The sequence below is a fragment of the Ranitomeya imitator genome, chromosome 9 (assembly GCF_032444005.1).
Source record: "Ranitomeya imitator isolate aRanImi1 chromosome 9, aRanImi1.pri, whole genome shotgun sequence".
Lineage (NCBI taxonomy): Eukaryota > Metazoa > Chordata > Amphibia > Anura > Dendrobatidae > Ranitomeya > Ranitomeya imitator.
Window position 1 is genome coordinate 131,783,226 of NC_091290.1, and position 106,886 is coordinate 131,890,111.

The 106,886-nt window shown below is 47.1% G+C and overlaps 3 protein-coding genes across 4 annotated transcripts; 1 reads left to right on the forward strand and 2 right to left on the reverse strand.

Annotated features, from left to right (window-relative positions):
• The first annotated feature begins 912 nt into the window (after positions 1-912).
• On the forward strand, positions 913-6,711 carry LOC138648931 (probable serine/threonine-protein kinase kinX). The gene is made up of 2 exons (XM_069738916.1): positions 913-1,201; positions 4,532-6,711. The coding sequence occupies exon 2, from the start codon at positions 4,543-4,545 to the stop codon at positions 6,253-6,255; it is 1,713 nt and encodes a 570-aa protein (XP_069595017.1). The 5' UTR covers positions 913-1,201; positions 4,532-4,542; the 3' UTR covers positions 6,256-6,711.
• Positions 6,712-9,237: 2,526 nt separating this feature from the next.
• TERB1 (telomere repeat binding bouquet formation protein 1) lies at positions 9,238-46,826 on the reverse strand. 2 transcript variants are annotated; one of them, XM_069740230.1, is made up of 21 exons: positions 46,777-46,826; positions 42,436-42,484; positions 39,309-39,422; positions 37,519-37,647; positions 37,317-37,448; positions 37,055-37,115; positions 36,853-36,965; positions 36,607-36,729; positions 36,105-36,257; positions 33,819-33,950; positions 26,517-26,642; positions 25,953-26,107; positions 24,778-24,930; positions 22,136-22,449; positions 19,443-19,492; positions 19,121-19,210; positions 17,808-17,975; positions 16,090-16,152; positions 14,916-14,990; positions 11,477-11,559; positions 9,238-9,723 (listed from the first exon to the last, which is right to left on the reverse strand). In XM_069740230.1, exons 2-21 carry the CDS (start codon positions 42,479-42,481, stop codon positions 9,682-9,684), a joined length of 2,322 nt encoding a protein of 773 aa, XP_069596331.1. In that variant the 5' UTR covers positions 42,482-42,484; positions 46,777-46,826; the 3' UTR covers positions 9,238-9,681. The 2 variants fall into 2 exon arrangements, with proteins under 2 accessions (XP_069596331.1, XP_069596330.1); XM_069740229.1 differs by lacking the exons at positions 42,436-42,484; positions 46,777-46,826 and having other exon boundaries at positions 9,267-9,520; positions 39,309-39,420.
• Positions 46,827-47,398: 572 nt separating this feature from the next.
• Positions 47,399-89,295, reverse strand: NAE1 (NEDD8 activating enzyme E1 subunit 1). Its single transcript, XM_069738917.1, has 20 exons — positions 89,201-89,295; positions 88,415-88,518; positions 88,103-88,163; positions 87,769-87,799; positions 87,429-87,500; positions 87,170-87,249; positions 86,988-87,097; positions 86,219-86,328; positions 85,940-86,002; positions 85,805-85,868; positions 85,644-85,735; positions 78,973-79,032; positions 78,598-78,731; positions 55,312-55,387; positions 55,139-55,178; positions 54,736-54,822; positions 50,926-51,018; positions 50,026-50,140; positions 48,060-48,109; positions 47,399-47,617 (listed from the first exon to the last, which is right to left on the reverse strand). The coding sequence occupies exons 1-20, from the start codon at positions 89,248-89,250 to the stop codon at positions 47,508-47,510; spliced, it is 1,602 nt and encodes a 533-aa protein (XP_069595018.1). The 5' UTR covers positions 89,251-89,295; the 3' UTR covers positions 47,399-47,507.
• Between the last annotated feature and the right edge of the window lie 17,591 nt (positions 89,296-106,886).

Below are 106,886 nucleotides of genomic sequence, written 5' to 3' on the forward strand. Positions count from 1 at the left end.
TTGCCATACAACCACATTTTTTTTTCTGCAGATTTAGCAGGGCTTGGAATGCTGAGTTTTCTATAACCCAACCCACATCACTGATTGGCTGCTTTCTGTGTACATTTTGCATAGGTTGAAAGCTGCCAATCACTGCTTGGGGTGTGCTTGGACCAGGAGGCACGAGACACCTAGTCCTGTAGTGATAATCTCCTGCTGATAAAACCCTGATTGTATTGCAACCACAAAACACAGCCTAGATGTCAGTAAGGATGAGTTTCCACAATTTTTCATGCAGTTTCAGAATCCAAAGCCATATGGAAGACACGTAGAAAAAAAAAAAAAACAGTTGGGGGGGGGGGGGATTCATGAAGAAACACATTTCATATGGCAGAATTTATCTAAATCCTGCTGGAAAAGATGCACCAAATGTATCAAGCAACTACAAAACGCACAAAAAAATAGCTTTTTTAAAATCCATTCCTGGCTTTGGTCGTGTTCACACAATGCATTCCCTGTTTTTTTTTGGTTGAGATTTTGCAAAAATGTTACCATATTTTTTATTTTTAACAAATATAAAGCATTGTGTGAACTTAAACTTTGGCGACAAAAACTGCACCAAATATCTCAACGTGGAAACATATCATAAGGATAGGCGGATTTTTATCCCACGTCTGGGAAAAAAAAATTAAAAATTGGGTGTAATTTTTTTTGTAAATTGTTCAGGTGTGCGTGATTTTATTTTGTTTAAAGGCGTAACATGTTAAAAAAAAACAACAAAAAAACGCACACCTGAAAAAAAAAAAAAGAAAACCGTGCGGACTTTGATGTGCACTCCCGAAAAAAAAAAAAAATCTGCAATGTGTCTGCATGCGGTACGTTACCTGCAGTCCTACGTAAAGGACCAGGTAACGCTTTTATAATAAGAGTGGCGCCAGATGACACTTTGGGCACTGCTACATCTGCTGATATTTTTCCCTATTCCCAGGAGTGGTGACACATACTGAAGGGCAGTGGAGTCTTTCTGCATTTGAGGTCTTCCATACAGCAGATGTAGGGAGGGGAGCGAGTGTAAAAGGCGAGGAGAGGAGGGGGATGGTGAATACCAGATTGTACCTCTGAGAGGGGAGCATCTGTCACTCTCCATCTTGCTCTCAGTCCTAGCCCAACCACTCCTGGTTCTGCTGCATCTATCGCTCCCAGGCTTGGGTACATCTACCAGGTATGTAATACCGCTTGGGATGCCAATGTGACCGGTCCTGGGCACCGTGCAGCTGGTGGTGGGCTAGGTGGCTAGCTGGCTAGCATGATGTGTGCATATAGGAGATGTGCAGATAGTGCTGCAAGCCAGATCCTTTGTTCTGTAAGACCCTACTGCAAAGCTGACTGCAGCAATCCCCCCCGCTCGTAGGGAGCGATGGCCAAACTCCCATGTAATCCATATTGGATTTTATTTTTTAATAATTTTTCCCCATATACAAAAACTAGATTAATATCCCTATAACCTGTCATCGTAATTCTCCTGCCAACTTGGCTTCCCACCTCCGCAATCCCCTCCCTCCGCCGTCCATGTGCTTCTAGTTCCGCCAGAGTGTCAGCTCTGCAACCAAGATATTGTAGGGTAAGGGTTAAAAATTCCCGGATATAATTGCCCGTCGCCGTCTATTTTTCCGAATTTCCTTTTTTTTTTCTTTCGTGTCGTAAATCGCACGGCAGATGGGTTGTGTGATAATCTCGACGATCCTACAATTATCTCGCCGCCCCATCTCTAATAATTGTAATTAAATCAATTTGCATCTGTTACATCCGATTTTTTTTTTTCTTCTTTTTTTTTTTCCATCTGCTGGTAACAATGGATCTCCACCCTGCGATGAAAGGGTTAAACAATGCGTATCCGTATCCAATGGGAATATATCCCAATTTCTATTGTTCCGGGCTTTTAACCCGTGATCTGCCGGAAGAGCCCTTTTAATTGTGACCGTGTAATTCTTCTGGGCTGGATCCAGTGTGGCACACGCTTGGTTAATATCCTGTCAAATGCTGGACCTTTTATCAGCTGGGTTAGGAGAGGCACTTCCCAAAATGATTTGCAGCCTGCAGTAGGAGCAGCATTGTTCCTTGTGTGACCTGGACAAGGTATGGATGATGGGGGCTCTAGTTCTAATCCTTGCAGTTGTGCCAGATGATAGAGATATTATACCAGATCGGCTCTGGGGGGAGGTGGGGGTCTTCCCTTGTACAGATATTTTGGCAGCATAATGGTGCATAGCTCTTGCACCCTTATATCTGGAAATGGGGGATAGTGATACCGGATGACTGTAGTTACATGAGTTGCATGCACCTTTTAACATTTTTAATGCATTTTTTTTTTATATATATATATATATATATATATATATATATATATATATATATATATATATATATATAATAATTTTCTTAAATGTGCACAAAATACATGTGAGTTTAGCATTCTGGTCACCATGATGTTACCAAATTTGGACAATTATGCCATTGTACGTGCAGACTTCTCCTTGCATGTGGGTTAGCGATAGTAGAGAATATTAGGGCAGTATTTTTTTTTGCATGTTCCAATTGGTGATTACATGTGTTGGAAGCAATGGTCATTCATTTCCATGGGTGCACGCTCTGCACCAGAGCCGTGTAGATGACCTGATACTACCAAGGTGCATGCACTTGGATAAAATATTAGTTTTTCTTTTTTTTCTTAATTTTGGTATTTTACACTATTTTTTTTTATTTTTAGTGTTTTGATTTTTTTGTGTGGAGATCTTAGGTTTCTATGCGCTTGTCAAGCGCTGCTCAGTGGCTGCAGATCACCTCCATCTGTCTTGTAAAGAATGAAGCGAGACGTGTGGTTGATCACTATGGTCAATTACGCAGACCAGATGGAAACCATGCAGGGCGGTGGACTGAGGACGAGGTTGTCGTTGTACAGTGCATTGTTCTTCCCACAATAGGGGTCTGTGATCTTCGTATGGTTTTCCTTGAACATTTTGACTAGGCTGATGATGCGCAGGTTGAGAAATACATCCTTCTGATTTGTTACTTTTGTAAAAGTTGTTGCTGTTAGGGCTACGGTCCGTGCCCATTGCGGTCCCTTTGTATATGGACCAGTGGATGTAGTCCTCCTGAAAACTCCTCCTACCTTGCTGAATATAATGAGGTTAATGGGTCCCCACCTTGATGACCATTGCCCCTTTCACCTTTTAGTTGGTCCTGGTTATTTTTCTTTTTATAATACTCTTCAGTTGAGCTGTAATACTCAATCCCACCAATAGTTAAAGGTGGCACTGTTTTTTTTTTTTTTTTTTTTTTTCAGTAGCAGTAGAGGAGACTTTGATTCCCATTGTATGTTGCTTGGATTTTTTTTTTTTTTTTTTTGGGAGCGAGTAGTGTCTGACCTCCAGGATATCACAGACTCCTCCACAGGCCTCTGTACAAATTAGGCTATCTCGACTGGCTATGGGTCTCCTGTCTCAAACACAACAGCCTCATGGGCTGTATGTGGCTGAGTTTGGGTCAGGAGATCTTGGACCATGAAACTGTGCCATGTGAATGCTGCCTAAAGGTGAAAAGCTGCAACCAGCCCCATTCACTTCAATGGAGCTGTGTGTGGACTGACGAGCCGGTATGAAGGAGGCGCAGCATTGATTTGGCAGTAGGGCCCTTTTTATTCTTTGGTGATTCAAGATTGGCCAAAAAATTAGCTACGCGGTGTCCAGTTTTGTCATCAAGCCAGATAAAGGCAATGTTTAATTCTACACCAGCAATCGTGGGTTCCTTTGCCATTTACTAGTCCCCATGCACCAAGCTGTAATGTCTTGATGTCTTATGGATGGGGGGTACTAGTAAGCAGCAGGGGAGCTCCAGATGCTGGGCAGAGTATTTCCGGCACAGAAGTGAACACTACTGCTTTTTTGCTCATATGTAGCTGTGATACCAGATGGCCAAACCCCATTTATGCTATATCCCTTGAAAAATGTTGGAGATTGTAGTAAAATATTAGGTGGTTGCTTTAAAAAATTGGTACGTTGGGAGAGTAATGGTGGTCACCAACTTTTCCCACTGTATACAAATGGTTTAATCAGTGCTATACAACAAGATGTCTTTGTCTGCTGACAAATGTCAGAGGAAGACGGGTCCGCCAATCTGCCAGGCAATTAAGGAAAATTTCAAGAAGCACAGTCCCAGTTCAGCTTCTTTGCTCGGCACAGAGGAGAAAATCTGGCCATCTGTCAAAGTTTATGGTTCATTAAGGAAAGTAACGAGTGGGTGTGTGGGTTACTGTAATGGGTGACTTCATTTATGGTACTTGCACTCCCGTCCTCTGTAGCACCTTGAGAGATGCATTTGGCTATTGACCACTTGCGGGTTTCAAGCCAAGGCTGCATCAGCTGCCAGTTCTTGTTTTTTTTTGTTTTTTGTTTTTTTTTCCCGAGCAATGAATATTTAATGTTGGGAAGAGGTTAAGAATATTAGGATACAAAGATGGTAATGTTCTGATGATCTTCCTTGCTTGTCTTTGCAGTAATAACAACGATGGGGGCAAAGTTGAGTAAGAAGAAGAAGGGATATTGTCTTGGTGCTGGCAAAGATGGAGAGTCCACAGAAACAACAGAGGTTGAGCAAAAAGATACAGAGACGCAGTTGGGACAAAAAGATGCAGCAGAACCAAATGGAGAAAAAAAACCTATCGACCAAACTCTGAACAATGGTGCAAGTGAGGAACAGAAAGTTCCAGTGGAAAAAAACAGCACGGAGGCTCAATCTGGTAAAACTACCAAAGACGATACAAATAAAGACCAAAAGTCTGAAGGTAAACCTAATGCTGAACAAAAAAAGGTAGAAGAACCTAAACCAGAACAAGACAAACCTGAAAATGCTAAGAGTTCAAGTACATCTCAGCAAATGGCTCCGCAAAGTGGTAAAGAAGAGAAAAGTCAACCTGTAGAAAAACCACAAACTGATCACGACAAGGTAAATGAGTCGGCTGCTAAAGAAGAACCTCTGGAAGCCAAGGCAGTAACGACACATGAAGGTTCAGAGCCAAAAAAGGAAAACGAATCTGTGACCGAACCCTCAGCTCCTCCACCAGAACACAACGAAGAGTTGGCCAAGTCAGTACCTGATCCAGAGACTAAAGTGAAGGTAGAGAAGATGGAGAAAGAACAAACTCCAGTGCTGACAAAAGATCAAGTTTCAGAGCAAGAAACAAAAGAACAGAAACCAGTCCTGGAGTCTGTGAAGGGGGCAGAAATGCCCCCTGAGATAGTTGAGTCATTAGTCTCAGAAACTGTTTTGGTAGATCCTGTTTTGCAGGAACCAGTAGCGGAAGTGGTAGATCCAGAGCCTGTGCTAAAGGCAATAGAACCAGAGCCAACTGGACCTGCCCTTCCAGAAACTGTACCAGCTGTTGAGTTGGTGGAGCCCGAACCAGTAACTGAGCCTGTGATGTCAAAGACTTCTGAAGAGCCTGTAGCTCTCGTCCCAGTGATCAAGATTGTAGAACCTATGGCAAATCCTGAACTGGTGCCTTGTTCTGAGCCTGAAAAATTAAGTGAATCTAGGCAAGAAACAGAATCTTTACCTGAACCACTGCCATCAAATGAAGTGCCTGACTCTACTGTTAAAGTAGAAGAAAATGTAGAGAATCATGAAACTTTGGATCTGGTTAAAGAATCTATAGAAACCCAGGCACTTACTACTGAATGTGTTCCAGCAGAGCCACCATCTGTAGAGAAGGTCCCTCATCAAGATGTGACTGTTGCTGACAAAGACCTCTCTGAGCAAGCTGTAGAAGAAATTCATGAAGGTAAAGTCCAGGACATGATCACCACTGAGCCGGAAGTAGGAGATGAGAAAATCCAACATGAAGTTAAGGAAGAAGAAAAAGAAAGCATCTCTGATAAAGAACCAACAGAGCAAGGAAGCCAAGAGAAGAGCAAAGATTGTAAAGTTCCCGAAGAGGTTGTCTTGAACACATCAAAGGATGATAGAGACCATGAAGGTACCATAGTCCATGAGGGAACTCCAGATAAAAATGCTGAAGCCAATGCTGAAAACCATAAAATGCCTGCTGAAGAATTATCAAAAGAACCCTCTGCGCCACTCATCGTTGAGAAGCATGGAGTCAGTAATGGCTTGCCTCTGAAGGAAGAAGTGAAGATGCACCTTGAGAATGGATGTGACAAAGACCTCCATGAGCTTAATGGTCAAGGTGAAGGCCATGAGATTGCAGTATGCAATGAATAAAACGCATGAGGCTTTTTGTTTTGTTTTTTTTCTTATTGCCGGTTCCAAGGTGAAATGATCCACATTCTATTGAACTGTCTACATCGTCTGTGACCAAATCCTCCATGAAAAATTTTAAGCGTTTGAAGGCAAAAAAAATAAATAAAATAAACGCCCCCTCCTCATCCCCTTGACCAAATCTTTTACTAGTGACTCTTGCCATAAACAATTCTGCCAAATTTATTATAGCTTAACTTATTGATCGAATCTCCTGAAGATAACAAAAATTAAATTTAGGAGTGATATTTATATAATGTTTTTTTTTTTCTATTCGATGTTCCGAAAGGCCAAATGTAATACAAAAGTGACCAATGCCCAATGGAAAAATTCTCGTGAGCTAAACCAGATGTTCAAAAAAAAAATGTCTTAACGCATGAACTTTCACAATGTTTTCCACAAATAAAATGTCATATTTAAGTTTACGCTGTCCGACCATTTACTACGTGTATGTGTGGGGTGGCGACACAAGGTTTCAACTGAACAAGCATTTGGGCACTTGCTAAAAAAAAAAAAAAAAAATCAAGTATATTGAATTCCAACATATTTGGCCCATTTCTCTTGTCTTGACACTTGGATCCTTTGTGTCTTTTGGTTCAGTCATTTCAGATTTGAGTCTGGCTCCCTACGATTAGCGATGAGAAGTCTGGAAAGGGGTCTGTGATGACTTTCTCTTGCGTGCCTAGTTCTGAGAATATCCAGAAACCATGTCTCCAAGGCTGTGACAACTGCTATTCTTATAGCTGTAGACTTTAAGAGGGAAACTTGTGCCATGAGATGTTATAAAATGGCTTAATTATGTTTTAAAAATAAAAAATTTATATATAAATTTTTTTTTTTTTTCCACACTGGCCACTGCCTAATATTAAACATCCACCTCTCGTTGGGCACACTAACATGAGCAGCAATAGTCCGACTTGCACCATATTGAATTTTTATTGGCACATTTAATGAGTGTGTACGGTGGTCTTATGAATACGGATTGACAACACCCCTCCGACCTACTTAATCTTGGAAGGACGAGTCACGTCAAGCCATTGTACTGTAAGGGCAATTTCATGCTTCTAAAAGACTGACCAAAGACCTCTGAGGGAAGAGACCCCCGGAGAGAACAAAAGAATGAACGGAAGCTTAACTCCATAGGTAGTTCAATGGATGGACTTAAGCCTCCGTAGGAAGTGGCCTAAAACCTACTAATGGGGATGTTTATCCAGAAAAGCCTAAATATTTATTCAATGCATGTAACGGAACAAGAAGACAAATAAGGTTAAGTTCCTGTTTTTAATAAATGACTTCTGAAGTTACACATTAACTTTAAAGGGAATCGTCCAGTAGGATCACCTCTCCTGAGCCATCTATATGGGCATATAGGTCGTAAGAAGATTGAGAAAATGATACTTTGATATCTGCGATCCAATGTCTTATTCCAGAGAAATACATCTTTTTCTTAATATGTAAATGAGTTGTTAAGATCTATGGGCCGGACATGGATCTCCTGAATAATCTGCCTCCAGAGCTTATTATAAATGCATTACCAGTGTGAAACATGTAATATCTGACAGTCTGCTGTCCTGATCTACATGTATCACAATGGTAACGCCTCCTTACTATTTAAAATAATCTCTGCAGGCAGATTCTCGGGAAGATCTATGTCCGGCCCAGAGATCTTAACTATTAAAACATCGATTTCTCTGCCATAAGACATCGGATTGCAGATATCAAGGTATCATTTTATTCAGCTTCCTATGACCTGCATGCCTGTACACAACTTAGGAGGGTTGATCCTACTGACAGAAGCCTATTAAAGTTTACACAGCACTGTTTTGTGCACTCGGGGCATAAACTGCATGCTTGGGTGTGACATCTAATAACATCAGACTGTAGATCCCTATACTGTTGCTCATTACTGTAATGGACACTAATCTGGGGGTCTGAAGGGGGGTGGGGGAATAAAAACACAAATGGGATCCTTATGATGATCAGATTTAAAACCTCCTCCATACATAAGGGATCTTTAATCAATCCCACTTTTTTTTTTTTTTTTTAAAGGGACTGTCAGCACAAAATGACTGTTCAAACCAAGCACAGGCGCTCAGTGCACCCTTGGTGTGGCCAAGCAGGTCAGTGCAGTGCACGGAATTGTTTGCCATGTATTTCCACCTCCTCCTCTTTATTGATTGACAGCTTTGACTTAAAAAGAGACGGTGAAAGCGAAGCAAAAAAAAAAGTATGAAGGTGCATTGAACGGATCAGCTGCGCAAAGGGTGAGGCAAGTGCCTGGGCTTGGTTTGAACAGTCATTTTTGTGCTAAAACTCTTTCTAAGAGTTATTTGTGATATTTCTCCTCCCCAAAAGTTATTTATATAGCTCTGGAGAATACGCAGAACTTTGATGGGCTGCTAGACTCCAACTACTAACATTACAAATCCTCAGATGAGTTGATGCGAATTTGATTTGTAGGACCTGGGTCCCTCGGCCAGGCCAGTAATGTGTGGTGCCTGGATGGGAACCCTGAGAAGCGCCTAATACCTGTCGGCATCATCATGCAGTGGCTACAGAACACCGACATGGTGGATGGACCAGGTCCTGCAAATTGAGTCATACCAGATCTGAGCTAATGGTGGTTTTAGCAGATCATACATGCTCTCCTACAGCTGCAACGCTTGGCCTCCATACTGGTGACAGCATGGTGAGATCAGCACAAGACCTTCCAGCGCTTTTGTTCTGCGGCGTCATTGCTTTTTCCAGTAAGTGACTTCACTGATAAAATATAGCTGGTGACTGGCCTTTAACCTGCGAGTAATGATTTATATGAAATCCGTTAATGGTCTATTACTCAGTGCACTCCTCAGCGTCTAGACCATATCGCTGCCACTATATAAATTATTAAGCTAAAATGTAAAAAAAAAAAAAAGTAAAGTAAAAAAAAAAACTTCTGCCAGATTTCATTATAAAGTTTTTATTAAAAAGACCATAATTGCACCTCTCTGTGGGGTGGCTGCTCTGATCCGCTGTCGTGTATGGACGCTCCCTATGGTATAAGTTGGCGCTTTCCTTGTAACTGTTTGTATTTTTTCGCCAAATCCACGTTTGTTCGGCCTTTCTGAAAAGGATACAACCACAAAATTGCGTTCCAGTGGTGGCCAAGCTTTTGCACGCCGTCCAGAAGATTTGCGATTTCTCTTTGGGTGAAATCTTTGCGTGTTTTCTTCGGAGGACTCTTGGGGGTCTGCATGGCCGAATAAGAATTATACGTACATATCTACTGCAAGCGTCTGGGAAACTACAACTCCCAGCTGGAGAGGCATAGATTGCAGACAACTGAGAGAAGACAGACATGAGTGATAATAAGCAGGAGACTTGGATCTGGAGCAGGAGCAGCGTTGGGGTTCATCTGCTGAATTGATCTGGATGCTCTGTATATATCACAGGCTGAAATATTTAGGTTTCGTTCAATGTAAATATCAGTAAAACCGGCACAGACTAAGATAATCACATCATGTGGTTTGGGAAAGAAGTCACTTTGGGACAATGCTTGTAAATCCTAAAGATGTCCGACGTCTAATTCGTTCCTTTTAGGCCACATTCACACATCCGTTTTATGATCACCAGTCTAGAGCTGACCCATGGAACTTTAACACACCCGTTTCTATTAATGGATCTGTGTGTCAGATGCATTAAATGTAGACAGGGTTCTGTTTCACCCGTTTTTTTAGCGGATCAGACTCATTCAAGTTTGTGGGGATCTGTTGATGATGGCAGACAACAATTCTTCATCAGTTTTTCATCAATTGTTTAAGGTTAATGTAAAAAACAAAACGGATGTGTGACTGTACTAATGACCTGGTTCTTTCAAATGTTCCATCTGAAGCTCTGAAAAATAGAATTCGGATGGAACCCCCTGAAGAAGCCGGATGAAGCAGCAATGGCGAAACCATTCTCTGAGTGTTATTGTCTACCTAAAACTGACCAGGGGCCAGACATGGCACAAAGTGACTGTCTGCCTCATTATAGTGAGTGGCTTCATCATAGGTCCTTTTCAGTGTCTCAGAACTGAAAATGTGTGGTGTGAACAGAGCCTAGGTGGTTGTTCTCAAGCTGAAGACAGTTTTCCGCTGGTGGTGCATGCCAGGGTGTGTGTGGAGAGCCACAGTTTGAAGACCATTGTTCTAGAGCAGGGGTCAGTGACCTGTGGCACTCCGGCTGTTGTAGGACTATATAAGTCCCAGTAGGCCATCAGTTTCAGGTTTCTGAACTCCCTTGGGAGCTGTAGTTTCACAACAGCTGGAGTGATGCAGGTTGCTGTTATGCAGGATCAGGTTTCTAACATGGTGGGGGAAACTTTTGGGATGTAATCTTCATGTTTTTGCCTCTCTGACACGTACCTGTCTGCTGCTGGTCTGGGCCTATAGTGATAGATGGCAGCCTTTTGTAAAAGAAACTGAGCTGGGGTGCAGCCATGCGGCTGTAAAAAATGGGACCAAAACCAGACTGTAATGCTCGGACTGGTCCCGACAGCTGCATAGAAATACTGTTACGCTGGCTTGGGTCAAGAGTGTCGGTGCCAGTCCAAGCATTGTGGTCCAATCTTGGCCCATTCATATGGCTGTCTGACTTGCGCCCCTACACTCATATTTTTTTCTTTTCTTTTGTGTAGTAGACTATGAAGTGGGGAAAAAAGGGTGTGATAACACACCCCGTCCGAGCGAATGCAGTCATGATACCCTTTATTACATGGGGAGGTCCATGGGCAGGTATAGGTAACATGGTGCCGCTCAGTGCACCTAATCGGTCGACCATATAACAAGTCGTGCAGAGCTCGTTTTTGGCCAACAAACCATTATGGGGGACAAAGTGATGACTAATACAATTGTTCTGTATCATGTTATCGGCAGCACATCCCCTATTTATACATAAGGATGTGCTGCCGATAGCGGAGATTTTCTTGCCTCTATAAATTATCTAATCTGAGCATGTTTCATAGCAACCGATTATTAGCTTATGTAAATGCTCCTTTTTCTTACATATAACAGATTGCATGTGTTTAGGTCCAGTTCTCCACTTTTGTTTTTCCTCCAGTAACAGCGCCCCCGTTGTCCACGGGTTGTGTCTGGTACTGCAGCTCATCCCTAGGGCATTGTGTGAACTGTGACAGCCTTAAGGTGCCATATAACACGTACTGTACCTGAACTTCCAACACTTCAGGCTTGTTGTGGGTTTTCTCTCGTCTTTTAGGATTCCCGTCTCTGTCGTCTCTTGATTCTAAACCTGATTTTATAAAGGAAAGAATAAATCCAGTTAAATCGACCCCCGGCTCTGACCTGGTGCTTAGCCAGTGAATATTGATTGAATAGAGTCGAGTGTTGGCAGCGTCGCCGTAAACTGTTAAATTATTTGTGACGCTTATCTGAGGCTGCAAAAGTAACTTTAGTGATTTACAAGCGGAGGAGTACGAGGCTGATGGTGCTGCGTCATCTAGGGAATATACAGCCACTGCGGTATTATTATTTCTACCCCTGATATCATCAGTGTATGCAGGCTGCGTTACTCATCAATGCACAGCAGCAATTCTCCACCCTACTCTCAAGATCGCATCTCACCACCTGTGCACTTGACCCGATCCCCTTCCCACTTCATCGCAAACCTCACCAGTCTTCATCCCAACCCTAACCCATCTCTTCAAACTATCACTAACAACTGGTGTTTTCCCCTCAAGCTTTAAACATGCCTCCATCACACCTATCCTCAAAAAGCCCCCTCTTGACCCATCTTCTGTATCTAGCTATCGCCCTATATCACTTCTCCCCTATGCCTCAAAACTACTGGAACAACACGTTTACCTTGAACTGTCCTCCCATCTCTCTTCCTGCCTCCTCTTCGACCGCTTACAATCTGGCTTCTGGTCACACTATTCCACTGAAACTGCCCTAACTAAGGTCACCAATGACCTATTAACCGCCAAGAGCAAGCGACACTACTCCGCCCTCCTCCTCGACCTGTCGGCTGCCTTTGACACAGTGGACCATTCCCTATTATTACAGACCCTCTCATCCCTTGGCATCACAGACTTGGCCCTATCCTGGATCTCATCATACCTAACAGACCGGACATTCAGCATCTCCCACTCACACACCACCTCCTCACCTCGCCCTCTATCTGTCGGAGTCCCACAAGGTTGAGTCCTTGGGCCCCTGCTCTTCTCCATTTACACCTTTGGCCTGGGACAGCTCATAGAATCTCATGGCTTTCAGTATCATCTCTATGCTGATGACACACAGATCTACATCTCTGGACCAGATATCACCTCCCTACTAACCAGAATCCCTCAATGTCTGTCCGCTATTTCATCCTTCTTCTCCGCTAGATTTCTAAAACTTAACGTGGACAAAACAGAATTCATCTTCTTTCCCCCATCTCACGCGACCGCCCCAACGAACCTATCCATTACAGTAAATGGCTGCCCACTCTCCCCAGTCCCACAAGCTCGCTGCTTGGGGTCATCCTTGACACTGATCTCTCCTTCAAACCACATATCCAAGCCCTTTTCACTTTCTGCCGCCTTCAACTCAAAAATATTTCATGGATCGGTACATTCCTAAACCAAGAATCTGCAAAAACCATAGTCCATGCCCTCATCATCTCCCGCCTCGACTACTGCAACCTCCTGCTCTGTGGCCTCCCTTCTATACACTCTCGCACCCCTCCAATCTATTCTAAACTCTGCTGCCCGACTAATCCACCTGTCCCTCCACTATTCCCCGGCCTCTCCCCTCTGTCAATCCCTTCACTGGCTCCCCACTACCCAGAGACTCCAGTACAAAACCCTAACCATGACATACAAAGCCATCCACAACCTCTCTCCTCCATACATCTGTGACCTCGTCTCTCGGTACTTTTTTGCATGCAACCTCCGATCCTCACAAGATCTTCTTCTCTACTCCCCTCTTATCTCCTCTTCCCACAATTGCATACAAGATTTCTCTCGTGTATCACCCCTACTCTGGAACTCTCTACCACAACATATCAGACTCTCACCTACCATCGAAACATTCAAAAAACCTGAAGACCTACCTCTTCCGACAAGCCTACAACCTGCAGCTACCACCGATCGACCAAACCGCTGCACGACCAGCTCTATCCTTACCTACTGTATCCTCACCCATCCCTTGTAGATTGTGAGGCCTCGCGGGCAGGGTCCTCTCTCCTCCTGTACCAGTCGTGACTTGTATTGTTCAAGATTATTGTACTTGTTTTTATTATGTATACCCCTCCTCACATGTAAAGCGCCATGGAATAAATGGCGCTATAATAATTAATAATAATTCTCAGACGTGACCTAAAACCTCTGCGACAGAAAATGCAACACATTTGGAAACTTTCGTGACTCTGTGACGCAATAGCTGAGTCATGAGATGCGATGTGAAACTGCGATTTCGGGGTCGCACAACACGTCATCGTCTAACTATATGGTCTGTGACTGCAAGTACAAGGGCTCTAAAAATGTGTATAGAGCAGCAATCCGCTATTTGTCTGCTCCTTCCCCTTGACAAAACAGAAAGGACCTCCCCAGTAGCTTTATGATTAATACTTGTCAATTTCCCAGTGCCCGTCCAAGAATAATATTTTCCTGAAAGGGGTTGTCCGGTCTTAGGCTACAAGTCTGCCGTTACATAGAATTAATGCAAACTTGTAGTCTAAAGCTGGACAACCCCCTTTAAACCCATGCCTCCTTTTTCTTTTTTTTAGGACCCATCCCTGCCATGCCCCTCCACACCTCTATCAAGCCCTTTAGGAGTGTTGCCAAAAGCCTCCAAAACCTGCATTCCAGGAGGTTTTGGGAGACCGGCAGCACCTACAAGATTTGCCAACTCCTCTAGTAATCCAGAAGGTCTCCTAGAGCTTCCTGGAGAGCTGGGTTTTATGTGCCCAGACTAATATTGAGGTTTCTTTGTTTCGCTTTGTTGCACAGCCATGTAATTGGATTTTAAACAGTACCAGTGGTCCTCAGATGGCCCATATAGGCCACTAAAGTTAATCTGTCAATTAGATCAACCGCATATCTGGCCACGCAGGTCTTTGATATGTAAATCACTTTAACACCTTTTAAATCTTCTATCTGTTGCTGCATTTTTGATTTGAGAATTTAGTGTTTTTTTTTTTTTTAAATATGCAAATTAGGTGTTAAGTGCTCTAGGTGTGGCAGAGCACTTCCCGAGCCTAATGCCTTCTGAGGCCTTTTCCCTGCCCAACACCAATCTCTTTAGCTTGATTACTAGCTCACTGTCTGTGTTACATCAGGGGACGGGCAAGAATATCAGACAGTGAGCTAATCAAGCTAAAGAGGCTGGTGCTGGGAGGGAAACCACTTCATGAGGCATAGGATTGGTAAGTGCTCTGTCACTCCCAGAGCACTAATGTCCTCATTTGCAACCCTACTCAAGAATGCAGCAACAGATAGAAGATATATAGGTGTCAGTGGCCATACATGCGGTTTGGGGGGCACATCTTTAAACTGATGACCCTGTGAGTGTCCACTGAGATGGAGAGAAGGGATCCAGTATACCCTGCTCCAGGACCATCATAGATTTCTATTGTTTTTTTTATAGAATATCTGTTGTCCTCACCTTGCAGAAGACATGGCGTCTTTGCACACTGGCTGCTTTTTTGCTTTGCCTTTCTTATAGGAGTCAGCAAGATACCTGTAATACACCATTTACACAAATATTAGCACACAGATATTAAAGGTATCAGGTTTGGATATAACCTATTTGGGAATCTATGAAATAATACAGGTGGGATCAGAATGATCATCAAAATAGTCTCCCTCGATGGAGGACCCGGCATATCCATGCATTATAAGGACAGACTATCGAGTTCAATAGTAACTGTGTAATGCTTCTTTCTTCCTTTGGAGGCGCTGCAGGAAAACTGAACACTTGGTGACAAGTTTACCCTTAAATCACGGCTGCTGGCTTTAGGCTGGGGCTACACGCCGACAGGTGCGATATTATGACCACAATAGCCGGAGACCCCTGAACTACTGCATCTACATGTTTTATATATTGATTGTGGAAATGTTATCCTCAGGCTCAATCTGACGGACATCGCTGCTCCAGAGGGGGAGTGGTCTTGCCCCCTGGACCCCCAAGAACAAGGATCTGGGACCCGAAGAACTCTGCTTTGCAGCTCTGTCCTGAAGGTGCGCATGCTCGACCTCCGCACCTTCCATTACCTATGGGACTTCTGGAGAAAGTTGCTGTTTCCAGCAGAGGCCGAGCATGCACACATCCGCTCCATTCAGGACGGGGTACTTGTCGGAACCCCCCCCCCATTTTAGACCTGATGAGGCAGGTGTACTGACTATGAAAATCAATGTCTGCCTGTTCCCCTTTAGTATTTAAGTGAGGATTTTATGAGTCAGGCGAGAGCTAGAACTGGACTCATTGTATTGCTTATTTTAATATCAGAACCACGGACAGCTTGTATCAAACGCTGGATGTGCGATTTCAGCCAGGTATGTTTACTTTGAAACGTTGCGACCTACTTTGAAAAGCCGGTCTGGGACTATGTGTACCTGTTGAGTTTCAGGCAAAACATTCCTGGCTGCAATCGCAGTTCAGGCAATATGAATCTAGTGACCGATTCCCTTGAAAAAAAAAAAGGGATTATAGGGCCATTCTGATGTGAGCTTTCAGAGTCAGTACACCAGCCTCATCTGGTCTAAGATCTATTTATTCATTTTTTTGTGTTGTGAAATCTGGAGACGGATCCGCGTTAATAAGTTATATATATACTTACGGGTGGATCCTGCTATATTCGGGTCGGTCGCTCCTTCTCTTCTTAGCGGTGTCAGCAGTATATCTGTGAATACATACATTTATCAATATATTTTTAAGTTTATATTATATATATTTTTTCTAACACCATTAATTAGTGACAGTTAACTTGCAAAATGAATTGCTTAATCCATCAGCAGGAGGACGTCTGAAGACGACCTTATTACACGCTGCAATGTAATAAATATTAAAGGGGTGATCCCGTCTTATAAGGTTATGACATCGTATCGCACCGATCCTGAGATTGAAGCTCGGCTGTATACGGCTGTCACCGGCTGAGATTTCCCTGCACGGTGGCACTTTTTTTCCACCTGGGCAGGAAACTACAACCTGACCCCATTCACTTCAATGGATTTCTGCTGCAATTTTCCAGGAAAGTGAATGCAGTGCCCTACCACTTTTAGACTAAAGTGATTAAAATTTTGGGGGTACTTTTTTTCTTACTTAAATGCATCCATTTAGGAACTAAAAATCATTTTGGCAATCAGGTTTCATTGCAAAAAAAATTGCCCTATTTGTTTTTTTAGGCACATTAAATTTTGAAGTGATCTGTGATCAATAATCAGATAAAAAAAGTTACAAACTCCCAGTCTTGCAGCCAAATCGAGCTCACTGACAGTTTCTCAGTTAACTCATTCTGCAGTAAGGAATCGACGGTGCAGTGCGGAGGTTATAGAAGGCGAACGGAGATACATTTTCAATGAAGTTCAAATGCAAGAATACAGGTGAAGGATTGATTCCGATGAATGATCATCCGATGAATGATCAGTAGGATTTTATTTGGGGTTTACAATGCTTCTGTATCATATGTCATGCGCTATTTTAGTGGCATGGTGTGACATAATAGATTGAAGGCTGACCCTTATGAAAATAAGGATTGTAAAAGTAAAAGGGATATTCCCAGCTTTATTGATGGCTATTGTCAGATAGTACTTGTAAAGACAAGCACTTTCCCAATTTACTGCTTATTAAAATTTGCAGCCGTTTTCGAGATATTAACACTTCTATTTGGTATACAGCTCGTTGCCTAGGAGACCGACCACCGCCGATGCGTAGCGTGTAAGTGCTGCCCTGAAGCTGTCCGGTATCAGGATGCAACAGCGAGCTCCAGCGATCCTGTCAAGCTTCAAAACCTCTGCTTACAAGCTGAATAGAAAAGAGATTGTACTGCAATGTTCTGCTATCTGGCAGCGGTGGTCGGTCTCCAAGGCAACGAACTGCAAGCAAAAGATAAGTGTTAATATCTTGATAACGGTTGCAAATTTTAATAAGCAATTAATTGCAAAATTGTTCATATTTACATGGACTATCCGACAAAATCCATATATAAATATAGGAATAACCCTAGAGAGCAAGAGATCCTGATTCCATGGAGGTGTCACTTACTAGGCTATGTGTTGTAGTTTCAACACAATCATTGTTTTATTAGAAGGATATTATCACTGATGTGCAGCCCAGTCAGGCTAATCTGTGTAACTCCGCCACCAGCACTGATTGGCAGCAATGTTGTCAATCAGTGGTGTGGGCGGGGTTATAGACAGCTTAGCATTTGAGTATTACTAGCAGGGAAAACAGGGATTCAATCAAAGCTACAGCAAGCAGCTCAGTAAGTGATACATTGCTGGAATCAGGGTCTCTTGCCCTATATTATGCTACTTTCTGATTGTACATTGTCATTACTTTTCTGTGCTGCGTTGGATCCGGCGCCATACAATAATTTTCTGTATTCCGTTCTATAACTTTCCTCCGCCTGTAGAATAACTCTGTGCCGATCGCACAGATTTGGACATCCCGACAACATCTTGGAGCAATTCCTGCTATTCATGACCGACCCGGTCAGGAGACAGCCTGGAAAACAGATGGGAGACGAATATGTATGTATGTTGCCCGTCTATATCAATGGGCGATCTATTACTCATGTCTACAAACCCCACCCACGATTGTGCTGTTTTTTTTTGTTTTTTTTGCTGTTAATAAAAAGATTTATTGTTTGAATTAATTTGTAATAAAGAATAAAAAAAAAGTTTAACATTTTTTTTAATTAATTTATTATCCCGCCATTTATATATTCTTGTCTGTAAGTGTCAGCAAATACGGGATGCGATGGATGTAGGAGATTCGGGGCAGCCTCGACCCCATGTCCTAAGCCAGGGCACCATGTATGCTCTTTGGCATATGCAGTTCACGGCTGGGGAGGGAACTGGGTGCCATGTTTGTGAAGCCCAATGCTATGAATTGTGCTCCGTTTACAGGTCCTGGCTGCCAGGGGTTAATCAGGTGAGTGAGCACGTAAAGGGGTATCCTATCCCAATATGTAGTAGGTGTAATAATAATATTAGGAAATATATCCAATTAGAAATGTAGCATAGTTCTTCCGATTAGCTATGTCACTTACCCCATGTGCAGGGCAGGACAGTAGCTTATTATTAATTCTCTTTTTTTTTGCCCACAGATTTCCTTTAAGTTGCCTCTTTGATGATTAATTAGCAGGTAGGTTATTTAAAGGGAACCTGTCAAGTTGCACGTGCAGTTTGATCTCTATAGAGAAGGAGAAGCTGAGCAGATAGTATGTAGGTTTGTTGGAAAAGATTCAGTAATACTTTTATTCAATGACCTCCCTGGTTTCTGTATGAATATGAGTCCAGTGGGCGGTCCTACTAGTGATTGACAGCTACTTTTATTCAATGACCTCCCTGGTTTCTGTATGAATATGAGTCCAGTGGGCGGTCCTACTAGTGATTGACAGCTATCCATGCATGCATTTATACCTGGATAGCTGTAGAGGACCGCCCACTGGACTCTTTGTTCATTTAATTGAATAAAATACAAGTTTTACTAAAACTTCTTTTACAAAATGCATATTAATCCGATCAGCTCCTCCTGATGTATAAGATTCTGCGTATCAGATGCCATTTTCAACACGTCAGGTTCCCTTTAAACCTGCTCCTCACATTCGCCTATTGCCTGACTTCTATTCTCATAGCTGACTTTACCTGAACATTGCAGCTCATTCGATCGGTGTCGAGTTTTCAGAACCCTGCTTATCTCCTCATCGATAATGTCAGCCCATACCATCATGGGGTCTAATAAAAATGGAAAAGAATAATATTATTACCCTTTGATTAATCCTTTCAAATAAAAGGACTAAAAACGGATAAAATATGGGTCCGATTTTCGCAAACCAGAAAAAAATGGAGTGTGAATCCAGCCATGGGTAATAACCATTATGATTGTCACAATACCTGGGCGAGAAAACCATACATAGAGGCGCACATTTGGCTTGTAGAACTGTAAGCCCCTCATTCCTTACTTTACCTAGATCCTTTTCTTGTCTTCCTGGAGCTGAAGGTTTACAAGACTTTTCCCTGTAAGAAACATGACACTATCAAGTCAGAGTATTTTTTTTAAGAAGATGCTGAAGAAAGACCCAATGACATTTAAAGAGTTATTTCCATTGATAATCCATAATGTAGGGGGATATCTTACTGATCAGTGTAGGTCCGATCTCTGGGACCCCCATTGATCGCAAGAATACCTTAACGTAGCAGAGGTTAGTCTTGCGCATCACCGCTCCAATCATTTTCTAAGGAACTGTTGGGGATAGCTAAGTACAGCTTTTTCCTACAGTCCGATGAGAGTGAACGGAGCGGTGGTGCGCACGGCCCGACCCCGTTGGTTGGACCTCCGCCGATCAGCAGATTATTGATAAAAATGACTAAGGGGTAACAAAGTTTTTCTTCTGATAGTTTGAAATTACGTCAGACATAAGGGCAAAACTTATTTAAACTGTTCTAGATAAAAGGGGTTCTATGAGATCACACAATACGGTTGCATTCTTCCACATCAGTGGCGCGAGTAAGGAAGAAAGCATCCATGTTTTTCTAAACCCTTTAAAGACCTGCATCTTTTTGGATATTGGGGTCCTATTGCTTACTGCTGCATGTGTCTCTCTCTTTAGTTCTATGGGAATTCCAAAAATTGCCTACATGGTAGCCAAATTTCGGAGCTGCTATAGAAGTAAATAGAGAGAGCTGTGCATGGACACCTACCTCCCCTGTGAAAGTTGCCCACGTTCTCAAGATAGATGCAGACCCCAACGACGTGACCAGCATCTATTATATATTTAGGTACAAGGAAAAACCCTTTAAGATGGCTATCTAATTGTTTAAAGGACAGCATGTAAGTAATACGGTGAATAGATGGTGCTATCAATTATTTGGAGGGTCTTGTGTAGTACAACCCCTGGCAAAAATTATGGAATCACCGGCCTTGGAGGATGTTCATTCAGTTGTTTAATTTTGTAGAAAAAAAGCAGATCACAGACATGGCACAAAACTACAGTCATTTCAAATGGCAACTTTCTGGCTTTAAGAAACACTAAAAGAAATCAAGAACAAAAAATGTGGTTGTCAGTAATGGTTACTTTTTTATCCAAGCATAGGGGAAAAATTATGGACTCACTCAATTACGTGGGAAAAAATTATGGAATTACCCTGTAAATTTCAATTCCCAAAACTGACACCTGCATAAAATTAGATCTGCTCGTTATTCTGCATCTAAAAAGGAGTGATCACACCTCGGAGAGCTGTCGCACCAAGTGGACACATGAATCATGGCTCCAACACGAGAGATGTCAATTGAAACAAAGGAGAGGATTATCAAACTCTTACAAGAGGGTAAATCATCACGCAATGTTGCAAAAGATGTTGGTTGTTCACAGTCAGCTGTGTCTAAAATCTGGACCAAATACAAACGATATGGAAATGTTGTTAAAGGCAAACATACTGGTAGACCAAGGAAGACATCAAAGCGTCAAGACCGGAAACTTAAAGCAATATGTCTCCAAAACAGGAAATGCACAACAAAACAAATGAGGAACGAATGGGAGGAAACTGGAGTCAACGTCTGTGACCGAACTGTAAGAAACCGCCTAAAGGAAATGGGATTTACATACAGGAAAGCTAAAGAAAGCCATCATTAACACCGAAAGAGAAAAAGGTTACAATGGGCTAAGGAAAAGCAATCGTGGACTGTGGATGACTGGATGAAAGTCATTTAGTGATGAATCGTGAATCTGCATTGGGCAAGGTGATGATGCTGGAACTTTTGTTTGGTGCCGTTCCAATGAGATTTATAAAGATGACTGCCTGACGAGAACATGCAAATTTCCACAGTCATTGATGATATGGGGCTGCATGTCAGGTAAAGGCACCGGGGAGATGGCTGTCATTACATCTTCAATAAATGCACAAGTTTATGTTGATATTTTGGACACTTTTCTTATCCCATCAATTGAAAGAATGTTTGGGGATGATGAAATCATTTTTCAAGATGATAATGCATCCTGCCATAGAGCAAAAACTGTGAAAACATTCCTTGAAAATAGACACATAAGGTCAATGTCATGGCCTGCAAATAGTCCGGATCTCAATCCAATTGACAATCTTTGGTGGAAGTTGAAGAAAATGCTCCATGACGAGGCTCCAACCTGCAAAGCTGATCAGCAACAGCAATCAGAGAACATTGGAGCCAGATTGATGGAGACTCCTGTGTGACACTCATTAAGTCCAGACCTCAGAGACTGCAAGCTGTTAGAAAAGCCAGAGGTGGTGCAACATAATACTAGTGATGTGCTGGAGGTTTTTTTGTTTTTCATGATTCCATAATTTTTTTCCCACATAATTGAGTGATTCCATAATTTTTTCCCTCTCCTTGTTCTAAAAAAGTAACCATTACTGACTACAACATTTTTTGTTCTTGATTTCTTTTAGTGTTTCTTAAAGCCAGAAAGTTGCAATTTGAAATGACTGTAGTTTTGTACCATGTCTGTGATCTGCTTTTTTTTCTACAAAATTAAACAACTGAATGAACATCCTCCAAGGCTGGTGATTCCATAATTTTTGCCAGGGGTTGTATAATAGGTACTTAGTCGGGACAGAAGACAGCAAAGAAAGTAAGCAATGTGAGTCGACTCTTGATGATCGTCGGTAGCCCAATGTGCAACATACCTTAAACTTGTGACTGTAAATGCTTGAGGACTACTCTGCTCATCTTCCACTGACGGATCCCTGTGTGGCGGGGGGTGATCATTATGTAAGTTCTCCATGGCAGGTTCTGGTAGCGTTTGAGTGACTGCGTCCCTGGAGGTGACGTTATTTCTGGAAGAATATGGCCTTCTGCTCTGATCTCTGCTGGGTACATCTGCACAGGTCTCTTGAGCTACAGAGCTGTCACTGCGAGTTTTACCAAGCCGACCTGATGTTGATGTTGCGGATTTCTGTTGTTTAGTCTTGTCTAAAATTATCTGCTGTCTTACATTTTCCTGGATTAAAAAAAAAATTAAATGAATAAAAACTTGAGATAAATGAGCAGAATATAACAAACCGGACTAAAAAATTGCTCGACATTAGAAACTGGGGGAGCCGAGCAGATGCCAGGAGCTGATGCTCCACCGGAGACGTGGGCTGTAAAAGGGGTATTCCCATCAAGAACAGTTATGGCATAGGATACCCCATAAATGTATACTACATCTATTGCGATATCGAGGCCCTGACGCACGCTACGTTCATTAGAGAGGTAGAACTCTGACCGCCTCTCCATTGAAATAATCCTAACAATTGAGATAAATGCGAGTCCACCAACATGTTCCACCAACATAGAAGAGGATTCTTTACTGTTAGGGCAGTGAGAATCTGGAATTGCTTGCCTGAGGAGGTGGTGATGGCGAACTCAGTCGAGGGGTTCAAGAGAGGCCTGGATGTCTTCCTGGAGCAGAACAATATTGTATCATACAATTATTAGGTTCTGTAGAAGGACGTAGATCTGGGTATTTATTATAATGGAATATAGGCTGAACTGGATGGACAAATGTCTTTTTTCGGCCTTACTAACTATGTTACTATGTTACTATGTTATGAGTCCTGTTGGTGATATTCGCGTCTACTATACATTTTTGCTATACCCTATGGATATGTCATACATGTATGAGATGAGAATACCCCTTTAAATTTGACTTGCGCTACATATACCCATATTATAAAACAGAACTGACAAGTGCCAAGGCTGGCACTAAAAGGTGTAGCATATGGCAGAGTCAATGGATGCAAGTGAGAGGTCTCACTGCAATGCCCATGAGCCCTCCTAAATCTAGCGCTGGTCCCGAGCACCTTAAAAAAAATAGGAAATTGCCCAAGTAGCCATTACCCAGTACAATATCATATCTTTACCACTTCATTGGGGGACACAGGAAACCATGATTTTTTTGCTGTGTCCCCCAATGAAGGCTCCGAGAAAGAGATTTTAGGGTGAATACCCAAAATCACCATTTTTGAATTTTCTCACAGAAAAAAAATGACGTTCTGACTGTAAACCGTGATGTCCGAACCAGTGATAGCTTCATGTATGTGTGACACCCCAGGGTCCTGGTTGTCACAGTGGCATTGCTTTCCTCACGGGGATAGTGATGTCACGCTTGGAAGCGAGGTAAGATCTCTTTAATCAGGTAACAACAAAGCACACAACATGTTCACACTCCAGGCCAGAAGGGGGAGCCCTGATCCAGTTTATGGATGGCTTCCCTATATATAAATTATGGTTTGGAGGGAAAGTGAGTTAGTTCCTGTCAGAGAGACAGAGAAGAAGGTAGCAGAGGGGCCATGCAGCCATGAGAAAGTGCTGCAGCTCCTGGATAGTGATATTCAGAAGGAAAGGACATCATTTTGTGAGTGTGCAGGAGAGAGAAGCACAGGCGAGTAACAATAGGGGAGGACAGCTGCGACTGGGCTACCTCCCTGGCAGAGCGCAGATACCAGTAGCCGGAAGACCGAGGTTGTGTCAGACTCTAGGAGACAGAGCAGAAACCTGCAGGACAGCAGATTACACATCACCTGTCTGCCATAACACCTAGGAGACACAGTGGCGCATAGAGCCCGGGTCGTGATAGAGACCCTATAAAACGACTCGAGCCACCTGTCATACGGGTTTGTGTCCCACTTCTATTAAGGACAGAGAGAACTGTGAGGACCTTTTCAGAAGCCATAGACAGTAAGGGACTACACCACCCCCGCGCTAGTAGGAAGGCTTTCATCTCCATCTGGTAAAGGGTAATCTGAACTTGCTTCCAAGCTGGCCGGACCCTGCCTGCCCTGTGATCTGGTGCCCTGGACTGCGGTTGCCTGAAGAATACAGTAAACAAAGTAAAGAGACTGCAAACCTGTGTCCTCCGTTATTTACCTCATCTATACACCGGGAGCCCTGGGGACCTATTTCACCTGTGGGAAGTTATACCATCTCAGCTGCCTTAACATCACCTCAGTGAACCCCTTTAAGCAGCGTCGGTCCCCACTGACCGAATACCACAGGTGGCGTCACAAACACAAACTTTATTCAAAATCCCTTTAAAGACATTCCCTTTAATATGGGCGCCCAGGGCCATGGACTGGGTCGCCACCACCATGACATCCCCCTGTGTACCGAGTACCTCATGGCCCTGGCAGGCGACTCATATGCCCGTGGGGCTGTTGTGTTTGGGTCAGAGGACCCGGTGCCAGTCTTGACCTCATGGTCCTTACTTGAACAGCAAAGCGATATGCAATAGGTGAATTACTGTAGATAGTTGTTTTTGGGAAGTGATGTTATTTTGGTAATGTACCTCTCCATGGAATCCAGTTGCTCTGGATCGGTCATCTCTGTATTTTGGGGGATTAACTAAATTTGGAAACCGGGGCATGGATGCAACAATTGATTTCCCATGAGCAGAAGCAGCGTTCTCCTCTCTCTCCGGTCCCTGAATATTTTCTGTATCCTGGAAAAAAACACGGAATGATATATTATAAGTACAATATCTGTGCAACATTGACATATGCTTATGTTATATCAGTATAGAAATAGGAATATGTGACTGTACTAAGCTCAATAACCCCAAAATACAGTGGTACAGGAGGTGCATGCAGGGTCCTTGTGAGATGACTCCATTAAAAAGCTCCTTGTGTGACCACCCCCTACTGTATACACAACAGACAATGTGTATGTTCCCAGGACTCAGGAGCCATCTCAGTATGAATTTGCTTAAAAAAGTTATTCCCTAAAAAAAAAAAAAAATCTTCCCATACCCATAGGCTGGTCGCTGGAGGTCTTACAGCTGGGACCCCCAGTGATCCCAGGATCGGGGCTTTGGAACCCTTAAAACGGACTCTTTTTGAATGGAGCAGAAGTGTGAGTGCTCAGGTTCATTTTATTCATTATCTACGGGACTCCAGGAAAAAGCTGAGAATAGTCCCATAGACAAACAAGCAGAGGTCGATATGCATCTCTGCTCCATTCAGGGTTCGAAAGCCCCAATCTTGGGATTGTTGGGGGACTAGAACTCAGCCCACTCAGTGATAAGCAAGTTATCTCCTATGTCATAGAGAGGGGATAACTTGATTATTTGAGAATAATCCTTTAAAGGTTGCGGCCACCTTTATACAGATTTTTCTATCATTCATTTGCTTCATAAAAGCAACTTTCTAATTAGCCTTTATTAATAATTTGCTACCATTTTGCTGCTAAAAAGTTACAAAACTTATACAAATTCGTCAGAACGCCTGCATCTGATCCAAGTGACTCTCCCTGCTCTCACATTTTCTTTTCAAAGTGTTAGAGATGGCATAAAGCAGGAGGTAGTAGACAGATCTCCATGATGTGGAGAGGGGGAAATCCATCTATAGACTCATGGAGGGCAGAGAAAATAGGGTATATAGAAGATGAAGATAAAATAAGTGCAGGACAGAAACTGACAGATGAGCTAACGAAGGAAGCAACACTCAGAGCTCGTATAAATCCTACCTCATCGTACTCTTGCTGAAGTTTTTGTATTTTGTGAAATATTTCTTCGGCCTTTCCCCAGTATTCATGCAAACATCTCTCCCTTTGGTTGGTGCGACTGGACGCAGAGCCAGGATCTCCTCTTGGGATGCGTTCATTGACAGACAGGGTTTCTGCTGTGTATGATGGAAAACATTTGTAAGTAGTTGAAAAGTAAAAATAAAAATGCAAAGAAACCTAAAAAATAGCACAGTAATAATATTAGCACAATACAGTAACGGGAAGATGATATCAGACTACAGGATGCAAATGTCTTATCTAAACTGTGCCCAAAAGACTAGAGCGGGGGGCATCGATCAGAAGAATGATCATGCTGTTGGAATTCAACATGCCTGATCCTTTTGTTCTTAGCCACCAAAAGGTATCTAGCAGCGGCTTATTCCCCTCTCCACAGTCAGAACACGCTCGCACTTGGCCGACGGTTCATGTGTCAGGAGGAATAGCGTGGCGGCCTGTATATGAGCAACTTATTCCACACGGGTGGTATACACACAGCCTCACATCCCCCCATCTTTGTAATCTTACTAATGGCTCTGCAGTTCTGAAGGACGAAGGTGGCTGCTTTGTGTAATTCGTCATCCTGCGACTCGGCCAGCACCTGGATCATGAGGGGAAGTCCGTGGCTTTTCAGCAGTTCGTATTGATTTGCCTCTGTGGGATGAGACATTTATTAGAAACACTTCACATAACCGTTCTGCGCCGCTGCGTAAATGTTATCCTGCCGGGACCGCCGACGTACAGAGCGCAGCACGCGGATCAATAAAAGGATAAAACCGTATGAAACTCCCGTTATTTCCCACTGAGTTCCTACAATGCTCTGTCATTTGTATATATCCACCATGTACGTGACCAGTATTAGTAGTATCACCAATGGAAAGTAGAGCTGGTGCAAATTGATTTCTCTATCGCCTCTCATTGGGGGACACAGGAACCATGGGTGTATGCTGCTACCACTAGGAGGCTGACACTATGCACAAAAAAGTTCTCTCCTCCTCTGCAGTGTACACCCCACTGACTGGCACTAGGATAATCAGTTTAGCTTAGTGTCAGTAGGAGGTGGACACGAGTCTTTCATTAGACCCTTATCTACCTCAATGTGCGTCGTTTTCTTTTAGGTTCTCCAGAGGGATACAGGGTGAACAGTCACACCTGTAGTCCCACAATACGGACTATGAGTACGGCGTGTACTGCCACCCCGTATCCTCATAGATCCCACAGCAGGACCATGATCCTAGCAGACAAGCGTGCTTAGAAGTCCGGTCCTAGCTCCGTCCCCCACCCACTCGCCCACCAGAGCCTGTCGGTTGGAGGTGACGAGGACGTCCACCAGCTCCAAGGACGTCTGACACCTTTCTCGGTTAAGGATAGTAACGGACGGCATGGGAGTTTTTGAGGTGAGTATTTCCCCACCCGTCCCAGATAGGAAATCAAAGGAGAGGGATCCCCCCCGGGCCTTTTTATTTTACTAAGGGCTAGCTACCTTGACCTGTTTGTCACTCTTAGGGCTCCTTTCCACTTGCAAGATAAATGTCCGTGTCTCACATGTGAAAACCAAGCTCTGGCGCCGGCACTCCAGAGCGGAGCGTGCGGCTGCATAGCAACACATGGAGCCGCACGCTCCGCTCCCAAGTGCCAGAGCTTGGTTTTCACATGCGAGACACGGACGTTCATCTCGCAAGTGGAAAGGAGCCCTTATCGGCGGGTCCCACAGGGCAGGGATCGTCACTGCACTGCAGCGGCCTTGCTGGCGGGGGGGCCGCAATGTCGTACTGGTCCAGCGCGGCGACCTTTTCAGCAGCGGCGCTGCCTTTTATCCCAGCGGCTGGCGGCTGCTCTGTCTCCTGCTCCGGCGCGACGGCCTCTACAGGCAGCCCCGCTGCTTCCCTTCTCCAGCGGGCATGTTCCTCTGTTTTCCGGTGCGGCGGCCTTGACAGGCCGCTTCCTTTCCCGCCGGCCGCACTGTTCGTTTCTTCAGCTTTTCATCGGGTGAGCTTTTCTCCCGCCCGACAATCTCTCTCTCCGCCCACCGGCGCCATCTTGGTGTCCCTGGGCGCACGGCCAACTCCGCCCTCTCCACTATCCAGAGGGTGCATTCCGCTGCTTGGCACCACACATCGCCACTCCGCCTCTTCCAGAGCGCGCATTCTGGTGTCCTTCTCAGCGGTCGCCATCTGCGGTTACTTCTCGGATTGCGGCAGGAGCTCACATTACCTTCCTGCCTAAAGGGCTACTTCCCTCCGGAGGTCCACCCGCAAGCCGGACAGCTTCCTCCTGGAATCCGTTTTCAGGTGTGAGTAGCTCTGCACTGCAGACTGACAGTCCCCTCTGCCCCCCTGTCCCCTAACCCTCTGACATTTTCTTCAGGGACCTTTCAAAATGTCTACCTCTAAGGGAGGCCGCTCTCGTCCTCCTACTTCTTCCTCTAATTCTTCTGCCTTAGTCAAATACTTTGCATGTTCATCTTGTAACTGCAAACTTTCCTCAGGTCAGTCCTCTCCACTCTGTCAGGCCTGCAGCAACCCGATTGTTCCCACCGCCCAGGATCCCCCGACTGCTCCGCTTGAGAGTGATACCCCCACCCTGGGCTGGGCTTCCTCTCTGTCACAATCGGTAGCGGATCTAACACGGGTGTCTCAAACTCTGGTGTCCGTGCTGGATCATTTACCCCTGCAGACCCCCGCAGTGGCCAGCGGGTCACAGGAGCCTCCGTCCGAGCCCTCCATTATAAGCCGCAATAGGTCCAAACAGGAACGCCGGTCTGAGTCCTTTTCTCGCTCCATCTCGCCATACGGTCCTTCTCTGCGGTCAGCTTCCCCCCAGTCCTCCTCCCCTGAGTCAGGCGAGGCGTTCTCTGATGCGCCTTCGGAGGATATTTCGGAGCTGGATTATAACCAAATCGTTAGCTTTTGAGGGATATGGTTCAGAACCTCATTGGAGCGATAAATCAGGCCTGTGGCATCAAGGATTCCTCTATGGAACCCGCAGATCAGGCGGTTTTGTTTAGACGGTCTAAACCAGGGGTCCCCAACTCCAGTCCTCAAGGCCCACCAACAGGTTATGTTTTCAGGATTTCCTTTGCATTGCACAGGTGATGCAATTATTACCTGGGCAAGACTAAGGAAATCCTGAAAACATGACATGTTGGTGGGCCTTGAGGACTGGAGTTGGGGACCCCTGGTCTAAACAACCTTCCAAGTTTTTCGCTCCTCATCCTGAATTCGAGGAGATCATGACCAGAAAAAGAGAGTATCCGACCAGACGTTTTCAGAGGGGAAAGCGCCTTGGCGTTTTATATCCTTTTTCTCCAGAACTTACCGCCAATTGGACTGTTTCTCCCTCGGTGGATTCTCTAGTCTCCAGGCTGTCCACCAACACGGTCCTTCCACTGTCCGGCGGAGCATCTCTAAAGGATTCTAATGATAGAGTCATAGAATCCTTTGCGAAGTAAGCCTTTGAAGCGGCTGCAGTAACTCTATGCCCGGCCTTTGCTTCCACTTGGGTTTCAAAATCCATATCCAAATGGGCCAAACAACTCCGTCGGGGCATTCTGGACGGGGCTCCACCCGGACAGCTGACGGAGCTTGCCAAACAGATTTCCCATGTGGATGAATACCTTTTCTCCGCCTCCCTAGACACCGCATCTTGTGCGGCTCAGGCATCCAGCAATGCTGTTGCCATCCGCCGGACCATTTGGCTCAAGGCCTGGCAGGCGGATTTGTCTTCTAAAAAGTCCCTTACCAGCCTGCCTTTTCAGGGTTCATGTCTCTTTGGTTCTAAGCTGGACCAAATAATTAAGGACACCACTGGGGGCACAAGTTCTCTTCTTCCCCAGTCTAAACCTCGTCGCCCTCCTCCTAGACGGCAATTTCGGTCATTTCGGCCTTTTCGTCGTTTCGCGGCGTCAAACTCCTTTTCCCTGCAGCAGCAGAGGCCACAGGCACGTCAAGAGAAGAAGATGGTATCCTTTAGACCCACTCCTTCCTGGTGTTCCCGCTACTCCCAGGGTAGATCTTCCAGGTCCAGGTCTGGAAGATCCACCTCGACTTGACTTGCGGCAAGACTCCAGCCCACTTCCCAGGCTGGGCGGCCGTCTCCTCTTCTTCAGGGACGTCTGGATCTCCTCAGTAGAGGACTTATGGGTCAGGGAAGTTGTATCCTCGGGATACAAAATAAAGTTTGTTTCATGACCCCAGGATCGTTTCTTCTAATCCCGACCTTCCAAGAGACCCCGCTCTAGTTCTGGGTTTCTTCGCAGCCATCGCTTCTCTCCTCAAAGCCAGGGTAATCGCTCCCGTCCCAGAAAAAGAATGGTTCACAGGTTTCTATTCAAATCTTTTTGTGGTGCCGAAAAAAGATGGCAAGGTTCATCCCATTCTGGATCTCAAATTGCTGAACAAGAGAGTTCGTATGAGACATTTCAGAATGGAATCCCTTCGTTCAGTAATTGCCTCCATGGAGGCCCAGGAATGTCTGTGGTTCCATAGATATTCAGGACGCCTACCTCCACATCCTAACATCACCGATTCCTGGGCTTTGCGGTGCTCCAGGACCGTTTTCAGTTCGTAGCCCTGCCGTTCGGTTTCGCAACCGCTCCCAGGGTTTTCACGAAGATCATGGCGGCGCTGATAGCCATCTTGAGGGTCAGGGGACTGGTACTTTTTCCGTACCTTGACGACATCCTCATCAAGGCTCCGTCCTTTTCTCAGGCTCACAAGAGCATGTCCATCGTCCTCGACACTCTAGCCCGTTTCGGGTGGCTTGTCAACAGGAAGAAATCCTGTCTTGTTCCTTCCCAGCGCCTCATCTTTCTGGGCATGCTCTTCGACACTCGTCAGACCAAAGTCTTCCTTCCCGAAGACAAGAGATCCATCCTTCGTCGGGACGTGCGCTTACTCCAGGGTCCTCGGTTTCCCTCCTTCCGATCGGCCATGAAGGTTCTGGGGAGTATAGTAGCAACATTGGAAGCGATTCCCTTCGCCCAATTTCACTCACGACCTCTTCAGCAGGCCATCCTGTCACAGTGGGACAGTGGGACTGTCTTCTCTCTGGATCGTCCAATCTGACTCTCTCCCCGGGTCAAACGGTCACTCAACTGTGGCTGACGTCACCTCTCATCTCCCAGGGCAGGTCCTTCCTTCCAGTTCACTGGCAGGTGGTGACGACGGATGCCAACCTACTCGGCTGGGGTGCGGTGTTTCGCCACCTGACTGTTCAGGGCCGTTGGTTGGCGCAGGAGTCTTCTCTGCCGATCAACGTTCTCGAGATTCGGGCCATCTTTCTCTCCCCTCATCACTGGGAAAGAATTCTCAGGGGTCTACCTGGCCGAGGTATCCAAAATCCTCCTCTTCGCAGAGGCAATGGTTCCGGTGATATCCGCGGTTCATATCCCCGGCGTGGACAATTGGGCCGCCGACTTTCTCAGCCGCGAGGGTCTCGCGACAGGGGAATGGTCCTTGCATCAGGAGGTCTTCCATCAGATTTGTCTTCGATGGGGGACTCCGGACGTGGACCTCCAGGTGTCCCGAATGAACAGGAAGGTTCCTCGGTTCGTCTCCAGGTCTCGCGACCCTCTTGCAGTGGGCGTTGACGCTCTGGCGCTTCCTTGGTCGCAGTTCGAGCTCCCGTATCTGTTTCCACCCCTTCCTTTGCTTCCCAAGCTGTTGAAAAAGATCAAGGCAGAAGGGGTGCCGGTCATTCTGATCGCCCCGGATTGGCCCAGGAGATCTTGGTTTGCGGAGATCGTCAATCTTCTCGCGGACGCCCCCTGGGACCTTCCAGACAGACCCAATCTGCTGTCTCAGGGTCCGATCTGCCACCCGAATTCTCGATAGCTCAGTTTAACGGCGTGGCTGTTGAGACCGCAGTTCTAAGAGCGTCCGGCCTTTCGGACTGGGTGATTCACACTATGATCCAGGCTAGGAAGCCTTCGTCTTCCAGAATCTACTATCGTACCTGGAAGGCTTTCTTCCGTTAGTGCGAGTCCAACCGCGTTTCACCTATTTCCTTTTCCCTACCTTCCATTTTGGCCTTCCTTCAGGCAGGACTGGATTCGGGCCTTGGTCTTAGTTCCCTAAAGGGCCAGGTTTCTGCGCTCTTTATCCTTTTTCAGAAGATGTTATCTTCTCGGCCACAGGTTAAGACCTTTCTTCAAGGAGTAGCCCACGCTGTCCCTCCGTACAGGGCCCCTGTGGATTCATGGGTTTTAAATCTTGTGCTGGACTTTCTGAGGGGTTCCCACTTTGAGCGTCTCAGGGAGACTTCCCTGTCGGTTCCATCTTGGAAGGTGGCCTATCTTGTGGCCATCACTTCTATCCGCTGCGTTTCTGAGTTGGCGGTCCTTTCTTACCTACCTCCGTTCTTGGTTATGCACCAGGACAAGGTGGTCCTCAGGCCTCCACATTCCTTTCTTCCTAAGGTGGTTTCCACCTCAACGAGGACATTATTTTACCTTCCTTTTGTCCAGCTCCGACTCATCCTCTGGAGCGATCGTTGAACAAGCTGGACCTCGTCAGGGCAGTGAGGAACTACCTGGCTAGAACGGCCGCTTTCCGGAAGACGGATTCTCTTTTCGTCATTCCTGATGGCACACGTAGAGGCCAACCAGCTTCTAAGGCGACTATTGCTCGCTGGATCAGAATGGCAATTCTGGAGGCTTACCGGGTCAAGAACAGAGTGCCCCCTCCTGGGATAAAGGCTCACTCTACCCGGGCAGTCGGCGCTTCCTGGGCGGTACACCATAGGGCTTCCGCCCTACAGCTTTGCAAAGCGGCAACCTGGTCTTCCATCCATACGTTCGCCAAATTTTACAAGGTCCATACCTACGCTTCAGTGGACGCCAGCCTAGGAAGAAGGATCTGACCTGATGGAAGTCTGTTTTTCTCACCCCAGGGACTGCTTTGGGACGTCTCATAGTTCCTGTATCCCCCAATGAGAGGCCATAGAGAAAACAGGATTTTTTCTCGGAGCCTTCATTGGGGGACACAGCACCCTCCCATATTATAGAATTTCAACCTTGTTTTGTCTCCTACTGCTTTCTCACTAACTGAAGTGCATAATGCCAGTCGGTGGGGTGTACACTGCAGAGGAGGAGCTAACTTTTTTTGTGCGTAGTGTCAGCCTCCTAGTGGCAGCAGCATACACCCATGGTTCCTGTGTCCCCCAATGAAGGCTCCAAGAAACAGATTTTACGGTAAGCAACCAAAAATCCTGTTTTTTATCGGCTGCATGGGTGATCTATGGCCTCTTAAGGGTATGTGCACACGCTGCAGAATTTGCTGCGGATCCGCAGTGGATTGGCCGCTGCAGATTCGCAGCAGATTTCCATGCGTTAACGGTATCATGTAAACCTATGGAAAACAAAATCCGCAGTGCACATGCTGCGGAAAAAAACACGCAGAAACGCTGCGTTGTTTATTCCACAGCATGTCAATTCTTTGTGCGGCTTCCGCAGCGGTTTACACCTGCTCCATAATAGGAATCCGCAGGTGTAAAACCGCAGGTGAAATCCGCACAAAAACTGCGGTAAATCCGCAGGTAAAACACTTTACTTGAGGATTTACCAAAATTAGTCCGGAAAAATCTGCAGAGTAATCCGCAGCGTGTGCACATAGCCTTATGGCGGTACCCGTATCTCTTAGTTTGATTAGTCGGCCTGGCGCAATGTCATTGTTGCAATGTAATGCATCTGATGTCAAGCCAGGCCGGCTAAACAAAATAAGAGCCGCGGATGCAATCAGGTAAGAGACAATTCTCAGGTCTCACGTCCAGCGATCACAGATCCTACGGATCGATTCGCACCACCAGTGATGGAAACTATTAACCACAAACCGCAAGCTTCTGTGAGGTGTCCGACGGTGAGGACAATGCTGAACTTGTCTTCTGCTTCCAGATTTCCACAGGATAAAAGGTTCATCAGACTTGATATTATATTGTGCTTTTCCAGGCGGCAGACAGATTTAGCTGGAAAAAAAGTAAATGATAGTACCAATGTTACTATACTAGTAATTGTTGGTCCCAATGCAAAATTTCCATCTATTGCCATGTTAGGTCTTGTTCACACCTGCATCCTTTCCGGAATAACCCATTATAAATCACTGAGTTCCATTGCGCGCCAATGGTATTAGACATGATATGAAATTTTTTTTTGTTTAATGACGTAGCAGAAAATCTGAATTGAGAATGCAGATGTAAACTCAGACGTATGCTGGTTTCACACATCCAGGTAGCACGGCCTGAGTAAAGTGTGGCTGCAGGACTCCTGACCAGAAATAGACAGCCTCATACAGGTCCTTCTCAAAAAATTAGCATATAGTGTTAAATTTCATTATTTACCATAATGTAATGATTACAATTAAACTTTCATATATTATAGATTCATTATCCACCAACTGAAATTTGTCAGGTCTTTTATTGTTTTAATACTGATGATTTTGGCATACAACTCCTGATAACCCAAAAAACCTGTCTCAATAAATTAGCATATGAAGAAAAGGTTCTCTAAACGACTTATTACCCTAATCTTCTGAATCAACTAATTAACTCTAAACACATGCAAAAGATACCTGAGGCTTTTATAAACTCCCTGCCTGGTTCATTACTCAAAACCCCCATCATGGGTAAGACTAGCGACCTGACAGATGTCAAGAAGGCCATCATTGACACCCTCAAGCAAGAGGGTAAGACCCAGAAAGAAATTTCTCAACAAATAGGCTGTTCCCAGAGTGCTGTATCAAGGCACCTCAATGGTAAGTCTGTTGGAAGGAAACAATGTGGCAGAAAACGCTGTACAACGAGAAGAGGAGACCGGACCCTGAGGAAGATTGTGGAGAAGGACCGATTCCAGACCTTGGGGAACCTGAGGAAGCAGTGGACTGAGTCTGGTGTGGAAACATCCAGAGCCACCGTGCACAGGCGTGTGCAGGAAATGGGCTACAGGTGCCGCATTCCCCAGGTAAAGCCACTTTTGAACCATAAACAGCGGCAGAGGCGCCTGACCTGGGCTACAGAGAAGCAGCACTGGACTGTTGCTAAGTGGTCCCAAGCACTTTTTTCTGATGAAAGCAAATTTTGCATGTCATTCGGAAATCAAGGTGCCAGAGTCTGGAGGAAGACTGGGGAGAAGGAAATGCCAAAATGCCTGAAGTCCAGTGTCAAGTACCCACAGTCAGTGATGGTGTGGGGTGCCATGTCAGCTGCTGGTGTTGGTCCACTGTGTTTCATCAAGGGCAGGGTCAATGTAGCTAGCTATCAGGAGATTTTGGAGCACTTCATGCATCCATCGGCTGAAATGCTTTATGGAGATGAAGATTTCATTTTTCAGCACGACCTGGCACCTGCTCACAGTGCCAAAACCACTGGTAAATGGTTTACTGACCATGGTATTACTGTGCTCAATTGGCCTGCCAACTCTCCTGACCTGAACCCCATAGAGAATCTGTGGGATATTGTGAAGAGAAAGTTGAGAGACGCAAGACCCAACACTCTGGATGAGCTTAAGGCCGCTATTGAAGCATCCTGGGCCTCCATAACATCTCAGCAGTGTCACAGGCTGATTGCCTCCATGCCACGCCGCATTGAAGCAGTCATTTCTGCCAAAGGATTCCCGACCAAGTATTGAGTGCATAACTGAACATTATTATTTGATGTTTTTTTTTGTTTGTTATTAAAAAACACTTTTATTTGATTGGATGGGTGAAATATGCTAATTTATTGAGACAGGTTTTTGGGTTATCAGGAGTTGTATGCCAAAATCATCAGTATTAAAACAATAAAAGACCTGACAAATTTCAGTTGGTGGATAATGAATCTATAATATATGAAAGTTTAATTGTAATCATTACATTATGGTAAATAATGAAATTTAACACTATATGCTAATTTTTTGAGAAGGACCTGTATATACCTATGGGGAGGCTGAGTTGGGGTCAGGAGACCTGCGGCCGGTTCAGACATCATACTGGGTGATGAATGATGTATGTGACCTGGCAAATGACCAACCAAGGGAATGGTAGACAGAATACCGTACACATGGTGCTAGGACACGTCCACGCTGGGGGATTATGTGGCTTGGTGGCACAAATGCGGTTCTCAAATGTGCAGCTTTTTTCCACTTACAGTTTTCTGTGATGCATGCATCCAAAGTCTTCGTGACCACTATAGCAAGCCTGAAATCCAAACTTCTTTCTTGCAAACCATTCACTAGGTGGGAGAGAACATCGGCCAATATATCCAGCCCTCCAATAGAAGCAAAATAATCCTGGGCAAATCCTAAAAAAAACAATGATTTTGGATATAAAATGCAACCTTATTGTCACTTCTACATCTTGTAGTTATACTGATATTATATATAAAGTCTATTTGGGCTTAGTTCATTCACCAATCTCCCCCAACCATGTACAGTATGTATGGACTTTGTGCACTGGGAACAGTCATGGGGGACAGAAAACGGCCTTCCCCAAACTGTTTCAACAAAGCTGGAAGCTACAATTGTCCACAATGTCTTCTGCTGAAACTAAGGGCCCAATGCCGACCCCTGATAACAATCCCATAGCATTATGCTCCTCGAGTAGACACAATGCGGTCAGGCGGGTAACATGTCAAGTCGCCATGAACTTACTACTATTGGCGACGGTGAGTCCAATCATGGAACAGATAGGACGCACCGTCTCCTGTTGGAGAGACCCCTGAAGCCGTTCGATCGCCTGTGGAAATGCTGAACTGCCAAGTTTCTGGTTCTCTTCTGAAAGAGAAACACAAAACATATATGTCATAGATTGAGATGCAAAACATGGCAGCATTCGCCCTTCACGGCTGAATAAACCTTATTCACTCACCTGTCAGGAATTGAATATAAACATCTTACCATTCTGTGGGTTATTAACGCAGACGCACAGTGCGCTGCAGACAGATGACCACAGCTGATATTGGGGATCTGTGTTTCCACTGGCCTGGACCGCATTACATCTCAATATTTTGCTGCAAAATATTGGAGAAAAAATTACATATGAAAAGATTTCTCTGTGCGGATTTCATCAGATGTAATAAAAATCATTTATGTATTTTACCTAAATAATATTAGAAGTGTTTCCATACATCCAGATTCTCTAGCAAGACTCTGTCCAGTCTCTATAAAAAAGAGTAAATTGATAAAACACAATAAATAATATTAGAAGTGTTTCCATACATCCAGATTTTCTAGCAAGACTCTGTCCAGTCTCTTTAAAAAAAAGAGTAAATAGATAAAACACAATAAATAATATTTAAAGTGTTTCCATACATCCAGATTCTCTACGCAAGTGTTCACGGACAGCGGAAGTGAGGACTTACTGTTATTCGAAACCAAGACAAGGAACAAGAACACACTCATCCGTTTTAGGTTTACGGAAGACGCTTCATCCGATAAGATCGTGTGCACGTCTTCAAAGATTGCGGCGGTGCACAAGGTTTGCTGACAATACACTGGAATAGAAAACAGGAAGATGTAAGAAGAAATATATGGCAATATTTTACTAGAAATTGACATATTTACCGTTACTTTCTGCCAAAATTGCTAGTGTATATAAGGAGGCTTCTTTTAATAGGGAGTGAGCGCTGGATTTGGCTAAATTATTGAGGAAAATTAAGCCCCCGATATCTCTGAAGTAGTGGCAAGCGTCACCTGTAGAAAAAGAAAACCCAACATTTAGGCTGGTGCTATACACATAAGATAAGGATTGCGCTAAGACTTGTCGCAGAATATGGCTAGCGGATGGGGACACTTTGCAAGTCACAAAAAGTCCGAATTTATTTTTGATATTTTGCAACTTGCTTGTCGCAAGACTAACCCACTAACGTTTTGGAATCATATGCAAAAACACATTACAGAGGAATCCTTTTAGGCACAGCCTGTGATAAACCCTGGTCTTCCTATCTGCGAATTAATGTATGTAATTCTTATTAATATGTATGTCGTAGAGAAAAATTAGAATCCATGCAGACATCTCCAGGGAGGGGATATGTCCCCCTCACATTGACTATATGGGGAAGAGAGAAAACTAATTATAATACGGAGACAGATCTAACACCTCCATCTCCATTGAAGTAGCGCCCACCTGCAGTGGCCAGGTAATCATAAAAGGAGTTTTTCTCTGGGAAAATACATGGAGGCTAAGATTCATTTACACATGGGCACAAACTTCCTCTGATCAAAGTGACCAGGTAATTAAAACAGTAAGATCTGCTCTGGGAGCCAGATATCAAAATGGAGATTTGTTTACACAGAGACATAAGCTTCTTCTCTTCAAAGAATCTTCTCAGACTTTTCGTCTCCAGTGTCCAGATATGAATATTGGGGTTTAAATTGATCCAGTATTTTTGGGAGATAGATTTTTGGTGTTGTAGCGAAGGAACAAACAGACTGCATTCACTCACATCACTCTAAGGCCAGCTGAACTCCTCCAACTTACGAACGGTCTAATGGATGATGCTATACATGACGTTTGATCTCTATATAAATGTAAAATCACAATAAGACATGTGACGTCAATATCTACCGCCTGGGACCTCCAGAGGCGAAGATATCCTGTAAGTTGGGGATCTCATAAAATTCTGAAGGGCCAGGCACATCCCATAAACAGCCCCTACATGACTTATCAAGGGGAGGTATGTGGGCGTAACTTTTATCTAATAAAGTGCAGAAGTTGGTCTTGGTCCTTTGTCAGTCTTTGGAGGGTACAACTTGCTGTGGGGTCTGTAGAGTTTCCTAATGAGCACCTCCCTCCACTAAACTGTGAGCCATTTCGGTGACACAGGTTTCGTACTCTTTCTTCGTTATTGCTTTTTATTTTATGTAATTGTATATACCGTATTATTTTGCTCCCATTTTGTATATTTTTTATAAACACTGCCTATCATTCTGGATTAAATACATAATTTAATAGCTCTGTTCCTCTTGTTCTGTAAACTGCACGCCTGAAGCCATACGCTACCTATAATGGGTGTCCAATCAGCCCATAGAAACAATTGGTAGTGGCAACTAGCAGGGTGCCTTTTTTTGTTATTGTGGAGCTGGAGAAACTGTACCAGGTATATATATGACTTGGAATTGGAGGTGTATTTACCATATGCTCACTGAGTTTCCCAATAACTGGTTTAGTAGGGTAAGTAGCCATGATCTCGTCCATCATTCCCTTGACAACTGGTGGCAGCGGTGGGATCTGTGTGATCCCTCCGGTGTCATCTGTGACAAAGTGGTAACAGTGGTGGGATCTGTGTGACCCCCCCAGCTGTTATCCTTGACAGTGTATATATATGTATATATGCCGTATATATGCTACTTACTGTTGTCCTGGCAAATAGATCGCACAGCCGCCAAAGTCTCCTTTTGAGAGTCAGGATTGTCCATTTGAAACTTCAGACATTCTAGTAAGAGGTTGAGATCAGTCTTCATTTCTGCTAAAAATGGAAATAATGGTAGTAATTTATCAATATGACAGGAAAAAAAGAGGCGATACTTACCAATATGTGGTTATATCATCAATGTGCTGCAGGATGCAGACAAGCCACAGCTGTATATAGCGGAGGTAGCACAGGTGTAAAATACCGATGAACGAGCACTCACACATCTATCCTCCGTGAGCCGACATGGTGCACTACATGCAACGATGCAGTCAGTCGGACGTATAACACGGACGACGATCGCATCGCAATGCACGGACTGGCTGGCAGCTCTTGTGACTCGAGCCTGACAGCTGCATAGAAAAACATGCTATCACGGTGGGGTCAGGAGAGCCAGTCCGGCCAGTTCTAGCACTGCGATGCGATGGTCCTGCATATTATACAGTCATCTGACTCTGCCCTAACTGTGTGACTGCTGCCTTATCTCTGTGCACTTATAATACTAAATAATCACCCCCTCCATCATGGATGATAGGTGTGAAAAAAAGATAAAAGGAAAACATATAGAAAGGCTGAGAATGTTCCTGGAGATACAGCAGGAAGCAGAGTTCACAACAAGCACAAAAGCGGTGGTTGAACTAACTGGACGTGACAGAAATTGGAAGCTGTCACTGGCTCTATGATGTCTACAGTGATTCATGGCGGTGGCTTGGTAATGACTATTGTGAAGAATGGCGGTTGCTAACTGATCTGTACAGTGAAGAATGGCGATTGCTTGGTTATCTGTACAGTGAAGCATGGCGGTGACTAACTTATCCGTACAGTGTATCATGGCGGTGGTTTGGTGATCCATACATTGAAGCGTGGCGGTGGCTTGGAGATCTATACAGTGAGGCATAGTGGTGGCTTTGTAATTTGTACAGTAAAGCATGGTGGTGGCTAACTTATCCGTACAGTGAAACATGGCGGTGACTAACTTATCCGTACAGTGTATAATGGCAGTGGTTTGGTGATCCGTACAGTGACGCATGGTGGTGGCTAACTTATCCGTACAGTGAAGCATGGCGGATGCTCGGCGATCTGTACAGTGAAGCACGATGGTGGCTTGATTTGTACAGTGTAGCATGGTGATGGCTCGGTGATGTGTACAATGAAGTATGGCGGCTTGGTGATCTGTACAGTCAAGCATGGTGGTGGATAACTGATCCGTACAGTAAAGCATGGCGGAAGTTCGGTGATCTGTACAGTGAAGCACAGCGGAGGCTTGGTGATCCATACAGTGAAACACAGTAGCAGCTTGATGATCTTTACAGGGAAGCAAGGTGGTGGCTCAGAGATCTGTACAGTGAAGTATGGCAGTGGTTATCTGATCTGTACAGTGAATTATGGTGGTGGTTTGGTGATTTGTACAGTGAAGTATTTCGATGGCTCGGTTATCTGTATAGTGAAGCATGGCAGTGGCTAACTGATACATAGAGTGAGGCATGGGGGTGGCTCGGTGATCTGTTCAGTGAAGAATGCTGGTGGCTGTGATCTGTACAGTGAAGTATGGTGGTGGCTTGGTGATACTTACTGTGAAGCATAGCAATAGCTCAATGATCCCTACAGTGAAGCACGTTGATGGCTCAGTGATCTGTTCAGTGAAGCATGGCAGTGGCTAACTAATCAGTACAGTGAAGCATGGCTGTGGCCAGGTGATCAGTTCAGTGAAGCATGGTGGCGGCAGCCTTTTTCCTCAAGTGGCTTCACTGGAGGTTTTGCAGTGGTTTTTGCAACAATGTCCTTTTTATTTATTTTAAGCTTTGAGTAGCGAGTGACTTCCTGGCAAAAAAAGGACAACACCGTCAAGTCAATACCGCGACAAAGTGGGGCCAGACGACACCGGTGTCAGGTTTCATGGACTCCTACACCGGTTAGAAGCACTTCACCATCTTATTCAACAGTGCAGGGTTTTTCCTTGCTGGCAGTGAAAGGGTAATCTGTTCAGTTGAAGCTTTCCTACATGGATTGTCTCAGCTGTTCAGTGTTGACCACTCCCCTCTGCAATATATACTCACCTCTGGCACTTAGGTATTGCCAGTTAGTTCCCACTGCCTGGTTCTGGAGTTGTAGTTCGTGGTTGGAGTTTTGTCTGTCTGCACATCCTCTCCGGTTTGGTTTCTCCTTCCTTTAACTCCCCTGTGTCCCACTCTGTTTGGTGAGTGTATTTTTGTATGATTGTTATTTTCATTTATCCCTGTCCATCTTCCCTTGTTTGTCTGGTTAGTGTTATCCTATACACTTCTGCTTCCCACCTCCCTGGGTGGGAGAGGGGACAGATAAGGGTTGATATAGGAGCATAGGAAAGGACAGGGACAGACTAGTAAGACCCTAGCTCTAAGGAGCTGGTTAGCGCCCACAATTCCAAGGCACAAATGACAAAGCATATGAACAGCAATATCCGTTTTACATTGCTGTACATTATGTTAATTTTTGCAGCGGATCTGCGGCATATTTTCAGGCAGATTCCCTTCGGAATCCACCTGAAAAAGACGCGGTATGCACATATTCTTAGATGGATTTAATCTAGTATCAGGAATTTCTAGATAACTGCATGTCTTCTATGTGGAGCTGTTGCTTGAGCATGCCTCACGGTCCAGCAAGGCTAGATTACAGAAGAAGCACTGGAAGATTCTTGAGAGGTCATCATAGCTGCCTGACTTGAACCCCGTAGGATGAATTTGAAGGAGGAGGTTGCAGAACACAAACCTAACAATATTACAGACATGGATGACTGGGCTGAAATTCTTCATGAAAAACTATCAGAAGCTGCTATCTTGCTATGTATCCCATTTACAGCAGGTCATAACAGCCAGAGGGGTTGGACATGAAGGCGTGAATAGTTCTGACTGTGATAATCATTAAAAGTGAAATTTTGTGCTGAATTTGGAGAAACCTCTTGTTATATTAGTAGTGTTCAGATATATTGGTATATTGCAAACAGCAGAAAGGTTGCAACTTTTACTAATAAATTGAATGTGAACTACAACGTGCATAAAACATGCAGTGTGAACAGAGGCAACCATCTTACCAAAGGACGTCGCTTTCCTTCCCTGCAAGATTTCCGTAGCCTCCATGTCCTACAGTAATAAGGAGACAGCATTATATAGCACACAGCTTACTAATGGAAACCGATGGGGAATGGCTGCAGTAACTTGGTGAGCATGGTATATGAGGGAGAGTACGGTATATAGGAGGGTAAGGACAGTATCTAGGGGGTGAGGATGGTACATAGAGTAAAGCTGGTATATAGGAGGGTAAGGACAGTATATAGGGGCGAGGATGGTATATACTGCAGGAGGGTGTGGATGGTATATTGGAGGATGAGGACTAATTATATTTAAATACACATATATACACACATGATGATGATATATATATATATATATATATATATATACACACACATACATACACACACAGGAAAGTAAGACTCATATTTAGGCTGGGATATATGTATGAGAGGGTGAACCCGATATATGGGAAGGTGAGGATGGTATATATGTTTATAAGAGGGGGAGGCCGGGATACACGTATACAGAAGGGGGAGGCCTGGATACAAGTATACAGGAGGGGGAGGCCGGGATACACGTATACAGGAGGGGGAGGCCGGATACAAGTATACAGGAGGGGGAGGCCGGGATACACGTATACAAGAGGGGGAGGCCCGGATACAAGTATACAGGAGGGGGAGGCCGGGATACACGTATACAGGAGGGGGAGGCCGGGATACACGCATACAGGAGAGGGAGGCCGATATATGGGAAGGTGATTATGGTATATATGTTTATAAGAGGGTGAGGCCGATATAAACATATATACCATCCTCACCTTCCCATATATCGGCCTCACCCTCTTATAAACATATATACCATAATCACCTTCCCATATATCGGCCTCCCTCTCCTGTATGCGTGTATCCCGGCCTCCCTCTCCTGTATGCGTGTATCCCGGCCTTCACCTCCTGTATACGTGTATCCCGGCCTCCCCCTCTTATAAACATATATACCATCCCATATATCGGCCTTCCACTCCTGTATACGTGTATCCGGGCCTCCCCCTCTTGTATACGTGTATCCCGGCCTCCCCCTCCTGTATACTTGTATCCGGCCTCCCCCTCCTGTATACGTGTATCCCGGCCTCCCCCTCCTGTATACTTGTATCCAGGCCTCCCCCTTCTGTATACGTGTATCCCGGCCTCCCCCTCTTATAAACATATATACCATCCTCACCTTCCCATATAAGAGGGGGAGGCCGGGATACGCGTATACAGGAGGGGGAGGCCGAGATACGCGTATACAGTAGAGGCCGAGATACACGCATACAGGAGGGGGAGGCCGATATATGGGAAGGTGATTATGGTATATATGTTTATAAGAGGGTGAGGCCGGATACACGTATACAGGAGGGGGAGGCCGATATATGGGAAGGTGAGGATGGTATATATGTTTATAAGAGTGGGAGGCCGGGATACGCGTATACAGGAGGGGGAGGCCGAGATACGCATATACAGTAGAGGCCGAGATACACGCATACAGGAGGGGGAGGTCGATATATGGGAAGGTGAGGATGGTATGTTTATAAGAGGGGGAGGCCGGGATACACGAATACAGGAGGGGGAGGCCGGATACAAGTATACAGGAGGGTGAGGCCGGGATACACGAATACAGGAGGGGGAGGCCGGAATACACGAATACAGGAGGGGGAGGCCGGGATACACGAATACAGGAGGGGGAGGCCGGGATACACGAATACAGGAGGGGGAGGCCGGATACAAGTATACAGGAGGGTGAGGCCGGGATACACGAATACAGGAGGGGGAGGCCGGATACAAGTATACAGGAGGGGGAGGCCGGGATACACGTATACAGGAGGGGGAGGCCGGATACAAGTATACAGGAGGGGGAGGCCGGGATACACGAATACAGGAGGGGGAGGCCGGGATACACGAATACAGGAGGGGGAGGCCGGATACACGAATACAGGAGGGGGAGGCCGGGATACACGTATACAGGAGGGGGAGGCCGGGATACACGTATACAGGAGGGTGAGGCCGGATACACGTATACAGGAGGGGGAGGCCGGATACACGAATACAGGAGGGGGAGGCCGGGATACACGTATACAGGAGGGGGAGGCCGGGATACACGTATACAGGAGGGGGAGGCCGGGATACACGTATACAGGAGGGGGAGGCCGGGATACACGTATACAAGAGGGGGAGGCCGGGATACACGTATACAGGAGGGGGAGGCCGGGATACACGTATACAGGAGGGGGAGGCCGGGATACACGTATACAGGAGGGTGAGGCTGGATACACGTATACAGGAGGGGGAGGCCGGGATACACGTATACAGGAGGGGGAGGCCAGATACACGTATACAGGAGGGTGAGGCCGGATACACGTATACAGGAGGGGGAGGCCGGGATACACGTATACAGGAGGGTGAGGCCGGATACACGTATACAGGAGGGTGAGGCCGGATACACGTATACAGGAGGGGGAGGCCAGATACACGTATACAGGAGGGGGAGGCCGGGATACACGTATACAAGAGGGGGAGGCCGGGATACACGTATACAGGAGGGGGAGGCCGGATACACGTATACAGGAGGGAGAGGCCGGATACACGTATACAGGAGGGGGAGGCCGGATACACGTATACAGGAGAGTGAGGCCGGGATACACGTATACAGGAGGGGGAGGCCGGGATACACGTATACAGGAGGGAGAGGCTGGATAAACGTATACAGGAGGGGGAGGCCGGATACACGTATACAGGAGGGTGAGGCCGGGATACACGTATACAGGAGGGTGAGGCCGGATACACGTATACAGGAGGGAGAGGCCGGATACACGTATACAGGAGGGAGAGGCCGGATACACGTATACAGGAGGGGGAGGCCGGATACACGTATACAGGAGAGTGAGGCCAGGATACACGTATACAGGAGGGGGAGGCCGGGATACACGTATACAGGAGGGGGAGGCCGGATACACGTATACAGGAGGGTGAGGCCGGGATACACGTATACAGGAGGGAGAGGCCGGATACACGTATACAGGAGGGAGAGGCCGGATACACGTATACAGGAGGGGGAGGCCGGATACACGTATACAGGAGAGTGAGGCCGGGATACACGTATACAGGAGGGGGAGGCCGGGATACACGTATACAGGAGGGAGAGGCCGGATAAACGTATACAGGAGGGGGAGGCCGGATACACGTATACAGGAGGGAGAGGCCGGATACACGTATACAGGAGGGAGAGGCCGGATACACGTATACAGGAGGGGGAGGCCGGATACACGTATACAGGAGAGTGAGGCCGGGATACACGTATACAGGAGGGGGAGGCCGGGATACACGTATACAGGAGGGAGAGGCCGGATAAACGTATACAGGAGGGGGAGGCCGGATACACGTATACAGGAGGGGGAGGCCGGATACACGTATACAGGAGGGTGAGGCCGGGATACACGTATACAGGAGGGTGAGGCCGGATACACGTATACAGGAGGGTGAGGCCGGATACACGTATACAGGAGGGGGAGGCCGGATACACGTATACAGGAGGGGGAGGCCGGATACAAGTATACAGGAGGGTGAGGCCGGGATACACGTATACAGGAGGGTGAGGCCGGATACACGTATACAGGAGGGTGAGGCCGGATACACGTATACAGGAGGGTGAGGCCGGATACACGTATACAGGAGGGGGAGGCCGGATACACGTATACAGGAGGGGGAGGCCGGATACACGTATACAGGAGGGGGAGGCCGGATACACGTATACAGGAGGGGGAGGCCGGATACACGTATACAGGAGGGGGAGGCCGGATACACGTATACAGGAGGGGGAGGCCGGATACACGTATACAGGAGGGGGAGGCCGGATACACGTATACAGGAGGGTGAGGCCGGATACACGTATACAGGAGGGGGAGGCTGGATACAAGTATACAGGAGGGGGAGGCCGGATACACGTATACAGGAGGGTGAGGCCGGATACACGTATACAGGAGGGTGAGGCCGGATACACGTATACAGGAGGGTGAGGCCGGATACACGTATACAGGAGGGGGAGGCCGGATACACGTATACAGGAGGGGGAGGCCGGATACAAGTATACAGGAGGGGGAGGCCGGATACACGTATACAGGAGGGTGAGGCCGGATACACGTATACAGGAGGGTGAGGCCGGATACACGTATACAGGAGGGGGAGGCCGGATACACGTATACAGGAGGGTGAGGCCGGATACACGTATACAGGAGGGTGAGGCCGGATACACGTATACAGGAGGGCGAGGCCGGATACACGTATACAGGAGGGCGAGGCCAGACACTTGTATACACAGACTCTTACAGCTCAGCCTCCGCTCTGCAGGGACACCAGCACTGTACACAGCTGTGTGTGAGGCGGGATTACGGCTGTAACTGGTTTCCCGGCAACTATCAGTGAGCTCCTCAGTCAGGAGATGGAGCACCCCAACTACAGACTCTAGGATTGGCTGAAAGCAAGTGGTGCTGCCTAAGCAACCAATCAGCATCCAGCTCTCATCTCCTACTGTAGGGATAGAAAGCGGCAATCCGATTGGCTACTTAGCTTTTGTTTCCTCCTCAGTCTTCCACATCTCTGCTTGCTGCCATTTCCTTCCCCTAAGATGTCCGCCCAGCTCCACACTGCTGTCTGTCAGCCCCTACACAGGGAATGGACACCTGCTGTGTGACTGTCGCTCCACTCACAGCTCAGGACACGGCGGACCACCTCCCCCCAAATCCTACATCTTTGCCGTGTGAATAATGGATCCATCATATAATAGACACTGAAGACCCCAATGACTCAACACGGGGTCCACCAAGATGTCCGCCTCCTTCCTGATGACATCCGGGCGCCCCCACGACGCCCAGGTGAGCAGCCCCCCATCACCTCTCCGGGGGGCACTTCTGCTGAGCCCCCACAGTGCCATAGTAATGAGTCACACTGGTTTATGTGGAGGTTTTATTGTCCCTTCATTATGACAAACTAAGAACAAAAAAAAATATATATATTACACTGCAAATGTACAGACATGAGCGGACGCAACAGTAACGGATCTACAGCTGGAAGGTGGCCGACGTCTGTAACATGGCGTTGTATAGAAACGTGTTATTAAATATCACAAACTGCTTCGTTATGATTTTGATGGCTTCCTGAGCGGCTGCGCCTGAAATAAAAAGCAGCAAAAAAAATAATTAAAAAAAAAAAAAAGTATATAAATATAAAAGATACTTCGCACATTACAAAAGTAAAAATAATATTTTAATAGGATTCTCCTATTCGGAGGCTGGAATAGTAGGTGCAGTGATTTAAAAAGGGGGTAATCCCATTGATGTGCCTTGCTCATCCTCCCCAGGTCTAGTGCTTAGTCCATTTCCAACATCATATCATTGTCGAGGTGATGTTGGCGTTGTAGATAATAACAGACACTGGCGGCAGCAGTGAAGACTCAATGCTGGACCTGGGGACGGTGTGTGAGGAACATTTTTTTTTTCTCTTTTAAAGCAAACAGCACCAGTGAGAGAAGGGTTTAAACCCCGTTAATTCTTGGCTTTATTTAGAAATATCTGTATAGGCCCGAACAACCCTATGTACAAATGTTGCATTACCGCCCAAGAAGGAAGCGATGGTGTGCGGCTCAGCGGCTCCGTACCGACAGCTGGAAAAGACAGAAAATGGAGACGGTTAATACTGTGCTACCGTCAGTCATCGCCTCCTGACCTACTTCTTGCAGGACACTTGTCTAGACCAATCTCATCACCCTCCGAGCACAAAAGGACCCTTGTGTCTGTCTGACCAGAGGGACCGGATCTTTAGCTAAATTTATCCCGCTCGCTCATGTAGTCCGCTTTCCAGTCACTCTTAAAGAGAAAGCACAATAGTAAAACAAAAAACAAAAAAAAAAACCACAAACACCAGACACGGTCAAAAGGGTCAAACATCTGAAGGGCGTGCCCACATCACACACGCCATGACTTTCCAGGCACATCCCCGAACCCAACAATTAGGAAAAGTGTGAACAGGAGAGGGAGGGGTGGGGAAGGGGGGGTTTCTAGTGCAACAACTACAAAAAAAAAAAAGCGACTACCATTCCTGCGCCTTCAGGTTTCAGCCTATGAGCAATTTTGCTTAAAAATCAACAGGAACCCAAGTTACAGATAGTGCCACCTCCTGGTCTCTGTCTCTCTTACTTTTCCTATAAATTATGAAGGTACACAACAGCATTGACTACTTATCTCTCACTAATGATATATGTAAAAAAAAAAAGCAAGGACTCCCTTTCACTCAATGCAAATTATGTAGATATATACAGATAGTACTGGCTCCCTGTCTCTCACTGTTCATAAAATAGGCACAGATAGAACTTTCTTCTTGCGTCACTTTGTTAATGAGGTCGGTACACATAGTATTACCACCCTCCTTTTCTATAAACACAGATAGTACTGCCTTCCTGTTTCCCCTCTGTAAATTAAGCAAGCCCGGTAAGTACTACCTTCCTGTCTCTATGTTTAAATTATGTAAGCACAGACAGTACTGTCTTACTGTCTCTCCTTGCAAATGATTGTACAGATAATATTGCCTCACTACATATAAAGTACACACAGATAGTACTGCCTCCCTGTCACCTTCTGTAAATTAGAGCAAGCAAATATAGTACTACCTTCCTGTCTCTCTTAGTAAATTATGTAGGCAAACATAGTACTGCCTCATTGTTTATAAAGTACACACAGACAGTACTGCCTTCCTCTCTCTCCTAGCAAATGGTTGTAGAGACTGATAATATTGCCTTTCTCTATATAATAGCACACACAGAGAGTACTGCCTCCTTCTGTAAATTAAGTAAGCAGATAGTACTACCTTCCTGTCTCTCCAGAAAATTATGCAGGCAAAGACAGTACAGCCCCATTATTTATAAAGTACATACAGATAAAGGCGGCGGCAGTACTAAAACAAGTATGCAGGCATGGTACTGCCTTCTGGTCTCTCCTTGTAAATGATGCAGGCAGATTGTACTTTATAGACAGGCCGAAAATACTAACAGAGTACTGCCTCACTGTCTTTCTCTGTAAATAAAGTACGCACATATAGCACTACCTCAACCTGTAAATGAGGTAGGCACAGACAGTACTGCCCTCCTGACTCTCCTTGTAAATGGTTGTAGAGACAGATAATATTGCCTCACTGTATGCACAGATAGTACTGCCCTGTCTCCTTCTGTAAATCAAGTATGCACAGACAGTACTGCCTTCCTGTCTCTCCTTGTAAATGGTTGTAGAGACAGATATTACCTCACTGTACGCACAGATAGTACTGCCTTCCCCGTCTCCTACTGTAATGCCTTACCTGTATCCTTCTGTAAATCAAGTATGCACAGACAGTACTGCCTTCCTGTCTCTCCATGTAAATGGTTGTAGAGACAGATAATATTGCCTCACTGTATGCACAGACAGTACTGCCTTCCCTGTCTCCGTCTGTAAATGAAGTATGCACAGATGGTACTGCCTTCCTGTCTCTAATCCCGTGTACTTCCCGATAGAGGAAAATAAAGCAGGATTACACATATAAATGACTTACAATTCCTGGATGTATTCGTCCTTCACGCTCAGTGATAACCCGTATTCCTGGAGAAATCCGTTCAGGCAGGTTTTCAGTTTCCCAAAATCCCCTTCTACCTGGTAATTATAAACCCCTACAAGTGCAGAAAAGATGGATTACAAACTATTGCATAGAAGACAGACAGATGCTAGAATACACGGCGTGAGCAAGAGACAGCGTCCACTGACCGCAGAGAATCCCTACGGTCGAAAGAGCAAAGTGGCATAGAATCTAGGAAAGTGCTATGCTAAGTCCAAGCGATTGTTCTTGCTCACTCTTCTCAGGAATTTTGAAAGCCAAAAGTTTTAATTGGTCTGTTAACGCCACTATGTTGGGTACAACGGCTTGTGTCCCCATTGCAAGGTCTTGGACCTTTTGGGCCCTTTAACGCTCCACGGCAGCCCCTGCACCAAGGATAGTTACGAGCCCCTGTGCATAACCTTTACTACCGTTTATTGGGGGAGTGGTGAAACAAAACCAGAAATTCTACGATTGATTTTTTTTCCTGGGGGGGGGGTTACATTTGGTCACTACATTAGGTATTGTCGAATAGTCCTTGTAAATACAAGAAATTTTGTAATTTACTGCTTATTAAAATTCTCAGCCGTTCTTGAGATATTCAGTTGTTTACTGCTCGTTGCCTTGGAGACCAACCAAGACAGAACGTGCGCAGTGGTGGTCAGTCTCCTAGGCAACGAGCTGTAAACACAAGAAAAATGTTAATATCTCAAGAACGGCTGCACATTTTAAGAAGCAGTAAATTACAAAAGTGCTTGTTTTTATGAGCTCTATCCAACAAAACCCATCTATGAAGAACGGTAGTAACCCTTTAAGTCCTAATAAGGGACATGGGTATTATTCCTCTATATGGGCTATTACCTGGATATCGGCCATGCTGTTTATGGAACCTGTCCACCGCCCTCAGCATCAAATAGAAGACTATTTCATTATCCGGATTCTCCATAAAGGAAACTGGAAGAAAAACAGCAGATGACAAGGAACCTAAATCCCCAAATCCCAATTATGTAAGGTGGCTGCACACAGCGAGGATCAGGGATCAAACCTGGATAATCTCCCTAATCATTAAGTAATAAGATAATAGAGATCATTATCAACCTGGGAAACCCTAATGAGGTTGTACAAGATTAGAAAGCGCATGGCTGCTGTCTAATAGAAAACAGCGCCACGTTGGTCTACAGGTTGTGCCTGGTATTGCGGATCAGCTTTCTTGTTCAGCACGACAAAGAAACTGCACGCAAGTGTTCTGGAAGAAAGTAGACACGCATTTTTCCAAATCCTGTAAAATTCTTTAAAGAGAAATTTCCAACACAGTAAATTTTAATTTTTGTGCTTTTTTTCCTCTTTTTTTTTCCAAAAACTATAACTTTTTCATTCAAAATAGCAGTACGGGAGATTATTATTTCAATTTTTGTGAGACAATACATAGTTTGGAAATAACAGCGTTCACTTTAATATATAATCTAAAGAAAAATGGAAAAAAATATATAAATGGGGTGTAATGGTGAAAAAACAAAAACAAGTTGGCTATATATAGATATACACTGTATTTTTTTGGACTATAAGACGCACCAGACTATAAGGGTATGTGTCCACGTTCAGGATTGCATCAGGATTTGGTCAGGATTTTTCATCAGTATTTGTAAGCCAAAACCAGGAGTGGAACAATTAGAGGAAAAGTATAATATAAACATATGCTCCACTTTTGCATTTATCACCCACTCCTGGTTTTGGCTTACAAATACTGATGAAAAATACTGACCAAATCCTGATGCAATCCTGAACGTGGACACATACCCTAAGATGCACCCAGGTTTTAGAGGTGGAAAATAGGGGAGAAAAATATTTGAAGGAAAAAAGATATGGTAAAGTTTAATAACATTATATGTGGTGTTATTATATATAATAGTATGTTATTATGTTGGAAGCTGTGGTTAGAAGATGGAGCTGCGGGACCAGTGTGGTGTCTGTAAAGTACTATATGAAGACGCTGGAGGGTTGAGTATAAGAATGGGGGCACAGGGCTTCTATTTAAAGCACCATTCCAGCACTGAAAAATGACACTGGAGTGCAGCTTTAAGATCCCTTGGAAGAACTATAACTCCCAGCATGTCCTGCAGATCCTATGGCATGCTGGGAGTTCTAGATCACTACAGGAGTGGCAGAGTGCTTTATTGTGTGTTGTAAAGACTAACCTTTTAATTGTGCCAGCCAGCCACTGTGGGGAGGTGAAAAGCTGGAGCATCCCATGACTGCACACACCGAGCCCTCCCTGCCTTTCCACAGCTCAGATCATAAGAGTAAGCATGCAGATTCTAGTGGGGAGTCTGATGGACCTGCGATGACATCAGAAGAGGGAGGACTCTGTGCTGCCATGTGACGCTCCAACCCGCCCACTTCATGACATCACACAGGTCCTTATGCCCAGCACTCAGCATCCAGCACAGCCCAGGCAGGTATGCAGTGATCTTGTCCCCTCTGGCCCCTGCTGCTGCCCCTCCTCAAATGGACACAGATCTTCCCAGCTGCTGCAGGAATCCAGCGCTGGGAAAACCATGTGTGTTTCAGTGAAGGAGTATTCATGTGCTGCTCCCTGCTCAGCTGACAGGTGGGCGGGGAAGCGGCTGATGAATATTCACTGCACTTTAATCATCGGAACCATGTGGTTTCCCCAGCACTGGATTCTGGGCAGCTGGGACATATTTCTGCCTCCTGCAAGTGGGATCACAGTGCGAGCCCAATCGCTGCTGCCCCCTCCCCACATGCTACATTCCGACCATAAGACGCACCCACACCTTCCTCCCAAATTTGGAGGAAAATAAGTGCGTCTTATGGTCGGAAAAATACGGTGTATATAAATATATATCTCTACTATATAATTGTCTAAGGGTCACGTCTATCTGTCACGGATATTCATTGGTAGTAGCCCCTGTCTGTCATGGAAATCCAAGACGCTGATTGGTCACAGCAAAACAGCCACGACCAATCAGCGACGGTCACAGTCCGGGAGAAAATGGCCGCTCCTTACTCCTCGCAGTCAGTGCCCGGCGCCCGCATACTCCCCTCCAGTCACCGCTAACACAGGGTTAATGCCGGCGGTAATGGACCGCGTTATGCCGTGGGTAACGCACTCCGTTACCGCCGCTATTAACCTTGTGTGTCCCCAACCTTTTACTATTGATGCTGCCTATGCCGCATCAATAGTAAAAAAAATGTAATGTTAAAGATAAAAAAAAAAAAACAAAAAACTAAAAACCTGCTATACTCACCCTCCGTTATCCACTGAACCGCTCGCGCCTGCCGCCATCTTCCGTTCCCAGTTATGCATTGCAAAATTACCCATAAGACTTAGCGGTCTTGCGAGACCGCCAAGTCATCTGGGTAATTTCGTAATGCATCCTGGGAACGGAAGATGGCGGCAGGCACGCGTATCGTCGGAGCTTCAGTGGATCCCACAGGTGAATATATAACTATTTTTTTTTTAAATAATTTTTTTAACAGGGATATGGTGCCCACACTGCTGTATACTATGTGGGCTGTGTTAGATACCGCGTGGCTGCTATATACTACATGGGCAGTGTGATATACTCCGTGGGCTGTGTTCTATACTCTGTGGGCTGTGCTATATATTATGTGGCCACTGTTATATACTGCGTGGGCAGTGTTATATACTACGTGGCTGCTATATACTGCGTGGGCTGTGCTACATATTACGTGGCCACTGTTATATACTGCGTGGGCAGTGTTATACACTAGGTGGCTGCTATATACTGCGTGGGCTGTGTTATATATTACGTGGCCAGTGTTATATACTGCGTGGCCTGTATTATATACTGCGTGGCTGCTATATACTGTGTGGGCTGTGTTATATACTGCATGGCCAGTGTTATATACTGCGTGGCCTGTGTTATATACTGCGTGGCCTGTGTTATATACTGCGTGGCCTGTGTTATATACTGCGTGGCCTGTGTTATATACTGCGTGGCCTGTGTTATATACTGCGTGGGCTGTTATATAGTACGTGGCTGTGTTATATACTGTGTGGCCACTGTTATATATTACGTGGCCTGTATTAACGCATCGGGTATTCTACAATATATTTGTACATAGCAGCCACATAGTATATAGCACAGGCCACGTAGTATTTGTCTGCTATATACTACATGGCTCCTATATACTACGTGGCCTGTGCTATATACTATGTGGCCGTTATATACATACATACATATTCTAGAATACCCGATGCGTTAGAATCGGGCCACCATCTAGTAGATATATATTTATGATACATACATCAAAAATAGATCAACACGCTGTATTTTAAAGTGGGAGGGGGGGGGGATTACGACAGACCATTCTAGCCTTTTGCTTATAATTTTATGAATTAGGATGTTTACGCAGTGACACCAACAATTTTGTATCATTATTTTTTTTCTTTATTTTTGGACTGTGATTTTTTTTTATAATTTCTTAATAGTTTTAAAAACTTTTTTTGTTGTGTTACTTTTCATTTAAGAGACTCCAACCTGTTTGATCAATTGTTGCTAAATACTGCGTTAACAGCTGTAGAAAATATAGTTAAAAAAAAACCAAAACAAAAACAAACAAACAAACCATCTCCTACAAAACCCACTACAAAAAGACGGTGGCATTGACCTTTTATCTTCTTACCAATGTCATCCTTTTTAGCCGTGTCCATCCCGTATTCTTCAGCTAAAGATCTGCACTGGACAAATCGAAGAAAGGCGCAATTCCTGCCTGAAATTTAAGGAAGATGCTTATATAAAACATGCAGAAGATTTATTGCTATATATATATATATATATATATATATATATATATATATATATATATATATATATATATATATATATATATATGTATATATATATATATATATATTTCCACCACTTTACAAAGCTATGGGGGCGACAAAACCAAAATGTGCGCCCAGAAATGGTAATCTGTAAGTATGAAGGTCTGCAGTGCCATCTGCTGGTCACTGTGTGTATTACATCACAGAGAAGGAAGATTGATCAGTCCTAAAAAAAAAAGAAAAGAGAAAACTACTTACAGAAATGGCGGATATCTTTTTCAGATATGCTTTCTGGGGGCTGGAATAGAAAAGAGATAATATAACAATATAAGGTTTTTATTCTAACAAATTTGGGATTAAAAATTCAAAGACGACAAACCCCCCCCCCCCCCCCCCCCCCGAAAAACACACACAAAAAAACACAGACTTACTCTGCCAATAGACTGCAGGAGTTTAGAAACGTAGTTTTCCACTGTTGAAGCATCATTTTTGGCTTTCTCTCGATACCTATGAAGAAAAGACGAGGGTTGACAAATGTCAGTAAAGCTGATCCCACCCATCAGATGTCGGCCAATCTTGCCTTACACATGAACGCTCACCCCAGGCATGCCCCTCTGGAGGCAGCTTATCTCCCTGGGGAACAGAAGGGAATTGAAAAATAACTTACCAAATTTCCCCCCCAAAACATTATCTATTTGGGGGGCTTATCGATAGCTTTAAGCTTCACCCCCAATTATATTCATCTTAAAGGGGTTCCCCCCCCCATCTTCATAGATGGATATTGTTGGATAGAGCTTGTGAATACAAGCACTTTCGCAATTTACTGCATATTAAAATTTGCAGCCGTTCTTGAGATATTAGCACTTTTCTTGTGTTTACATCTCGTTGCCTAGGAGGCCGACCACCGCTGCTGTCTAGCGTGGAAGCACTTTGTAGATGCTTGGCTGTGATTAAGAGTTAACAGCGCTCTCCAGCGATCCTGGCCATCTATAAAAGGAGTGTTTATAAGATCAAAAGAAAAAGCGCTTGTAAGCACTGCACACGTTCAGCTGCCTGGCAGTGGTGGTCGGTCTCTAAAGCAACGCGCTATAAACAAAAGTGTTAATATCTCAAGAACGGCTGAAAATTTTAATAAACAGTAAATTGAAAAATTGCTTGTATCTACAAGCACTATCCAACAATACCAATTTATTAAAATGGCGGAAAAAAGGGAACAATAGCTTTATCTATATATTTGAGTGTATGTATCAAGCCACACTCACTCCAGAGCGACAGCGGGGTTATCGAAAGATGGAGAAATATCACGTGAAGAGAAATAACGCAACACTTCAGAGAAATGTGATCGCGCTTTCGACAGCGAATGTGCTTAACCCCTTCACCCCAAAGCCTGTTTTCACCTAAGTGACAGGGCCAATTTTTACAATTCTGACCACTGTCACTTTATGAGGTCATAACTCTGAAACGCTTCCCGGATCCCGGTGATTCTGACACTGTTTTCTCGTGACATATTGTACTTCATGATAGTGGTAAAACTTCTTCGATATGACTTGCATTTATTTGTGAAAAAAACAAAAATTTGTCGGAAATTATGAAAATTTAGCAATTTTCAAACTCTTAGTTTATATGCCCTTAAATTAGAGAGTTTTATCACATAATATAGTTAATAAACAACATTTCCCACATGTCTGCTTTACATCAGCACAATTTTGGAAACATAACTTTTTTTTGTTAGGACGTTATAAGGGTTAAAAGTTGACCAGCGATTTCTCATTTTTTGCAACAAAATTTGCAAAACCATTTTTTTACGGACCACCTCACACTTGAAGTGACTTTGAGGGGTCTATATGACAGAAAATGCCCAAAAGTGACACCATTCTAAAAACTGCACCCCTCAAGGTACTCAAAACCACATTCAAAAAGTTTATTAACCCTTCAGGTGCTTCACAGGAATTTTTTGAATGTTTAAAAAAATTGAACATTTAACTTTTTTTTCACAAAATTTTTACTTCAGGTCCTATTTGTTTCATTTTACCAAGGGTAACAGGAGAAATTGGACCACAAAAGTCGTTGTACAATTTGTCCTGAGTACGCCGATACCCCATATGTGGGGGTAAACCACTGTTTGGGCACATGGCAGAGCTCGGAAGGGAAGGAGCGCCATTTGACTTTTCAATGCAAGATTTGCTGGAATTGAGATCGGAGCCCATGTCACGATTGGAGAGCCCCTGATGTGCCTAAACAGTGGAAACCCCCACAAGTGACACCATTTTGGAAAGTAGACCCCCTAAGGAACTAATCTAGATGTGTGGTGAGCACTTTGAACCTCCAAGTGCTTCACAGAAGTTTATAATGTAGAGCCGTAAAAAAAAATTTATATTAATTTTCACAAAAAATGATCTTTTTGCCCCAAATTTTTTATTTTCCCAAGGGTAAAAGGATAAATTGGACCCCAAAAGTTGTTGTGCAATTTGTCCTGAGTACGTCGATACTTCATATATGGGGATAAACCACTGTTTGAGCGCATGGCAGAGCTCGGAAGGGAAGGAGTGCCATTTGACTTTTCAATGCAAAATTGGCTGGAATTGAGATCGGACGCCATGTCGCATTTGAAGAGCCCCTTACGTGCCTTAACAGTGGAAACCCCCCACAAGCGACCCCATTTTGGAAAGAAGACCCCCCTAAGGAACTTATCTAGATGTGTGGTGAGCACTTTTAACCCCCAATTGTTTCACTAAAGTTTAGAATGTAGCATTGTGAAAATTAAAAAATCATTTTTTCTTTCCACAAAATGATGTTTTAGCCCGCAATTTTTTTTTCCCCAAGGGTAACAGGACAAATTGGACCCCAAAAGTTGTTGTCCAACTTGTCCTGAGAACGCTGATACCCCATATGTTGGGGGGAACCACTGTTTGGGCACACAGGAGAACTCGGAAGGGAAGGAGCCCTGTTTTACTTTTTCAAAGCAGAATTGGCTGGAATTGAGATCGGACGCCATGTCGTGTTTGGAGAGCCCCTGATGTGCCTAAATAGTGGAAACCCCCCAATTATAACTGAAACCCTAATCCAAACACACCCCTAACCCCAACCCTAACCCTAACCCTAATGGGAAAATGGAAATAAATACATTTTTTTACATTTTATTATTTTTCCCTAACTAAGGGGGTGATGAAGGGGGGTTTGATTTACTTTTATAGCGTTTTTTAGCGGATTTTTATGATTGGCAGCTGTCACACTAAAAGACGCTTTTTATTGCAAAAAATAGTTTTTGCATCACCACATTTTGAGAGCTATAATTTATCCATATTTTGGCCCACAGAGTCATATGAGGTCTTGTTTTTTGCAGGACGAGTTGATGTTTTTATTGGTAACATTTTCGGGCAGATGACATTCTTTGATCGCTTTTTATTCCGATTTTTGGGAGGCGGAATAAACAAAAACCAGCTATTCATGAATTTCTTTTAGGGGGGGCGTTTATACCGTTCCACGTGTGGTAAAATGGATAAAGCAGTTTTATTCTTCGGGTCAGTACGATTACAGCGATACCTCATTTATGTAATTTTTTTTTAGGTTTTGGCGCTTTTACACAATAAAAACTATTTTATATAAAAAAATAATTGTTTTTGCATCGCATTATTCTGAGAGCTATAACTTTTTTATTTTTCTGCTGATGATGCTGTATGGTAGCTTTTTTTTTGCGGGACAAGATGACGTTTTCAGCGGTACCATGGTTATTTATATCTGTCATTTTGATCGCGTGTTATTCCACTTTTTGTTCGCCTGTATGATAATAAAGCAATGTTTTTTGCCTTGTTTTTTTTTTTTTTTTTTTGCGGTGTTCACTGAAGGGGTTAACTAGTGGGATAGTTTTATAGAGCGGGTCGTTACGGACGCGGCGATACCAAATATGTGTACATTTATTGTTTTTTTTTTTTTTTTACATAAATAAATGGATTTATTGGGAAATGTTTTTTTTTTTATTTGGGGATTTTTTTTAATTTTTTTTACACATTCTATTTTTTTTTTTTTTAACTTTCTAACATTGTCCCAGGGTGGGACATCTCTGTATTAGATCAGATCGTTGATCTGACACTGTGCATAGCACACTGTCAGATCAACGATCTGACAGGCAGTTTAGCTGGCTCTCCAGCGCCTGCTCTCAGCAGGCGCCGGCTAGCCAGGTCACTTCATGACCCGGAAGGAGTCCGGCGGCCATCTTGGATCCGGGGACTCCTTCCGGGTCACTGGAGCAACGCGATCTCATTGCGTTGCTCCGGTGGGAGAGCGCAGGGAGCCCCCGTCCCTGCGCGATCCCCCTCTATGCCGCTGTCACTACTGACAGCGGCATCAGAGGGGTTAAATGCCCGCGATCGGCGATAGCGCCGATCGTGGGCATTGCTGCGGGGTGTCAGCTGTCATATACAGCTGACCCCCGCACCCAATCACTGCGGCGCTCAGCGCGAGACCGCGGTGATCGGTGCGCCGTACTAGTACTGCTGCTGGCACTAATGCAGTGCCGGCAGCGCAGTACTAGTACGGCGCATGTCACGAAGGGGTTAATGGTGACATTTATACATTCAACTAGATGGTGGCCCGATTCTAACGCATCGGGTATTCTAGAATATGTATGTAGTTTATTTATGAAGTTTTCAGAATAATGCAATTTATACACAGGATTCGGACTGCGACTGTCGCTGATTGTTCGCGGCCAGGCGTGACCAATCAGTGAAGCCAGGGCCTGCTCCAGGTTTTTGAGGGCCCCGGGCGAAAGAGTCTCAGTGGGCTCCCCTCTTTAACACATACCACAATTCATGATGCACAGATACAGCAGAGAAATATAGCACAGCCAAGCAGCGTATAACACAGCCCACGTAGTATATAGCACAGCCACGTAGTATATTGCACAGTCACGTAGTATATTGCCCAGCCACGTAGCATATTGCCCAGCGCCACGTAGTATATTGCCCAGCCACATAGTATATAGCAGAGATGCAGTTTATAACACAGCCCACGTAGTATGTAGCAATGTGAGCACCATATCTCAGATAAAAATAGAATTAAAATAAAAAAATAGTTATATACTCACCTTCCGTCGGCCCCCTGGATCCAGCCGAGACGTTTACCGATGCTCCTCGCGACGCTCCAGTCTCAAGAGTGCATTGCGGTCTCGCGAGACCACTACGTCATCATCTCGTGAGACCGCAATGCATGGACCGGTCACCGGAGCGTCGCGAGGAGCGGGAAAGGTCTGGGCTGGATCCGGAAGGTGAGAATATAATGATTTTTTATTTGTTTTTAATTATTTTTAACATTAGATGCCGCGACAATGTCGCCGATTGGCTGGGCGCGACCAATCAGCGAAGCGTAATTTAACTCCCGCGGCAATGTCGCTTATCGGTTGGGACCACCCGGCGTGACCAATCAGCGAAGTGGTGGGACCGGAGCATCGCAAGCTGCAGGAAAAGCTGCTGCGGAGGCAATGAAAGGTGAGAACATCACGATTTTTTTTTAAATTATTATTATTGTTAACATTATATCTTTTTACTATTGATTCTGCATAGGCAGCATCAAAAGTAAAAAGCTCGTCACACAGGGTTAATAGCAGCGTTAACAGACTGCGTTACACCGCGTTATGCCGCTGTGTAACGCAGTCGGTTTAACGGACTGCTACAACGCTATGTGGGCGGCGGGCGCTGACTGGGGGCGGGGGGTAGTATAGAGGGGGCACTGACTGCAGGGGAGTAGGGAGCAGCCGGACTCTGCCCGTCACTCCCAAGAGTGCATTGCGGTCTCGCGAGATGTTGACATGCGGTCTCACGAGACCGCTACGTCATCATCTTGCGAGACCGCAATGCATGGATCGGTCACCGGGGCGTCGCGAGGAGCGGGAAAGGCCTGGGCTGGATCCGGACGGTGAGTATATAATGATTTTTTTATTATTTTTAACATTAGATCTTTTTACTATTGATGCTGCATAGGCAATCATCGACTTGGGATTTCTATTACAGACAGACAGAAAGACGGAAGTGACCCTTAGACAATCATATAGTAGGTAGATGGTGACCCGATTCTAAGGCTATATTCACACTTTGCGGGTTTTACCGCGGAACCGCCGCGATTTTGATGCTGCGGGTCCGCAGCAGTTTCCATAGCGTTTACAGTAACATGTAAACCCTATGGAAACCGCAAACCGCTGTGCACATGCTGCGGGAAAAACCGCGCGGGAACGCAGCGGTTTACAACCCGCAGCATGTCACTTCTTTGTGCAGAATCGCTGCGATTCTGCACCCATAGGAATACATTGAACCGCTTACTTCCCGCATGGGGCTGTGCCCACGTTGCGGGAAGTAAGCGGATAATGTGCGGTTCCTACCCGGGGTGGAGGAGAGGAGACTCTCCTCCAGGCCCTGGGAACCATATTTGGGGTTAAAAAATAAAAAATCTGGTTATACTCACCCTCTGATGTCCGGATCTCCTGGGCGCTGCACGGGGCCGTCCGGTCAGAGTTGCTGTGCGACCAGGACCTGCGGTGACGTCGCGGTCACATGACCGTGACGTCACGAAGGGTCCTTCTCGCACAGCATCTTTGGAACCGGACCGCCGGGTGCAGCGCCCAGGAGATCCGGACATCAGAGGGTGAGTATAACCAATTTTTATTATTTTTAACATTACTATTGATGCTGCATATTGCTGCATATGCAGCATCAATAGTATAGGAGGAAACCCGCAGCGGAAACCGCGGAACAAACCGCGATAAATCTGCAGGGAGAACCGCAGTTGCTTTGCCCTGCAGATTTATCAAATCCGCTGCAGGAGAACCCGCAGGGACCCGACGCAAGGTGTGAACATAGCCTTAGGCTATGTGCACACATAGAATGGTCCTCTGCGGATTTTTACGCAGGAAAAAAGTGGTGTTTTTGCCCCGCGGTTTTTGTGCGGATTCCACTGCGGTTTTACACCTGCGGTTTTCTATTATGGAGCAGGTGTAAAACCGCTGCGGACTCCGCACAAAGAATTGACATGCTGCGGAATGTAAACCGCTGCGTTTCTGCGCGTTTTTTTCCGCAAGCAGGGGCGCAGCGTTTTCGGTTTCCCATAGGTTTACATTGTACTGTAAACTCATGGGAAACTGCTGCGGACCCGCAGCAAATTCCGCAACGTGTGCACATAGCCTAACGCATCGGGTATTCTAGAATATGTATGACAGAACTTGTTCAGTAAATGTAGCATATAACAGCCCACTTAGCATATAGAACAGCCCATGTAGCATATAGCACAGCCACGTAGCATATAACAGCCCACGTAGTATATCGCACAGCCCACGTAGTATATCGCACAGCCCACGTAGTATATAGCACAGCCCACGTAGTATATAGCACAGCCCACGTAGTATATAGCACAGCCCACGTAGTATATAGCACAGCCCACGTAGTATATAGCACAGCCCACGTAGTATATAGCACAGCCCACGTAGTATAACAGTCACGTAGTATATAGCACAGCCCACGTAGCATATAGCACAACGACAGCATATAGCCCAGCCACGTAGCATATAACAGCCCACGTAGCATATAAAACAGCCCACGTAGCATATAGCTCACCATGTAGTATATAGCACAGCCACGTAGTGTATATACATAGCACAGCCACGTAGTGTATATACATAGCACAGCCACGTAGTGTATATACATAGCACAGCCACGTAGTGTATATACATAGCACAGCCACGTAGTGTATATACATAGCACAGCCACGTAGTGTATATACATAGCACAGCCACGTAGTGTATATACATAGCACAGCCACGTAGTGTATATACATAGCACAGCCACGTAGTGTATATACATAGCACAGCCACGTAGTGTATATACATAGCACAGCCACGTAGTGTATATACATAGCACAGCCACGTAGTGTATATACATAGCACAGCCACGTAGTGTATATACATAGCACAGCCACGTAGTGTATATACATAGCACAGCCACGTAGTGTATATACATAGCACAGCCACGTAGTGTATATACATAGCACAGCCACGTAGTGTATATACATAGCACAGCCACGTAGTATGTATATAGCACAGCCACGTAGTATATATATATATATAGCACAGCCACGTAGTTATATATATATATATAGCACAGCCACGTAGTATATATATATATATATATATATATAGCACAGCCACGTAGTATATATATATATATATATATATAGCACAGCCACGTAGTATATATATATATATATATATATATATATATAGCACAGCCACGTAGTATATATATATATATATATATATATATATATAGCACAGCCACGTAGTATATATATATATATATAGCACAGCCACGTAGTATATATATAGCACAGCCACGTAGTATATATATAGCACAGCCACGTAGTATATATATATATATATATATATATATATATATATATATATATATATAGCACAGCCACGTAGTATATATATATATATATATAGCACAGCCACGTAGTATATATATAGCACAGCCACGTAGTATATATATAGCACAGCCACGTAGTATATATATATATATATATATATATATATATATATATATATATATATATATATATATATATAGCACAGCCACGTAGTATATATATATATATATATATAGCACAGCCACGTAGTATGTATATAGCACAGCCACGTAGTATATATATAGCACAGCCACGTAGTATATATATATATAGCACAGCCACGTAGTATGTATATAGCACAGCCACGTAGTGTAAAGCAGCCACGTAGAATATAGCACAGCCCACGCAGTATATAGCACAGCCCATCGTGAACTGTATGGAGCATTATATGGGGCTCCTGATTCAATATGAATATTCAAAAACACAACCTACTGATGTCTCAATTAATTTTACTTTTATTGGTATCTATTTTTATTTTTGACATTTACCGGTAGCGGCTGCATTTCACACCCTAGGCTTATACTCGAGTCATTACGTTTTCCCAGTTTTTTGTGGCAAAATTAGGGGGGGGGGGTGTCGGCTTATACTCGAGTATATACTCACCGGTACCAGCCCAGGATTTAGCGATGCTCTTGCCAGGTCCGTTCCCAGTAATGCTTTGCGGCAATAGCCCGTGATGACGTAGCGGTCTCACGTGTTCCTACGTTATCTGGGGTCATTTCGCTAAGAATTACTGGGAACGGAGCTGCCAAGAGCATCGCTAAATCCTGGGCTGGTACCGGGGAAGGCTTGGGGGGCCACCGGAAGGTGAGAATAGCATGATTTTTTAGTTTTTTTTAATTATTTTTAACATTATATCTTTTTACTATTGATGCTGCATAGGCAGCATCAATAGTAAAGCCTGTCGCTGATTGGTCGCGGCCGGCCGGGTGCGACCAATCAGCGATGCGGGATTTCTGTTACAGACAAACAGACGGAAATGGACCTTAGAAGATAATATATATATAGATGATGCTGAAACCTGACTAACATCATCTCTATAATCTGAGAAGAATGGCTCCTTAGCTACAGGGGAACTACAAGCCCCAGCAGTCACTCATATTATGCGCTCCACCCTCCTCATGTAAGAGACCTTTCCTCATCCTCTATTTCACACCTAGTATTGATCAGGCAATGATTTCTGGGATTTGTAGTGTAACTGTCCCCGTCTAGCGTTTGTTACTGCATTCTCTGGACTACAGTTCCCAGAAACCATTTGTGGCGCATGGATTTCTGGGAACTGTAGTTCACGTCTGCTGTTATCTAATGCGCAGGAGTGATTATTAAACTACGACTCCCAGCAATCATTGCGAACACTGCCGGCTTTCCTCAGATTCTGCACTATTTCTAGGCGGGAAATGCTCCTGAGGTAAATTATGACACCGGTAGTTCTCTCCTTGTGGTGAATGGTGCTGATATTAATGGTTTCTGAGGTAAATGTCACAGTTATTGGTCTTTATTCGTGTAATCTGCCTTGAAATGTGAAAACACAACTGATATCATATGTTATACCTGTGCGGTGAAGTGTCTGTTTCCCTGTCTGGTGGGCGGCTGAGTGTCATCTTGTGATAAAAGCCCCCCATAAATGCATCCCACAGCCCCAAACATTGGAGCGCTCCCAGTAACCCCTTCCTAATGCAGCCATTTTTAATTTTTTTTTTTTAATTTTACCATAAAATCTGAGAAAAAAAAAGAAAAATAATTCACAATGCAGTGAAATAAATGAATTAGGCTACTTTCACACTAGCGTTTTCTGCAATCCGTCACAATCTGTCGTTTTGCAGAAAAAACGCATCCTGCAAAAGTGCTTGCAGGATGCGTTTTTTCCCCATAGACTTGTATTGATGACGCATTGCCACATATCGCGTCCATCGAGCGACGGATGCGTCGTGCTTTGGCGGACCGTCGGGAGCAAAAAACGCTACATGTAAAGTTTTTTGCTCCTGACGGACCGCTTTTTCCGACCCGGAACTCCGCCCCCACCTCCCTGCACCTTACAATGGGGCAGCGGATGCGCCGGAGAAATGCATCTGCTGCCTCCATTGTGCAATGCGTTAAACGCTAGCGTCGGAATCTCTCCCCGACACATTGCGACGGGGAGATTCCGACGCTAGTGTGAAAGAAGCCTTAGTGAAACGTGGTTCAAATCCCGCACCAATTTGCGGCCGAACTGCGTCTGTCGCCAATTGGTCGTGGCCGGCCACGACCAATCAGTGAAACCAGGGCTGGCTCCAGGTTTTTGAGGGCCCCGGGCGAAAGAGTCTCACAGCCCATGTAGCATATTGCACAACCCGCGCAGTATATAACACAGCCCACGTAGTATATAGCAATGTGGGCACCATATCCCTGTTAAAAAAGACTTAAAATAAAAAATAGTTATATACTCACCTTCCGGCGGCCCCCGGATCCAGGCCAGGTGTTTAGCGATGCTCCTCGCGACGCTCCAGTCCCAAGAATGCATTGCGGCAATAACACGTGATGATGTAGCGGTCTTGTGAGATCGCTAGGTCATCTCCGGTCATTGCCGAAATGCATTCTTGGGACTGGAGCGTCACGAGGAGCGGGAAAGGCGCCGGAAGGTGAAAAAAATATAGTTCTTACCGATAACGGTATTTCTCTGAGCCCATGACGGCACCACGGAGAGAGGGGATCCGCCCACCAAGGACAGGAAACCTACGGATAAAAAGGCGGTACCACTCTCCTGCATCAGTTGTTTACATAGATAATGATGGGAGACTACTAAGACATTTGTAAAAATTTTAACTGTTTAGCATAACAAGATACCGCGTGACTTTAAATTATAATAGACTATGGCACTATTCCATGTGTGCACCCATAAGTGAAGGGAGGGAATGTACGGGTGCCGTCATGGGCTCAGAGAAATACCGTTATCGGTAAGAACTATATTTTTCTCTGATCGCCCATGACGGCACCACGGAGAGAATTACATAGATAGTACATTCAGGGAGGGACCACTGCCTCCAGAACCCTTTTACCAAAAGTAAGGTCTGAAGAGGAGATTAGGTCCAATCTATAGTGCCTATAGAATGTGGATGGTGAGGACCAGGTAGCAGCTCTACATATCTGGTCTATGGAAGCTCCGGCCTTCTCCGCCCAGGAAGTTGCTACTGCCCTTGTTGAGTGAGCTTTAACCTCCCCGGGAACGGGCATCCCACTTGCTGAGTATGCTAGGCTGATGGCGTCCGTGATCCATCTTGCTATGGTGGCTTTAGATGCTTTTTTCCCCTTCCGGGGACCCTGGAAACACACAAACAGAGAGGAATCCTCCCTACTCTCTCTAGTGACTTCTAGGTAATGTAAGAGACATCTCCTTACATCTAGTGTATGTAGATTTTGTTCCTCCTTATTTTTAGGATTGGGACAGAAGGAGGGAAGAGATATCTCTTGAGACCTGTGAAATTTTGAAGCCACTTTCGGGAGATATGCTGGGTCTGTTTTTAAAACAACCCTATCCTCTAGAAATTGTGTGTGAGGAGGCCTGGCTGAAAGGGCCTGCAAGTCGCTGACCCTACGGGCAGAAGTAAGGGCGACTAAAAGAGCTGTCTTGAGGGATAGCGTTTTTATTGTAGATTCATGTAATGGTTCAAATGGAGGACTAGTCAGGGCTTTAAGGACCAAATTTAAGTCCCACTGAGGAACCACTTTTACTGGCAGAGGCCTAGATCTTCCTGCCGCCCTAATGAATCTAGAGACCCACCTATTTGAAGCCAAGTCAAAATTAAATAGAGCACCTAATGCTGCCACATGGACTTTTAGGGTACTGGTGGCTAACCCCATTTCCAACCCGTTTTGCAAGAACTCTAAAATGGCATTAATAGGAATTTCTTTCCCTATTTTAGCGCCTGAAACGGACAGGAACTTTTTCCATATTTTGCCGTACTGTTTTGTTGTAACCGGCTTCCTACTTTTCAACAGAGTTGAAATTAACCCTGAAGAGAACCCTCTGCTTTCTAATATTTTCCTCTCAAGAGCCAGGCTGTCAAGTGTAAGTTCTTGACCCGCGGATGATAGATTGGGCCCTGTGACAACAGATCCTGTAGGTCTGGCAATACCCAAGGGTCGGATATCGACATCTTTCTCATCCATGAGAACCAAGGTCTCTTCGGCCAGAACGGGGCAATTAATATGACCAACGCCCCGTCCTCCCGAATCTTCCTCAGCACTGCTGGAATCAAAATGAGAGGAGGAAAGGCATAGACCAGATGGTGACCCCAAGAAATCAGGAAAGCATCCAGGGCTACTGGGTTCCCCATGGGAGATAGAGAGCAAAAGGCAGCTACTTTTTTGTTTAAATGGCTCGCGAAGAGATCTATTTTGGGAACCCCCCATTTCTGAGTGATCTGGGTAAATATGCCTGGATTTAGTTCCCATTCTCCCTGTTTTAGGCTGGAACGACTGAGGAAGTCTGCCTTGTAATTGTCTATCCCTTTTATGTGTAGACTTGTCAGGGATAGAAGGTTGTTTTCGGCTATCTGAAGGATCGAGTTGGCCACTTCCATTAGACTTTTGGAACGGGTACCCCCCTGATGGTTTATATACGATACTACCACCTGATTGTCCGACATCACCCTCACATGGTGAGATTGAAGGACCCCCAGGAATTCCTGAAGGGCAAATTTTACTGCCAGGAGTTCCTTCATATTGGAGGAATTGTTTGCAAGGGACGGGGACCAAATGCCCTGAGCTACAAGGTCGCCCAGATGAGCCCCCCACCCTGAGGGGCTTGCGTCCGTTGTTAGGACCTTTGATATCGGGATTACCCATGGAACTCCCTGTGAAAGATTTTCCTGCAATGTCCACCAAGTTAGAGAGAGATTGGTGCGAGGAGACAATGTTAACCGCCCGTCTAAATGCTCTCCTAGGCGGATTTGCTCGGACAGTAGCTGCCATTGGAGATCCCTGGAATGTAGTTGGGCCCACTGGACTGCCGGGATGCAAGAGGTCATAGAGCCTAACAGTGACATGCCCTGTCGGAGAGTTATAGAGGGGAGAGATTGTACTCTTGATGCTAAGCTTTTTATCTTTTGTAATTTGCCCTCTGGGAGCCGGCATTCCATTTTTCTGGAGTCTAGAGTGAGACCTAGGTACTCCTGAACCTGAGAAGGCACCAGTTTGGATTTCTCTAGGTTTATTAGCCAGCCCAGGTTTTTTAGAGATTGAATCACTAAATCTAGCTGATTCTTGCAATGTTGCTGGGAGGAGCCTATCACCAGGAAATCGTCCAGATATGGAACGATCAGGGTGTTTTCTTCCCTGAGGTGAGCCATTACCTCCGCGACCAGCTTTGTAAAAACCCTCGGGGCTATTGCTAGGCCGAATGGAAGAGCTGTAAACTGGAAGTGTCTTAGGACTCCCTTGATGTGGATTGCCATTCTGAGGAATCTCTGGTGATCCTTGTGTATTGGGACGTGATAATATGCGTCCTTCAAGTCCAGGACCACCATGAAACACTGAGGAAACAGCATTTTGATTGATGACTTTATCGTTTCCATTTTGAATGCTTGAACCTCTAAGTAATTGTTTAGATTCTTCAGATTGATAATGGTCCTGAAGGAACCATCTGGTTTTTTCCTCAGGAATAGAGGGGAATAGTACCCTTGCCCTCTTTCTTGAGGGGGAACTTCTAGGAGTACTCCTTTTTTTACTAACCCCACAATCTCGTTTTCTAGAGTTAACTGTTCTTCTGCTGAGGATCTGGTAGATGTTACCTTGAAGGAGGGACGAGGGTACCTCTTGAATGTTAACCTCAGTCCTGATTCTATGATGTTTAGGATCCAATGACTGGAGGTGATCTTTTTCCAGGCTGGGAGAAAGAGAGATAATCTCCCTCCCACCTGGGGTGAACCTTCATTGTGGAGGTTTCTTGCTGTCATTGAGGTTTTTATTGAAGATAAATCCTTTATTTTTATTTTTCTTATCGTCCCACTTCCCCTGGCCTTTCCCTGGGTTCTTACGGAAAAACCTCTTGTTCCGAAAGGGCTTCCGATAAGAGGGGAGACCCAGAGAGGGGAAGGACTTTTTCTTGTCCCCGGCTTTCTCTAAGATGTCGTCTAGAGTCGACCCAAACAGAAACTCCCCTTCACAGGGGATGGTACAGAGTTTCGTTTTCGTTTGTAGGTCGCCTGGCCAATTCTTAAGCCAGAGGGCGCGCCTGGCCGCATTAGCAAACACTACTGCTCTGGCGGATAGCCTGATGGAGTCGGCCGAGGCATCGGCTAGGAAGGCCGCAGCCCCCCTCATTACGGGTAATGTATCCAGAATTGAGTCTCGGGAAGTTTTCCCCTTTAACTGACCCTCTAGCTGGTTCAGCCAGATCATCAGGGAGCGCGAAGTGCATGCAGCTGCAACTGCCGGCTTCAGGCCTCCTCCCGCTGCCTCCCAAGAGCCCTTGAGAAATGCATCTGCCTTTTTGTCCATTGGGTCCTTCAGAACCCCCATGTCCTCAAACGGGAGGGCGAATTTCTTTGAGGCTTTAGCAATTGCCACGTCTAATTTCGGGGCCTTCTCCCAAAAGGAGCACGATTCTTCCTCGAAGGGATATTTCCTTTTTGGAGTTAAGAGAGTCTTCCTCATGGGCTTTTTCCATTCCTTCTTAATTAGGGCTGCAATTGCTTCGTTAAGCGGAAAAGCTCTCCTCTTTTTCTGTTCTAGGCCTCCAAACATAATGTCTTGTACTGTTTTTTTAGGATGGGAGTCTACCAACCCCATGGTGCTTCTTACTGCCTTTATGAGGCCATCAGTATCCTCTAGTGGGAAACAGTTATGTCCCCCCGAGGAAGAAGTAGATGATGAGGATGAGTCGGAGGAGACGGAGGACGCTGAACTCTCACTACCACTTTCGGATTTTGAGGCTGGAGATAGAGACCTATGCCTGGTCTTTCTCCTTTTTTTTCCACTTTTTAGTGACCTAAAAGTGTCCTCTACTTGTTCTTTAATTAGGCTCTTAAGATCTGAAGCAAACCCTGGAAGGTTTTCAGACACAGTTTGTTGAATGCAAGTATTGCATAGTCTTTTATCACATGTAGGTGGAAGGTCCTCTCTACAGATGGCGCAACTTTTGTGTTTAGTTTTAGCTACGCTTTTCCTCCCCTAAAAAGAGACAAATAACAATCTTACTGTCTCTGACATTCACGAAGATCCACTTACCACCTCCAGGACCCATAAATACCGATTGGGGGTTCTCTGCCTCTGGCTTTCTCCCCGACGCCGTACTGGACTCCTTACTGTGTTGAGACCTTTGGCGTTCTTTGCTGGTGTCCTGGTGCACTTTCTGCTGCCGCCTTTTTTGCTGCTGCTGCTGCTGTGGCGATACTGCAGGTGGAGGTGATTCGGGCGGAGGTGATGCTGGGTCACTCATACTGCTGCTGGTCTGCGTGCCTTGAACTCGGCTGAGTTGTCGCTCCTATTCCCCTTGAAGCTCCTGCCTATTACTGCAGAGCCACCAAGAGGATGAGGGTTCTACTATTTGAACCCTCCCGCCGCTTCCCTGCACCTGCGCAGTAGCGACTGATCATATGAGGAGCGGTCGGCGCCTGCGCAGTAATCCGACTCAAAAAACACGCTCTAGCGGTAATCCTCGCCATCCGATCGGAAGACCCGCCGGCGCCTGCGCAGTGCGCATCAAGCGCCCCGCCGAAACATACCGGCGGCTTCAGAAGCACCCCCGGCGCCTGCGCAATGCACACCAAGCGCCCGGCTGGAGCCACGCCGGCGCCTGCGCAGAGCGCGCCCCGGCCAGAAGCCCCGCCGGCGCCCACGCAGTGTACACCAAGCGCCCGGCTGGAGCCACGCCGGCGCCTGCGCAGAGCGCACCAAGCGCCCGGCCGGAAGCACCGCCGGCGCCTGCGCATACCGGCGCTCTGCAGACCTCGCGAGACCCAGCTGGATACCGGGCCTGCGCAAAGCAGCGCCCGGAAGCAGATATGCGCTGCTGACCGGCACCCCCGGTCCTATGCAGCCCCAGTAGCACAATACCTGCACGCCTGATGGCGATGCAGTGTGCAGACTGACGCTTGATTTAGGGAGGGTCGTGCTGCACCTCCCGCAACCACAGAGGGACCCCCCTGGATGTTGCCGCTGCTGCATCTTACCTGGGGAGGTGACCGCGAACTCCTTGTCACCTCCCCCGCACACCCTGTCGGCCCACTGGCTCCCAGCGGTGGCGCTTCGGGTCACCACCCTAGCCGAGGCAGAGGGACCCCAGCTGCCTGAATCGGACTGGTTGGCCCCGGATCCAACGACGAACTGGTAAGTCCGTAGGTCTCCCATCAAGGACAGGAAACCAACTGATGCAGGAGAGTGGTACCGCCTTTTTATCCGTAGGTTTCCTGTCCTTGGTGGGCGGATCCCCTCTCTCCGTGGTGCCGTCATGGGCGATCAGAGAATGAAATGATTTTTTATTTTATTATTTTTAACATTAAAAAGTTTTTACTATTGATACTGCATAGACAGCATCAATAGTAAAATGTTGGTCACACAGGGTTAATAGCAGCGTTAATGGACTGTGTTACACCGCGGTGTTTAGCAGTCCATTTAACAGACTGCTAAAACCCTACCTGGCCGCTGACTGGAGGGGAGTTGGGAGGGGCCAATTCGCAGCAGGACTGTGCCTGTCGCTGATTGGTCGCGGACAGGACTAATCAGCGACCCGGGATTTCCGCGAGAGACAGACCGAAGTACCCCTTAGACAATTCTATCTATATCTACATACACACTGTGCACGTGTGAGGGGAAAACGAGAGGAGCAAGGGGAAAAAACGAGAGGAGCGAGGGGGAAAAAAAAGAGAGGAGCGAGGGGGAAAAAAAAGAGAGGAGCGAGGGGGAAAAAAAGAGGAGCGAGGGGGAAAAAAAAGAGAGGAGCGAGGGGGAAAAAAAGAGAGGAGCGAGGGGGAAAAAAAGAGAGGAGCGAGGGGGAAAAAAAGAGAGGAGCGAGGGGGAAAAAAAAGAGAGGAGCGAGGGGGAAAAAAAAGAGAGGAGCGAGGGGGAAAAAAAAGAGAGGAGCGAGGGGGAAAAAAAAGAGGAGCGAGGGGGAAAAAAAAGAGGAGCGAGGGGGAAAAAAAAGAGGAGCGAGGGGGAAAAAAAAGAGGAGCGAGGGGGAAAAAAGAGGAGCGAGGGGGAAAAAAAAGAGAGGAGCGAGGGGGAAAAAAAAGAGAGGAGCGAGGGGGAAAAAAAGAGGAGCGAGGGGGAAAAAAAAGAGGAGCGAGGGGGAAAAAAAGAGAGGAGCGAGGGGGAAAAAAAGAGAGGAGCGAGGGGGAAAAAAAAAGAGAGGAGCGAGGGGGAAAAAAAAGAGAGGAGCGAGGGGGAAAAAAAAAAAGAGGAGCGAGGGGGAAAAAAAAGAGAGGAGCGAGGGGAAAAAAAAAGAGAGGAGCGAGGGGGAAAAAAAAAGAGAGGAGCGAGGGGGAAAAAAAAAAGAGAGGAGCGAGGGGGAAAAAAAAAAGAGAGGAGCGAGGGGGAAAAAAAAAAGAGAGGAGCGAGGGGGAAAAAAAGAGGAGCGAGGGGGAAAAAAAGAGAGGAGCGAGGGGGAAAAAAAGAGAGGAGCGAGGGGGAAAAAAAGAGAGGAGCGAGGGGGAAAAAAAGAGAGGAGCGAGGGGGAAAAAAAGAGAGGAGCGAGGGGGAAAAAAAGAGGAGCGAGGGGGAAAAAAAGAGAGGAGCGAGGGGGAAAAAAAAAGAGGAGCGAGGGGGAAAAAAAAAAGAGGAGCGAGGGGGAAAAAAAGAGAGGAGCGAGGGGGAAAAAAAAAGAGAGGAGCGAGGGGGAAAAAAAGAGAGGAGCGAGGGGGGAAAAAAGAGAGGAGCGAGGGGAAAAAAAAGAGAGGAGCGAGGGGGAAAAAAAGAGAGGAGCGAGGGGAAAAAAGAGGAGCAAGGGGGAAAACGAGTGCGCTGTGTAAAAAGAAGGAGCATGAGGTGCAGGAGTTTTACAGGCAATGTTATACACGTAAGACAATTGCTTAACAGGCAATGCCATACACTAAAGACAATTGCTTAACAGGCAATGCCACACACCAAAGACAACTGCTTAACAGACAATGCCACACACCACAGACAACTGCTTAATAGGCAATGCCACACACCAAAGACAACTGCTTAACAGACAATGCCACACACCACAGACAACTGCTTAACAGACAATGCCACACACCACAGACAACTGCTTAACAGGCAATGCCACACACCACAGACAATGCCACACACCACAGACAATGCCACACACCAAAGACAATTGCTTAACAGGCAATGCCACACACCAAGGACTGCTTAATAGGCAATGCCATACACCAAAGACAACTGCCTAATAGGCAATGCCACACACCAAAGACAACGGCTTAACAGGCAATGCCACACACCACAGACAACTGCTTAATAGGCAATGCCACACACCACAGACAACTGCTTAATAGGCAATGCCACACACCACAGACAACTGCTTAATAGGCAATGCCACACACCAAAGACAACTGCTTAATAGGCAATGCCACACACCACAGACAACTGCTTAATAGGCAATGCCATACACCACAGACAACTGCTTAATAGGCAATGCCACACACCAAAGACAATTGCTTAACAGGCAATGCCACACCAAAGACAACTGCTTAACAGGCAATGCCATACACCACAGACAACTGCTTAATAGGCAATGCCACACACCAAAGACAACTGCTTAACAGGCAATGCCACACACCAAAGACAACTGCTTAACAGGCAATGCCACACACCACAGACAACTGCTTAATAGGCAATGCCACACACCAAAGACAACTGCTTAACAGGCAATGCCATACACCACAGACAACTGCTTAACAGGCAATGCCACACACCAAAGACAACTGCTTAATAGGCAATGCCACACACCAAAGACAACTGCTTAATAGGCAATGCCACACACCAAAGACAATGCCACACACCAAAGACAACTGCTTAATAGGCAATGCCACACACCAAAGACAACTGCTTAACAGGCAATGCCACACACCAAAGACAACTGCTTAATAGGCAATGCCATACACCAAAGACAACTGCTTAATAGGCAATGCCATACACCACAGACAACTGCTTAACAGGCAATGCCATACACCACAGACAACTGCTTAATAGGCAATGCCATACACCACAGACAACTGCTTAATAGGCAATGCCACACACCACAGACAACTGCTTAACAGGCAATGCCACACACCACAGACAACTGCTTAATAGGCAATGCCATACACCACAGACAACTGCTTAACAGGCAATGCCATACACCACAGACAACTGCTTAACAGGCAATGCCACACACCAAAGACAACTGCTTAACAGGCAATGCCACACACCAAAGACAACTGCTTAACAGGCAATGCCACACACCAAAGACAACTGCTTAACAGGCAATGCCATACACCAAGGACAACTGCTTAATAGGCAATGCCATACACCACAGACAATGCCACACACCAAAGACAATTGCTTAACAGGCAATGCCATACACCAAGGACAACTGCTTAACAGGCAATGCCACACACCAAAGACAACTGCTTAACAGGCAATGCCACACACCAAAGACAACTGCTTAACAGGCAATGCCACACACCAAAGACAACTGCTTAATAGGCAATGCCACACACCAAAGACAACTGCTTAACAGGCAATGCCACACACCAAAGACAACTGCTTAATAGGCAATGCCATACACCAAAGACAACTGCTTAATAGGCAATGCCATACACCACAGACAACTGCTTAATAGGCAATGCCATACACCACAGACAACTGCTTAATAGGCAATGCCACACACCACAGACAACTGCTTAACAGGCAATGCCACACACCACAGACAACTGCTTAATAGGCAATGCCATACACCACAGACAACTGCTTAACAGGCAATGCCATACACCACAGACAACTGCTTAACAGGCAATGCCACACACCAAAGACAACTGCTTAACAGGCAATGCCACACACCAAAGACAACTGCTTAACAGGCAATGCCACACACCAAAGACAACTGCTTAACAGGCAATGCCATACACCAAGGACAACTGCTTAATAGGCAATGCCATACACCACAGACAATGCCACACACCAAAGACAATTGCTTAACAGGCAATGCCATACACCAAGGACAACTGCTTAACAGGCAATGCCACACACCAAAGACAACTGCTTAACAGGCAATGCCACACACCAAAGACAACTGCTTAACAGGCAATGCCATACACCACAGACAACTGCTTAATAGGCAATGCCACACACCAAAGACAACTGCTTAATAGGCAATGCCATACACCACAGACAACTGCTTAACAGGCAATGCCACACACCAAAGACAACTGCTTAATAGGCAATGCCATACACCACAGACAACTGCTTAATAGGCAATGCCACACACCAAAGACAACTGCTTAATAGGCAATGCCACACACCAAAGACAATGCCACACACCAAAGACAACTGCTTAATAGGCAATGCCACACACCAAAGACAACTGCTTAACAAGCAATGCCACACACCAAAGACAACTGCTTAATAGGCAATGCCACACACCAAAGACAATGCCATACACCACAGACAACTGCTTAATAGGCAATGCCACACACCACAGACAACTGCTTAATAGACAATGCCACACACCAAAGACAACTGCTTAACAGACAATGCCACACACCACAGACAACTGCTTAATAGGCAATGCCACACACCAAGGACAACTGCTTAATAGGCAATGCCACACACCAAAGACAACTGCTTAACAGGCAATGCCATACACCACAGACAACTGCTTAACAGACAATGCCACACACCAAAGACAACTGCTTAACAGGCAATGTCACACACCAAAGACAACTGCTTAACAGGCAATGCCACACACCACAGACAACTGCTTAATAGGCAATGCCACACACCAAAGACAACTGCTTAACAGGCAATGTCACACACCAAAGACAACTGCTTAATAGGCAATGCCACACACCAAAGACAACTGCTTAATAGGCAATGCCACACACCACAGACAACTGCTTAATAGGCAATGCCACACACCACAGACAACTGCTTAATAGGCAATGCCACACACCACAGACAACTGCTTAACAGGCAATGCCACACACCAAAGACAACTGCTTAACAGGCAATGTCACACACCAAAGACAACTGCTTAACAGGCAATGCCACACACCAAAGACAACTGCTTAACAGGCAATGCCACACACCACAGACAACTGCTTAATAGGCAATGCCATACACCACAGACAACTGCTTAATAGGCAATGCCACACACCAAAGACAACTGCTTAACAGGCAATGCCACACACCACAGACAACTGCTTAACAGGCAATGCCATACACCACAGACAACTGCTTAACAGGCAATGCCATACACCACAGACAACTGCTTAACAGGCAATGCCACACACCAAGGACAACTGCTTAATAGGCAATGTTCATCTTTGCACCGGAAGGAAAATACAAAAATGTTGTTTATCAAAAGGCTCTTGAATGAGTTGAAAATAAAATCCTATCAATATTTGGGTAATCATTTAGTTAATTTGTGTCGTAAATCTGTAGTGTTAAATACATGATGTGAAATGTTTTTATGTGCAATATAATCATTATAATGTGTGATAACTGACCTAGTTAGTTACTATGCCGAGGCAACGCCGGGCTCTTCACCTAGTACCTATTATATATTTGAAAGTAAAATTGTCCTATTTCGGGGAGACTGATTGATACGTATGATGGTATCCCAACTCTATCCTGATGGCAGATTTTGAAGAAAAGTAGGATCAAGCATGTTGGATTTCAATACGTTTGATCCTTTTCTTTACAAGGGCTCAGTCAAACCCAGGGTGCAAAAGAGCTCCAGTCATAACAAAATATTAACCCCTTCATGACCGTGGGATTTTTCGTTTTTCCGTGTTCGTTTTTCACTCCCCTCCTTCCCAGAGCCATAACTTTTTTATTTTTCCGTCAATTTGGCCATGTGAGGGCTTATTTTTTGCGGGACGAGTTGTACTTTTGAACGACATAATTGGTTTTACCATGTCGTGTACTAGAAAACGGGAAACAAATTCCAAGTGCGGTGAAATTGCAAAAAAAGTGCAATCCCACACTTGTTTTTTGTTTGGCTTTTTTGCTAGGTTCACTAAATGCTAAAACTGACCTGCCATTATGATTCTCCAGGTCAGTACGAGTTCGTAGACACCTAACATGACTAGGTTATTTTTTATCTAAGAGGTGAAAAAAATTCAAAACTTTGCTAAAAAAAAAAAAATTGCGCCATTTTCCGATACTCGTAGCGTCTCCATTTTTCGTGATCTGGGGTCGGTTGAGGGCTTATTTTTTGCGTGCCGAGATGACGTTTTTAATGATAGCATTTCGGTGCAGATACGTTCTTTTGATCGCCCGTTATTGCATTTTAATGCAAATGTCGCGGCGACCAAAAAAACGTAATTCTGGTGTTTCGAATTTTTTCCCCGCTACGCTGTTTAGCGATCAGGTTAATGCTTTTTTTTTTTTAATTGATAGATCGGGCGATTCTGAGCGCGGCGATACCAAATATGTGTAGATTTTATATTTTTTTATTGATTTATTTTGATTGGGGCGAAAGGGGGGTGATTTAAACTTTTATATTTTTTTAACATTTTTTTCAACTTTTTTTTTTTTTAACTTTTGCCATGCTTCAATAGCCTCCATGGGAGGCTAGAAGCAGGCACAACTCGATCGCCTCTGCTGATCGCTGCTATGTAGCAGAAATGGAGGTGTGCTGTGAGCGCCGACCACAGGGTGGCGCTCACAGCCACCGGCGATCAGTAACCATAGAGGTCTCTAGGACCTCTATGGTTACCATCCTGACGCATCGCCGACCCCCGATCATGTGACGGGGGTCGGCGATGACGTCATTTCCGGCCACCCGGCCGGAAGCGGTAGTTAAATGCCGCTGTCTGCGTTTGACAGCGGCATTTAACTAGTTAATAGGTGCGGGCAGATCGCGATTCTGCCCGCGCCTATTACGGGCACATGTCAGCTGTTCAAAACAGCTGACATGTCCTGGCTTTGGTGCGGGCTCACCGCGGAGCCCTGCATCAAAGAGGGGATCTGACCTCGGACGTACTATCCCGTCCAAGGTCAGAAAGGGGTTAAGACCGGAGCGGAATTTTTTTATTTTTTCACAGAATTTTAAACTTATTTTTTGCAAAAACGTTACATTAGTTAAAAACTGTATAGAAACTCACACATTCTGCAGTTTAATGAATTTTTCCGAGTCTGCGATCATATCAGGAATCGTTCCTCGCAGCGGCAGATTCCCTTTGCCTTCAGATGCTGTAAACTCCTTAACAGCTCGGGCCAAGATCCAAAAATCAGAAGACTGTATATACATTGAAAAATAAAATAAAAATAAAATAGGATATTATTTCTTTTTTACTACTTTAAAAAAAACTTATATATGTGTGTATATATAGTGTTTAAATATAAAAAGGAACACCGTAGTAAAAGAAATATCCTGGAGAATTGGATGATCGTTGCTAAAAGCAAAGTGCCGGATCACAAGACTTTCTGGATTATCAGATCTGATTATGTTATTTAAGCTGATTTTTCCTAGGTCTCACCTGTTGAGTGATGTTTGTGCACCGATCATCATTAAAAATGTCTTCAATGTTGCTGGGGATCTAAGAAAAAAAATAAGGCAAGAATAAGACATAATGGACTAGAAATATAATGAAAGGATCTCCAAAACTTAATATTTTATTTAAAGGGTTGGTACGACTAAGGTATTTTCAATAGTGATGACCTCTCCTTAGGATTGGTCAGATCGGTGGGGATCCGCCCCCTTGGGTCCCGCTGATCAATTGATTGAAGGAGCAGTCGTGCATAGGTGGCAAAACAGCTCCATTCATCCTGTAGTGGCCGGGAGTGGAACTGCAAGCTGATAGCGCTACAGAATGTATGGAACGGTGCCACTTCTGGGGTCAACACATCTCCATTAATCTGATGATCGATGGGTTGTTAAACTAAAAGAATAAAACCAAAATTAGTGAAGGGAAAAAAACAGGATTTTTGGTTGCTTACCGTAAAATCTGTTTCTCGGAGCCTTCATTGGGGGACACAGAAACCATGGGTGTATGCTGCTGCCACTAGGAGGCTGACACTATGCAAATAAAAAAGTTAGCTCCTCCTCTGCAGTGTACACCCTACCGACAGGAAGTAGGATATTCAGTTAGTGAGAAAGCAGTAGGAGAAGCAACGTGTAAAAGAGAAAGAATAATAATAACATAATAAACTTTATCCACATAGCACCAACAAATTCCACGGCGCTCCATAGATTAACAGTTTCAAGCACTCAAAGAGTATTCAAAGAACTCAAACGTATACAGTAAACAGAGCTGTTCAACTTGAGAGGGAGCTGTGTCCCCCAATGAAGGCTCCGAGAAACAGATTTTACGGTAAGCAACCAAAAATCCTGTTTTCTCTATCGCCTTTCATTGGGGGACACAGAAACCATGGGACGTCCCAAAGCAGTCCCTGGGGTGGGAAAAACAGACTTCCATCAAGTACGAGGACTCACCACTGCCGCCTGCAGGATCCTTCTGCCCAGGCTGGAGTCCGCCGTAGTCCGGCGAAACGTGTGGATGGAAGACCAGGTTGCCGCTTTGCAAAGCCGTCGGCGAAAGCCCCTGTGACGTACCACACTGGAAGCGCCGACTGCCCGGGTAGAGTGAGCCTTTATCTCAGGAGGGGCACTCTGTTCTTGACCCGGTAAGCTTCCAAAATTGCCGTTCTGATCGAGCGAACAATAGTCGCCTTGGAAGCCAGCAGGTCTCTACGCACGCCATCAAGGATGACGAAAAGAGAATCCATCTTTCGGAAAGCGGCCGTGCTAGCCAGGGAGATCCTCACTGCCCTGACGGGGTCCAGCCTGTACAACGATCGCTCCAGAGGATGAGTCGGAGCTGGACAAAAGGAAGGCAAAACGATGTCCTCGCTGAGGTGGAAAGATGAAAACCACCTCGTGAAAAGAAGGAAGGCGGAGGCCTGGGACCACCTTGTCCTGGTGGAAAAACCATAAAGGAAAACCAAATGGAAAAACCATAAAGGAGGTCGGCAAGAAATGGCCGCCAACTCAAACACGCGGCGGATCGAAGAGATAGACTTGAGAAAAGCCACCTTCCGAGATAGAACTGACAGGGAAAACTCCCCGAGAGGCTCAAAAGGGGGGAACCCCTGAGAATAACCAGCACAACCTTTAAATCCCATGAATCCACAGAGGCCCTGTACAGAGGGACAGAGTGGGCTACTCCTTGAAGGAAGGTCTTAACCTGTGGCTGAGAAGATAACGTCTTCTTAAAGGGAAGAAGAGCGCAGGAACCTGGCCCTTTATGGAACTGAGAGCGAAGCCCAAATCCAGTCCTGCCTGAAGGAAAACCAAATGGAAGGCAGGGAAAGGACATAGGTGAAAAGCGGTTGGACTCGCACCAACGAAAGTAAGCCTTTCAGGTACGATAGTAGATCCTGAAAGAAGACGAAGGCTTCCTAGCCTGGATTATAGCGTGACCCATCCGGGCCGAAAGACTGGACGCTCTTAGAACTGTGGAGTCCACAGCCACGCCGTTAAACTGAGCGACCGATAATTCGGGTGGCAGATCGGACCCTGAGACAGCAGATCGGGTCTGTTTGGAAGGCACCAGGGGTGACCGGGAGAAGATTGATGATGTCCGCAAACCAAGACCTCCTGGGCCAATCCGGGACGATCAGAATGACCGACACCCATCCCGCCTTGATCTTTTCGACAGCTTGGAAAGCAAGGGAAAGGGGTGGGAACCGATAGGGGAGCGCGAACTGCAACCAAGGAATGGCCAAAGTGTTAACACCACTGTGAGAGGATCGCGGGACCTTGGACCGACCCAAGGGACCTTCCTATTCAATCGGGACGCCATGAGGTGCACATCTGGAGTCCCCCAATCGAAGAGCAATCCGATAGGAAACCTCCTGAAGTACCAGTCCCCTGCCACAAGGCCCTCGCGGCCGAGGAAGTCGGCGGCCTAAATGTCCACGCTGGGGACATGCACTGCGGAGCTCACCAGGACCGTTACCTTTATCCAAAGGAGGATCCTGGAAACTCGGCCGAGGCCAGAGACCGCCGAGTCCACCCCTGGTGGTAGATATATGCCACTGCTGTGTCATTGTCTGTCTAGGCTGCTGAGAATCCTTACCCAGTGAAGGAAAGACAGAAAGATGATCCGGAACTCGAGGACATTGATCGGCAAGGAGGACTCCTGCACCGACCAACAACCCTGAAAAGAACAGGTGACAAAGCCCCGCGCCTCCACCGAGCGGGCTGACGTCCGTCGTCACCACCTGCCAGGGAACTGAAAGGAAAGATATGCTGTGAAGGATCTACTCTGGGATAAGAGAAGTGACCTCGGCCACCAGTCGAGGAACCGTTTGACCCGGGGGGAAAGCCGGATCAGACGATGCAGGGAGAAGACATACCTGTCCCCCTGTGATAGAATAGCCTGCTGAAGAAGTCTTGAATGAAACGGGCGAAGGGAAAATTGCTCCCGATGTTGCAACCAACCTCCTTAGGACCTTTAAGGCCCATCGGAAAGGAGGGGAGCCGAAAACCCTGGAGCAAGCAAACTTCCTGACAAAGGAGGGATATCCTGTGTTCGGGAAGGAAGACTCTGGTCCGACAAGTGTCGAAGAACATGCCCGGAGATACGAGGCGCTGAACAAGATGGAACTTCTTCCTGTTGACGAGCCACCCGCAATGGCTAGAGTGTCGGGAAGATGGATAGACTTTCGGGAGCCTGAAACCGAAATTCCTGAGCCTCCATGGAAGCGATTACTGAACGAGGGAATATCATCCTGAAGTGTCTCCGACGAAACCTCCTGTTCAGCAAATTGAGATCCGGACTGGGACGAACCTTGTCGTCCTCTGATTCGAAGAGAAGCCTGTGAACCGTTGAACCGTTCCTGTTCTGGGACGGGAACGATTACCCCGGATCTAAGGAGGGAAACAATGGCTGTAAAGGAACCCGGGACTAGAGCGGGGTCTCTTGGAGGTTGGGATTCGAAGAAAACGATCCCAGGGCCGTGAAATGAAGATTTTGTATCTAGAGGATACAAGTGCCCTGGCCCATGCGTCCTCTACTGAGGAGACCCAGACGTCCCTGAGGAACAGGAGAAACGGGCTAGAGTCTAGTCGTGGGTCATGCCTAGGTGGAACTTCCAGTCCTGGACCTGGAGAATCCACCTTAGGAGTAGCGGGGACGCCAGGAAGGAGTGAGTCGAAGAATACCTTATTTTCTTAACGTGCCTGTGGCCTCTGTTGCGAAAAGGAATCTGATGCCGCGAAACGACGCAAAAAAGGCCGAAAAAGACCGAAGTTGCCGCCTAAGAGAACTGGTGCCGCCAGTGGCGTCCTTAATAACTTGGTCCAGCTTGGAACCGAAAGGACGTGATCCTTGAAAAAGCCAGGCTCGTAAGGGACTTCTTTGATGACTCTTGAGCCAAACAGAACGACGGCTGGCAACAACATTACCGGGTGTCTGAGCGGCAGAAGACGCGACGTCCAGAGAACACATTATTCCCCGGCATGAGTAATCTGGGTGGTAACTTCCGCCAGCCAGTCTGGTGGAGCTCCGGCTAGAATGCCCCAATGGAGTTGTTTTAGCCCCTTCGGATACCGACTTCGAAACCCAAGTGCAAGCGGGCATAGGGATGATGCGGCAGGTTCGAGAGCCGAATTCACAAAGGATTCCATGATCCTATCGATGGAACCTGTCAGTCGCCCCACCGGACAGCGTGAGGACTGTGTTGGTGGCAAGTCTAGCGGCCGGCGGATCCAAAGGGGGAGAGGTCGTTCTCCATCACCTCTCATTCCAGTTGGCGATGAGATCCGGAGGAAAGAGATATGAGACTCCAAGACGCTTTCCTCTTTGAGAACGTCTGGTCGAATTCGCTCTTTCTCTGGCCAGAAGCTCCTCGATTCAGGATGAGGAGCGAATCCCTTGGGAGGTAGTTTAGACCGTCTAAACGAAACCGCCTGATCTGCAGGTTTCGTAGAGGAATCTTTGTAGCCACAAGTCAGATTGGACGCTCCAACGAGGCTTTGAACCATATCCCTCATGATAAGATATGGTTCGACTCCGGCCCCAAACTATCCTCCGAAGGCACATCAGAGAAAGCCTCGCCTGACTCCGGGGGGGGGGGGGGGGAGGATAAGGGGAAACTCGACCGCAGAGAAAGACCGTGGGGCGAGATGGACCGAGAAGATAACTCAGACTGGCGTTCCCGACTGAATCTTTCGCGGCCTGTATTGGAAAACTCGGACAGAGCTTCCTGCGACCCGCTGGCTACTACGGAAGGCTGCAGGGGCAACCGATCGAGCACGGACACAAGGGTCTGGGACACCCGTGTGAGATCCGCTACTGATAGAGACAGAGGGGAGGCCCAACCTGGGGTGGGGACTTCGCTCTGAGGCGGAGCAGCGGGAACAAAATGTGGGTTGCTGCAGGCCTGCCTGAAGGGAGCTTGTGGTTACAAGGCGAACCCTGAAAGTGTTTCACTAAGACACAGGAAAAGGTAGGAGGCCGGGAGCGACCTCCCTTAAAATTAGACCGAACGGGCCCATAAGGGAAATGTCAGAAGATTAGGGGTTTGAGTCAAACTGCGGTGCAGAGGTACTCACGGCAGGCGCTGCGGTGTCCAGATGGAAGGCTGCACGGCTTGGAAGATGCTCCTCAGGAACAATAGCCCCTAGGAGAGCAGGTAGACACATCTGGGGCACTCTTGTCCGGAACTTACTGCAGGCCTGAAGAACAGCAGTGGAACAGAAAGATGGAGCTGCTGCCCTGCAGCCTCTGGTGTGATCCGCGCAGATGATGTGCTGTGCCCCCAGGAGAAAATGGAAGCACGTTGGAATCTCCTGCCCTGGCTCAGCAGCGACGTGGGGGAAGGGGCGGAGACAGCCCACATGGCGCCGGTAGGCGGAGATTGCAGGGCACAGTTTGTCGGGCGGGAGAAAGCCCGCCCGAAGAAAGCGGAAGTGAAGGAGCGCGGTACCGGAAGTAGGCCCCGGCGGGAGCCGGGACCTAAATTAGAGGCCGGTGCCGCTGGAAAAAGAGACCGCGGCCCCGGAACAGTGCACCGCAGAGCAGCGCGGCAGCCTGCCAGGACCGCAGGGACGGGACGTGGCGCCGAAGTAGGCCCCAGCTGAAGCCGGGACCTAAAGGAGAGGCCGGCGCCGCTGGAAAAGAAACCGCGGCCCCGGAACAGTGCACCGCAGAGCAGCGCGGCAGCCTGCCAGAGCCGCAGGGAGGACGTGACGCGGCGCCGAAGTAGGCCCCGGCAGAAGCTGGGACCTAAATTAGAGGCCGGCGCCGCCGGAAAGGGGATCGCGGCGCCGAAGCCCGCAGGACGGCCGCAGGGGGGAGCGGTGCCGGCGTCGCCAGAAAAGTGACATTGCGGCCGCTGCGCAGTGTGGCCGCAGGGAGGGCACTGCGGCCCCGATGAAGGGGATAGCCCGTAGTGCAGAGCCACTGCTCGTCTTGGTGCCCCTAGGATCCCTTTTAAAATAAAATCAGCGCCGCCATAGAAGATAGTGCAGCGTATTTAGGGCCAACTACTCCCCCACACCGTGAGAGAGTAAGGGGAAGATCTGGAAATTTAGGGGAAATACTCACCTAAACATCCCACGCAGTTACTAACCTGAAGGTATCAGACGTCCACGGAGCTGTGATGGACGTCCTCGTCTCCTCCAACCGACAGGCTCTGGTGGGCGAGTGGGTGGGGGACGGAGCCAGGACCGGACTTCTGAGCACGCTGGTGTGCTAGGATCTTGGTCCTGGAGAGGGATCTATGAGGATACGGGGTGGCAGTACACGCCGTACTCATAGTCCGCATAGTGGGACTACAGGTGTGACTGTTCACCCTGTATCCCTCTGGAAAAATCTGAAAAGAAACGACGCACATTGAGGTAGATAAGGGTCTAATGAAAGACCCGTGTCCACCTCCTACTGACACTAAGCTAAACTGAATATCCTACTTCCTGTCGGTAGGGTGTACACTGCAGAGGAGGAGCTAACTTTTTTATTTGCATAGTGTCAGCCTCCTAGTGGCAGCAGCATACACCCATGGTTTCTGTGTCCCCCAATGAAAGGCGATAGAGAAAAAAAAATTTATATCCCCACTTTTCCATAATAATATAAAAAAAAAATATTTGGTTCGTTAAAGTTAAACAAACAAAAAAAAAAGGGTACTTTTCAGAATATTTTGTTACCTTGGTTGTATTTAGTGCAGTATTCACATTCTTCACGGCCTCTTCAAAGTTCTCCTCGTCCTCTTGGACCCCGCTCTCGTTCCTCAGGATCCCTATGAACATCAGATCAGGGGGTTACGTCGGGGGACAGTAGAAGAGCCACAGAGAACAGGAGCACGTACCTTGTCGGAGGAGGTCCCGGAAGGCTTCCTTCTCCTTGTAACTCTTGGGTATCTGTTCTGCGTTCTATGAGAGAAGACAGAGGAGAGTGAGGATGCTGCCACCGCCACCGCGCAGGGACCCCACCAGAACATTACCTCTGTGCGCCATTTCTCCAGGTATTTGGCTACCACAATAATCCACGGAGTGTGACTGTGATCCTACATGAAAAACACAATGAAGTGCGAGAAACAGATTCTTCAAGTTATTGTAGACCGACAGTAAATCCTCCCTATATACAGTGCCATCACAATAATATGGGATAGGAGCCACGCAGAATATTCTCTGGGCATCTTACGGGGCCACGCTAAAGTGGTCAGCATGCAGCAAGCGTCTCTCCATGAAGTTTGAAGAAACGATGTTTGTAAGCCGGATACCTTCCTCTCCATGTGTTCCAGGTCGTACTGCTGGAGATGTTCCCGGAGCTCAGCGAAGGGCTGGTCCAGCCGCAGGTCCTCCAGCGCATTATCAGGATGAGACTCTGTAACTGGAGAATCAAAGAGCAGGAAAGTACGTCCATTAGAGAGTACGTCCATTAGAGAGTACGTCCATTAGAGGGGTTATCTTCAGGTTTAGTGACACTGCCTCAAATCTGGAAGGGAAAAGTACGCAGCATGTGTATGAGACTTCAGGACTCTCAATCACTTGGCTGGTATTCAAAAAAGGTGGCATGGAGGGAAGGAACGGCAGAAAAGGACGGCGCAGCAGAAAGAAGGGATGGAGCGGCAGAATGGGAAGGGACAGCACGGACGGCAAGGCACGGCACGGAAAGGACGGCACGGCACGGAAAGACGGCACGGCACGGAAAAGACGGCACGGCACGGAAAAGACGGCACGGCACGGAAAAGACGGCACGGAAAAGACGGCACGGCACGGAAAAGACGGCACGGCAAAGACGGCACGGCACGGAAAAGACGGCACGGCAAAGACGGCACGGCACGGAAAAGACGGCACGGCAAAGACGGCTCGGCACAGAAAAGACGGCTCGGCACGGAAAAGACGGCACGGCACGGAAAAGACGGCACGGCACGGAAAAGACGGCACGGCACGGAAAAGACGGCACGGCACGGAAAAGACGGCACAGCACGGCAAAGACGGCACGGCAAAGACGGCATGGCACGGCAGAGTTGGATCCAGTGATCTTACCAGTATGTTCTTTCACAATAATCCTCATGTAGCCAATAAAACCGTACGTCCGGGAGATCAGCAGCGGAATATTCGAGTTCCAGAGTGTTTCCGCCAATCGCAGCAAAGTGCTGGAACAAATAAGGACCAGTGAGATCAGGAGCACCCACCAGTCTGGGTGACAGCAGTGGGCATAGAATTACCTCTCTGAGAGCTGCGTGGCGATCACTAATGTAAACTTGCAGAAGAAAGATGGATCGTTGTCTAACAGTTGGTCCGGATCCTGGAAAGGATCACAGGGATGTTACATAATGGAAATCTCCTGTGGACTATGCATGCAATAGCCGAGAGCGGCGATCACTAACTTGTGACTCTTCAGCCATTGCAGAACTACAACTACCAGAATGCCTGGACTAAGAGTTATAGTTCTGCACCAGCTGGACGTCCCCATAGGGCACTAACCTCTGCTACGAAATCGCCGGTGACGTCTTCATTTAACTCTTGTAACAGCTCCATGGAGGTCTGAGCCCGGCTCTGTTATAGGGAAAAAATAACGCCCAAATTTACAATGGGGTCTGCGTGCTAAAGCAAAGGGGTCCGGAGCGATCAGCGGAGTTGTACCCTCTCAGAGAGTGGAAGGCTTGATAAAAGTTTATACTGATTTTAATGGGCAATCCGCACGGCTGAGTGCTTCTGCCCCTTTGTTTTTGCAACCACTGGGGGTCTCAGAACCTGGACCTCCACTGATCAAAATGTCACTATGACTTCTCCAAAGTATAATCCAAGAGAAAACTCATCTTACCTTTCCGATACTACCTCGATTTAGGAAAAAGCTGGAATAAAAAAAAAATATATAACATCCATGTGAAATATTACAGGAAAACTAAATACTGATGCATCCCATCACAAAATGGCGACATCCCACTCATTTGTTACAAGAATCCCCCCCCCCCATTATAACTACAAGCGGATCCAATACTGTGACCTCCAGTGATCTATTGTCAGTTTCTGAATCTACTACAACACCCCCGCAGGAGGGAGGGGATACTACATTAATTTTCATATTTGAGGGAAAATTCATTATTTGTAAACAAAAAAATCCAAAATGACATAAAATAAAGTGAACTAAGTCTTACTTGTTACCGACATCTTCTCCCTTGACCACATTTCCGTCCACAATGGTGAATGAGCCAATACCTGCAAAGATGATGACATCTCACAACCGCGTGGTACCAGAAAACAGTAGCGGCTGGAGACTGAGGAGCGCAGTGCTTAGCAGTCCCATAGAGGGTGAACGGAGCGGAGTCCGCACATTATGTAACAGTGATAGAAGCGCCCCGTTCTGCAGATCGGTGCCGGTGTAGCCGGACTCACCCCGATCAACAAGTTACCGCCTATCCTGTGGACACCATAGATTACACACGCCAGCACCGCAGCTCTTCACTCACCGGGTAACACCAGGTTCTTCAGGATCTCGGTGCCGGTAGCTGTGGCATTTATCAGGCAAACATGAGCCGACTCCAGAGCTTCCTGCCCGTGATCACCCCATAATCTGCAGAAGAAATGCAGAAGGCAGTCATGTGCATGTCAGTGTGTGCACGATTAAACATTGCTGCACCCCAAGGGATGGCAGAGGTGGGGAGCCCCACAGGATGGTGGACAGGCCCCATGAAACAGTGGAGGCGAGCTGGGGGCCCCATGGGACGGTGGGCGCAGAGCCCCCACAGGACGGCGGAGAGCCCCCACGGGACGGCAGAGATGGGCACAGAGCCCCCACGGGACGGCGGAGCCCCCACGGGATGCCGCAGGCGGGCATGGAGACCCCACGGGACGCCGCAAGCGGGCATGGAGCCCCCACGGGATGCCGCAGGCGGGCATGGAGCCCCCACGGGAAGCCGCAGGCGGGCATGGAGCCCCCACGGGACGCCGCAGGCGGGCATGGAGCCCCCACGGGACGCCGCAGGCGGGCATGGAGCCCCCACGGGACGCCGCAGGCGGGCATTGCACGCATGAGACCCTGCCGGTATTCATGATAGCAGCCTTCATATTACACCCACAGCACACACTGTGTACACCAGTAACCACCATTACTGCACAGGACACAGCATCATGTACATGGACATTACAACAGTACATGGAGCCGCGCACACTGCTGGCACAGAACCTGCACCCTCTCCATAGCGCATCCTCCTAACCATGCACACACAGCCAGAACACATCGGCCATGCCCGTACCTGAGCTGCCGGTCATACTTCTGCTCCTTCACCACTGCTCCCTGCGCCATGACTTCCCCCGGAAGGAATAACGAATAACCGATCCCGCTATCCACCAGCAGATGGCGCTCGCAGACAAGCTAAGGCCCACATGTGATCACATGACCCTAAGCGAGTCACCAGTCACCGCACGTCTCTCCGGTAGGTGGCGCACTGGCGCTCTGGTCTGGTTATTACCTCAGGAGTTTGGAAGGCGCGAAAGTCTGTCACGAGGAGGAACCACAGCGTGTGTATCCAGGGTACCACAAGTCCCAGCATGGCGTGCTACTCTGCACCTCTGTCTGTATGTGCTTTGTGTGGCAACCCGAGTCTTACATTGCAATGTTTCTTTAGTCACAGTTTTTATATATAGTTCTACAAGTCCCAGCGTATAACACACACTTCCCAACACTCCGTGTAACGGCCCCAAAGTTACCCAGAAGTCGTGATCATTCCCCTGTGCCCCCTTTATAATGCTCCTCCTTGACCTCTTGGGGTATGTGCACACGTTCAGGTTTTTTTTTGCTATAAAAACGCACACATACGCATCCTATCGTTGCATTCTGCAATTTTTGTGCACATGATGTGTTTTCTTCTGTGAAAAAAAAAAACGCATCGCAGTAAAAAAAAAAAGCATGTTCATTAATTTTGCAGATTTTTTGCATTTTTCTTGCTATTTAACCCCTTTACCCCCAAGGGTGGTTTGCACGTTAATGACCGGGCCAATTTTTACAATTCTGACCACTGTCCCTTTATGAGGTTATAACTCCGAAACGCTTCAACGGATCCTGGTGATTCTGACATTGTTTTCTCGTGACATATTGTACTTCATGATAGTGGTAAAATTTCTTTGATAGTACCTGCGTTTATTTGTGAAAAAAAAACGGAAATTTGGCGAAAATTTTGAAAATTTCGCAATTTTCAAACTTTGAATTTTTATGCAATTAAATCACAGAGATATGTCACACAAAATACTTAATAAGTAACATTTCCCACATGTCTCCTTTACATCAGCATAATTTTGGAACCAATTTTTTTTTTTGTTAGGGAGTTATAAGGGTTAAAAGTTGACCAGCAATTTCTCATTTTTACAACGCCATTTTTTTTTAGGGACCACATCTCATTTGAAGTCATTTTGAGGGGTCTATATGATAGAAAATACCCAAGTGTGACACCATTCTAAAAACTGCACCCCTCAAGGTGCTCAAAACCACATTCAAGAAGTTTATTAACCCTTCTGGTGCTTCACAGGAATTTTTGGAATGTTTAAATAAAAATGAACATTTAACTTTTTTACACAAAAAATTTACTTCAGCTCCAATTTGTTTTATTTTACCAAGGGTAACAGGAGAAATTGGACCCAAAAAGTTGTTGTCCAATTTGTCCTGAGTACGCTGATACCCCATATGTGGCAGTAAACCACTGTTTGGGCGCATGGGAGAGCTCGGAAGGGAAGGAGCGCTATTTGACTTTTCAATGCAAAATTGACAGGAATTGAGATGGGATGCCATGTTGCGTTTGGAGAGCCACTGATGTGCCTAAACATTGAAACCCCCCACAAGTGACACCATTTTGGAAAGTAGACCCCCTAAGGAACTTATCTGGATGTGTGGTGAGCACTTTGACCCACCAAGGGCTTCACAGAAGTTTATAATGCAGAGCCATAAAAATAAAACAAAATTTTTTTCCCACAAAAATTATTTTTTAGCCCCCAGTTTTGTATTTTCCCTAGGGTAACAGGAGAAATTGGACCGCAAAAGTTGTTGTCCAATTTGTCCTGAGTACGCTGATACCCCATATGTGGGGGGGAACCACCGTTTGGGCGCATGGGAGGGTTCGGAAGGGAAGGAGCGCCATTTGGAATGCAGACTTAGATGGAATGGTCTGCAGGCGTCACATTGCGTTTGCAGAGCCCCTAATGTACCTAAACAGTAGAAACCCCCTACAAGTGACACCATTTTGGAAAGTAGACCCCCAAAGGAACTCATCTTGATGTGTTGTGAGAGCTTTGAACCCCCAAGTATTTCACTACAGTTTATAACGCAGAGCCATGCAAATAAAAAATATTTTTTTTTTCCACAAAAATTATATTTTAGCCCCCACTTTTGTATTTTTCCAAGGTTAGCAGGAGAAATTGGACCCTAAATGTTGTTGTCCAATTTGTCCTGAGTACGCTGATACCCGATATGTGGGGGGGAACCACCGTTTGGGAGCATGGGAGGGCTCGGAAGGGAAGGAGCATCATTTGGAATGCAGACTTAGATGGATTGGTCTGCAGGCGTCACATTGCGTTTGCAGAGCCCCTAATGTACCTAAACAGTAGAAACCCCCCACAAGTGACCCCATATTGGAAACTAGACCCCTCAATGAACTTATCTAGATGTGTTGTGAGAACTTTGAACCCCCAAGTGTTTCACTACAGTTTATAACGCAGAGCCGTGAAAATAAATAATCTTTTTGTTTTCCCACAAAAATTATTTTTTAGCCCCCAGTTTTGTATTTTCCCAAGGGTAACAGGAGAAATTGGTCCACAAAAGTTGTTGTCCAATTTGTCCTGAGTACGCTGATACCCCATATGTTGGGGTAAACCCCTGTTTGGGCACACAGGAGAGCTCGGAAGGGAAGGAGCACTGTTTTACTTTTTCAACGCAGAATTGGCTGGAATTGAGATCGGACGCCATGTCGTGTTTGGAGAGCCCCTGATGTGCCTAAACAGTGGAAACCCCCCAATTATAACTGAAACCCTAATCTAAACACACCCCTAACCCTAATTCCAACGGTAACCCTAACCACACCTCTAACCCTGACACACCCCTAACCCTAATCCCAACCCTATTCCCAACTGTAAATGTAATCTAAACCCTAACCCTAACTTTAGCCCCAACCCTAACTGTAGCCCCAACCCTAACCCTAACCCTAGCCCTAACCCTAGCCCTAACCCTAGCCCTAACCCTAACCCTAGCCCTAACCCTAGCCCTAGCCCTAACCCTAACCCTAGCCCTAACCCTAGCCCTAACCCTAACCCTAACCCTAGCCCTAACCCTAACCCTAGCCCTAGCCCTAACCCTAGCCCTAACCCTAGCCCTAACCCTAGCCCTAATGGGAAAATGGAAATAAATACATTTTTTTTTATTTTTCCGTAACTAAGGGGGTGATGAAGGGGGGTTTGATTTACTTTTATAGCGAGTTTTTTAGCGGATTTTTATGATTGGCAGCCGTCACACACTGAAAGACCCTTTTTATTGCAAAAAATATTTTTTGCAATACCACATTTTGAGAGCTATAATTTTTCCATATTTTGGTCCACAGAGTCATGTAACATAGTAACATAGTAACATAGTTAGTAAGGCCGAAAAAAGACATTTGTCCATCCAGTTCAGCCTATATTCCATCATAATAAATACCCAGATCTACGTCCTTCTACAGAACCTAATAATTGTATGATACAATATTGTTCTGCTCCAGGAAGACATCCAGGCCTCTCTTGAACCCCTCGACTGAGTTCGCCATCACCACCTCCTCAGGCAAGCAATTCCAGATTCTCACTGCCCTAACAGTAAAGAATCCTCTTCTATGTTGGTGGAAAAACCTTCTCTCCTCCAGACGCAAAGAATGCCCCCTTGTGCCCGTCACCTTCCTTGGTATAAACAGATCCTCAGCGAGATATTTGTATTGTCCCCTTATATACTTATACATGGTTATTAGATCGCCCCTCAGTCGTCTTTTTTCTAGATTAAATAATCCTAATTTCGCTAATCTATCTGGGTATTGAAGTTCTCCCATCCCCTTTATTAATTTTGTTGCCCTCCTTTGTACTCTCTCTAGTTCCATTATATCCTTCCTGAGCACCGGTGCCCAAAACTGGACACAGTACTCCATGTGCGGTCTAACTAGGGATTTGTACAGAGGCAGTATAATGCTCTCATCATGTCTATCCAGACCTCTTTTAATGCACCCCATGATCCTGTTTGCCTTGGCAGCTGCTGCCTGGCACTGGCTGCTCCAGGTAAGTTTATCATTAACTAGGATCCCCAAGTCCTTCTCCCTGTCAGATTTACCCAGTGGTTTCCCATTCAGTGTGTAATGGTGATATTGATTCCCTCTTCCCATGTGTATAACCTTACATTTATCATTGTTAAACCTCATCTGCCACCTTTCAGCCCAAGTTTCCAACTTATCCAGATCCATCTGTAGCAGAATACTATCTTCTCTTGTATTAACTGCTTTACATAGTTTTGTATCATCTGCAAATATCGATATTTTACTGTGTAAACCTTCTACCAGATCATTAATAAATATGTTGAAGAGAACAGGTCCCAATACTGACCCCTGCGGTACCCCACTGGTCACAGCGACCCAGTTAGAGACTATACCATTTATAACCACCCTCTGCTTTCTATCACTAAGCCAGTTACTAACCCATTTACACACATTTTCCCCCAGACCAAGCATTCTCATTTTGTGTACCAACCTCTTGTGCGGCACGGTATCAAACGCTTTGGAAAAATCGAGATATACCACGTCCAATGACTCACCGTGGTCCAGCCTATAGCTTACCTCTTCATAAAAACTGATTAGATTGGTTTGACAGGAGCGATTTCTCATAAACCCATGCTGATATGGAGTTAAACAGTTATTCTCATTGAGATAATCCAGAATAACATCCCTCAGAAACCCTTCAAATATTTTACCAACAATAGAGGTTAGACTTACTGGCCTATAATTTCCAGGTTCACTTTTAGAGCCCTTTTTGAATATTGGCACCACATTTGCTATGCGCCAATCCTGCGGAACAGACCCTGTCGCTATAGAGTCACTAAAAATAAGAAATAATGGTTTATCTATTACATTACTTAGTTCTCTTAGTACTCGTGGGTGTATGCCATCCGGACCCGGAGATTTATCTATTTTAATCTTATTTAGCCGGTTTCGCACCTCTTCTTGGGTTAGATTGGTGACCCTTAATATAGGGTTTTCATTGTTTCTTGGGATTTCACCTAGCATTTCATTTTCCACCGTGAATACCGTGGAGAAGAAGGTGTTTAATATGTTAGCTTTTTCCTCGTCATCTACAACCATTCTTTCCTCACTATTTTTTAAGGGGCCTACATTTTCAGTTTTTATTCTTTTACTATTGATATAGTTGAAGAACAGTTTGGGATTAGTTTTACTCTCCTTAGCAATGTGCTTCTCTGTTTCCTTTTTGGCAGCTTTAATTAGTTTCTGTGAAGCCACCTCCCTCCCTGCAGGACCCGGATCCGCGGCCATCTTGGATCCGGGGCTGGAGGGAGCAGGGAGGGAGGTGAGACCCTCGCAGCAACGCAATCACATCGCGTTGCTCCGGGGGTCTCAGGGAAGCCCGCAGGGAGCCCCCTCCCTGCGCGGTGCTTCCCTGCACCGCCGGCACATCGCGATCATCTTTGATCGCGGTGTGCCAGGGGTTAATGTGCCGGGGCGGTCCGTGACCGCTCCTGGCACATAGTGCCGGATGTCAGCTGCGATAAGCAGCTGACACCCGGCCGCGATCGGCCGCGCTCCCCCCGTGAGCGCGGCCGATCGGCTATGACGTACTATCCCGTCCAGGGTCAGATAAGCCCAGGGCACCTCGACGGGATAGTACGTCTAAGGTCACAGAGGGGTTAATGCATTGGGGAAAAACGCACAAAAAAACGCATAAAAATGCAAAAAAAAAAGCATGCGGATTTCTGGCAGAAATGTCTTGGTTTTTGTCTGGAAATTTCTGCTAGAAATCCTGACGTGTGCACATACCCTTATAATGACCCTGCACCTACTCAGAATAATAAAGATACCCCCTGTGTTTTCCCATATTATTTAAGGCTATGTGCACACGTAGTTGGAATCTCTGTGGATTTTTCCGCACCTGTTTTGAGAAATCCGCAGGTAAAAAGCGCTGTGTTTTACCTCTGAATTTACCATGGAGTTTATGTGGATTCCACCTGCGGTTTTACACCTGCGGATTCCTATTATGGAGTAGGTGTAAACTGCTGTGGAATCCACACAAAGAATTGACATGCTGCGGAATAAACAGCGCAGCGTTTCCATGCGTTTTTTTTCCCGCAGCATGTGCACTGCAGATTTTGTTTTCCATAGGTTTACATGGTACTGTAATCTCATGGAAAACTGCTGCGAATCCGCAGTGTCAAAACCGCTACGGATCCACCGCAAAACCCGCAACGTGTGCACATACCCTGATAATGCCCCCTTGTGCCTCCTTATAATACTGACCCTCAGTGCCTCTGCAGTGTAATGATGCTCCTGAGCAGGGGCGTACATAGAAATAACAGGTCCCATAGGAAACGTCACAGTCAAAAAAAGAGCATATCACTCAACTTATTAACAAATCTAGAAGGAAATGTATTACATCATTTAGTTACTTTGCCCCTACTGAAGCCCCTAAGTGGTCTCACTCACTTTGATACCCCTTTCATGACCTCCATAAAGTATTATGCCTCCACAAAATATGATGACCCCACACAATATGATTTCCCCTCAAACCTTACACGAAGGGCGATGCCTTACAGCACCCCACGCATTGTCACCACAGCCTCCCATACAGTATGATATCCATCATCACAGCCCTCAGTATACAGTATGAGAGGCACCACAGACCCCCACACAGTATGATGTCCACCAAAGCCCCCCATACATTATGATGTCTTCCATAACCATCCCATACACTATGATGGTCACCACAGCCCTCAGCAATTTAAATTGTACCCCATAAACCTCCATACAGTATAATGTCCATCGCAGCCACCCCACACAGTATAATGTCCACCACAACCACCCTACACAGTAAGATGGTCCTCACAGCCACCCCACACAGTATGATAAATCCCCTATATCCTATGAAGATCTCCCCTAGCCAAAACACTGTACAATGACCCCCACAGCCCTCTATCTAGTATGATGGTCCACCTCACAGCCCCCATATAGTATGATGATCTTTTCAACAGACCCCTATATAGTACTATGGTTCCCCCAACACCCTCATACAGTATGATGGTCCACCCCACAGTTCATTATATATTACTAGATGGTGGCCCCATTCTAACGCATCGGGTATTCTAGAATATGTATGTACGTCGTTCTTAGCACAGCCACATAGTATATAGCACAGCCAGTGAGACCGCTAAGTCATCTGTGTAATTTCGCAATGCATCACTGGGAATGGAAGCTGGCGGCAGCATCGCGCGCATCAGTGGACGTTGGACGGTGAGAATAGCAAAATTATTTATTTATTTATTATTTTTAACATTATATCTTTTTACTATTGATGCTGCATAGGCAGCATCAATAGTAAAAAGTTGGTCCGGGATGGGGCGACACACTGGCACTGACTGGAGGGGAGTAGGGAGGGGGCACTGACTGGAGGAGAGTAGGGAGGGGACACTGACTGGAGGGGAGTAGGGAGGGGGCACTGACTGGAGGGGAGTAGGGAGGGGGCACTGACTGTAGGAGAGTAGGGAGGGGGCACTGACTGTAGGAGAGTAGGGAGAGGGCACTGACTGGAGGGGAGTAGGAAGGGGGCACTGACTGGAGGGGAGTAGGGAGGGGGCACTGACTGTAGGAGAGTAGGGAGAGGGCACTGACTGGAGGGGAGTAGGAAGGGGGCACTGACTGGAGGGGAGTAGGGAGGGGGCACTGACTGTAGGAGAGTAGGGAGGGGGCACTGACTGGAGGGGAGTAGGAAGGGGGCACTGACTGGAGGGGAGTAGGGAGGGGGCACTGACTGTAGGAGAGTAGGGAGGGGGCACTGACTGTAGGGGAGTAGGGAGGGGGCACTGACTGGAGGGGAGTAGGGAGGGGGCACTGACTGGAGGAGAGTAGGGAGGGGGCACTGACTGGAGGGGAGTAGGGAGGGGGCACTGACTGTAGGAGAGTAGGGAGGGGACACTGACTGGAGGGGAGTAGGGAGGGGGCACTGACTGGAGGGGAGTAGGGAGGGGGCACTGACTGTAGGAGAGTAGGGAGGGGGCACTGACTGTAGGAGAGTAGGGAGAGGGCACTGACTGGAGGGGAGTAGGAAGGGGGCACTGACTGGAGGGGAGTAGGGAGGGGGCACTGACTGTAGGAGAGTAGGGAGGGGGCACTGACTGGAGGGGAGTAGGGAGGGGGCACTGACTGGAGGGGAGTAGGGAGGTGGCACTGACTGGAGGGGAGTAGGGAGGGGGCACTGACTGGAGGGGAGTAGGGAGGGGGCACTGACTGGAGGGGAGTAGGGAGGGGGCACTGACTGGAGGAGAGTAGGGAGGGGGCACTGACTGGAGGGGAGTTGGGAGGGGTCACTGACTGGAGGGGAGTAGGGAGGGGTCACTGACTGGAGGGGAGTAGGGAGGGGTCACTGACTGGAGGGGAGTAGGGAGGGGTCACTGACTGGAGGGGAGTAGGGAGGGGGCACTGACTGTAGGAGAGTAGGGAGGGGGCACTGACTGGAGGGGAGTAGGGAGGGGGCACTGACTGGAGGGGAGTAGGGAGGGGGCACTGACTGTAGGAGAGTAGGGAGGGGTCACTGACTGGAGGGGAGTAGGGAGGGGTCACTGACTGGAGGGGAGTAGGGAGGGGGCACTGACTGGAGGGGAGTAGGGAGGGGGCACTGACTGGAGGGGAGTAGGGAGGAGGCACTGACTGGAGGGGAGTAGGGAGGGGACACTGACTGGAGGGGAGTAGGGAGGGGACACTGACTGGAGGGGAGTATGGAGGGGACACTGACTGGAGGGGAGTAGGGAGGGGGCACTGACTGTAGGAGAGTAGGGAGGGGGCACTGACTGGAGGGGAGTAGGGAGGGGACACTGACTGGAGGGGAGTAGGGAGGGGGCACTGACTGGAGGAGAGTAGGGAGGAGGCACTGACTGGAGGGGAGTAGGGAGGGGGCACTGACTGGAGGGGAGTAGGGAGGGGGCACTGACTGTAGGAGAGTAGGGAGGGGGCACTGACTGGAGGGGAGTAGGGAGGGGGCACTGACTGGAGGAGAGTAGGGAGGGGGCACTGACTGGAGGGGAGTAGGGAGGGGGCACTGACTGGAGGGGAGTAGGGAGGGGTCACTGACTGGAGGGGAGTAGGGAGGGGTCACTGACTGGAGGGGAGTAGGGAGGGGTCACTGACTGGAGGGGAGTAGGGAGGGGGCACTGACTGTAGGAGAGTAGGGAGGGGGCACTGACTGGAGGGGAGTAGGGAGGGGTCACTGACTGTAGGAGAGTAGGGAGGGGGCAGTGACTGGAGGAGAGTATGGAGGGGGCACTGACTGGAGGGGAGTAGGGAGGGGGCACTGACTGGAGGGGAGTAGGGAGGGGGCACTGACTGGAGGGGAGTAGGGAGGGGGCACTGACTGGAGGGGAGTAGGGAGGGGGCACTGACTGTAGGAGAGTAGGGAGGGGTCACTGACTGGAGGGGAGTAGGGAGGGGTCACTGACTGGAGGGGAGTAGGGAGGGGGCACTGACTGGAGGGGAGTAGGGAGGGGGCACTGACTGGAGGGGAGTAGGGAGGAGGCACTGACTGGAGGGGAGTAGGGAGGAGGCACTGACTGGAGGGGAGTAGGGAGGGGTCACTGACTGTAGGAGAGTAGGGAGGGGGCAGTGACTGGAGGAGAGTATGGAGGGGGCACTGACTGGAGGGGAGTAGGGAGGGGGCACTGACTGGAGGGGAGTAGGGAGGAGGCACTGACTGGAGGGGAGTAGGGAGGGGTCACTGACTGTAGAAGAGTAGGGAGGGGGCACTGACTGGAGGAGAGTAGGGAGGGGGCACTGACTGGAGGGGAGTAGGGAGGGGGCACTGACTGGAGGGGAGTAGGGAGGGGGCACTGACTGGAGGAGAGTAGGGATGGGGCACTGACTGGAGGGGAGTAGGAAGGGGGCACTGACTGGAGGGGAATAGGGAGGGGGCACTGACTGGAGGGGAGTAGGGAGGGGGCACTGACTGTAGGAGAGTAGGGAGGGGCACTGACTGGAGGGGAGTAGGGAAGGGGCACTGACTGGAGGGGAGTAGGGAGGGGACAATGACTGGAGGGGAGTAGGGAGGGGTCACTGACTGGAGGGGAGTAGGGAGGGGGCACTGACTGGAGGGGAGTAGGGAGGGGTCACTGACTGGAGGGGAGTAGGGAGGGGGCACTGACTGGAGGGGAGTAGGGAGGGGTCACTGACTGGAGGGGAGTAGGGAGGGGGCACTGACTGGAGGGGAGTAGGGAGGGGTCACTGACTGGAGGGGAGTAGGGAGGGGGCACTGACTGGAGGGGAGTAGGGAGGGGGCACTGACTGGAGGAGAGTAGGGAGGGGGCACTGACTGTAGGAGAGTAGGGAGGGGGCACTGACTGGAGGAAAGTAGGGAGGGGGCACTGACTGGAGGGGAGTAGGGAGGGGGCACTGACTGTAGGGGAGTAGGGAGGGGGCACTGACTGGAGGGGAGTAGGGAGGTGGCACTGACTGGAGGGGAGTAGGGAGGGGTCACTGACTGGAGGGGAGTAGGGAGGGGGCACTGACTGGAGGGGAGTAGGGAGGGGTCACTGACTGGAGGGGAGTAGGGAGGGGGCACTGACTGGAGGGGAGTAGGGAGGGGTCACTGACTGGAGGGGAGTAGGGAGGGGGCACTGACTGGAGGGGAGTAGGGAGGGGGCACTGACTGGAGGGGAGTAGGGAGGGGTCACTGACTGGAGGGGAGTAGGGAGGGGGCACTGACTGGAGGGGAGTAGGGAGGGGTCACTGACTGGAGGGGAGTAGGGAGGGGGCACTGACTGGAGGGGAGTAGGGAGGGGTCACTGACTGGAGGGGAGTAGGGAGGGGTCACTGACTGGAGGGGAGTAGGGAGGGGGCACTGACTGGAGGAGAGTAGGGAGGGGGCACTGACTGTAGGAGAGTAGGGAGGGGGCACTGACTGGAGGAAAGTAGGGAGGGGGCACTGACTGGAGGGGAGTAGGGAGGGGGCACTGACTGTAGGGGAGTAGGGAGGGGGCACTGACTGGAGGGGAGTAGGGAGGTGGCACTGACTGGAGGGGAGTAGGGAGGGGTCACTGACTGGAGGGGAGTAGGGAGGGGGCACTGACTGGAGGGGAGTAGGGAGAGGGCACTGACTGGAGGGGAGTAGGGAGGGGGCACTGACTGGAGGGGAGTAGGGAGAGGGCACTGACTGTAGGAGAGTAGGGAGGGGGAACTGACTGGAGGGGAGTAGGGAGGGGGCACTGACTGGAGGGGAGTAGTGAGGGGGCACTGACTGTAGGAGAGTAGGGAGAGGGCACTGACTGGAGGGGAGTAGGGAGGAGGCACTGACTGGAGGGGAGTAGGGAGGAGGCACTGACTGGAGGGGAGTAGGGAGGGGGCACTGACTGGAGGAAAGTAGGGAAGGGGCACTGACTGGAGGGGAGTAGGGAGGGGGCACTGACTGTAGGGGAGTAGGGAGGGGGCACTGACTGGAGGAGAGTAGGGAGGGGGCACTGACTGGAGGGGAGTAGGGAGGGGGCACTGACTGGAGGGGAGTAGGGAGGGGTCACTGACTGGAGGGGAGTAGGGAGGGGTCACTGACTGGAGGGGAGTAGGGAGGGGTCACTGACTGGAGGGGAGTAGGGAGGGGTCACTGACTGGAGGGGAGTAGGGAGGGGGCACTGACTGTAGGAGAGTAGGGAGGGGGCACTGACTGGAGGGGAGTAGGGAGGGGGCACTGACTGGAGGGGAGTAGGGAGGGGGCACTGACTGGAGGGGAGTAGGGAGGGGGCACTGACTGGAGGGGAGTAGGGAGGGGGCACTGACTGTAGGGGAGTAGGGAGGGGTCACTGACTGGAGGGGAGTAGGGAGGGGTCACTGACTGGAGGGGAGTAGGGAGGGGGCACTGACTGGAGGGGAGTAGGGAGGGGGCACTGACTGGAGGGGAGTAGGGAGGAGGCACTGACTGGAGGGGAGTAGGGAGGAGGCACTGACTGGAGGGGAGTAGGGAGTGGTCACTGACTGTAGGAGAGTAGGGAGGGGGCAGTGACTGGAGGAGAGTAGGGAGGGGGCACTGACTGGAGGGGAGTAGGGAGGAGGCACTGACTGGAGGGGAGTAGGGAGGGGTCACTGACTGTAGAAGAGTAGGGAGGGGGCACTGACTGGAGGGGAGTAGGGAGGGGGCACTGACTGGAGGGGAGTAGGGAGGGGTCACTGACTGGAGGGGAGTAGGGAGGGGGCACTGACTGGAGGAGAGTAGGGAGGGGGCACTGACTGGAGGGGAGTAGGAATGGGGCACTGACTGTAGGAGAGTAGGGAGGGGCACTGACTGGAGGGGAGTAGGGAAGGGGCACTGACTGGAGGGGAGTAGGGAGGGGGCACTGACTGGAGGGGAGTAGGGAGGGGGCACTGACTGGAGGGGAGTAGGGAGGGGGCACTGACTGGAGGGGAGTAGGGAGGGGTCACTGACTGGAGGGGAGTAGGGAGGGGGCACTGACTGGAGGGGAGTAGGGAGGGGGCACTGACTGGAGGGGAGTAGGGAGGGGTCACTGACTGGAGGGGAGTAGGGAGGGGGCACTGACTGGAGGGGAGTAGGGAGGGGTCACTGACTGGAGGGGAGTATGGAGGGGTCACTGACTGGAGGGGAGTAGGGAGGGGTCACTGACTGGAGGGGAGTAGGGAGGGGGCACTGACTGGAGGGGAGTAGGGAGGGGTCACTGACTGGAGGGGAGTAGGGAGGGGGCACTGACTGGAGGGGAGTAGGGAGGGGGCACTGACTGGAGGGGAGTAGGGAGGGGGCACTGACTGGAGGGGAGTAGGGAGGGGTCACTGACTGGAGGGGAGTAGGGAGGGGGCACTGACTGGAGGGGAGTAGGGAGGGGGCACTGACTGGAGGGGAGTAGGGAGGGGGCACTGACTGGAGGGGAGTAGGGAGGGGTCACTGACTGGAGGGGAGTAGGGAGGGGGCACTGACTGGAGGGGAGTAGGGAGGGGGCACTGACTGGAGGGGAGTAGGGAGGGGGCACTGACTGGAGGAGAGTAGGGAGGGGGCACTGACTGTAGGAGAGTAGGGAGGGGGCACTGACTGGAGGAAAGTAGGGAGGGGGCACTGACTGGAGGGGAGTAGGGAGGGGGCACTGACTGTAGGGGAGTAGGGAGGGGGCACTGACTGGAGGGGAGTAGGGAGGTGGCACTGACTGGAGGGGAGTAGGGAGAGGGCACTGACTGGAGGGGAGTAGGGAGAGGGCACTGACTGTAGGAGAGTAGGGAGGGGGCACTGACTGGAGGGGAGTAGGGAGGGGGCACTGACTGGAGGGGAGTAGGGAGGAGGCACTGACTGGAGGGGAGTAGGGAGGGGTCACTGACTGTAGGAGAGTAGGGAGGGGGCACTGACTGGAGGGGAGTAGGGAGGGGGCACTGACTGTAGGAGAGTAGGGAGGGGTCACTTACTGTAGGAGAGTAGGGAGGGGGCACTGACTGTAGGAGAGTAGGGAGGGGGCACTGACTGTAGGAGAGTAGGGAGGGGGCACTGACTGGAGGGGAGTAGGGAGGGGACACTGACTGGAGGGGAGTAGGGAGGGGGCACTGACTGGAGGGGAGTAGGGAGGTGGCACTGACTGGAGGGGAGTAGGGAGGGGTCACTGACTGGAGGGGAGTAGGGAGGGGGCACTGACTGGAGGGGAGTAGGGAGGGGACACTGACTGGAGGGGAGTAGGGAGGGGGCACTGACTGGAGGGTAGTAGGGAGGGGGCACTGACTGTAGGAGAGTAGGGAGGGGGCACTGACTGGTGGGGTTTAGGGAGGGGGCACTGACTGGAGGGGAGTAGGGAGGGGGCACTGACTGGAGGGGAGTAGGGAGGGGGCACTGACTGTAGGAGAGTAGGGAGGGGGCACTGACTGGAGGGGAGTAGGGAGGGGGCAGTGACTGGAGGAGAGTAGGGAGGGGCCAATTTGTGGCTGGACTAAGCCTGTCGACCAATCAGCAACGCGGGATTTCCGTTGCAGACATACAGACAGAAGTACCCCTTAGATGATTATAGAGATAGATGATGGTCCAACCTACAGCCCCTATGTAGTAAGATTGTACCCCCAACAGCCCCCATATAGTATGATAAATCATCTCATGGCCCCCTATATAGTATGACGGTCCACCTCACAAGTCATCCATATAGTATGATGGACCCGCCCCAACAGCCCCCTATGTAGTATGGTAGACCACACCACAGCCACTTATATACTATGATGGTCCAATTCATAGCGCCTTGTATAGTGTGATGGTACCCCAGAGCCACCCAAAAAGAAAAAAATCCCTATACTCATCTAATCGATATTCCTCATCCTTCACAGCGTCTGTCCCCTCGTCTATCCAATCTGGCGGCACGATGCAGTGACATCATTGCACCGCCGATGTTCCTTGCTTTGTGCTGGACTCCAGCAGGCCGCAGATAGAAGGGACACCCGTGGCCTGCTGGGGTAAGAGACTGAGCCAACGACTTTGTGCTCCATCACAACTGTTAACTGTATGGGCATCTTGAGGACGCCAATTCTGTTAACAATATAGCAGACTAGAAAGCCCACAACCAGACAGGCCCTTCTGGCATTTGCCAGATGCCCAGTCTGGCCCTGTATGTACAGCACCGTCCCATATTACGCTGGTTTCACACATCCTGATATTTCCTTTACCGGAAAAAAACAGTACTGGAGATATCAGTGTCCGTGTGTGCAGTACTTGCAGCACATGTGTGGCAACCGTTTGCCGCATCAGTACTACACGTCCCAGCACCTGGGAAGCAGTAGTACTGTTAGCGCTGCTCCCCGGCGACAGGTGCTGAAGACGGCTGTTAATCAGCCGGCACCTGCGCTATAAATAAATAAAAAATCCAGCGTGGCTTCAACTGTATTTTCTAGAACCAGCCAGGCAAAACTCACAGCTGGGGCCTGCAACCCTCAGCTGTCAACTTTAGCAAGGCTGGTTATCAAGAATAGAGTTGTCCCCACTCCAATTCTTTTAATTATTCAAATAAATATATATTGTTTAAACGGCGTTGGGTCCCTCACATTTTTGACAACCAGCCTTGCTAAAGCTGACAGCTGGTGGCTGGTATTCTCAGGCTGGTAAGGGGCCATGGATATTTACCCCCCTGCCTAAAAATAGCAGCTTGAGCCACCCAGAAATTAGAGGTGCCAATTCTGGCGCTTTGCCTTCCTCTTCCCACTTGCCGTGTAGCGTTGGCAAGTGCAGTTCATATTTATGGGGTTAATGTCACCTTTGTATTGTTAGGTGACATTAAACCCATGGCTTAGTAATGGAGAGGCGTCTATTAGGCACCCATCCATTACTAATTCTATAGTTATAAAGTAAATAAACACACAGCCAGAATAAAGTCTTATTAATAAGCCATCCCTTACTATATAGCGTTCTCTCTCATGTATCGCGCCATCCTTTATTACATATTGTCCTCCCTTATTATATATAGTGTTGCCCCTTATTACACAGTGTCCAATATTACTATGTATAGTGTATTCCCATAGATACAGTGACATGTAAAAGTTTGGGCACCCCTGGTCAAAATGATTGTTATTGTGAACAGTTAACCAGTTTTGTGAGATTCCCGAGTTGTCTTCCATCCTCTGCTGTTTTGAGGTCTAGCCACAGCTTTTCAGTGATGTTCAGATCAGGGGACTGTGAGAACCATTGTAAAGCCTTCAGTTTGCTCCTTTTGAGGTCGTCTATTGTGGATTGTGACGTGTGTTTAGGACCATTATCCATCTGTAGAAGCCATCCTCTTCCTCTTTTCAACTTCAGCTTTTTTACAGATGGGGTTATGTTTGCATCAAGAATTTGTTGAAATTTCATTGAATCCATTCTTCCCTCTACGCATGAAATGTTTCCCGTGCCGTTGGCTCTAACACTACCCCAAGCATGATTGATCCACCCCCATGCTTAATGGTTGGCGAATTATATGGTGAAAACACAGGAGAGGTTTTCTTATGAGGACTTTTCCATGAAGGCCATATTTATGCAGGTGTCTCAGAATAGTAGAACAATGTACTACAACTCCACAGTCTGCTAAATCTTTCTGAAGTTTTTTTTAGGAGTCAAGCCGGGGTTTTGATTTGTCTTTCAAGCAATCCTACGAGCAGCTCTCACTGAAATATGGCTTGGTCTTCCAGACCTTATTTTGACCTCCACTGTTCCTGCTAATAGTCATTTCTTAATTACATTTACAACTGAAGAAAGGGCAACTTGAAAATGCTTTGGTATCTTCTTATATCCTTCTCCTGCTTTGTGGGTCTCCACCATTTTCATTTTCAGAGTGCTAGGCAACTGCTTTATTAGAACCCATGGATGCTGTTTTTTTCACACAAGGTTAGAGGAGGCTGGGTTTTCATAAAGCTGGGAAATTTGCATCATGCGGCCTTTCCTAACGATGATAGTGAACAAGCCATAACCCTAACAGGCTAATTAAGGTCTGAAACCTTGGTCAACGTTATCTGAGCACACAAATCTCCAAGGGTGCCCAAACTTTTGCATTTGGATTTAAATTGTATGACTTGCAGAGATGATAGGAGTAGCACTCCCAGCATATAGAACATCTTTATTATAAACATTTAGAATAAGGGTTCATACTGACTTGCAGGAGACTCGGATGATACCCCGGCACTGCACCCGGCACAGAGGAGCGGAGCGTTCGGCTGCATGTATTCCTATGCAGCCGCACGCTCCGATCTGAGTGCCGGCAGCAGCACCGGGTATTGCCGTGCGAGACTCATCCGAGTCTCACGCAAGTGAGTATGAGCCCTAAATGGGGTACTACAAGTACCAGTATATAATTACGCTATTCTCAGCAGGTATATTTGTGGCACTACAAGTCCCAGCGTCTAATACCACTCTACTCTCAACAGCTAATTTTACAGTGACGAGTTGTGCCCAGAAAATGTCGATTTTAAGGTCTGAAGAGATGGAGAAGCAAAAGAAAATGGCTCTAATCAGAAGAGAAGGTAAATTCCCAGATTAAATATTTGTTCTGTATCTAAATTTTATGACTTGCAGAGATGATGGGAGTATTACTCTTAATACCATTATTTACATAATGTTTTTTTCTTATAGTGTGTAGCACCGTACACTACTATATAGCAACTGATCTTGCATATTGTGCTGTCCTTTATTAAATAGTTTTCTCACTCATTTAATGTGCCATCCCTTATCATACAGTTTTTCTTTAAGTATAGCGCCATCCGTTATTACATATTGTCCTCCCTTATTATGTACAGCACAATCTGTTACTACATAGTAACCGATCTTATGTATTGTGCTGTCATTTATTATATAGTGTCCTCTTTTGTATAGCACCATCCCTTATTACGCAGTGTACTCCCTTATTATGTACAGTACCATCTCTAGTTAGATAGTGTCATCTATTATTATGTATATCGCTGTCTCTTTTATATGTGCGCCTGCATGCTACTTTAATACTACTGGCATGCTGACCCTTGCTTATCTTTTAATTTACTTGTGTTTAATACACTGAGGGGATGTGCCACTATCTGCACCCACCCATTTAGGCTTTTCACCTTTATCCAACCTGTTTTCCCCATTAGGTTTGAATCACAGTCAAGCATAAGTCCTGTCTCTGCCCCTGTGTCCCTTTGAGGCCTTAGTAGGCACATAGAGAGGAGTCACTAGAGTTGAGGACCATCCAGATTGGGTACACCTTGTCGTGGTTGGGTTGCATTT

Bases quoted from the DNA above. Each gene is read 5' to 3' on its own strand.
- NAE1 (XM_069738917.1), bottom strand. From the start codon at position 89,250: ATGGCGCAGGGAGCAGTGGTGAAGGAGCAGAAGTATGACCGGCAGCTC. The intron at 88,519-89,200 runs GTACGGGCATGG...TTTCTTCTGCAG, and splicing joins AAGTATGACCGGCAGCTCAG to ATTATGGGGTGATCACGGGC. The intron at 50,141-50,925 runs GTAATAGCCCAT...CTGCACTTGTAG, and splicing joins ACAGCATGGCCGATATCCAG to GGGTTTATAATTACCAGGTA.
- LOC138648931 (XM_069738916.1), top strand. From the start codon at position 4,543: ATGGGGGCAAAGTTGAGTAAGAAGAAGAAGGGATATTGTCTTGGTGCT.
- TERB1 (XM_069740229.1), bottom strand. From the start codon at position 39,417: ATGAAGACTGATCTCAACCTCTTACTAGAATGTCTGAAGTTTCAAATG. The intron at 37,449-37,518 runs GTAAATATGTCA...TTTCTATTCCAG, and splicing joins AATTTTGGCAGAAAGTAACG to TGTATTGTCAGCAAACCTTG. The intron at 24,931-25,952 runs GTAGGATTTATA...GTTTTTTTCCAG, and splicing joins TTCAGCAAGAGTACGATGAG to GATACAGAAAATATTCAGGG.